Here is a 144,179-nt window from a genome sequence, read left to right as displayed (position 1 = left end):
TAGACCTGCATATAGGATGAGTTACTTGGCCTTTTTTGGTCTGGAACTAGCTTCTTAACTTAAATAAAAAGCGAAGGAAATATAGGGAGGAAATTTTTCTGGAATAAAAAGGGCGGCAGATTCCAATTGCCTTCCTTAAGCGAATCAAGGAGGATTTCACCCAGAGACATGGTGGAGGAAAAGCTGCAACAACAGTTGCCAATAGCCTCAACAAGGAGTTTGGGCTTTCTTCTGCTTATCCCTTTTTCTTCTTTTTGAAGTATATCATATTGTTGCTGTAAAATAGGATATTTATTTTAAATTTTATAAGTTACTTTAATGCCAAATTGAAGGAGCAGATGCAATATTGTGTAGATCATCCAAAGGAGTTCAGCAACCTGGCTAAAGTTAAAACTCAGAACCATTATTGAACCCAGAACCGTTATTGAGGACATACCGGATAATGAGTAATAGTTGTAACCACCAGAACTCAACGAGGTTATTTAGTGTTCTTATTACTAGTAAGTTTTTTTTATTAGTGTTCTTATACCTATTTTGATTTATGTGATGGATGGTTCAAGTGGAAAAGGTATTTTTGGCAAATAAGTCATGGACTTCGTTGAATTTTACATATTTTTCTTTCTTTTTTTGGAATTTTGAAATGTCTTTGTTCTCATGATTGAACTGATAGTTGATTTGAAAAGATAGGGATTGTTTTTGGACCAGTTTTTCTTCGCACTTGGTCGAATATCCGGTTGCTTGGGCTTTTTGCTTCTACTTCTGGGCTTAAAGTAGTTTGTTTTTTTTTCCCTCTCAATGCTTTCGAAGTTATATAATCATCACAAACATGCTCATATGATCTGAACTGATGTGCAATTCTGGAGAAGTATTTTGATTCCAAGTTGAAAATTCAGGGGAAGTCTTCCAAGTTGATAAAACGTGAGGCAGACAAAAGTACGTAGAACGTACGTTCATTGTGGCTTTCCCATTTTCCACGACCTGTGTCACTCAAGTCGTGATCAAGATGAGCTGTATTGATATTTAGATGCTTTGAACCAGTCATGCAATAAGATGTGGTCGCATCGGATTCAGCTGGTCCACGTAAAAAACACGCATGTACGTAGGCTCATCCCACTGCTTGGAATTTTCGACATCGTGCACTTTGGGGCTTGAAATACTCAAGTACTCATGCAGAAACAGGTACAATTTTCTTATTCGGGATCATCTTTCTCTAATCAAAGTTAGATTGAAAAAATAATCAGATTAAGATATACGAGATGATCAGTAGATAGAGTGAAAGGGGATTGTCTTTGGTTTCAGAGATCAGGATCGGAGGAGAAAATATTTTATGGTACTGAGAGCGCCAGTACTCATTACCCCATTCGAGATCTTTAACGACGAAAAGTAATTCATCACTCATCATGTTAAGAAATGGATTGTATCACGAGATGAGTTAATAAGTTAAAATAATTTATGAATAGTAATGAGATATTTGAATTGAGATGAGATGAGATGAGTTAAAAAATATTTGAGTTAAAAATGTTTTATGAGCTAGACTTTGGAAAATAAGAGATGAAATGTTATATAAAAATATTATAAAATTAAAATATTGTTAGAATATAATTTTTTTAATATAATTTTTATTTTGTGATTTGAATCAGTTGAATTAATTTTTGTTTTGTTTTGTTTAAAAATTTAGAAAAGTTGTAATAATTAAGTAATGATTAGATAAAAACGTTGAAGATTTGAAATTAAAAAATATTTATGTTTATATATTTAAATATTGGATGAAATGAAATAAACTGTAAGCATCTCTTTATCCCTAATTCTTTTGTTTCATAATTACAGCAAAGGTGTACAGATTTTTCGTATTTACAGATTTTTATTTATGTCTTTATTTCTATGTTTGATATGTCTGTAATCGTACATTTATATCTTAATGCAAGTTATTTTCCTGAGAAAAAAAAAAAAAAAAATCCTGGGCTTGCAAACAAATGAAATGCCCTCCCATCACGCATTAATACCAAACCTAACCTTACCGATACAGAAAGGAAAAAGAAACGCGTTTATGACGTTACTCCTCAATCACGCTGATACGGATTATAAGAACACTAGTAGTGGATTTAATAAAATTAAATAATAGACTCAATAAATAAACAGTAATTATAGCTCAAAGGTTATATCATTGGCCAAATCTGAATATTATTTTGGACTAAATAATTTATCTTTCTGCTGTCTGCTGTCCGCAAGAAGAAAAAAATGAAAGAAAAACCACAAAATATGAGCTTCAATCCCACGCCGAATTCCTGTCTGGGATGAAGCTTTTAAGTACACTTCTTGAATCTGTTATGATCACTATTTTGTTTGATGTTGACAATGAAAAACTTTTAACATCTATTTTATAAACTTTTTTTTTATAAGTATTTGATGTCCAGCAAAAGCAGGGTTTTAACGTGTGATGTTGGCTTAGTAATAAAAATAAATAAATTAATGTGTATTTTTTTAATAATGAATAAATATTTAAATTATAATTTGAATTAAAATAAATAAAAATATCAAAATAATATTTTAATTAAATAGTGATAGATTTAAAAAGTTTGTTATTTGGTATTGTTAAAATGTGACTGGCTAAATTTATAAAAATGAATTTTTTAGCTAAATTTTGATCAAACTTTATTGAATCAACTCCTAATGCTCAAAGAGTACAAGTTCTAAATAAATAAGTCTTACAGTAAATTTTTATAAAAAAAATAAACTCCACCTTAAAAAAATATTCTTTATTAATAAGACTCACTTTTTTACAAAAGAATTGCATGAGACTTGTCGATTTGGAGTTTGTACCTAGTATTACTTTAAATATATTAAGGCTTCATTTCGTTATATACATGAGATGAAATAAAAGTACTTGAATATAAAATTATAAAAATATTATATAAGTTTGATATAAAATCTTTTTATAAAATTAAATTTATTTTTAATTAAATTACATGATTATGTTTGTTGATTTTAGATTATGCAAGAATGTCATGATTTGAAATTTTTAATCCATATTCAAATAACAAAATGAAAGAAAAAATAATTATTTAAAAAAGTACTAGTAATAAAATAAGTATAAGGATATTATTATTACCCTTGTTAGAGTAATACTTTATAACGTATTTTTGTCTTATTTTTATTCCATTATATAAAATATAATATTTTTATCACTTTTAAATTATTTTTATTTAAAAAGACTTCAGATTAAAACTTGATGGCTAATACCATTAATATATCATTAGATACATTGTTAGTTGGAAGGGTAATGACCAATGACCGTGTATGACTAGAGACTTGGAATTTTCAACATCTAATTGCCCGCAGGCTTTATGTTAAAATACCGAAGCAACACAAATTTCCAGATTAGTATCTTTAACGTGCAGCGCAAGTCCATCCTTCCTATTCTCCATAAAACATAATCATATTGGTTCCTTGATTTGCAGGCCAAAGAGAGAGGAACAACGAAGATCATGTGTTATTCAAATCGACTTTTGTTGCTCGGCATCGTTCTCTTACATTTTGTTACTCCCACGGCTCAGCAGTACTGTTATCAAACTGGTAACTACACCAGCAACAGTACCTACAGGGCAAACCTCGTTGGCCTCCTTACCTCCATGTCTTCTAACACGAAGATCGATTATGGATTTTATAATTTCACCGCCGGAGAAAATGCCGACAAAGTGAACGCGATTGCACTTTGTAGAGGAGACGTTACGCCGGATGAGTGTCGTAGTTGTATCAATTCGACAAGTCAAGAACTCTTACAGTCTTGTCCCAACCAGAAGGAGGCAATCCAATGGTACGATAAATGTTCTGTACGATACTCAAACAGATCTATATTTGGCGTTATGGAAGAGCAGCCTATGTTTGCTTTTTATAACACACAAAACGCATCCGACGTAGAAGGGTTCAACAACGTGCTAAGACCCCTGCTAGATAGGCTAAGAAAAAGCGCCGCATTTGGAAATTCTACTCGCAAGTTCGCTCTGGGAAGCGAGAAAGCCCCAGACTTCCAAACAATCTATGCACTTTTGGAGTGTACTCCTGATTTGGCCTCGATTGACTGCAACAACTGCCTAGAGCGGTTGGCTGGATATACGTCATCTTGTTGTAATGGCCGAAAGGTAGGAGGAAAATTTGTAACACCCAGTTGTGATTTAAGGTATGAGATATACAGTTTCTATGACCCTGCAGCTGAGTCACCACCTCCGTCGCCTCCGCCAACGCCTATAGCGCAGCCAGTTCCCCCCCCACCACTACAACTGCTTCCACCCACACAAGGTACGTATGGTCAGCGACATTTCGTTCTGTTTTGGCTCTACAACGTATATAAATCCTACTGTGCCAACTTTTTATCATTTATGGACCGCAAAGGGATTTTGAGAGAAGAATATTACATATAAATTAGAATTTCGATGGGCGATTAGACAATTATTTCTTGTAATCATAGGTAATAGGTATATATATATCTTTAACTTTACCATATTCATACTTGTGGGTGTAAACGAATGGTCCCCTGGGCGGTGCCGTCTCGGCGTCTCCCCAGCTGAAATTTTGAAACTACCTTTCAAGTCTGTATCCTCTAAACGCGTTAGGAAGTAAATCCCTGAAGTGACCTCTTATGAAGTGCCTCTGGCATGCAGAGCAGAGATGCCGTGTGGTCCATATCTATATTTTTAGAATATAAAATTATATAATTCAGTTAATCGCTTTTTATTTATTTATTTACGTATAAATTAATTTTAAAATTTATTTCTAACTCCACATCTCATCCGACTAAAATAAATAAAAGCATTTATATAAAAGCAGAACTCCGGTGTCTGCAGGGAAGGAAAGTAACTCATCAAGAACTACAATTGCTATAGCAGTGTCGGTTGTTGTTTCTGCTGTACTAATCTTCTGCATGTCATGTTTCTACCTCTTCTATTTAAGAGTGAAGAAGCCAAGGCAGAAACTTGAAAGTAAGTTCAGTATTTGTTTATTTTACATTTTTGCTATCATTTCTTTAAGTAGCACGGAAAATATTGATATCTAGACACCATGCTGCATGCGTTTGACGTGATGCATCACTAGAGAAGATCTTCTCTAAGTTAATTGCATTTCTTTAAATAATTGCATTACTTTTCTTCTGGCGATGCATTAATGATCTAATTCAGATTGTTCTTACGTGAAGGCGTGGATGAAATTAGTGGTGCTGATTCCTTGCAATTTGACATCGGGACAATTAAAGTTGCTACGGACAACTTTTCTGCTGCAAACGAGCTTGGAAAAGGTGGATTTGGTATTGTTTACAAGGTAATGAGACCCAATCCAGTCGTAATTTATGACATTTTACCTGTCATAATTAGTTAAATCTAATATCATGAATGTTGAGGTTATATATGCTAGATTTTGGTATATTCATTCATATCTTTCAGGGTGAGCTTCCAAATGGACAAGAAATAGCTGTGAAGAGGTTGTCCAAAGCTTCTCAACAAGGAGATCCAGAATTTAAGAATGAGGTCGAGTTAGTGGCAACGCTTCAACACAGGAATTTGGTAAGGCTCCTAGGATTCTGTTTGGAAGGAAAGGAAAGACTTCTAGTCTATGAATTTGTACCTAATGCAAGCCTTGAAAAGTTCATATTTGGTATGTTTGCCCTTCATCTCAAATCCCAAATTCTATTCATAGTAATTACATATTATAAATGGAATTGTCCTGCCTTCCACGTATATTGCTTCAACATGTAATTCACGGTACATTTGCATGAATATGCAGATCCAAACAAGAGTGCACTAATGAATTGGGAAATGCGTAACAAAATTATAGAAGGCATAGCTCGAGGACTTCTTTACCTTCACGAAGATTCGCGACTTCGTATTATTCATCGTGATCTCAAGGCTAGCAACATTTTGTTAGATGCATATATGAATCCAAAGATTTCAGATTTCGGTACGGCAAGATTGTTTGTACCAGATCAAACTCAAGGCAATACGAGCAAAATTGTGGGGACCTTGTAAGTAACACCTACAGTTTGTGCCATAGAAACAAACATGAACAAGGAGGTCCTTTAAACCATCTCCAATAAATAAGATGGAATGAACTTCATAAAAAACTACATGTACCAAAAGCTATGATGTCCTTCAACTTAAACTAATGCTGCTGATAATGTTCACCTGCAGCGGATACATGCCTCCAGAATATGTAATGCACGGACAATTTTCAGTAAAATCTGATGTGTTTAGTTTTGGCGTGTTAGTTCTGGAGATAGTGAGCGGTAAAAAAAATAACTCTAGTTTTCAGGGAGAGAATGAAGCTGGCGGCCTTCTAAGTTATGTAAGTGCAAAAATTTTCTTTTTTTATATGCATTTCCTTTTTATCTCAAATTCCGACCAAATGGTAACTCATATGATGTTGAAAAAATAAATGAATGTTTTGTGCTTATTGTGGTGTCTCCCAATGTTAACCATCCTGCAGGCATGGAAAAACTGGAGGGAGGGGACAACCTCAAATCTTGTAGATGCCACATTAAAGGCCAGGTCAACAACTCAAATAATGAGATGCATCCACATTGGATTATTATGTGTTCAAGAAAATGTGGTTGACAGACCAACCATGGCTACAGTCGTCCTCATGTTTAATAGCCAATCTGTTACTCTTCCAGTACCCTCGAGACCTGCATTTCTTATGCACAGCACTAGATCAGATGTGTCGTCCCAATCGGAGAATGGTGTTGGGGTAACAAGACCAGATAGGCGTCGAAGTAGATCTGTCCAAGCCTCAATAAATGAAGCTTCAATATCTGAGCTAGATGGTCGCTAACTTTTAATGGAAGCTAGTGGGAATGCAAGCTACAGGTTCAAGATTCCCATCCCCCACCCCCTGTTTTTCAATTTCTTAAGCAACTTCTCTATAAATGAAGATTGTGCATTGGTGTGCACTTAGGCAGCAAAAATATATATGGTGTCATTTTCTTCATCCCAAATGTTTAGACGTGATTAAAATTTAAAGTTTAAATAATTAAGTTTCCCTGCAGTAAATGTTGTGATTAATTCCCTCCCCGATAAAGGAAGGTCATTTTTTCCTTTTTTTTTTTTTTTTTTTTTGTTTGAAATCTAATTTTTGTGATTATTTTCTCAATTTTCTTTTCTAGTAAATTTGTTGATAAGAAATTTTTTATTTTTTCTTAAAATTCCATATAAAGCATGTGAATTATACATTTCGAACAATTATTCGAGTGGTTTATTGACATGAATGTAACGACAAATAGAATAATTTTGATAAATGGTGAAAAATTCAGAGATTAGAAGGTTCAAATTTTAGAGTTAAGAGACATTAGATTTGTGATATTAATTTACCATTTTTTGACAACAACGCACACCGCATATTTTTTCTTGCTTCGTGCTTCGAAGAGACATACAACGGGTGCTTTTGACACTGTGCAAAATTACATTTGTTAATCATGACATCACGCGTGTTGTGCTAGTCCATATAATCTAATTTATGGACTTCAGTGCTTGAATTCTTTTAAGACCCAGAATTTTCAGCATAATGAATTTTCAGAATTACAAAGAAGCAGCGCCACTACATCATTCCTATTCTCCTTAAAAACTACGGGAATCACATATATATGGGTTCAAAGTCCAAACCGTTCCTTCGTTGGAATCTTTCCAATTTGTAGACTAGAGATGGGAACAACCAAGATGTGTTGGAAAATACTTTTCTTCTCCGTACCTGTTGCTCCCACGGCTTAGCATTGCTATCAAACTGGTAACTACGCCAGCAATATGAGTACCTTCAGGGCAAGCCTCGTTGGCCTCCTGTCCTCCATGTATTCAAATTCCAACACAGAGGTCGATAACGGGTTTTACAATTTCTTCACCTGAGAAAATACCGACAAAGACAACGCGATTTCTCTTTCATGTAGAGAGGAAACATTCCGCAGGAGTCATATCGTAGTTATATCAATTCAACAATCTAGGCTCTGTTAAAGTCTTGTCTCAATCAGAAGGAGGCTCTTAATTTGTGTTTTGTAGCCACCAATTACGACGGTGTTCTGGATGCCTGCGAAGGAGGAAGAAGTGTTGGTTCGGTGTAACGGTGTCATTTCCGATGCCAAAGTTAAAATATATCCAGATGAATTAGGGGAAGAAGGAAGTAAAGAGTCGAGTAAACTGTTCTCGGCCCCCTGTTCCCCCCTCTTCATAGGGGTCCTTGTCCACTCAGACTACCACACTACCAGATTCAATGTGGCAGCCTCTTGTCGACAACAGGATCTTTTAACGTGATTCCCCACTTGCATTCTATGCCGACACCCAGTTGTGATTTAAGATTCGAGACACCCCTTTTTTACGACCTTGACACCAAGGAATCATGACCACTACCGCTAGTGCCGCCAGTATCTCCCTGTTATAAATCCCACTTTGAAAGAACAATAAAAACGAGACTAGAATTGAGAATCAAGAACAATACAAAGATTCAGCAAAACATAAATTGCAGGAGATGGATAATCACGGCTTGGGATGTTCGAGACTCCTAATTCCTCTAGATGAAAAATTACAAGTTTCAACAGATTTTAAATTACAAGTTTCAACTGATTTTTCATAATATCCTATTACACTCTCCAACTCCCTAATATAGAGATTCTACGTAAAGCTAGATAGAGGCCATGGGCCTTTTAAGTTCAAACTATCAGTAACTACATATGGTATAAGCAATTGGGCTCAACTAGCACAATCTTGGCGCATATAAAGGGATTCAATAAAACTAAGTACATCACAACCCATAAAGCCAATAAGCCCAAGTCTTTATTACTCCAACCTAAAGCCCACAATGGGTTTGGTCTGGTCCTGTAGATGTACTAGCGTATAACAAACCCTCCCCCTTCAAAGCACCTTGCCCACAAGGTGCGAATGTACTTCATCATGCTATTAGAGTACCAAAGTTTTCCAGCCCAAAAGAATTGCTCCACTGCGTATAGCTCTCATGGAAATATGTTTGGAAGATCAACACACAGTGAGGGAAATAAGTCCCCATATTGACCATGCAAGTGCTCTTTTGCTCGCATTATCTCCTTGAACCGCAAGTTACTATGTAAAGCCATGAGATTGCATCTAGTCCCAAGCTCAAGCTTGTATTGACCCTTTTTGGCAGCACATCAAAATAATTCTTGAATTTTGAAAAGCAATGATGCATCTCCTTCATGCTCCACCACGATAATATTGTCTCAAAAGAGATGCCCTCAATCTTTTCTAATATATGAAGCATGTCAGATGTGTACACTAGCTCCTAGGAAATCACAATAGATACCTGGATCTCCAAAGCAATATCTCAAACATTATCACTAATTGGACCATGTACATCCATGGCCAATCCAGTAGCTATGGTACTTAGCATTCCAAAGTCAACCATAGCAATACCATGCATAGTAGCAAAATTGAAACTAACATAGGTGCCAACAACAATTGAAAAGATAGGAATATTGATGGATCTGTAACCCACTGCAAGGCCAAAATGGCCTTAATAGCAACCCCAGGCCGGTAGGAATCAACAAAATCCTTAACAAGATTGTATGCATGGCTAGGGTAGCACTCAGTTATAAATCCAATAATAAGTCCAGCCCAGTACAACTATCAACACCCACGCACCAGAATTGTTCCCAGTTTTTTACAACTCTTCCAAAATCACCATAGCAAGGCTTAAAAAATTTAATGGCAATGTAAAGAAACAAAAGACCACTTGCAGTAAGGAGAAAGCCCCTCTTATTGTGTTATGCAACAAGCTAAGGCTCAAAGTTTGGAAATAGAAGAGATGTGGCGAGGCCTCCCAATATACTTCCCAACTCTAAAACTTTGTACTCATGAGAATGTATAGTGATGCAGCTTAGAATATAAGTTATGTTGTAAGTAATGAATGCCCCATTCGTAAGTCCAATCTTGCCCACAATATCAGATTTCACCTCAGCCAGATAATCTCTTCCTCTATCAAAGGGTTCAAAAACCACTTTAAGTGGTAATACATCAAGAAGATAGTGAGCAAAAAGTTTCTTACCCATAATCCTAGCTCTCGCAGTCCCTGTGAACCTCAAGGTAGTCACCTCCAGGGTAGGGACTTCATCCATTCTGAAAAAGGCTTTCTTAACCGAGGTTCCTATATCTGCAGTAGCATATGCCTCACTCTTGAGCATTTATTGGTGAAGATACTTAGCACAGAATTTTGCAACCACCTTACCTTTGTGACCATCATAAACACCAAAGAATGAATTGGAAGGACCAAGATCAGGATTCATAATCTGAGCATTCTCCCTACTAACAATATTATTAAGCACAAAGGCTAGGTCGGGGTATCCTTCAGGAATTCGTCAAAATACGGGGTGGTTAGAAGAACTTCATAACCATCACTCACAAAGGTTTAATTGAAAAAATAAAGTTCGATGCTGAGAAAGCAAACTCTCAAGCCCAAAATATAGATCTGCCTCTTCCATGTAATTCCTCTTTATCTCTTGGACTAATTCCCACCACCCTTATCAATTTCCAAGTACGGAGTGGGCATTAGTGTTGGGGTTATCTCCACCACAGCTTCCACAAAGGGTCTCTTTAAGCTCATCGATTTCCTCTACACCCTTTTTCCTTTTTGGAGAAATGAAATGTAGAAAGAACCCCAGAAGAATCTATGGCAAATCCTTTTTTGCCTCTACCAAGGTAGAGGGAATGTCTGCCATCCTCTCATCAATCATAACCACGACCGCCACCTCTACAAAAACCATAATCGCCACGAGGGCATTCCTCATAACCATGGTACCTAGCAAGACTGTGACTCCTGCTTCGATTGTGGCTATGCCGTCGCCTGTTTCTCCCAGACCATTTTCTACTCAAATCCTTCCTAATTTCCTTTAGATGCATGAAGTTACAGTAGCCCCCTCGATTGCAAACATGTTCCTCATAGTGTCTACATGTAGCTTCATAAAAGGCTATGACTGGAGAGAAGTCCATAATAATGGGGTGCCCTGAGTAAAAACTTCCGATCAAATTCCAAAGTAAGTTGGCAGCATCTCCTTCCTCCCTAAACTGAACGTAGACATTGCGCAACATATGATCCGCTAAATTGTCGCAGATGTTCAAGTTCTCGATGTGGTCGTATTTGGAGAGCTCGTAAAAAAGGTCCTGGTAGAAATCATTGACATGCTCATGGACGTGAGCGGGGCCGAGGTTGGGAGTGCGAATGCCCCCGTCAAAAGTCCACCACCCAATAACTGATTCTACCAAGAGTGGGTATGAGGCTGTTGAGTACAACTAGGGCTCTATGACTAGGGAGGTTCTTGAAAGAAAATGGGGTGCATAAAATGGAATGAATGGTATCAGATCTTCGGAAATGGTTTTGTGAAGGTGAATGTGGGAGATACAGTTCTTGCCCTTGGGGAGGATTATTCCAGGGTTACGAATTAGAATCTGGTCATGGAAAGGAAAGAGGGGAATATCGTTGGGATAAACTCTAATCTCTTCCACCTCCACTGCATTTTTGTTGAACATATCGTTGAAGTCTTGTGCAATTTCACGAAGAGCAATTGGAAGGGTAGAGTCGTTTGTTTCCTCTTTTTCTTCGTCTTGCCACTCCACGAGAGCCTGACGCATCCCCTTGCAATTTTGCTGCATCCTCTTACGATTTACCTACATTCGATTGAGTATTTCTCTGATCTCCAGCACTTTGTCCAAAATCTTTTCCATCAATAGCAAATTTGCTTGCTGTATGTTGAAGGTTACCCCGTCCATGAAGAATCGATGGCTCTAGATACCATGTAATAAACCCACTTGAAAAGTAGATGAAGAACACGGATTGATATTGAAAATTACAAGAGATGAAATAAAGGAAACGGAATTTAGAAAAAATGATAGCTACGGTTTGGGATGTTTGAGGCTCCCAATTCCTTCCAAATCAAATAACAACTGTTTCAAAGATAATTTTTCAGCTCCCAACACCTTCCACTCCTTCCTCCTTTTCTAGAATCTTTGTCAGAGAAATAACTAACTCAGCCAATCACTGGCTTGCAGGTGTAAAACTAACTAATGTAAAGCAGGTGTATAAACGTACATAGACAACATGGAAATAACAACATTTCCTTCTTTATGGATGTCTCTAACAGCTTCATCAAACGCAGCGTTCCATCTTCCTTCCTGGGCCTGGCCTATGCTAAATCACTTCTGGCCTGAACTCATCTCCTTCTGGGCTTCAACCCTATGGGCTTCATAACAAACTCTCTCACTCAAAGAACCTTGTCCACAAGGTTTATAGTATTGGTGCAAATCAATTGTCTAACCACCGGGGTCAAAGACACGTATATTATTTTCACCCATAGATATCCCTGCCAACATGGGTGCTTTAGTACATACAACCACAACAGTTGTAAAGGAAGGTACAAGTGAAATCATTTCCAAGCCAAGTAGGATAACCATAGTCTTAATATCAAGTGGAAAATTGGCTAAGGGTAGAACTCTCCAACCATGCTTGTGCACAGGGTCATCAATCAAGGCACAGAGTGAGTTGTAGTTTAGATCAGTAGGTTCACCCAGACAACACAACACTCTATTATGTAAAACTCCTCTTAGGAGGCAGACGAATATGCTTAATTGTTGCATGTAAACAATTTCAACGACCCCATGAACCAATGAGCTTGCTAAAGGAGAAGCTAAAAAGAATTTAACTCCTTGAGCCGGGGACTCCCCAAACATCCATATGAAACCGATATCTATCCACCTTCCATACATCAGAGGAAAAACTCCAGGTTCAAGGACAAGAAGGAAAACAACTTTTATCATGGTCATCAAATGCCTTACTGCTACCAAAGACTGCTTGAAAAGAGATGGAAATGTCTTTGCTATAGAAGCAATCATGTATAATCTCCCCAAAGTCAAAGGCTCACCTTTAGTGTATTGATTCAACTCAACACTGCCAAGATAGAAGAGAACTAGGGGAAGGATAAAAATATATCCAAAAAGCCGTGATACTCCAAGGCATATAAGTAATAGAGTTGCAACTAGCAATGCCAATGGCGTAGCATATGGATGGACTGATAAAAATGCATCCCAGGTATTCCATCCCAACCATTCCAAAGGTGGTGGAAGCTTCTCATTTTCTATTTTACTGAATGTACCCTTTTGCTTCTCTAATACCTTTATAGAGCCTTTAAGTAATGCAATTGGGTTGTTCCCTAGGTTTATTAAATTTGCTTCGGTTACTTGTGAGGTTTGATCCTTAAAATCACCCCCATACTCTACCTAAATTTCTAGAATCTGCTTTCCTACTAATTTCTCACCCACGCATTCTTCCTTCAATTTGGACATCTCCTTTAAAACCCCAATTTTCATGCGTCCCTTCCGCGTTCCCCGACCAGCACAAAAAATGCGCCTACGCATTTTATCGAACATGTGGAGTGCAAAATTCGTACAACTATGCATACCTTGGCTCGCGGCATACTCAACAGGAAGATGGTTGGATGTTAAGCCATTGTTGGTGGCAGTGAAAGGTGGCTCTTGATCAGCCTCGCGTTTGGTGTGCATGGTGCAGCCGAGCTCTTCCAGGCTGAACGTAGCAGCAATAATTGTGGAGAACACCCAGCAACTCGCATAGCTATCTTGAGTTGTGACGTCAACGACGACACCTTCCTTCCTCCAGTCAACGAACTCTGGTACCCTATCGCCAACACATGGCTCATACGGGTTGTTGTTCGGCCTTGAGAGTCTCCTCTTGGAGCTGAACTTGGCACCTAGGGACGTGGTCTGGTACTCCTCGTTGTTCATATCAGTAACCTGGTTCAACCTAAGCTTGTAGGCCCGGTTCTCCTCAGCGTCATGTTCGTCGATAAACCAGAGAATATCGTTGAAGATCTTGAACATTTTCTCCTTGTTTGGAATCAATTGCAAAACCCTTAACAGCAACAATAATAAACGAGAAGACCATATAGCCCCTTGAGAGAAGGATGAGAGTGATCGTGGAAAATGGTTTGTTGAGGGGGTTCCCATTTGGGATAGTGGTGGAATCAGACTTGTGAGAAAATGGCGAGTGTGAATACCCGGATAAAAAATCCACAATCTAGCACTAGAGCCCTAAGTATTTAGGGCAAAAATCCTTACAGGAAGATCTCGATGGTAATTTCCATTTTGATGAACATCACCCCTAGTTTCACACTTAGTAATTTCCTCATTAAAAAATAGTCGCGATGCCCGATCTTCTGAGAGTTGAGAAATTAATTTCTGTTTTGGACTTCTAAGAGCATATGGAATAGAGATTTCTTGGGAAACAGCTTCTGTAGGCACCGCAGAAAACTCTTCCACCGCAGCTTGGTCTTCCCAAACCAAGTAGTCATCCACCTCTACTGCACCTTCCTCTTCTTCCTGTGCCTTTTGGTCTTCATCCGTTGTTCTATTTTCTTCCACAACTGCTGACTTCCGTTTTCGAACCTTTAAACTCACTAATTTTTCCATAAGAGCATACCGATTTGGAATATTATTCTGCTTTACCACCCAAGTAAGCAACATATCTGTCAATTCGTCCAAGCATTATTAAGCTCCTGAATACTCTTTTCATTTGAGTCTATCCGCCGCTGTAAGGCTTGTTCTTGCCGCTCGAAAATTATTTCGTCCTCCATAGATCGTCGGCTCTAGATACCAATTGTAATAAACGGTAAACCTACTTGAAAAGTAGATGAAGAACACGGATTGATATTGAAAATTACAAGAGATGAAATAAAGGAAACGAAATTTAGAAAAAATGATAGCTACGGTTTGGGATGTTCGAGGCTCCCAATTCCTCCAAAATCAAATAACAACTGTTTCAAAGATAATTTTCCAGCTCCCAACACCTTCCACTCCTTCCTCCTTTTCTAGAATCTTTGTCAGAGAAATAACTAACTCAACCAATCACTGGCTTACAGGTGTAAAACTAACTAATGTAAAGCAGGTGCATAAATGTAAATAGACAACATGGAAATAACAACATTTCCTTCTTTACGGATGTCTCTAACAGCTTCGTCAAACGCAGCGTTCCATCTTCCTTCCTGGGCTTGGCCCATGCTAAATCACTTTTGGCCCGAACTCATCTCCTTCTGGGCTTCAACCCTACGAGCTTTCATAACATACCAATTGTTATAAATCGCACTTGAAAGAACAATAAAAACCGAGATTAGAATTGAGAATCAGGAACAATACAAAGATTCAGCAAAACAGAAATTGCAGATGGATAATCATGGCTTGGAATGTTCGAGGTTCTCAATTCCTCCAGATGAAAAACTACAAGTTTCAACAGATTTTTCAGAATATCCTTTTACACTCTCCAACTCCCTACATATAAAGATTCTACGTAAAACTAGATAAAGGCCATGGGCCTTTTAAGTTCAAACTAGCAGCAACTACATATGATATAAGCATCTGAGCTTAACTAACACAATCTTTGGTCCATATAAAGGGATTCAATAAATCTAAGTACATCCCAACCCATAAAGCCACTGAGCCCAAGTCTTTATTACTCCAACCTAATGCCCATAATGGGTTTGGTCCGGTCCTGTAGATGTACTGGCGTACAACACTCCCCCACCACCATTGTCGCTTCCCTCTACTGAACGTATGCTTCTTGATGCTTCATGCCCCGCAAGTTCAAGATCTCTTATTGGTTTCTTTTTTTTTTAAACAACTTATTCTTTATGCAAATTAAGGCAGGGCGGAACATGGGTAGTCCTTCTCCGTTTACAACTCAGGGTATGCCAACAAATATTATAAACTGTTTATGAATATATAAATCAACAAGCTTACATTTATAATAATTAAAGATAGTTAAGAAATTGCCTTCTTTAACAAAAAGCAATAATGTACTCACGTTTAACTCAAAAGAAGAATGTTAAAAGGAATGTAAACTAAAAAAAAGGCCTTGAATATAAAAGATAAAGCAAAAAAATAAGAAGAATAGAACAAGATTACATCATTTTGCTAAAATTTAGAAAAAAAAAATACAATTTGTCCATTTTAACTACTCACCTTCTCAAAACCATTTACATCTTTACTATCTATTCATTCTCTCATCTATTAAAATAATATTTTTTATTCTCTCTTCATTTTTTTAACTATAATTTTTTTTTTAAAAACACCATTGTTCAACAGCCAGTCGACTAACAAAACCCAACCATTCTCGACAACCTCCACAACAATGATTCAATTCCTTGGGATGCAATTTTTTTGTCTAGAAAGAAGTAAACAAATAATGTTTTTATGTTTCATACAAACAGAATATGCACGTAAAAAATTAACAACGCAGGGAGAAGTGGTTCTGATGAATAACAAAGAAATGGAAAAATCATATGGCGAGCTACAGTGGAGAAGTAAAAATAGGATCCAACTATTGCAAAACCAAATCTATTCCGCCACTATGGCAAAAGCCAGATGTGAAGTGACTTTTTGACAAAGTTCACACATTTTTTCTTAACAGGCAGCTGGATGCTCTTGTGTAATCTGATGCTTGCACAAATTTACTTTCTTATTGAAATAGAGTGATTGGCATCCTTGTTTTGTACATTTTTATTTTAATATCGATTGTAATTAAGATGAGTGTTGATGATGTGTTTCGTACACTTGGATCGAGTTACAACAACCCGGGTTGAGATCCATCTACCTGCAATAAAAAGATAGAGGGGGCTTCAGGGGTGGTCTGGAGAGCTTTCAATGCCAAATTAAGTATTCTTTTTATTCGTAGATGGAATCTGACTTTTATACGAGATATCAGGGGAGCATTTTGTACCCTGTGTTAGGATGCAGTGGTCTTTAATGATAAAAGGATAGAGGGGGCCTCAGGGGTCATCCGGAGAGCTTTCAATGCCAAAGTTAGTATTCTTTTTATTCGTACCTGGGATCTGACTTTTATACGAGGTATTAGGAGAGCATTTCGTATCTTGTGTCAGGGTGCAATGGTCTTTAATGTGATAAGGTGTCCCAGACGATGCCATTAATGCGGCATAGCTTCAAGAGTGGCGTCTTGCCGACAAGTTGACAGTGTAGTCACTTCTCATTCCTTTCATCAGGGAACAAAGTGTTATTTGCGATCTTCGTTCGCTTGTTGGTTTAGATCTTTAAATCATAGGTGTCACACAGGGGTGTCAGTGTTAGTGCATCCTATCTCCCCCTCCCCCCCCCCCCCCCCCCCGGCGTGGGGTTTTCTGCATGAGGATATCAACTCATGGGCTGAGTTTCGTTGGCAGTTCCTAGGCCCATCGGAGGGAAGTTACTTGAGCCGAGATAGGCTTTGGTTTCCTGCCCAGGCCCAACCCAATGAAACATCCCCTCCAAAGAGGGTAAATTGTAAATACAGTACTATTCTTTATCTCTAATTAATGATTGTTTTGTGAGAAATAAAAGCGCTACGATTTAGTTCTACTTGACAGAGTCGATGGTTATCAAATCAAAACTTCATTATACGGTGTAAATAAGTATATATAATATCTTAGGGTAAAACTGTCAAACAAAACTTGAAATACTTCAAGATGCTTGGCTCTTTTATACAAGAGAATGGATAGATGTTTCAGAAACTTACGTCGATATAATGTGAGGTAGACGAACCCATAAAGTCCTGCAGTAAAGCATTACGTAGAACATCACTCAAAAATAAATATTTTTTAATTTTAAATTATTAATTTTTTCATATAATCATAACCTAATCATTACAACTTTTCTAAATTTTCAAACAAAACAAAAAATCAATTCAAAATTTTCAAATTTCAAAACAAAAATTATATTAAGAAATTATATTCTAATAATATTTTAACTTTATAATATTTTTACTCAAATTTTTCTTTTTATTTTCTAAAACTAAAACATCTTAACTCAAACAATTACATTTATATTTAAAAATTTCTCATCTTATCTCATCGCAACATCCAAATTAGACCTAAATTTCTATTCAACTTTATAATTTTCCACAACTAGTGCCACCCATGTCATAATCAATATGAGCTTTATTGATATTTTGAATTAGTCATTCAATAAAATATGGTCGCATCAAATTCAACTTGTTGATGACGTGTTTCGTAGACCTGGTCCAAATTGCAGCAACTAGAGCCGAGATCTTGCTATCTGTAACATAGAGATAAAGGTGGGTACGGTGGTGGTCCAGTGAGCCTCTGATACCAAAGTCAGTCTTCTTTTGGAGGGTTATTGCAGAATCAGAGTATTTAGAGATTATTCGTACATGGAGTCTACCTTTTATATGAGGTATCGAGGGAACATTTTGTACCCTATGTCAGGGGTCAGCGTCCCGCTCATAGTTAGGGGTGCTACCCACACCATATAGTGTGGGATAGCCCATCCCCCGCCCATTTCAATAATGGACTATAGTCCACTAGATCCAACAATTATTTATGGGTACAAAAGTGATCAAAAAACATTTTCAGACTCAAATTGTAAATTTTTAAATATGACTATAATTTAAAAACTATTTAAATTCATAGCTTTTAAATTTGTTGGTGCATATTTTGTGTAAGTTGTAGTGTAGTAGGGCGGCCCTTTTATAGATTGCCTTCACAATACAAGTCTCACACTTGAGCAATGTGGAAATCTTGTATTGTCTTGACAATCTATAAAATGGTCAGCCTACTATACTACAACATACACAAAATATTAAGTAAAAGTTCTACTTAATACGTATTACTATATTTATATGTAGTACAAATAATAAATATTTATAAATATGTATAGTATAAATATATATAAATATAATAAAATATATAAGTGCAGGGCAGGGTTGGGCCTTTCCCACCCCCCACCCCCACTAGTGGGGCCAAATGCGAGGCGAGGTTGCCCACCTCGCCATGTGGGGGCTGGGCAACGAGGTGCGAGGCACCGCTGCCCAGCCCTACTCATAGTTGTCAGGCCTCGGTCCTTAATGCAACATGGCTTCTCAGGTGACACCATTAATGCAACATGCTCTTAGGGTGGAATCTAAACAAAAAAGCAGATGATCAGCGCGGTCACTTCCTGTCCCCACCGTCAACGAATGGACAGTTACCCGCGATCTCTGTTCACTTGCCGGCTTAGACCTTTAAATGCTAGGTGTCAGGGTCAGCGTGGGGGAGGGGGGGTTCAACTCATGGGTATCCTCTCTCCTCTAGTACAGTTGGTGGGCTGAGTCTCTTTGGAGATTCCTAGGCCCATAGGAGGGGAGTGATTCTGGCAGAGATGGTCTTCAGTGTCCTGTCTAGGCCCAATCCATGGGAAAGGATGGGAATATTCCCTTTAGTTATCTCGCCAATTATACCATATGTAAGGTACGAATTCATCTATTTTTGAGGAAGTTTTTGGAGCATATCGCTAACAGACTGATGTGCACTTGAGTGCGCCTGTCTAGCTTCCCTTGTCTAGGTTGTGCCTGTCAAAGTGTCAATTACCCTCGTGCATCGTTTCGTGCATTGCATATCACAAGATCTATGCGCACCTCGTCACTCTCCCTCCCACAGTGCGTGTCAGTCCACTATTTGAGGAAGTCCATCCCTTCACTTTTCCATTTGCCTTCACTTTCTCTCGAAGCTTGTGAATCTCTGCTTTCTTGCTCTCTTGCTTTTTTGCTCCATTTTCATTTCTGCTCCCTTCCAACCGCACTAAAAGATATATATATATATATATATATATATATATATATATATGTCTATATAGACAATAATAAAAACGATATCGTTTTAAAAAATACGTATGAAGTTTGGGTGACTTCGACCTTGTGAGGGCTCCAACATGAACCATTTAATTTATAAAAGCAGTTTTGACTATCAGGCTACTCAACCCTCCATAAATTTAGTTACAATATTAAATTTATTTATGAGAGTTGGAGCCGGTATTTTGGAACCTTGCCAAACTCCTACTTCGACTATTTTTTACCGTCTAAGAGTATTGGTATTGGACTCATCAAATAAGTTTAATCTTCAAAATTTGATGAATTTATATTTAAAATTACTGTATTAGATTCACCAAATACTAAAATCTGAAACTTTAAACTATAGTGCATTCCAATTCATTTTCAAATTTAAAGACTTACTATTCACACTCTATAACCATTATTTTATTTACTTAAATTATTAATTTTCAATTTTGAGCCACAATATATTTAAGTTGGAAAATAATAATTTAAGTATCAAATTAAATTATTAATTAATATATAGTTAGTGTAATTGTAAAATATAAAAAAAATAAATTAAAAATATTATTATTAAAAAAATAATATTATATTATTATTTTGATGAATCTAATAGTTAATCTAATGTGAGATTATAGATAGAGAAGTTTTATATTTATGAAAAATATGTAATTTTTATCAAATTTTAAAAATAAAAATGATAAATCAATATTGATGCTCTAACTCCTATTCCGATTCCAAACTTCAAATTTTCCGAATTCGTCACAGGCGAAGTTGGCGTCTGCTGAAGTCAGAGCCATCGAAAGTTTTGCTCCCTGCTAATCCAAACATAGGCTTAGTGCACTGTATCCTAGAAAGTTCGCTTTGAAAATATCGTCCTGAAATGTATAGACCTTGTCTACAGACAGACGGTGCTTATGATTTTCGCCTGACTGCTTGGAATTTTCAACATCGTGCACTTCGGGGCTTGAAATACTAAAGTGATGCAGAAACATGTATACTTTTCTTTTCTCATTTATCTTTCTCTAATCAAAGTTAGATTAAAAAAATAATCAGATTTATATACGAGATGAGTAGATAAAGTGAAAGGGGATTGTCTTTGATTTCAGAGAGGATCGGAGGGGAAAAAATTTAGAGCACCAATACTGCTCATCATCTCATTCGATATTAATTATTTATAAAAAAGTGAATTAATTATTTTATAACTAACCTTATTTAAAATAAATTATTTTATTAATTATTAATTATTTTATAAAAAAGTGAATCTAACCTTTAATAAATGCTAAAAAATAAATTATTTTTCAATGAAATCTACTTTTTTTAAAAGAACTTGCATGAAACTTATCTATTTAAAATTTATATTCAATATTACTCATAATTATCCGTCTTTATTATCAGATATTGGTGCTTTGAGGTTGAAATGTTACAATTTACTGTACGTGTAGTGCTAGATTTTGAATTATTCAATTGGATCGCAAATTAGTCGATTCAAGATTCTATGGATTGGAATGTTGTAATACACTTTGTTGTGGCTGGAGTAGATCTAATGCCCATGAATAATCGACCTTCAACGATGGAATGCAGGGAATTTAAGTGGAAAAGGAACTCTTGAAAAATGAATATGTTTGAATGTTAGAAGTATCTCATATTATTTAAAATTAATAATGAAATAATTTATGAATAATAAAAAATAATAATAAATAATTTGTTAATAGTAATAAATTATTCATGAACAATTGTGTTTCCAAACTCTCAAAGAGCCCCGAATTCCGCTTTGTCCTGACCATTATAATAATTAGGGCACGGTGAGACATAAATCATATATATTTTTTTAGAATTTCTCTACCATTAAACATCAGTACGTAAATATAACATTTATTATGGGACCTATAATAATAATAATAATAATAATAATATTCAAAATACAACTTTTTTTTTTTTTTTTTTTTTTTTATGTTAGCATAGATGTATTTGATGTTTGAAGTGAATTTGCATATTTATACAATGAGTAATGATATTCACACAACACATTTTACATTACATTTCACAACATATATTTTAAAGTAAGGGTATTTTTATAAATTGATGTTATTTTTATAAAGTATTTTACTAAACTATCATTTATTTTAAAACATGGTTGTGTAATGTATTATGAAATTGATGTGTTTATCATTTTTCTTAAATCTTTTCTCATTGTTTATGACTAATATAATAAGTGGGATGCAGTAGGTACTAGATTCTAGGGGTAAAAGTTGGTTGGTTCGGACTGTAGAAACTGACCAGACCGACTCGGGATCAAGACCGGTCAGTCTCGATCCATGAAATAGAGGACCGAAAATTTTCGGTTTGGTCCCGATCCAAGATTTGCCCAACCCGGACCAAACCTGACCGATCGAATTTAAAAAATATATATTTTATATATATTATCTATATAATAATCGTATAATTAATTATGTAATTTTCATATAATCTATCTCCATTAAAAATATAAAATTTTAAATATACCATTAACAAATTAATATTTTATCAATTAACTAATGTATAATGCCAATTAACTAATTATACAGTAATTATATAATTTAATATAATTTTTATTCAATTTATTATCATTGACTATATAAAATAATTTTTTATTGAATTAGTTACATAATTTACATTAATAATTCACTTAATTTTAATTTAATATTTTAAATTAACTTTTTTATTAATATAATTAAAAAAAATTTAAAAAATAATTGAGCGAGACCAATAACTATCAGGCGGTCGGGTCCGATTCCTAAAAATGTTCGGTGCACCTAACCGATTTACACCCTGCTACATTCAATGAATTCTGAATGTACCACGTGGTAATTAGAAGTAAACGGAGATGTCGGGGTACCATTGATCTCCAACTTTGCTGAAAAATTGTAGTTCAACGCATTAAAGTGCTTGTCCTTTCCGGCACGTGGTTGTAGATAGGAATAGGAGTTCTCCTAATATTATTATAGTAATACTTTATAACGTATTTTTTTCTTATTTTCGTTCCATTATATAAAATATTATACTAATATCATCCTTTAAATTATTTTGATTTAAACCCAAAATTAAGATTAAAAGTTGATGGCTAATACCATTAATATATCATTAGATACATTATTAGTTGGAAGGGTAATGACCAATGAACGTGTCTGACTAGAGACTTGGATTTTTCAACATCTAAATTTCTAATTGCCCGCAGGCTTTATGTTAAATATTCAACATACAAATTTCCAGATTGGTATCTTTAACGTACAGCGCAAGTCCATCCTTCCTATTCTCCGTAAAACCTAATCATATTGGTTCTTTTGATTTGCAGGCCAAAGAGAGAGGAACAACGAAGATCATTTCAGGTTGCTCTCGTGCGGCTAAGGGAGGAGCTGCCAAAGGGCATTGACGGTGGGCTTTGGTCGCCGGTGTGAGGGAAAGTCGATAACGTGGCCGGTGAGGCACGGTGAGGTTGAGCTGCTTGAGGGAAGAGATCGGGTGAGAGAGTGCGAAGACGGGGCTCTGAAACGGAAGGAGAGAGAGGGAGAAAAGGAAACTGAGCGAAAAAAGGAAAGTGTTGGGATTTAAATCTCAACCGTCCATTTTAAGTCCTTAAATTTGATCTAACAATAGAAATTTAAACACTGATTTTAATTAATTTAAAATTAAAATATAAATAGCATATTATACATAAACTATCAAATTTAATTTATAAAATACTAATCTTTCATCATTAAATAAATGATGAAATTTTATTCAATATTTTTAAGAAATCAAAACCATATAAATAATTAGAGTTTTAACATAATTTAAGTATGATAATATCCTTAATTAACTAAATAAATAGCATATCATACATAAACTATCAAATTTAATTTATAAAATACTAATTTTTCATCATTAAATAAAAGATAAAGTTTTACTGAACATTTTTAAGAGAATAATATTATATCATACACTTAAAATCAACTTCAATTTATAAAATACTAATTTTTCATCATTAAATAAATGATGAAGTTTTACTGAACATTTTTAAGAGAAAAAAACTGTTTTACTGAACATTTTTAAGAGAAAAAAACTATCTAATTAATTTGAATTTTTAATATAATTTAAATTTCATAATAAATAATAAACATAAATAAATAGTAATTTCACTCTTATGCATTAGACTATTTTAATATTTGAAGTCACACTTTTTTTTTTCTTCAATTTGGCAGATGTGGCAAACGTGCTTTACACGTTTACCACTACTAGTATAATAATATGGGTGTATTTAACTGAATCCATACTAGTTAGTGTGTGGGTGTCCCCAAGCCCTTGTGAAACCTTAGAAGGTTTTGAGAATCTTCAAGTCTATCGTGGTGGAGGTAACCTACAGAAAAAGAGATTCTGATAGCTGGTTCATAGCTTTTCACTGTAATGCAATAGGGATCTCCATGAGTGGTCCTTAAAAAGAAATTGTAAAATTTGTAGTAAGAGCTTTCAAGGATGGGCGCTTACGAAGTTTGTTTGTAAGAACGTTTGTGTAGTGATTGTATGTGAATGTTTATTGTTAGTAAAGTGCGTATATTTCTATGCTCGATGATCGTTTTTGGATTTTCAGTGGCCCCAGTGGATTTTGCCCCATTCTGCATTTTTTGTTAGTGTTTTTTCCATTTTGATGTTTATGTAAGATTTTGTTCGTAGTAACCCGCACTTAAGTGGTTAGGGTGTCCGTCGACCCCCTATATCCATCTTAGGCAGCTGTTGAGCCCGTCAAGTCGTTCCTGAAGGACACCCGCATGAGGCGGTTATAGAGCTTGGAGGCTGGTTTTCAAAGGTAACCTGCTGGCGGTGGTTGTAGCAAGTGGAGACACTCGGATGTGGGTGTAGCAGGAGAATGCCTCGACCGCGTAACACTAGCAATGTGAGTATAGCGGGAGATGCTCTCGACCACGTAACTCTGGTGACAAGTGTAGCGAGAGAGTGCCTCGATCACGTCACCTTTGGCGAGAAGGTGTTAACGGGAGATCTTTTGACCGTTTTACCTTTAAATTTGAGGCTAGTGGGAGATCTCTCGACCGCGTCACTTTTTGGCGAGAAGCTGTTAATAAGAAATCCCTCGACCGTTTTACCTTTAAACTTGAGGGTAATGGGAGATCTCTCGACCACGTCACCTTTTGGCGAGAAGCTGTTAAAAGGAGATCTCTCGATCATTTTACCTTTAAATTTTAGGGTAGTGGAAGATTCCTCGACCACGTCACCTTTTGGCGAGAAGCTGTTAATGGGAGATCCCTCGACTACGTCACCTTTTGGTGAGAAGGTTTTAACAGGAGAATCCTTTACCGTTTTACCTTTAAATTTGAGGCTAGTGGGAGATCTCTCGACTACGTCACCTTTTGGCGAGAAAGTCTTAACGGGAGATCCCTTGACTGTTTTACTTTAAATTTGACGCTAGTGGGAGATCCCTCGACCATGTCACCTTTTGGCGAGAATGTGTTAATAAGAGATCCCTCGACTATTTTACCTTTAAATTTGAGGGTAGTGGGAGATCTCTCGACTACATCACCTTTAGGCGAGAAGGTGTTAACGGGAGATCCCTCGACTGTTTAACTCTAGCGATGGGTGTAGTGGGAGTGTGTCTCGATCACGTAACCCTGGCGAGGTGGGAGGCAAAGCATGACTGCAATATATGGCGGGAGCTAGAGATCGATCGTACCAACAAAAACAAACATGTTAGGTTAAATAATTCAAATCACAAGTGTGAAGTTTGAAAACCTAGTCCATCTTGCTTGAGTGGTAAAAGCTAGTGACATATGGGCGATACCCGTTGGCCACCATGCTTTGGCAACAATGAGGATATGGGATACCCGTGATAACGAATTGTTTGCTTTGATGACAACGGTTTAAGATGGTGAACAATGCTTGAGAGGAAAAGCAGTCGGTGTTTCACGCCATGCATGTGTTTTCCAACGAAGTATATTCCCGAGACGTATAGACACTAACTCTTTGTGGAACCTAGAGGAATTTTGTGGGGAAAGTCTTCCAAAAATTGAATTTGTTAGTAAAAATAAAATAGCAAGTTTGAAAGAGACGAACCAGAGTAATTTGTCCTGATTGAGATCATTTGCTGCTGAATAATTTTTGCATGGAAAAATTGCTTATCCTTGAGCGTTTTTGTAACAATGAAAATTCTTCGTCTTTGATAAGTTCAATTTTAAGTCAACTAGCTCGACTTTCTCTCTCTCTCTCTCTCTCTCTCTCTCTTTTTGGACTATCGCTGAGTAAAATTCATGTGAATGGCGTGGAAAATACTATGTATGGCGAGGGGCACTTTCTGTAATGCGTAACTCGCAAGCATCACCTCTCATCGAGCAAACCATGCATGGACTGAAGTCCTTGTGGCGAGTAGACCCACTGTGGCGAGCAACACATAACTGTCCGCAACTTGTAGTGGCGAGAACTGATGGCGAGGAGCTTCAGTGAAGTTATGGCGGCTAGTACTATTCATGAGGAAACTCACTGCGGCGAGGGAACATATGACTGGCAGCAACTTCGTGGCGAGCAAACGTTCACAGTGACAAAAGACCACGACGAGTTAGATGACGACTCATGTTCACCTCTTTTGCTCACGGTCACCATGGGAGTTCGTACAAAAACATGCTTGGTGGCGAGGAACACCGTGACGCTGGGCGAAGAGAGAGCAGCGAGGAACACTGTGACAGCTACAGAAAAGGCGAGAGGTACTTTGTGTGGTGTGTAATTGGCGAGCAGCAGTGGCGAGAACCGTTGGCCAGGAGCTTCCGTTGAGTGAGGAGCAACTTCTTCATCTCTCGGTTTTCTATATCAGGGAAACGGCAAGAAGATCACAGTTGTGCTTCGTATGCGGTTGGTGGGAGGTGGTCGCCCTGCAAGCTCACGGACACCAGTGTGTGGGCCTCCGGTAGCTTGTTGCTCTCTGCCCACACTGTGCACGACATGCACAATACTTCGATCCAGTGAGTTTCAGGCGAAAGCCTTCATTGTCGCTGCATCTCTGCCATCTCTGTATCATTAGTGGATCACCAATGGCTGCGGTTTCCGCATGGTGGAGGAAGTGGGTGCACGCTGTGTACCCCTTCCTACGTACGCAGTACATGGTGCATGTGTGTAATGCATCCGTTTCTATTTCTGTTTCTTGCGTTCTTCCTCCACGTATAATATACTTTTTTTATTCGCTGCAGAGTTAGTTTGTAAACAAAAAGAAAAATAACAAAGTTGAAGAGATGTTATCTGTTTTTTTCGATGACGGTCTTGTGAGTGTAGAATTCACATCATACAAGGGCGTGGCTAGCAGCGTATAATAAATATATATTTGTTTATTTTTTGGGAGACGATCTCACGAACCAATGAATCTAAACTTTTGCAGATGATCCCGTGAGTCGGAGAATATCCTTCTCCCAATTCTGGTATGGAGAAAAAGTTAATCCCATAGACAGCGCCAACTAGTAATGCCAAAAATGCATAACAGACTGGAAAGGAAGAAAGAGTCATCCTGAACCCAAGTTGGTGATTCGGGCTTCGATACTGTGCTCTTCGTGTTCATCCGTGAAATATGTAATAAATAAGCAAATAAAAATAAAATAAAAAGGGATACATGAATTTACGTAGTTCGGCATAAAAGTCTACGTCCACGAGTTGTTGGGGCAAAATCCACTATAACAGGTGATGATTTTACAATGTCTCGTGACTTCACATATCGCTCAATACAATGGAAGAATTTAGTTTCAAGAGAGTTGGTGGAGAATGCATGGAGAGAGCCTCCAGAGAGCTCTCAATTTGTGGGGAAGCTGCTCCTTATATAGAGGTTATTTCCTTAGAGTGATAGAGTCCAAGCTGACTTGTGATACCTTTTCATTTTAGGAGTCTAAGTCCATCTCCTATTAAAAGTCTGAATATATCTTCTATTAGGAGTCTCAGTTATCTCCCTCTTTAGAGTCTAAGTCTCTTCTTGACTTTATCAATTAGTTAAAATTGTCGGTCCCAAATATCCCTTCCACCGGCGTTTGCATGGAAGGAAAGTAAATCATCGACAATGACAATCGTTACTGTTTTGGAGTTATTTCTCTATTATGTTGTACGTGATAAGTTGTGATCATTTGTGAGACAAATTTGACTGTTTCAAGTTTTGTATTTGGCTTGCCTTTCAAAAACAACGTGCTTTTGGTTTTCGCAGGAACTAAGAGAAACAGTACTACAACTCGAATTGTCATCGTCGTTGTGCCCACTCTTGTTGGTATCATACTGGTCATCAGTATTATTTATGCATTTTTAAGAGTGAGGAAGCGCAAGGATCATTTTGAAAGTAAGTACAACATGATATATAGCTCTTGACATGATCTTGTATTCCTCGTTATTTTTGAGATTTTGAAGGCTATTTTTGTATATTATATAACAGTTCAGAAAATTCATGACTTTGTTTTTGCACTTGGGTAACACTGGGCTTTAGGAAAAGTAAAAGGTTTTTTCTTATAAATGGTTCCACTCTCTGTTATAAGTTACTAGAGATACGAACCCAAAAATTATCAAATTAGATGCCATACCAGCTTCTTGTATGCTTTCATATTGAGCAAATTAATAAATCATTCGAGTATGTATCAACCTGGCGGCCGTTTCTTTTCTGAAGCCATGGATGAAATGGGAAACGAGGAATCCTTGCAATTCGATTTCGACGTTATTAGAGCTGCCACATGCGAATTTTCTGATGCAAATAAGGTTGGAAAAGGTGGATTTGGGCCCGTTTATGAGGTATGAAAACAGTATTACCAAGCATCTATTGTCAAAATATGTCAAACCATTGTATTTAGTTCCTGAAAATTGATTCGAATTCTTTTATTTATGCCTTATTCTCTCACATATTCAGGGTAAGCTTCCCAATGGACAAGAGAAAGCAGTAAAAAGACTTTCGAGAACCTCAGGACAAGGAAATTTGGAATTCACGAATGAGGTTGTATTAGTGGCCAAGCTCCAACACCGAAATCTAGTAAGGCTCCTTGGATTTTGCTTGGAAGGGAATGAACGACTTCTTGTGTATGAGTTCGTACCTAACAGCAGCCTTGATCGCTACATATTTGGTACCATTGCATTCTATGTTTACATTGGGATGAAGATATTTTCATTCATTTCCTTAAAAGATCATATATTTTAAATATTTTACTGAGTAAGTACGATTCCATGCATATGCAGATCCCAGGAAGAGTGCAAATCTAGATTGGGAGATATAAAATTATAAAAGGCATTGCTCGAGGGCTTTTATACCTTCATGAGGATTCTCAACTTCGGATTATTCATCGTGATCTCAAAGCTGCTAACGTTCTATTAGATATAGAAATGAATCCTAAGATTTCAGATTTCGGCATGGCAAGGATGTGTGTATTGGATCAGACTGAAGGCAGTACAAACAGAATTGTGGGGACCTAGTAAGTATATAAACATATCCAAATAGGGTTAGAGCTAATGACTACAATTTTGCATTTTCTATATGATTGATTTATGTTGGTTATTTGCATCAAGAAAGGCATATGAAGAGATGGAAATCAAATCAATTGAAAATAATAATCAAAGCTCTACTGCCTTCAAATTGAAGTTGAGTTTATTAATATTGATATGCAGTGGATATATGGCACCGGAATATGCAATGCTTGGGCGATTCTCGGTCAAGTCAGATGTCTTTAGTTTTGGTGTGCTGATGCTGGAGCTCGTAAGTGGTCAAAAAATTACTTCTTTCCGTGAAGGGGAGAACATAGAGTGCCTTCTAAGCTATGTGAGTGTATACATAATTATTTGACCCCAGTTCGTTGTTAAAATGAAAACCAACAATATTCTACACTATTTTCTTTGACATGTATGCGTGAATTAATGTATATCTTCAGGCTTGGAAAAACTGGAGAGAGGGGACTGTTGAATTTTGAGGAGTTGCAGACAAAGAAAGAAAATATCAAGAAAGAGCAAAGATGGAGAGGAGGAATTCTCATTGAATTAATTCATCTGAATGTTTACAACGATAGCTATATATATACCATGACTCAAATAATAAAACAAAGAATAACAAACTAATTCTAGAAGCTTCTACAAAGGGAATATTCTAACAAACTTTTGCTAAGCTGTCAACAAGAGAGTATTTTGACATTACGTGGGAAGTCCTCTCTGTGGTGTGGTTGTAGGTAGAGTCAATACATCCTCAAGTAACTCCTCTGATCCTTTTGATGAAGTTTGAGACTCCCTCACAAGATGGGCATAGATGTTGAGGATGCCCATCTTGGACAGCAAGAAATGTAAGGTAGCAGCAGGTAAAGCCTTGGTGAATATGTCAGCCAACTGAAACTTGGAAGGCAGATGAACTGGCATGATGGTTCTTGATGTAACCCTTTCCCGAATAAAATGACAATCTAGCTCTATGTGTTTAGTCCTTTCATGAAAAACTGGGTTCTTTGTGAGGTGTAGAGTAGATTATCTATCACAGTACAATGTTGCAGCTTTAGAATGATCAATCTGGAAATCTTTTAGTAAAGAAATGATCCAAATAATTTCACAACTTGTGTGGGCTAATGCCCTATACTCTGCTTCAGCAGAGGATCTAGAAATTGTTGCTTGCTCTTTAGACTTCCAACTAATCATAGAGTCCCCAATGAATATGCAATAACCAGTAACTGATCTTCTTGTCTTTGGGCAAGCTGCCCAATCCAAGTCACTAAAGGCCTTCAAATGCAAAGTTGACAAAGTAGAGAAGAAAATACCTTGTCCTATAGAACCCTTCAAGTATCTCAAAACCCTGTGAGCAGCTTGCAAATGTACCTCTGCTGGTTTGTCAATAAACTGGCTAAGTATATGGACAGCATAAGTAATGTCTAGTCTTGAGATTGTTAAATAGATCAGTTGCCCAATCAACCTTCTGTAGGCAGTAGCATCCATTAACAAATTTGTAGAAGTGTGACTAAGCTTGTGATTAGTTTCAATGGGAGTGTGGACAGGTTTGCATCCCAAGAAACCAGAATCCTCAAGGATTTCAAGAGTATATTTCCTTTGACATATATGTATTCCAAACCTTGATCTCGCAATTTCCAAACCCAAAAAATATTTCACCTGCCCCAGATCTTTGATCCTGAATTGTGAGTTCAAATGTGCCTTGACAGCATTGATAGTTGACAAATTTGAACTACCAATAAGTATGTCATCTACATACACTAATAGAGCAACAAAACCATTCTCATCTGACCTTGAATATAAAGAATAATCTGATTTAGATTGTTGGAATCCAATAGAAAGTAAGAAAAAAGAGAATTTTGAATTCCATTGTCGAGAGGCCTGCTTAAGGCCATATAATGACTTGTGCAGCCTACAAACTAACCTCTCATTTTCATCATGATTCTCCCCCTCGATTTGATAACCTGGAGGTAGGTCCATATATATTTCCTCATCAAGATCTCCATTGAGGAATGCATTATGCACATCCATTTGGCTTAAATTCCAATTATGGATGGCAACTAAGGCCAGAAAAATTCTAATAGTGGTAAGCTTAACTATGGGACTAAATGTTTCTTGATAATCGAATCCCTCAATTTGAGTGTAGCCCTTGGCCACCAACCTGGCCTTATATCTTTCTATAGACCCATTTGAATTAAGCTTGATCTTAAAAACATATCTGCACCCAACTGAGGTTTTTCCAGGAGGTAAATTAGTGACTGTCCATGTTCCATATTCCTCTAAAGCTTTTAATTCAGACTGCATTGCTGTTTGCCAATGCTGATCACAACTTCTTTGTAGGTTTTTGGTTCATGCAAGAGGGAAAGTGAGAGTGCAAAAGTTTTCTGTGATGGAGAAAGATGTGAGTAGGACAAGTGTTTGTGAAGTGGATGATTAGTGGAAGATAAAGATGATACTTGAGTGGGGTTGGTAGTAACTACTTGACAGTGATAATCATGTAGATATGAAGGAGGTTTTCTAACACGATCAGATCTCCTAAGAGGAATGATGGACTGATTTGTATTTTGTGAAGGATTTGAGAAAGGATCAGGTGGAGTTGTTTCAGAATGCTGATTATCAGAAAAAGAATCTGATTGAGGAGGATTAATGTGAGGGAGAGAGGAACTAACAGGTGAATTTGAAATGGGAATATGAGAGGAGGAATCAGATTGAGATGTTGAAGGAGTGGTAAGATTATTTGTGAAGAAAGAAGATTGTTTTGTGATAGGTAAAATTGGAGGTATGATTTGATCATTAGAGGTGGATGTGTTAAGGTCAGATTTTTGAAAAGTAAATGTAGACTCATAGAAGATCACATCCCTAGAAACAGAACATGACTGACTCTCAATATCATAAACCTTGTATCCCTTAACACCAGTTGGATACCCTATGAAAATGCACTTTCGAGCAAGAGGGTCCAATTTGCATCGATTGTGTTTGTGAGTAGAGACGAAACATAGGCAACCAAATACTTTTAAATGATCATAAGATGGTGTGGAAGAGAAAAGTTTCTCATATGGTGACTTATTATTTAAATTAGGTGAAGGAATCCTGTTAATTAAATATGCTGCAGTGAGGACTGCATCACCCCAAAACTTCAAGGGAAGGGAGGATTGAAAAAGTTTGGCTCTTGCAACAGAAAGAAGGTGTTAATGTTTCTTTTCAACAACTTCATTCTGTTGTGGAGTATAAACACAAGACTTTTGATGTAAGATTCCATGAAGATTATAGAAATCTGTCATATTGAATTCAAGACCATTATCTGATCAAATTTGTTTAATTTTAGCACCAAATTGAACCTCTACCATGTGAACAAATGATTGTAAGAGAGATCTTACTTCAGTTTTAAATTTCATAAGAAAAACCCAAGTCACTCGACTGTAATCATCAACAATTGTTAAAAAATAATGGTGTCCTTGATTGGATACTTGGGAATAAGGCCCCCAAATATCACAGTAAATTAATTGGAAGGGAGAATGAGAAAGAGATGTACTCAATTGAAATGATTTTCTCTTTTGCTTAGCCTAATGGCAAATAGTACATTGAGTTTGCTCTCTACACTTTACATTAGGTACTTGAGAGTGAATTAAATTCATTCTCTGATTGGATAAATGTCCTAATCTAAAATGCCATAGGTCAAACTCCTGCTGTCCATTTGCATTGAAAGCTTGACTGTTGATTGAAGGCTTGAAAGGATGATTGAATGGAAGGGACTCTTTGACTGCAGTGCCATGAAGTGAGTTGAGAAGGAGGTAGTAGAGTCCATTGTGGACCTTAGCTAGACCAATCGTCGTCCATGAATAAAGGTCCTGTATAACACATAATTTATTCAAGAACAAAAGGCAGAGAAGAGGATTAACTGTGAGTTTATTCATATAAATCAGATTAAAGCTGAATGATGGCACACATAGAACATTGGTAAGAGTTAATGATTCTGAGAGTTTGACAGTTCCAATATGAGTGACTTGAACTTGTGTCTTATTAGGAAGCTGCACAAAAGCTTGAGTAGAACAGATTATAGAAGAAAAGAGAGAGGTGGAACAGACCATATGGTCTGTAGCACCAGTGTCTAGAATCCAAGGTGCCTTTTGTGCATCTTGTGTGGAGATGAGATTACGATGCATTAATGAATCAGGAACAATAAAAGCACTAGAGAGGCAGACACTTTTACCTGCCATATTAGAACTTGGTGAGAATTTGGTCACAACATCAGTTGATTGGGTGGGGTTAGGCAAAATTGATGAGGCTTGACTAGAAGGTTGATGGATCTTTGGCTCATGTACGTTCAACTGAGATGTCTGAGCATTAATCAGAGCAACCAGTTGCTGAATCTGAGCTTGATTAAGAGGCAACTGTGATAAACTTTCCAAATTTTCCTCCTGGTTTAGAGATTGTACCTGATTTGCAGAGTGACTAGCACCAGAAAAACCACTAGAATACCCAGTTTTAGATTTAGTAAATTTGAAATTTGGTAGAAAACCAACCAATCTAAAACACTTCTCCTTAGTGTGTCCAACCTTACCACAATGATAACATGTTAGATCGGGTTTTTCTTTCCTCTTGGTGTTGTGAAAAACAGCAAGAGCTGATGGCTCAGGTGAATGTAGTGTTACAGTACGTATTTGTCTTTGCCTTTCCTCTTGCAAAACCAAGGAGAAGGTTTTGTCAAGGGAAGGCATGAGGCTCATGAGTATGATCTGCCCCCTTACATTATCATATGTATCATTTAACCCCATCAGGAATTTGAAAACATTATCTAATTGCTGTGTTTTGCCAATGTTATTCAAAGCATTACAGGTACATTTTCCACATAAACAATGAGGCAAAGGTCTGTAGCTATTCAACTCTTCCCATACAACACTGAGTTGGGTAAAGTATTCACTTACAGAGAAGCTTCCTTGCACAATAGAACTCAACTGCTGCTGAAGATGATAGATCCTTACGTTGTCAGGTTGTGAAAAACGATCTTTGAGTTTCTCCCAGACATCCTTGGCTGAACTCATGAACATAACATTTGAACCAATCTCCTTTGAAATGAAGTTGAATATCCAGGTGAGAAGAAGATTGTTGCATTGCAACCAGGGAATATAGAGAGGGTCAGAAATATTTGGTGTGGGAAAAGAGCCATCTAGAAACCCTAGTTTATTTTTAATGAAAATGGCCAGTGTGAAAGACCTATTCCATGTAAGATAATTTGAACCTATTAAAGGTGGAGTAACTATCACAGTGTGAGCATCGTCACTATGGTGTATGAAGAAATGACTATTAGGATCTTCTGAAGGAGAATCATATTTGGGTTTTTTGGGTTGAACTTTTTCAGCCATTGAGACAGAGAAATGTAGATATGAAAGATTAAAAGAAGTGAAGAATGAAACAATAGCAAAATGATTTTTCAGACAACTTGGGCTCTCGATACCATGTTGAATTTTGAGGAGTTGCAAACAAAGAAAGAAAATATCAAGAAAGAGCAAAGATGGAGAGAAGGAATTCTCATTGAATTAATTCATCTGAATGTTTACAACGATAGCTATATATATACAATGAATCAAATAATAAAACAAAGAATAACAAACTAATTCTAGAAGCTGCTACAAAGGGAATATTCTAACAAACTTTTGCTAAGCTGTCAACAAGAGAGTATTCTGACATTACGTGGGAAGTCCTCTCTGTGGTGTGGCTGTAGGTAGAGTCAGTGCATCCTCAAGTAACTCATCTGATCCTTTTGATGAAGTTTGAGAGGGACAGCTGCGAATCTCATAGATCTCACATTGAGGAGTGCTCCACTGAGCGAAATCATACGATGTATTCACATTGGATTGTTGTGTGTTCAAGCAAATATTGCCGACAGACTAGACATGGCTACAGTTGTTCTCTTGCTTAATAGCAATTCCATTGCTCTCCCTTTGCCCACACAGCCCGCAAGTTCTATGCAAAATGGGGTTCCATTAGCCACATCAATGAAACTGGACACTGATTGCAGGCCAGTGAGTCAGTACGAGGTTTCGATTACGGAGTTAGATCCTAGGTAGTGTTTTGTGGGTGTGGCCACGGTGTACGTGTTTTGTGCAAATTTCACTTGCTATTATATATGATTCATTTGATGCTTTAAGGTTGTAGTCTTCTCCGACTCTTGATTCAATAGCTATGATTCATCTGATGTGCTTGCACCAAGAACCTAAATCCAACCAATATACAAAGAATTACCAAGTCAAAATCACATGCATACCTATTCAAGTTACAACATCATGTCAATTGTTTTTGTCAGTACTTTTGTGATTTGGGAAAAAAACGAATTAAGTACCTATCGATCGAACAAATTTATAATTTGATGGTGAGACTGCAAATCGAGCATTAATATGTGTATAGGATAATATAAGATATATATTTCGGAAGCCCCAAATGAGAGGAGAACTACTGCCGTTAGTCTTTACGGCCATGTGCAACGCATCCAGGTTTTAAATAATTTTTTCTTGACCACGAGCCATGATGCTTAGTTCTATGCAAGCTTTTTGAAAATTGAGTACTCTTCAGAAAAAATAAGACCTACTACTACATAAAAGTAAATTTTTTGTAGTGGATATCACTGCTTTTAAAAAGTCTACGGCTTTGAATGTAGCTTGTAGATCTTGAACTTGTACAAATTATTTTTTTTTGTTGAAATGAAATGATTGGTTTCCTTGTTTTATACATTTTATTTTCTTCCTTCTTATATTCTCATCATTTTTCTCCTGTCCCTAATTACTGATCGCAATTTAAATTCATTATTTAAAAAAATCTCTGAAATTCTGGAGTTGAACAGCCGAAAGTTTCATTTAAAAAAAGGTTAACTACAACTTCATAATGCTGGAGCTCAAGCTACCAAAATGTCTAATTCAGTTCATGAACAAAGTGTTGGTTTTTTTTTTTTACATATACACTACCATTTATCTATAATTGATGACTGATCATAAAGGTGAGAAATAAAAGCGCTACCATTTATCTCTACATATACACTACCATTTGTCTGTAATCTACCATGTGTGTGTATAAGATGTTTGCTTTTGCCCAAGAAAGGCAGAGACGGAAGGTTTACTTTTATAATAAGCAAATTGAAATGCGTGAAGTTATTAGCAGAAAATATGGGGATTACATGGAGTGGGAATGGCCTTGGATTGACTCGATCCTATATTATTAGGGATAAATTATAGATAATTCTATTAGGCTCAATAAATGAGTTAAAGCCCATAAAAGAGTTTATCGGATAAGTTATATTTATTTGAACCTAGAGTTAAGGCTCCATTATTTTTTAAACTCCAAGCTCGTGAGTGTTAGACTCCAAACACTATTACGCACAAAAGAAACTTGCCTAAGGATTGGTTGCTGCAGCCAGCCCTCACATTCCCAGACTATCACATCGCCTCCTACACATTCATAACACCCACATCCCTTCCTCCCTCACATCTCACGGCCTCCGCCCAGTGGCTGTCACCACATGTCCTCAAACCAACGGATGTCCAAGCCCCAAGTCCTCCACCGTGAGCCTCTTCCTCCAAGCCGTAACACTGTAGCTTCGTCCCTTCTCACGGCAAATAGCCTCCATGCACGACCAGTGCTCCACTCGTTAGCCTTCACATTAAAGCTCTCTCCTCCACGCTGCAGTAGTCATGGACAGCCACCGGAAAATAGCCTCTGCATGCTCTTTTACATCCAGCCAGCCCGTGCTGCAGGAAGCTCCTCCATGTCTCCTCCCTCAGCCGCAACACCACGATGAACCACCTAGATCTGCCGTAGTCCACTGTAAACGACAGACCCCATATGGCAAACCCTGTTTTACCACCCGAGAACGAAGCAGCAATGAAGCCAGCCGTGTCCTCTTCCTCCACGACTACAACCTCCCCACGCTCAAACACCACCTTACTGAGACTACACCTCTTGAGCCATCGACGAAACCACCGCAGCCCCTGTTTCCCTTTGGCAGAAGGAATTAGAATGAGGAAGCCACGCCCCCAGTGCCAATTGTGAACCACCGTGAAGACTCTGTGAGCTTCCGTTATTGCCAGCTTCTATTACCCAGTCTTGAGCCACCGTGAAGCCCACCACGCCCCCCACTTTCAGTCACTACTCGTCCCCACCAGAAGATCACGGCCAAAGCCCCACACTGTCTCTCGAGTAAGCTTCCCTTTCCTATAGAATGCATAAACCTTGTAGCATGAAATATTAAGTGTGTGGCTTAAATTACAAAAATGCCCATACCTATCTAAGACTAACGGGTGAGAATATTTTAGTGTTAGGAAGAATTTAGGTTTAGGAAATATAGATTATTTTAGTAGTTTAGATTTTAGAAATTTATGCAAATTACTTGTTTATTTTTATAGGCGACCGATTACGTGTAGAAAACAGTAGATTAGCGCTATGAGGTAAGTAGCATGGTCATACCCTTACACGTTGTGCGGTAAACGACATGTTTCCTTTTATAAAAATGTTATGCATGTATACCTTCATTGGAAGCCTTTTTTTACGTACCTAAATCATGATTTTCTATGAGAATTTTTGCATTAAAGTATTTATGAAAGTCGTGATTTTATGTGAAGGTTTATGAAAATTCATGATCTTATGTGATAATTTATGCATTAAAATAGTTATGGAAAGTCATGCATGATTTTATGTGAAAGTTATGTATAAAATTATTTATGAAAAATCATCATTTTTCGTGAGTATTATGCATTAAAATATTTATGAAATGTTATAAATTTATGTGAGTCATGTATCACGACATGTTATGAAGGAATGTGATTTCTTTTGAAATATATGATATGACAAGTATGCAAGTATGATTATGATGAAATATATTACTTATCAAAAAAAGATTATGATGAAATATGAATGATATGATATGTAACGGCCTATGTTATGATTTGAAGACGGTACCTATCTTATAGGCATATTGCATTGCCAGATCGTACATGCTGGTAGTGCACCCAGTATGTATTTCTTATGTATGGATTTCACAAACCGTGGTCACGGGCGGAATCAGAATCTACTTAGATTCTCTATCCCTAACTCACGAGGGTCAACAGTATGTATAGGCCTATGATAAGTGAAAGATAAGTTCATATTCATGCTATTTACGTATGTATTTATGAGTATGCATATTTTTCCAGAAAATCCTATGTTTATTATATTTACTGTATGATGTGTTGCTTATTGAGTATTCGACTGATTTTTGTTTGCTTTTATGTTTTTAACCACCTCAGGTGATGATCTTTTTGAAGATGAGACTGCAGGACAGAACTTGACCCTGGGAGGTAAGGCAGAGGCCTAGACAGATTATGCTATGATTAGTTTTATGATTTTAGTTTAATAATTTATTTTGATTAGCACATGAGACTTCAGTGATTTTCAATAAGTGCTTCCTCAGACTCTCTTTTAGATTTTAGTATTTAAATAAGATGAAAGTTATTTATTTATTTATGGGATCTTTCATAACTGGCGCTTCGTTAGTCAAAAAAGTTTTTAAGTCAAGTTTAGTAGCACACTTGTTTCCAGAGATTTTTTAAAATTTACTTTATTGGGGAATGGGGTGTTACATTCCTGATGAGATGTTTATACTCCCATTAATGGGAATACCCTTGGAGATATTTCCGGTGGCCCACAGACGGTAAAATATTTTTTCACCTAATTGTTACAGAGTTTTCATGCTCCATGTACTCTTTGCCTGAACTTTAAAACATGACTTTTTTTCCCTATTTCTTCCTCTTTTGATATGACCCAGAGATTGTGAACTTCTTTTAATATATAGGATTCGACTGCTTGAGGGAAAGGATCAGGCCAATCAAACTATGGTGGAGGTGCATTTTATATGCCATTAAGCTTGCCCTTTTCCATTCCTTGATACCTTTACTTTAGCATAAGCCATTTTCTTTTTCTCTCTTTCTTTTGGCCTGAAGCAATGCAGAAGAGGCATCTTTGATGTAAATTATTTTCATAGTGGCAGCATTGCTCATTGTTTTTTGATTATTTTATTTTGTTTGGTGTAGAGGCATGGGTGCATTGATTATTGGATTGATGTGTTCCCAGCAATAAAGAACTGGAAATGTTGATTTTAATGTTCCAAGAAATCTATTTCCATTGTTTGAATTGATTCATTGAAGTTTTTATATTCATGTCATAAAATTGAATTGTGAGCCGTTGAGGCTTGTAAAAATAACAGACTAACCTAAACAAGACTTTTTATAGACTTCAAAGCTGTTATAGACCGAAGCTCTTTATTCATGAGCACCGAAGATGTTAGCTACTGATGATGCGCTTCATTTATGAAGACTTAGGTATATCTAAACTCCCAGCCACAACCACGATCAGAAAGTTGGCCAGGTTAAGCGCCCCCGCCACAACCACGGTCCTTCAACGCAACAGGATCCTATTGATTTGTTTAGGATGGCTTTATTTTCATGTGCTTGTGTTGTTATCTTTTTCTTTTTTTGTGCTTCTGAGCCATACACGCATACTGCCGAAACTTCAAGTGGGGTAGCCACATCTGATGGGTTTTATTCTCCGGAGTTTAGGGGTGATTTTGGTGCTGGGCTTTTGGATCTCCATGCTATGGATGATACAGAGCTTCTGTCTGAGGAATGTTTCGTTGAAAGGTTTTCTGTTCAACTGTGCAGGAAACGTCATAAATGGTCATGTGAAGTTTGTTCCCATAAAATCAGAATGTAATGTGCTTTATAGTGTAGCCTTGAGAACTAAGATTGAAAACCATGGAATGGATATAGTCCTTGTTGCTCAAAGTTTTCTTTAAATTTTTTATTTTATATGCTTGTCTTTCTTTCCCCTTTTATGAGAATGAAAAATAGTGACTATGCAATATCATTCAGTTGATACATTGGGGTTTAGGCATTTAGCTTAATTCAAAGTACCTAAATCATGTAGACCTGCATATAGGATGAGTTACTTGGCCTTTTTTGGGCTGGAACTAGCTTCTTAACTTAAATAAAAAGCGAAAGAAATATAGGGAGTAAATTTTTCTGAAATAAAAAGGGCGGCAGATTCCAATTGCCTTCTGTAAGCGAATCAAGGAGGATTTCACCCAGAGACATGGTGGAGGAAAAGCTGCAACAACAGTTGCCAACAGCCTCAACAAGATTCTTCTGCTTATCCCTTTTTCTTCTTTTTGAAGTATATCACATTGTTGCTGTAAAATAGGATATTCATTTTAAATTTTATATGTTACTTTAATTCCAAAATTTTGGTCCTGGTGATTTAGGCCCAAATTCAAGGAGCAGATGCAATATTGTGTAGATCATCCAAAGGAGATCAGCAACCTGGCTAAAGTGAAAGCTCAGGTTTCGGAAGTCAAAGGAGTTATGATGGAAAATATAGAGAAGGTAAGGCGGTGTTGCTTTCTCTTCTATATGTCAAAGCAAAGACTTGTAAAAAAATGTCAATTTCAAAGGTTATGATCTCTTTGGTAGAATCTTTTGTCAGTTAAACTAAAGAAGCCTAATTTTTTATTTTTTTGTTTGGAACTATGGTGCCATTTCATTTTATTAACAATTTTTTCTGTATAGGTTCTTGACCGTGGAGAAAAGATAGAGCTTCTGGTGGATGAAACAGAGAACCTTCATTCTCAGGTTAGTGACTTTGTATTGTTGATTTTTCTTTTTCTCCATGTTTTTTAACCTCCCAATCTTGGAATGACTGTGGTATATAAATTATAGAAAAGAATAATAAACCCAGACCATTATTGAGGACATACCGGATGATGAGGAACCATTGTAACCACCAGAATTCAACGAGATTATTTAGTGTTCTTATTACTAATAAGTTTTTTTTTTTTTTTATTAGTGTTCTTATGCCTATTTTGATTTATGTGATGGATGGTTCAAGTGTGAAAGGTATTTTTGGCAAATAAGTTTTGGACTCCGTTGTATTTTACTTATTTTTCTTTCGTTTTCTGGAATTTTGAAATGTCTTTGTTCTGATTTGTTCTCATGATTGAACTGATAGTTGATTTGAAAAGATAGGGATTGTTTTTGGACCAGTTTTTCTTCGCACTTGGTCGAATATCCGGTTGCTTGGGCTTTTTGCTTCTACTTCTGGGCTTAAAGTAGTTTGTGTTTTTTTTTTTCCCTCTCAATGCTTTCGAAGTTATATAATCATCACAAACATGCTCATATGATCTGAATTGATGTGCAATTCTGGAGAAGGTTTTGATTCCAAGTTGAAAATTCAGGGGAAGTCTTCCAATGGTGGGAATGTGTAGAGATCCAAGAACTTTGCTTTCAAGGCACCCCAAGAAAGTTTTACTATTCAGGATTTTGATATGGACAAGATCTATGGCGTTGGTTCCTATTCCAAGGTTTATACAATTCTTTTTCTCTATTTTCATTTTTGCAAGGTATGGTAGGTTTTTCATTGATTTGGCTCATTTGCACTTTTGTAATTTTGGGTGCTAAATGGTTTTGTAAGTTTTCTTTTTTCTTTTGTCGTAGGCTGGGGTTTGATGAGTTGATGGTATTTGGTATTTAATGTTTGTGAATGGTATATTTATGTAAGGTTTTTTAGGTTTTTGGTTTTCAAGTTTTTTGGCAGCATTTCTCTTATGATTATCAATGGGCCCTATGCAATATAATATTGTGGTTTTGTTGGCATGTTTATAGCCGTTTCCGTTCACATTTTAAAAACATATAATGCAAGGGTGTTCGGATTAACAACAAAGATAGTTTGGTAAATTACGTCAGGATGTGATGGAACATCGGGTTTAATATGGATGCCTCCTGAAGTCAGGGCAAACATTTTCTTCCCCATTCTTCATACCCTGGTATTGATGCCCTGTTGTTTTCACAAAATGGAAAATGCAGCTCTCCAAGCTGTTGTGTGATTATGTTAAGCTTTTATAGCATGCTGAACTTTTGTCTTCTCAGCCACAAAAAATAAGAAAAACAATAAGAGCAGTTATTTGAGTTGAGGAGATGTGTAGGTTCTTGAGACAACATGGCCTAGTGGGATTGGTGGAGCTTCTCACCTACACTTTTAGAAGCTTAGCGTGTGTGTGTGTGTGTGGGGGGAGGGGGAGATGCAGAGAGGATTTAAGGATTATCAAGATGAGAATCATGTATGCTGCAGATCTGTTTAGGAAGATACATTGCCTATTCCATTTAATATTTTCCTAGAGAGTTAATTTGGCAATTTTTTGTTTTTATACCTTTTCTTCACACTGTTTTGCCTGGCCTAACAGACAACAACAATAACCATATTGAGGCCCTAATTTCATTTTATGCAGGAACATTTATCATATCTCCAAAAATATTGCAGCACAAGCTTCAGAAAAGGAATGTATCATCCACCTTGGTGCAGAAGTAGATAAGCTTCGACAGCAACTCCATAAGAGATTCAATGTCCTGTCCATCAGCCCCGTCAATGAAACACGGACAAAAACCTTAAATATTCATTTCCGCCAAACTGTGCAACCTTATATTTTTATATCTTAATGAAACATTAGCATGACATATACTGTTGGCTAAAAAAACTGTAATTTAAATTGCCATAGTTTGCTTATTCACTGAACTTGTATGAATTTATGATTTGTTTTAACCTTGTACCGTTTCACTTGTTACTTTATTAACAGTTTATCCATCCGCATATTTCTCACCACCTTAGTGAATTTGAATGAATGCCTACCAATATCAAGATTTATCTACCTGTCCATTACACAGTTTATCAATCGGTTTTGCATCCTTCTTTTCATCCTATTGTTCATTGTGGAGTGACATGTAACCTAATAGGATCCAATTTGTTCTCACAGCTGCAAGTTTATCCTATTATTACCTAATACACGTAATAGTCATATTTCAATCTACTTTCTGCTATTATTTGCTTTTACAGAAAAGTTTTATGTTTAGGCACAATTTTCCTATTCTTCCAACTGGGCAAAAGGCAAAAGTCCCTTACGCGTGTGTGTGTATATATATATGTCAGAGTTAATGATTGGCAAATCAAAACTTGGTGTAAATTATAAGTCTAATATGTTAAGAGTAAAACTTTTAACAAAATAATTGAAATACTTCAGGATGCTTGGCTCTTTTATACAAGAGATCGAATGGAAATACTTCAGGATTTTCCATTCGACTTCCCCATTTTCCACAACCGGTCTAGTGTCACTCAAGTCATTTTCAAGATGAGCTGTATTGATATTTAGATTGCTTTGAATCAGTCATGCAATAAGATATGGTCGCATCGGATTCAGCTGGTCCACGTAAAAAACACGCATGTACGTAGGCTCATCCCACTGCTTGGAATTTTCAACATCGTGCACTTCGGGGCTTGAAATACTCAAGTCATGCAGAAACAGGTACATTTTTTCCAATGTTTCATTTCGAAAATATTAAATTAAAATATTGTTAAAATATAATTTTTATTTTATTATTTAAAAAAATTAAATTAATTTTTATTTTGTTTTGTTTTGTTTAAAAATTTAGAAAATTTATAATAATATAGTAATGATTAGATGAAAACGTTGAAGATTTGAAATTAAAAAATATTTATATTTATATATTTAAATATTAAAATAAAATGAAAGCATCTCTTTATCTCTAATTCTTTTGTTTCATAATTTCAGCAAAGGCGTACAGATTTTTCGTATTTACAGATTTTTATTTATGTCTTTATTTCTATGTTTGGTATGTCTGTAATCGACATTTATATCTTAATGCGAGTTATTTTCCTGAGAAAAAAAAAAAAAAAAAAAATCCTTGGCTTGGAAACAAATGAAATGCTCTCCCATCACGCATTAATGCCAAACCTAACCTTACCGATACAGAAAAAAGAAAAAGAAACGTAATCGTACAAGTGCATTGTTTATGACGTTATTCCTCAATCACGTGATACGGATTATAAGAACACTAGTAAAAGATTCACTATATATGAAGACAAATTGAAGAAAAACTACAAACATATGAAGCTTTTAAGTACACATCTTGAATCTGTTATGATCACTATTTTGTTTGATGTTGGCAATGAAAAACTTTTATTAGTTACCAAACTTACATCAACTCATCTCAACTCATCATTACAATTTTTTCAAATCTCAACACAAAATATAATAAACAATTCAACTTTTTCAAATTTTAAAATAATAATAATATTAAAAAATAATATTCTGACAATATTTTATCATCATAACTCAACTCAATTCAACTCACTTCAACATCCAAACACACCCTTAACATCTATTTTATAAACTTTTTTTTATAAGTATTTGATGTCCAACAAAAGGATGGTTTTAACATATGTTGTTGGCTTAGTAATAATAATAAAAAATTAATGTGTACTTTTTTAATAATGAATAAATATTTAAATTACAATTTGAATTAAAATAAATGCAAATTTCATTATCAATATTTTAATAGAATAGTGATAGATTTAGAGAGTCAGTTATTTGGTGTTGTTAAAAAATGGCTAGCTAAATTTATAAAAATAAATTTTCTAGCTAAATTTTGATCAAACTTTATTGTTTTATTAATTTTCTAACTAAATTTTGATCAAACTTTATTGAGTCCACTACTAATGCTCTAAGAGTACAAGTTCTAAATAAATAAGTCTCACATAAATTTTTATAAAAAAAAACTTAAAAAAATATTCTTTATTAATGAGACCAATTTTTTTACAAATGAATTAGATGAGACTTGTCGATTTGGGGCTTGTACTTAGCATTACTCTAAATATATTAAGCCTTCATTTTGTTATATGCATGAGATAGATGAAAGTACTTGAATATAAAATTATAAAAATATTATATAAGTTTGATAGAAGATCTTTTTATAAAATTAAATTTATTTTTTAATTAAATTACATGATTATGTTTGTTGATTGAATTTATTTATTTTTTAGATTATAAAAGAATGTCATGTTTTGAAATTTTTTCTTATTTTTATTCCATTATATAAAATATTATATTTTTATCACCTTTAAATTATTTTTATTTAAAAAGACTTGAGATTAAAAGTAGATGGCTAATACCATTAATATATCATTAGATACATTATTAGTTGGAAGGGTAATGACCAATGAACGTGTCTGACTAGAGACTTGGATTTTTCAACATCTAAATTTCTAATTGCCCGCAGGCTTTATGTTAAATATTCAACATACAAATTTCCAGATTGGTATCTTTAACGTACAGCGCAAGTCCATCCTTCCTATTCTCCGTAAAACCTAATCATATTGGTTCCTTTGATTTGCAGGCCAAAGAGAGAGGAACAACGAAGATCATGTGTTATTCAAAACGACTTTTATTGCTCGGCATCCTTCTTGTCTTACTTTTTGTTACTCCCATGGCTCAGCACTGTTATCAAACTGGTAACTACACCAGCAACAGTACCTACAGGGCAAACCTCGTTAGCCTCCTGGCCTCCATGTCCAACAACACGAAGATCGATTACGGATTTTACAATTTCACCGCCGGAGAAAATTCCGACAAAGTGAACGCGATTGCACTTTGTAGAGGAGACGTTACGCCGGATGTATGCCGTAGTTGTATCAATTCCACAAGTCAAGAACTCTTGCAGTCTTGTCCCAACCAGAAGGAAGCAATCAAATGGTCCGACTCCGGTAAATGTACTGTACGATACTCAAACAGATCTATATTTGGCGTTATGGAAGAGCAGCCTATGTTTGCTTTTTATAACACACGAAACGCATCCGACGTAGAAGGGTTCAACAACGTGCTAAGGCCCCTGCTAGATAGGCTAAGAAATAGCACCGCACTTGGAAATTCTATTCGCAAGTTCGCTCTGGGAAGCGAGGCAGCCCCAGACTTCCAAACAATCTATTCACTTTTGCAGTGTACTCCTGATTTGAACTCATTGGACTGCAACAACTGCCTGCTGAAGTTATCTGAATATACGTCATCTTGTTGTAATGGTCAAAAGGTGGGAGGAGTATTCGTAACACCAAGTTGTTATTTAAGGTATGAGACATACAGTTTCTATGACCCTGCAGCTGAGTCACCACCTCCGTCGCCTCCGCCACCGCCTATAACGCAGCCAGTTCCCCCCCCACCAGTACTACAACTGCTTCCACCCACACAAGGTACGTATGGTAAGCGACCTTTTCGTTCTGTTTTGGTTCTACAAGGTATATAAATCCTACTGCATGTGCCAACGTTTTATCATTTATGGGGACTTTGATTTTGAGAGAAGAATTATTACATATAAATTAGAATTTCGATAGGCGATTAGACAATTCTTTCTTGTAATCGTAGAATATATCTTTAACTTTACCATATTCACCTCCCGAAATGAGCTGTCTTTATGCAGCACTCTATTTCTTGTCTAAATAAACTTTATTCCACAAAGAGAGAGTCATACTTCTGGGTGTAAACGAATGGTCCTCTGGGCGGTGCCGTCTCGGCGTCTCCCCAGCTGAAATTTTGAAACTACCTTTCAAGTCTGTACCCTCTAAAGTTCTAAACGCGTGAGGAAATAAATCCCTGAAGTGACCTCTTATAAAGTGCCTCTGGCTTGCAGAGCAGAGATGCCGTGTGGTCCACATCTATATTTTTAGAATATAAAATTATATAATTCAGTTCATCGCTTTTTATTAATTTAGCCTTTCAAATGATATTAAGTATTTACGTATAAATTAATTTTAAAATTTATTTCTAACTCCACATCTCATCCGACTAAAATAGAAAAAAGCATTTATATAAATTTTTAATTTACAAGTGTCATGTAAGTCTTTTGAAAAATAGTAGAACTACTTAAATGAAAAAAAAAATCTTTGTTTCTAGGGTAATTAGTCTTTTTTATATATAGGATTTGTACGAAATTTCCACACTTTAAATCTATATTTAATATTATTATTTAAAGTAAGTATTCAACGCATTGAATTAATAAATTAAATAAGAGTTTGATCGAAAAGTGAGAAAATTTTTAAAATATTAATTAGAGACATTTATTTATTTTCAGTGAAAACCAACAATAATAATACAAAGTACTTAGAGATATGAAATGCAAGAACCCATAGTTGTTTTTGGTCCTCAACTACTTGCATTGGTAGTTTAAAAATTAGCTAGGGCGGTGTCAAAACCATGAAGGGTGAATACCCTCTCGTCTATAGTCGAATCGTGCAAATCGCTACTATCTTTCAGTCGAATTTGGGAAAAGAAAAAGACTGACTCGATCATACAATTTTATTTATACCTAACATCAGATATCTAATTCAAAATCAGTCTCTTTTAAACGAATTTTTAGTTTCTTTTTTATAAAAGTAGAACTCTGGTGTCTACAGGGAAGGAAAGTAACTCATCAAGAACTACAATTGCTATAGTGGTGTCGGTTGTTGTTTCTGCTGTACTAATCTTCTGCATGTCATGTTTCTACCTCTTCTATTTAAGAGTGAAGAAGCCAAGGCAAAAACTTGAAAGTAAGTTCAGTATTTGTTTATTTTACATTGTTGCCATCATAATTTCTTTAAGTAGCAGGGAAAATATAGATATCTAGACACCTTGCTAGCTGCATGCCTTTGACGTGATGCATCTCTAGAGAAGATCTTCTCTAAGTTAATTGCATTTCTTTAAATAATTGCATAAATTTTCTTCTGGCGATGCATTAATCTAATTCATATTGTTCTTACGTGAAGGCGTGGATGAAATTAGTAGTGCCGATCCCTTGCAATTTGACATCGGGACAATTAAAGTTGCTACGGACAACTTTTCTGCTGCAAACGAGCTTGGAAAAGGTGGATTTGGTATTGTTTACAAGGTAATGAGACCCAATCCAGTCGTAAATTATGTCATTTTACCTGTCATAATGAGTTACATCTAATATCATGAATGTTGAGGTTATATATGCTAGATTTTGGTATATTCATTCATATCTTTCAGGGTGAGCTTCCAAATGGACAAGAAATAGCTGTGAAGAGGTTGTCCAAGGCTTCTCAACAAGGAGATCTAGAATTTAAGAATGAGGTCGAGTTAGTGGCAACGCTTCAACACAGGAATTTGGTAAGGCTCCTAGGATTCTGTTTGGAAGGAAAGGAAAGACTTCTAGTCTATGAGTTTGTACCTAATGCAAGCCTCGAAAAGTTCATATTTGGTATGTTTTCCATTCCTCTCAAATCCCAAGTTCTATTCATAGTAATTACATTTTAATGGAATTGTCCTGTCTTCCACGTATATTGCTTCAACATGTAATTCACGGTACATTTGCATGAATATGCAGATCCAAACAAGAGTGAACTAATGAATTGGGAAATGCGTAACAAAATTATAGAAGGCATAGCTCGAGGACTTCTTTACCTTCACGAAGATTCGCGACTTCGTATAATTCATCGTGATCTCAAGGCTAGCAACATTTTGTTAGATGCAGATATGAATCCAAAGATTTCAGATTTCGGCACGGCAAGATTGTTTGTACCAGATCAAACTCAAGGCAATACGAGCAAAATTGTGGGGACCTTGTAAGTAACACCTACAGTTTGTGCCAAAGTTCATAAAAAAGATGCAATTAAGTTCATAAAAAAGTACAAGTACCAAAAGCTATGATGTCATTCAAATCAAACAAATATTTCTAATAATTTTCAACTGCAGCGGATACATGCCTCCAGAATATGTAATGCACGGACAATTTTCAGTAAAATCTGATGTGTTTAGTTTTGGCGTGTTGGTTTTGGAGATTGTGAGCGGTAAAAAAAATAACTCCAGTTTTCAGGAAGAGAATGAAGCTGGCAGCCTTCTAAGTTATGTAAGTGCAAATATTTTCTCTTTTATATATGCATTTCCTTTTTATCTCAAAGTCCGACCAGATAGTAAGTCATATGATGTTAAAAAAATAAATGAATGTTCTGTTTATTGTGGTATCTCCCAATGTAACCATCCTGCAGGCATGGAAAAACTGGAGGGAGGGAACACCCTCAAATCTTGTAGATGCCACATTAAAGGTCAGGTCAACAACTCAAATAATGAGATGCATCCACATTGGATTATTATGTGTTCAAGAAAATGTGGCTGACAGACCAACCATGGCTAAAGTCGTCCTCATGTTTAATAGCCACTCTGTTACTCTACCAGTACCATCGAGACCTGCATTTCTTATGCACAGCACTAGATCAGATGTGTCATCCCAATTGGAGAACAGTGTTGGGGTAACAAGACCAGTTACTCGTCGAAGTAGATCTATCGAAGCCTCAATAAACAAAGCTTCAATATCTGAGCTAGATGGTCGCTAACTTTAAATGGAAAGCCAGTGGGAATGCAATTCTACAGGTTCAAGATTCCCATCCCCCACCCCCTATTTTTTAATTTCTTAATTAGCAACTTCTCTATAAATGAAGATGGTGCATTGGTGTGTACTTCGGCAGCAAAAATATATATGGTGTCATTTTCTTCATCCCAAATGTTTAGACGTGATTAAACTTTAAATAATTAAGCTTCCCTGCTGTAAATGTTGTGATTAATTCCCTCCCCCGATCAAGGAATGTCATTTTTTCCTTTTTTGTTTGAAATCTAATTTTTGCGATTATTTTCTCAATTTTCTTTTCTAGTAAATTTGTTCAAGAAATTCCATATAAAGCATGTGAAATGACACATTTCGAACAATTATTGGAGCTGACAAGGCATTTCCAGTGGTTTATTGACATGAATGTAACAACAAATAGAATAATTTTGATAAATGGTGAAAAATTCAGAGATTAGAAGGTTCAAATTTGAGACCCATATATTAGATTTGTGATATTAATTTACCATTTTTTGACAACAAAGCACACTGCACATTTGTTTCTTCCTTCGTGCTTCAAAGAGACATACAATGGGTGCTTTTGACGCTGTGTAGAATTACATTTGTTAATCATGACATCACGCGTGTTGTGCTAGTCCATATATACTCCAAGACCATCTTTTAATCTAGTTTACAGACTCGAGATTTCAGCATCCCTGGACTTCAGTGCTTGAATTCTTTTAAAACTCAGAATTTTCAGCATCATGAATTTTCAGAATTACAAAGAAGCAGCGCCACTACATCCTTCCTATTCTCCTTTTTTTTTTTTTTGATTGACCTTCCTATTCTCCTTTAAAACTACGGGAATCACATATATATGAGCTCAAACCGTTCCTTCGTTGGAATCTTTCAATTTGTAAACTAGAGATGGGAACAACCAAGATATGTTAATTGGAGAAATACTTTTCTTCTCCGTACCTGTTGCTCCCACGGCTTAGCATTGCTATCAAACTGGTAACTACGCCAGCAACATGAGCGAGTACCTTCAGGGCAAGCCTCGTTCGCCTCCTGTCCTCCATGTATTCAAATTCCAACAGAGAGATCGATAACGGGTTTTGCAATTTCTTCACCCGAGAAAAGACCGACAAAGACAACGCTATTTTGAACGACAAAAATAAAAAATAGAACATATAATTTTAACTAAATTTTACCTTTTTCCTTATAGTTGGTGAAGACGCAAAGCATTTGCACTGAGGTAGAAGGGTCTGCTTAACCCATGTCAACCCGAGCGGCTGAAGCAGGTCAAGTACCTTTTTTGATTTGATCTCTCCGTAGCAGATTAGGTGCACTCTTCAGAAAATAAAATAAGAATATACTTATTTATTCGAAAATAAATGACAATAAATAATAATAAAAAAGTCATGCTACCGGACAACAGTTACCAATTGTTTGACCGATAATAGTAATTTGTTTTTTGTTTTTTCCTTTTACAATTTTTTAAAAATATTGAAACATTTAAAAAAAAATACATAAATTCACTAATAATTACTTTCTCAAAAATTAAGAAAAAAATTAAAAAAGGTCAAACCATTTGTTTATCATTTCTCAAGAAAATAAGAAGAAGATCCTCATAAGTCTTGCATAACAATAAGGATGTAAAAAAAAATTGAAAAATTGGTTGAATCAAACCAGACCAGAATGAATCTTTATAAGCAGTCTGGTGCGATATCAGTTCTTAAGAACTGAAACCAGTCCTAAACTAGTATAACGATTTAAACCTAACTGATATTAGTTCTTAACAGCCCTAGCCTCTCTTAAAATTCTACATTTTTAATAACTTCAAACAAATCGCAAGATCAAATATATTCCTATCACTCTTTTTCTATCTCAATAAAAATGAAGCATCATAGTATCACATTACAACACTCATGAGAAAAGAAGAAACTTACATAGGTTAAAAAACAAAAAAAAAATAGTTATTGGATAATGGTCATTCTGTTGCCCTATTTCTAACAATATCACACTGGAACACTCATGAGAAAATAAGAAACTTCCAACAAAATAGTGAGATAAAAAAAGTTATCAATTGAACATAATTTTTCTCATTATTCAGAACACATGAAGCATCCAAAACAGCAACCATAAAGCATCTCATTTTTCTTATTCTTTTTTAATTGAAAAAAATAAAAAAAATGAGAGAAAAAAAAGATCTTCTATCTCATAAAAATCGTTTTCATCTTTGATTCACATAGTTTGCTTAAATATATACCTTACATCTCAATATTGATTCCCAATTTGGGTGTGAACTTTGATTGTAAGAAACTTTTCCATCCAAAAAAAACGAATTAATTTCCTCCGCTTGCAAAGTTCGAGCAAGGTCAGAGCTCTTGTTTTATATCTTTTGTGGGGCCGTCTCAATCAACTTAAAATAAATGAGTGGGCTCATGGATGGGCTATTGTCCGATTCACCCTGCAACCGCGTTGAAAAAGTATACAGATATAGGGCTGCTGGGAAAAGATTAAACGAGAATTTTATGAATAGTAATTATTAAATGATTGATAAAATAGATTAAATTAAATATTTTTTAAATTTTAGAAAAAGAAATAAAAAATAATATAAATTAAAATATTATTAGAATATAATTTTTATTTTGAGTTCTTAAAAAATTGAATTATTTTTTATTTAAAAGTTTGAGATATTTGTAATAATTAGTTTAACAAAATTATAATAATTAATTTAAAAAATTCATTAAACTATATATAAAAATTAACATCAAAACCCAAACATTCCGTACGTGCTTACGTACGCTATTCTGGACTGCAAGAAAAGTTTGTTTGAGCTTCGATCGGTCCACCAGTTTCAATCGGCACTTGTGTTGTGATCACAATTGGGAACATTCAACATAGTCTGTATTTTCGTTTAGTTCCAGTTGTGCCATCTCATATCCAGCAAAACTTCGGTCAGCTGCCAATATTATTGCATGCCTAAGGGTCGCTAGCTATATTTATTCATTTAATAAATTAAATTATTCCTATGCATCCATGCATCTAAAAATTATTAAAATTGGACATTATGATCTCCCAATTAGAATGGTAAGTGAAATGATCAATTTATTATTATTTTATAACTGTACATGGAATAGAAAGTAATTTTATAAGATTTGTAGAAACTAAAATTAAAATAGAAAATAGAGATGCGAAAGGGAGTAGGAGAGGGAGACTTTGAAGATTGTATATTTGCTGTAAGCGGGTTTTTTTTTCTCCATCGACCCACAGGGCAAGCACACGAAAGGCTACTAAGAAGTAAGTCAGAGAGCCTGGCAGGAGCCAACGACCCTACTCTAAAAAGAGTCAGTGGGCCTCTACAGAGTACTCGGCACATGAGCGAAATTCATCCACAAAGCAACCCACACTTAGAGAAAGTGGACGGTAGGGGCAGAGGGGATTTATCGCCATGACACCTCTCCGATGACACCCTACACTCTAGAACATGTGCATACAGATGGGCAAGAAATAGGAAAAACCCTTAATCTCTTGAAAGTAGGCATGTAGGAACTTAACAGGGAGCTGCGCCGCATAGGGCTGCTACCCGCATGGTGCGGGGCGGGGGGTGCCCTTCCCCGCACCCCGCCCCGCACCATGCGGGGTTGGGGATTTCCCCACCGCCCCCCGCCCCCGGGAGGCGGGGGCGGGGTCCCCCGCCCCGGTGCCGGGGGGCGGGGGAAAAACCCCCACCCGCCCGGCCCCCCGGATTATATTAAAAAAAAAAATTTTTTGGTCTAAAAATATTTTTTTAGACCAAAATTATAATATATTTTAAATAATAAATTAAAATTTATAAATATAAAAAAATATAAACTCATTAGAATTAGATTTTGGATTGTTTTGGCCTCCTAGGCCAATCTTTATATAGGAGGCCAAGGCAATACAATAGTCATCCTTAAGCAATGTGGGACTTACTACTAAGTCCCACATTGCTTAAGGATGACTATTGTATTGCCTTGGCCTCCTATATAAAGATTGGCCTAGGAGGCCAAAACAATCCAATGACTTGAATATAATTTTAAGTCTTTTATAAATTGTATATATCTATATACAATATATTTATTTAATATATATAAATAATTTTTTTTTTTTAATGTGGGGCGGGGGCGGGGGCGGGGCGGGGCCCCGCTGGGGTCATCCCGCCCCCGCCCCCGCTATACCCTCTCTATGCGGGGCGGGGGACCCCGCCCCTGCATGGGCGGAGCGGGTTAGCCCGCCCGCCCATGCGGGGGCGGGGCGGAAGCCGGGCGGGGCAGCGGGGGCGGGGCCCCGCTGCCCACCCCTAGCGCCGCATTAATGGCGCCACTCCCTAGACTCTATGCTGCATTAATGACGCTGACCCAGAAGCCACGCCATATTAAAGGATTTTGATAGAACGAACAGTAGAAATGATATAGGCTCCTTAAAGCCAGGTACGAGCTATCCCCACCAAAAACCTAATGTAGAAGTCTATTCCCAGGTACGAAGAATTATCTCTGATTCCTCTAAATTTATGCACAAATTATTCAAGAGATATACTGACTTTAGCATCGGAGACTCTCCGGCCGCACAAGGGAATTCTACTCGCAAGTTTGCTCTGGATAGCGAGCCCGCCACAGACTTTGAAACACTATATGCACTTGTGGAATGTACTCCTGATTTGGACCCCAATCAATGCACCATCTGCCTGAAGGGACTCGTGCAAGAAATTCCACGATGCTGTTATGGGAAGCGTGGAGGGAGATACGTAGCACCCAGTTGTGATTTAAGATTCGAGACTACCCCTTTCTATGACTTGAACGTTGAGGAATCATCGCCACTGCCACCACCACAGTTGCTTCCCCCTGCAGAAGGTAAGCTTGTTGATGCTTCATGCCCTGGAAATTTTCTTATTGGTTTCCTTTTTATTATTCAAATTATTCTTTGTGCAAATTAAGGTAGGGCCGAACATGGTACATGGGTAGTCCTTCTCCGACTACAACTCGGTATGCCAACTTAATATACAAATCTTACAAACATAATTTGAAGGGAAAAAACTATACCAGTATATACAAAAGCAAGCGTACATTTATATTAATTAAAGATAAATAAAAATTGTCCTTCTTTAACCAAAAAAAAAAAAATAAAATAGAAGATATTTACATTTAACTAGGAAGAAGAACGTTAAAAGGAATGTAAACAAAAAAAGGCCCTTGTGTATAATTTTCCTATTTCAATTGGTAATAGCCCATTAGAGCACTAACATCCGCGTCCTTATATTATTGGTCAAATTTTTGCCGAATCTCCAATATTTTCTTTCTTTATTCTAATAAAAAATATATATTTTTTATTCTTACCGTGTTACTTTTTAACTCATTTTATTCATTTTTTTTTTTAGTAAGAGTTATCTTTCTAACGATTATTTTTTTAGTACGTGTATTTAAATTTTTCTCTTTTCTTAATGATGGTGCTTTAGATTTTTTTTTTTATTTAAAAAGATGATAGTAACTCAATTTTATTTATAGCCATCATTTATGACAGAGAAAAATTATGGTTACAACTAAAAACTTGAGAGTTAACAAATATTCAAGAAAGACCAAAACTCGACCTCAAAAAGACCTAGACACCATACCAAAAATAAGTCAAATACCCTGAAGTTATAAATATTCAAAAAGACCCAAACCCAAGTATAAAAAAAAGACCATAAGCAAACCAAACACTATACCATATACCTAGAAACCAGAATAAGTCAACCAAGAAAGCCAGATAAACATTAAAACATATAAGGCAAACAAAAAAAGACCCATTAACAGAATAAATTCAACGTAAGCAGATCGGATAATAGGAAGACCTGGCCTCGTTTGCATTCAAAATCCACCTCAACTCATCTCAACACATCTCATCTCATCTTATCATTACAATTTTCTGAAATTTTCACACAAAATATAATAAATAATTTAATTTTTATTCTACTATTCACAAATCATCTCAACTTATCTCAACCTATCTCTGAATCCAAATGACTCGTCTTTCTATACGCAAAGAGCCCCAGACGAGACAAAGTATCCATAGAAGACCACCATAGGCTGTTACTTCCCTCTGATCCCATCCTTACTAGGAAATCTGCCGAAACATTCACCTCTCTAAAAATATAAAATACTCAAATCGGAACCCCTTGATAATACCTGCACGAATTTTCAGATTCCAGAATTCTGATTACGTTAATGCAAATTCAAAAATTCAGCACTTTGACAAAAGCAGAGCTTTGGTGCTTGCAGGAAACGGAAGTAACTCAACAAGAATTGCAATTCTTATAGTCCTGCCGGTTGTCGCTTCTTTTGTTCTAATCATATGCATTTGCATCATCTATACAAGACTAGTGAAGAAATCAAGGGAGCAACTTCAAAGTAAGTTAAGATCTAATTTATCTTATGCCATTTCTAAGCAATACTGGTGATTGGTATTATTCTACACAAAAACATGGCATAATTTGGGGATTATCAACTATCAAACAGTTCTAGAAATTAAAATAGCTAATTAATTGTACGTAAGATGAGTGTTCCGCCTGACCAGTTGACTTCTGCTAAAACAAAATGAACAATGCACTAATCTAATTCAAACTTATCGCTTGGTCTTTAGATGAACCCATATATGAAATTAGTAGTGCTGAAGAAAGGCTACAATTCGAGTATCGGATAATTGAAGTTGCTACAGAGAACTTTTCTGCTCAAAACAAGCTTGGAGAAGGAGGATTTGGTGCTGTTTATAAGGTAATTCAAGATAATCGCATGCAAGATAAGGTTATACTTATTATATACAATATTTTGATCATTTCTATTTTTCAGGGTAAGTTTCCAAATGGAAAGGAAATAGCTGTGAAGAGGTTGTCCATGGGCTCTCCACAAGGAGATGCAGAATTTAAGAATGAGGTCATGTTGGTGGCTATGCTTCAACACCGAAACTTGACAAGGCTTCTAGGATTTTGCTTGGAAGGGAGTGAAAGGCTCTAGTCTATGAGCTTGTAAGGAATTCAAGCCTTGATAAGTTTATATTTGGTATGGTTGCACTTCTGCTTAAATTTTGAATTCTAGTCATAGTAATTTCTTTCCGTCCATCGGAATGTCTTGTCCTTCATATATAGCTTTAGCAAAATCATCAACTTGCATGAATATGCAGATCCAATCAAAAGTGCACAATTGAATTGGGAAGTGCGTGACAACATTATACAAGGCATTGCTCGAGGACTTCTTTACCTTCACGAAGATTCGCGACTTCGTATTATTCATCGTGATCTCAAAACTAGCAACATTTTATTAGATGCAGACATGAACCCCAAGATTTCAGATTTTGGGACCGCAAGATTATTTGAAGCAGATCAAACTCAAGCCAATACACACAAAATTGTGGGGACCTAGTAAGTATATCCACATAGACTATAGCTAATAACTGGAATATAGCATGCCATATACCCTAACGATTACTTTCTGTCATAGAGACTGTATGGAAATTCTACCAAAACCTTCTCCAACCAATAACTAATTAGATGGAATTTAGTCAATTTTAAACTTTAAATATGAAAAATTATGCAGCTATTTAACATGAAGTACTAATAATTTGGTCCTCCCTGCATGCAGTGGATACATGCCTCCGGAATATGCAATACGCGGATACTTTTCAGTAAAATCCGATGTGTTTAGTTTTGGCGTGGTAGTTCTGGAGATAGTGAGCGGTAAAAAAAAAAACTCTCCCCATCAATCTCCAGCAATTATTTTTATTTTCACAATTTATACCATTGCTATCATTTTCACAATCCAATAATCTATAAAGACATTTATAATTAGTATGTAGTACCATGCATTGCAATAATGCAAAGTTTTCAATAAATCAAACTTCAACGGATGCTGAAATGTACTTGGTAAGACCGAATAAATGAAACAAATACTTGCTGAAGGAGAAAGGAGAACGAGCAGGACGGATTTGTACGAAATAGTAAAAAATACATATGACTTTGCTACAACTTAAAAGTCATATATGATTTGTGGGATAGATTATATTTGAATCACATTAACTAAATTATGACTTTCACATTTGGACAATGCACAACTAACTACAAGGACTAGTTTAGCGTGTACCTCTGAAAGTTTAATCTTGGAGTCCTTACCATTACAAGCAAAAATGCTTCTAACCCTTTCAATTTCTTGGTTAAGATGACCATCCTGTTTGTAACGAAAAAGTATGGATACTTTTAAGATTCCGACCTGTACCAGATCATTTGTGATATTAGTATTTAATTTAATTTTCATTTTTTTATTTAATAGTTAAGAAAACGATTATTAGTATATTAATTTTTTTATATTTTAAAAATGTTTAAAATTTATTTAAAATTAAAAAAAAAATTTTTTAAAAAATTACAATTTACAGTAACGACACACCGAATAGACGAGGAAATAATCTTGCCTCTAATCAGAGCTCGAAAGAAGTTAAAGCAAGAGGACAGCAAACTCCGTGACATCACTAATGGGACGGGATCCAAAGGAGTGGGAGAATTCAATGGTTTTTTTGTTTTATTTTATTTTAATATTAGCGGATGAGGTGCCGCACCAGGGACGCAAGCCAGTTGTCCCTAGAAGAATTGATTTTCTTTAGGCCAGAAATTCTGATCGATTCTGCTCTTCCATTACTCCAAAATGAACATGTGTTACAAGCCATGCATATGGCCAAGAGGAAATATAAGAAGGCTTCTAATTAGAGTTTCAATACATCTAATTAGCTGGCTTAGCAATAATATTATAGTCCGTTTCCATTTGTCTGCGATGAGAGTTTCAACACATCTAATTAGGTTGACTTGGGAGCAGCACACATACGATTCAAATTGTTGATGATGAAAACGCGTTTGGTCCCAAGTTAATTTGTGAAATGCATTGACTGGAAAAAAAAAAAAAAATTAATGCCATGGAAAGGAAATTAATCATCAAATCATCCACCTTCCTGAATCGTAGCTTCTCATCGACTACTTCTTCTGTCTCTATCAACCTTCTTATTTATTTAAAATAATAATAAAAAATTGATTTTCATTCAAGGCATGGGAAAACGTCCCCTAGTCAATAGTCGTGCTTTCTTATCATTTTAATACGAGATTTAAAATGTATTAATTACTATTCACTTTCATAATTTATATTAATTTTTTTATAAAATGTAGTCGTATTTTTTATAGAGTATATGAATTTTTTTATAGGATATTGGATGTACGGTGATAAATAATAATTGATGAGAAGTATTTTTCTTTTAATATATAAGTGTTAAAGAAAATCTTTTGTTTGCAACTTTCATTTTCTTTGTCTTTAATTTACAGAAATGTTATTTATTATCTTCATACCATATATTAATATGTGATTTATTATTTTTATCATTTTATTTAAACAAACATAAATAAAAGGATAAAAATAATAAATTACATGTTTATATATGATGTAGGAAATGATCAATATAATTTTTCGTATTTAAATCAGAGAGAGATAAAGGGGATAAGCATACACGCTGAAGTTAAAAGCATATTCTTCTGTTTCTTGAAAGAACAAATCTATTTATCAATATCTTTTTATTATCATACTATCGAGATTTTTTGATTTGATACTATAGGATAGATCTAAAAGTCAAATATAATAAATAATAGAAAGGTAGACAATAAAATATATGAAGTATAGCATTACCCTAAAAGTCATGTAGAGAACAATGCCATCTTTTATACCTAGCCTCGGAATTTCAAAGCCCTGATTTCGGTGCTTGAAATCTTTAAGAGTAGTTTAACAAAAAAAAATATCTTAAGAGTAGGTTAGGTTTGGATGGACTATCACTCATCTATCTTATTTCATCTCGTTATTATAATTTTTATAAATTTTTATATAAAATATAATAAATAATTCAATTTTTTTAAATATCAAAATAATAATAATATTAAAAATATTCTAATAATATTAAAAATATTCTAATAATATTTTATTTAACTTTTAATTTTTAATTTTTATTTTAATTCAACTCATTTCAATTCAATATTCATACCTAACTTAGGAATTTTCAGTATCCTGAATTTTGAGAATTACAGAGAAGCAGCGCCAGTCCATCCTATTCTCCACCGAAATCATATATATGGGTTCCTCGTTGGAAGCTTTCCAATTTGTAGACTAAAGAGTAGAGAGGGGAACAACGAAGATGTGTTGGAGACTACTTTTCTTCTCCTCCTTCGTTATCTTACTTCCTGTTGCTCCCACGGCTCAGTACTTTTGTTATCCAACTGGTACCTACTCCAGCAACAGTACGTACAGGGCAAACCTCGTTGGCCTCCTGGCCTCCATGTATTCCAACATGGAGATCGATTACGGGTTTTACAATTTCTCCGCCGGAGAAAATACCGACAAAGTGAACGCGATTGCACTTTGTAGAGGAGACATTACGCCGGAGTCATGTCGTAATTGTATCAATTCAACAAGTCAGGCTCTGTTACAGTCTTGTCCCAACCAGACGAAGGCATTCATGGGAGACGGTATGTGTACGCTACGATACTCAAACAGAACTATATTTGGCACCTTGGAAACTGAACATCCAATTATCTTTTCCAATACTGAAAACGCCTCGGACGTAGAGAATTTCAATCAGGTGCTAGGACAATTGCTAGACAGGCTAACAAAACGCGCCGCACAAGGGAAATCTACTCCCAAGTTTGCTCTGGACAGCGAGGCTGCCACAGACTTTGAAACACTATATGCACTTGTGGAATGTACTCCTGATTTGGACCCCAATCAATGCACCATCTGCCTGAAGAGACTCGTGCAAGAAATTCCACGATGTTGTTACGGGAAGCATGGAGGGAGATACGTAGCACCCAGTTGTGATTTAAGATTCGAGACTGCCCCTTTCTATGACTTGAACCTTGAGGAATCATCGCCACCAGCATCACCCCCACCACCACAGTCGCTTCCCCCTGCTGAAGGTAAGCTTATTGATACTTCATGCCCTGGAAGTTTTCTTACTGGTTTCCTTTTTATTATTCAAATTATTCTTAATTTGTACAAATTAAAGCTGGGCGGAACATGGGTAGTCCTTCTCCGACTACAACTCAGGGTATGCCAACTTAATATACAAATATTATAAACATAATTTGAAGTAAAAAACTCTATCAGTATATACATAAACAACCGTACATATATATTAATTAAAGATAAATAAAAATTTTCCTTCTTTAACGTAAAGAAAAAGAAGCGTACATAGCCGGATGCGAAAGATCTAATTACATTATTTGATGCTTGCATCTGTTTTGGTTCAATGAGTTTTTTTTTTTAATACCTCAACTTAAAATGCATATAGGTGAAGATTGATGCTGTTACGAAATTGATTTTAAATTTGATATATTAAATATGATAAATTTAATTTTGTATAATACCTTTATCAATAAAATATTTCTCATAATATAAAGTTTTGTTGAGTTTAGCTGATCAAACCCATCTGTTACTTTAGTTCTTTTGTATTACGATAAAAGAAAATTGTGTTCATTGATACTTTTACTGCGCTTGCAAGCTAACATGTAAACGCAATAATTATTAAGGAATGTATTATATTAGAAAAAAATATCAATACATTTTATTTTTGTCCGATTCATTTTAACAATTAGGGGTGTAATATCACCTACGGAAAATTTCGGTCCTTCCTTTTTCCGGATCAGATTGGACCGATTATCTCTAAGGACCGGACCGGACCAAACCATAGTTATTAGTCCAGTCCGTCAGACCGATTCGGTTCATATAAGTTAGGAACATTATTTTCATCTTTTCTTTTCTATTTTGGCAAATAAATTAATACAAAAAATTAATTAAACTAGTAAAATTAAAATTAAGTGAGTTCTTTAATGTGATTATGTAACTAACTCATTAAAAAAATAATTAACTATAATTATATTTATTATCTTAATAGTTACTAACTTAGTACTTTAGTATTCATAATGACCTATATTAAAACTTTAACATTTTATATATGGTCAATGAATATTAAATAATTTAATTTTTCATTAATTATTCCTACTTACTTGCAATTTAGGTATCTTAAAAAAGATTACCTAATTACTTTAATTAGGTATAAATAGTAGAGTATGTATCTATATATAATAGCATATATTATCATATGATATATTAGTTAATTGATAGCATATATTATTTTATATTTTATATGGTCAATAATTGTAGATTAGATGAAAATTACATAATTAACTTCTTAAACTACTATATAAAATATTATATTATATATAAAAAAATATTTAAAAAACTTATATGTAAATAATTCGGTCAGTTTTGATCCGATCCGATTCGATCCAGTTCAATAAAACCACACCTCGAAATCGGACCAATTACCAATTTTTACAAGAGGTCAAGATCGAAACCGATCAACCACCCCTTATTGGTTTGGCCCGAACTGAACCATCCAATCCAATCGGTTTTTCTTGACTAGACCGATACAATTACACCCCTTAAAAACAATGTATTAGGTGCCCTAAAAACATATTCGCAACATGTAAATATTCCAATATCCACCATTATCGACTCTCCCGCTACCGCCTCCACTATTGTTGATATAAGCTCCCGTTCCAAGTTTCCAACTCACAGATATCAGCCATGCAGAACAAGTTTGCTTAACGAGGGTGATGTTTGGTCATAGGTGAAGAAAGGGAAACCGAAGAGAAGGAAATGAGAAAATTCTAGAATATCTTGTATTACTGAAATGAGAGTACACAAACTATAAAGTAAAAGTAACTAAGGTACACTTGAGGTAACTGTGCACGTGAGTACATGCGGACATGTAAAGTAAAAAATAACATTTACAATAACTGGTAATAGCCCCCTCAAGTTGGAATGTGTAAATTAAGCACACCTAGCTTGCTGAGAAGAGTATGAAATCTATTAGAAGCTAAAGGTTTAGTGAAGAAATCTGCCAACTAATGTTCTGAAGAAACATGAAGAGTACAAAAACACTATGTTGAACCATATCTCTAACTAAATGACAATCTATTTCAATATACTTAGTCCTTTTATGGAAAACCGGATTAGTAGCAATATGAATGGTTGCATGACTATCACAATATAGAACAAATGGAGAAGTAAATGAGATGCCGAAAACAGCAGAGAGAGAGATAAGCCATTTGATTTTACAACAAGTAGAAGCCATAGATCGATACTCAACTTCAACAGATGATCTAGAAACGGTAACTTGCTTCTTAGACTTCCATGAAATTAAAGAATCTCTAAGAAAAAGACAAAAACCAGTAACGGATCTTCTAGAATCAGGGCAGGTGGCCAATCCGAGTAACAAAATCTTGTAAGTTGTAAGGAATAGTTGTTGTGGAAGAACAATCCATGGCCTATAGTAGCTTTGATGTATCTGACCACTTTAACAGCTGCATCATAGTGTGACTGTCGAGGCTAATCCAAAAATTGACTCAAAGTAATAACAAAAAAGGATAAGTCAGGTCAAGTAAGTGTCAACTAAAGAAGACGACTAATTAACCTTCTGTAAGAGGCTGGATCAGTAAGTAAAGGACCTCCAAATTCTGTTTTGGAGAGTTTTAAGTTTTTATCCATTGGCCAGCTAGCAGGTTTAGCAGCTAATAAACTAGAGTCGGAACCAATTTTAAGAGCATATTTTCTTTGAGAAAGAGACATACCCTTAGCACATCTGGCAACTTCTAGCCCCAAAAAATACTTCAAAACACCAAGATCTTTCAACTTAAAATAGAGATTTAAGAAAGCCATAAGATTAGCAACAGTTTGTGAATGATTTGAGACAATAACAATATCATCCACATATACCAACAGTGTTACAAAAGAATCACCAGAAAATTTAGTAAATAAAGAATAACAGACTTTGACTGAGTAAATCCATAAGCAACCAGAGTTGAAGAGAATTTAGAAAATCATTGACGAGAAGCTTGTTTTAAACCATATAAAAACTTGAGCAGCTTACAAACTAGAGGATCTCCAGGTTTAGAAAAACCAAGAGAAAGTTTCATGTCTACCTCCTCATCCAAATTCTCATGAAGAAATGCATTGTTGACACCTAATTGATGCACCTCCCGATTGTGTTTAGCAACTAAGGCAAGAAAGCAACGAACAGTGGTCAGTTTTGCAACAAAAGAAAAAGTATCAAAGTAATTAATTCCCTCTTGTTGAGTATACCCTTTTGCAACCAACTAAGCCTTATACCTTTCTAGAGTGCCATCAAATTTCAACTTGCACTTGTAAACCCATTTACAGCCAATGGGCTGCTTGCTAGGAGGTAAATCAGTTAGGATCTAAGTTTTATTAGCTTCAAGAGCATTGATTTTAGTTGCCATTGCATCCTTCCAATGAGGATATGTCATGGCTTGATGAAAGAATTTGGGTTCATATAGGGAATCAACAGAGGAACATAAATGCTTATAGGAAGAGGAAAATTTAGAATATGACAAATATGAAGAAATAGGGTAAAGGGTACCTGAAGCTGAAGAACCATCAAGCAGAGGAGAAGTAGTAACTTTATTATTTGATATCAAGGAACAATGATAATTACATTTTGGTATGTTTGCCATTCCTCTCAAATCCCAAATTCTATTCATAGTAATTACATTTTAATGGAATTGTCCTGTCTTCCACGTATATTGCTTCAACATGTTCACACTACATTTGCATGAATATGCAGATCCAAACAAGAGTGCACTATTGAATTGGGAAATGCGCCACAAAATTATAGAAGGCATCGCTCGAGGACTTCTTTACCTTCACGAAGATTCGCGACTTCGTATTATTCATCAGGATCTCAAGGCTAGCAACATTTTCTTAGATGTAGATATGAATCCAAAGATTTCAGATTTCGGCACGGCAAGATTATTTGTACTGGATCAAACTCAAGGCAATACGCGCAAAATTGTGGGGACCTAGTAAGTATATCCACATAAGATGGAAGTAAGTCCATAAAAAAGTAGAACAAGTACCGAAAGCTATGACATCATTCAAATCAAACTAATATTTCTGATAATGTTCACCTGCAGCGGATACATGCCTCCAGAATATGTAATGCGCGGACAATTTTCAGTAAAATCTGATGTGTTGAGTTTTGGCGTGTTAGTTCTGGAGATAGTGAGCGGTAAAAAAAAATAACTCTACTTTTCAGGGAGAGAATGAAGCTGATGACCTTCTAAGTTATGTAAGTGCAATTTTTTTTTTTTTTTTTTTTATATGCATTTCTTTTATCTCAAAGTCTGACCTGATAGTAAGTCATATGATGTTGAAAAAATAAACGGATGTTCTGGTTATTGTGGTGTCTCCCAATGTAACCATCCTACAGGCATGGAAAATTTGAGGCAGGGGACAACCTCAAATCTTGTAGATGCCACATTAAAGGCCAGGTCAACAACTCAAATAATGAGATGCATCCACATTGGATTATTATGTGTTCAGGAAAATGTGGCTGACCGACCAACCATGGCTACAGTCGGCCTCATGTTTAATAGCCACTCTGCTACTTTACCAATGCCCACAAGACCTGCATTTGTTATGCACAGCACCAGATCAGATGTGTCGTTCCAATGAAAACGGTGTTGGTGTAACAAGACCAGATAGGCGTCGAAGTAGCTCTATCCAAGCCTCAAGAAATGAAGCTTCAATATCTAAGCTAGATGGCCTATAACTTTTGATGGAAGCTAGTGCAGCATTTTGTTTGAAATGCAATTCTACTGGTTCAAGATTCCCATCTCCCACCCTCTGTTTTTTTTATTAAGCAACTTCTCTATAAATGAAGATGGTCATGTATACTTAAGTAGCAAAGATATATATTATGTCATTTTGTTCATCCCAAAATGGAGAGGATGGTGGTCCTCTTAATATACATTTCCCTGTGATTGATCAATCTCTGCTTAAAATCAAAGAGCCTCACATTGAGAATGGTTGGAATACCTCTTGTTTAGAAAGACTTGTTGGCCATGATAAAGCTAATGAATTGTATCAGGTTTTGGCTAGGCGTAAAGAGGGGCAGGATATGTTAATTTGGATGAAAGAGCACGACGGAAAGTTTACTACGTAAAGTGCTTGGGAGTGTATTAGAGTTCGGACGCCTCCTTTATCTTGGGCTCACTGGATTTGGCATAATAATATCCCTAAGAAAATTTCTGTTATGATGTGGAAGGCCACTAATAGTTGCTTGAGCGTGGATGAGAAGATTAAAATTGCTAGTATCCAAAAGGCTTCTAAATGTAACTGTTATTGCTCTGGCCATTCTGAAGATCTCAATCATATTCTTTGCACTGATGATTTTGCTAGGCAAGTTTGGCGGATGGTTTCGGTTCAATTAGGTTTTAATATGGGTGTTTTCCATACTTGGTAGGAGCAAGTTAATTTTTGGTTTTGTCGTGCTGGCAAGTCGTCTCAAGTTCGGACTATTTTTGGTCTTATCCTATCCATTGTTTCTTGGAAACTCTTGGAACGGCAGTGCAGAGCTAGGTATGATGGCAAGATGGATTCGGTTCAGACGGTTTGACATGCTATCAAGTTGTGGATTTGTAGAATCATGCAGTTGGATCTAGGTCCTTGAGACTTCCTAGACAGGATGTTGTTATTCTAAACAGATGGATTTTCCAGTGTTAGTTCCTAAAGCGAAGAAGGTTTCAGTGGTTAAGTGGAGTCCTCCCTCACAAAATTGGGTGAAGCTTAATACGAATGGCAGCTTGGGTAATCCTGGGCTTGCTGGTGCTGGGGGTGTCATTTGTGATGCTGGTGGTCAAATGTGTGCGGCTTATTTTGTTCTTTTAGGCCAAGCTTCTAACAACTTTGCTGAACTAAGTGGTTTGATAGAAGAGGTTAGAAGGTGTTGTCAACTTGGTTTTTATCAAGCGGATATTGAAACTGATTCTCAAATCCTTGTTAATTGCATTAGAAAGGGTTAGTGTAATATTTGGTATCTTGAGGATTATTGGGATGAGTTGAAAAGTTGTCTGGATCAATTTGAGTATACAGTGAGCCATATTTTTCGTGAGGGAAATGCCGTTGCGGATTTTTTTGTTAAACAAGGTGCAAAGGGTATAACTACGGATTGGTTAGGTGACCGGGCCCCTATGATTAGTAAATTAAGAGGTCTTCTTCGCACAGATAGAATTGATCTTCTTTATTTGAAGATTTCCTCATGAGATATGTTTTAATTTGCATTTGGTTAATCCATATTTTATTATATGCATGTGTTGTTATTCTTTCTTGCAGGTTGTCGCTTTGATTTTATTTCTTGCAATCGTTTTGGCAAATTGTACTGTGGTTGGGTATCTAAGAATTTTTGAGTCCTGGGTTTTGGTCCTTTATGAATATTGTAACCCCAAAGTTTCATATTGTAACCACGATTTTCTTCTACTATAAATGAGGGTTATCAATAAAGTTGGGGTATCATCCTCTTTCCAAAAAATAAAAAAGAAACGTTTAGACGTGATTAAACTTCAAATAATTAAGTAAATCATGTTGTGGGGGATGAATGAGTAACATACTAACAATTGATCACAGAAGTTGTTAATAAAATCTATTTTTTTTCCTTTTTTGTTTGAAATCTAATTTTTGCGATTTTTATTTCGATTTTCTTTTGTAGTAAATTTGTTAATTAAAAAATTTATTATTGTCTTTAAATTTTCATATAAGGCATGTCAAAATGACACATCTCGAACCATTATTGGAGCTGAGAGGAAGTTTCGAATGGTTTATTGATGTGAATGCAACGACAAATGGATTGATTTGACAAATGGTGAAAAATTCAAAGATTAGATCAATGTTCAAATTTTAGAGTCAAAAGACCGATAAATCTACTGAAGCACATTGGATTAGCTATCTCAGGACATAACTATCTGATGAGATTGAATCCAAACCAGCCCATAGATACCAATACCATCTTTTATAGCTAGCCTCGGAATTTCAAAATCCTGGACTTCGGTGCTTGAAATCTTTAAGACTAGGAATTTTCAGCATCCTGAATTTTGAGAATTACATAGAAGCAACGCCAGTCCATCCTTCCTATTCTCCACTGGAATCATATATATGGGTTCCATCGTTGGAATCTTTCCAATTTGTAGACTAGAGAATAGAGAGGGGAACAACGACGATGTGTTGGAGACTACTTTTCTTCTTCTCCTTCATTATCTTACTTCCTGTTGCTCCCACGGCTTAGTACTTTTGCTATCCAACTGGTAACTACTCCAGCAACAGTACCTACAGGGCAAACCTCGTTGGCCTCCTGGCCACCATGTATTCCAACACGGAGATCGATTACGGGTTTTACAATTTCTCCGCCGGAGAAAATGCCGACAAAGTGAACGCGATTGCACTTTGTAGAGGAGACATTACGCCGGAGTCATGTCGTAATTGTATCAATACAACAAGTCAGGCTCTGTTACAGTCTTGTCCCCACCAGACGAAGGCATTCATGGGAGACGGTATGTGTACGCTACGATACTCAAACGGAACTATATTTGGCACCTTGGAAACTGAACATCCAGTTATCATTTACAATACTGAAAACGCCACAGACGTAGAGAATTTCAATCAGGTGCTAGGACAATTGCTAGACAGGCTAACAAAACGCGCCGCACAAGGGAATTCTACTCGCAAGTTTGCTCTGGATAGCGGGCCTGCCACAGACTTTGAAACACTATATGCACTTGTGGAATGTACTCCTGATTTGGACCCCAATCAATGCACCATCTGCCTGAAGGGACTCGTGCAAGAAATTCCACGATGCTGTTATGGGAAGCGTGGAGGGAGATACGTAGCACCCAGTTGTGATTTAAGATTCGAGACTACCCCTTTCTATGACTTGAACGTTGAGGAATCATCGCCACTGCCACCACCACAGTTGCTTCCCCCTGCAGAAGGTAAGCTTGTTGATGCTTCATGCCCTGAAAATTTTCTTATTGGTTTCCTTTTTATTATTCAAATTATTCTTTGTGCAAATTAAGGTAGGGCCGAACATGGTACATGGGTAGTCCTTCTCCGACTACAACTCGGTGTGCCAACTTAATATACAAATCTTACAAACATAATTTGAAGGGAAAAAACTATACCAGTATATACAAAAGCAAGCGTACATTTATATTAATTAAAGATAAATAAAAATTGTCCTTCTTTAACCAAAAAAAAAAAAATAAAATAGAAGATATTTACATTTAACTAGGAAGAAGAACGTTAAAAGGAATGTAAACAAAAAAAGGCCCTTGTGTATAATTTTCCTATTTCAATTGGTAATAGCCCATTAGAGCACTAACATCCGCGTCCTTATATTATTGGTCAAATTTTTGCCGAATCTCCAATATTTTCTTTCTTTATTCTAATAAAAAATATATATTTTTTATTCTTACCGTGTTACTTTTTAACTCATTTTATTCATTTTTTTTTAGTAAGAGTTATCTTTCTAACGATTATTTTTTTAGTACGTGTATTTAAATTTTTCTCTTTTCTTAATGATGGTGCTTTAGATTTTTTTTTTTTTATTTAAAAAGATGATAGTAACTCAATTTTATTTATAGCCATCATTTATGGTAGAGAAAAATTATGGTTACAACTAAAAACTTGAGAGTTAACAAATATTCAAGAAAGACCAAAACTCGGCCTCAAAAAGACCTAGACACCATACCAAAAATAAGTCAAATACCCTGAAGTTACAAATATTCAAAAAGACCCAAACCCAAGTATAAAAAAAAGACCATAAGCAAACCAAACACTATACCATAGACCTAGAAACCAGAATAAGTCAACCAAGAAAGCCAGATAAACATTAAAACATATAAGGCAAACAAAAAAAGACCCATTAACAGAATAAATTCAACGTAAGCAGATCGGATAATAGGAAGACCTGGCCTCGTTTGCATTCAAAATCCACCTCAACTCATCTCAACACATCTCATCTCATCTTATCATTACAATTTTCTGAAATTTTCACACAAAATATAATAAATAATTTAATTTTTATTCTACTATTCACAAATCATCTCAACTTATCTCAACCTATCTCTGAATCCAAATGACTCGTCTTTGTATACGCAAAGAGCCCCAGACGAGACAAAGTATCCATAGAAGACCACCATAGGCTGTTACTCCCCTCTGATCCCATCCTTACCAGGAAATCTGCCGAAACATTCACCTCTCTAAAAATATAAAATACTCAAACCGGAACCCCTTGATAATACCTGCACGAATTTTCAGATTCCAGAATTCTGATTACGTTAATGCAAATTCAAAAATTCAGCACTTTGACAAAAGCAGAGCTTTGGTGCTTGCAGGAAACGGAAGTAACTCAACAAGAATTGCAATTCTTATAGTCCTGCCGGTTGTCGCTTCTTTTGTTCTAATCATATGCATTTGCATCATCTATACAAGACTAGTGAAGAAATCAAGGGAGCAACTTCAAAGTAAGTTAAGATCTAATTTATCTTATGCCATTTCTAAGCAATACTGGTGATTGGTATTATTCTACACAAAAACATGGCATAATTTGGGGATTATCAACTATCAAACAGTTCTAGAAATTAAAATAGCTAATTAATTGTACGTAAGATGAGTGTTCCGCCTGACCAGTTGACTTCTGCTAAAACAAAATGAACAATGCACTAATCTAATTCAAACTTATCGCTTGGTCTTTAGATGAACCCATATATGAAATTAGTAGTGCTGAAGAAAGGCTGCAATTCGAGTATCGGATAATTGAAGTTGCTACAGAGAACTTTTCTGCTCAAAACAAGCTTGGAGAAGGAGGATTTGGTGCTGTTTATAAGGTAATTCAAGATAATCGCATGCAAGATAAGGTTATACTTATTATATACAATATTTTGATCATTTCTATTTTTCAGGGTAAGTTTCCAAATGGAAAGGAAATAGCTGTGAAGAGGTTGTCCATGGGCTCTCAACAAGGAGATGCAGAATTTAAGAATGAGGTCATGTTGGTGGCTATGCTTCAACACCGAAACTTGACAAGGCTTCTAGGATTTTGCTTGGAAGGGAGTGAAAGGCTTCTAGTCTATGAGCTTGTAAGGAATTCAAGCCTTGATAAGTTTATATTTGGTATGGTTGCACTTCTGCTTAAATTTTGAATTCTAGTCATAGTAATTTCTTTCCGTCCATCGGAATGTCTTGTCCTTCATATATAGCTTTAGCAAAATCATCAACTTGCATGAATATGCAGATCCAATCAAAAGTGCACAATTGAATTGGGAAGTGCGTGACAACATTATACAAGGCATTGCTCGAGGACTTCTTTACCTTCACGAAGATTCGCGACTTCGTATTATTCATCGTGATCTCAAAACTAGCAACATTTTATTAGATGCAGACATGAACCCCAAGATTTCAGATTTTGGGACCGCAAGATTATTTGAAGCAGATCAAACTCAAGCCAATACACACAAAATTGTGGGGACCTAGTAAGTATATCCACATAGTCTATAGCTAATAACTGGAATATAGCATGCCATATACCCTAACGATTACTTTCTGTCATAGAGACTGTATGGAAATTCTACCAAAACCTTCTCCAACCAATAACTAATTAGATGGAATTTAGTCAATTTTAAACTTTAAATATGAAAATTATGCAGCTATTTAACATGAAGTACTAATAATTTGGTCCTCCCTGCATGCAGTGGATACATGCCTCCGGAATATGCAATACGCGGACACTTTTCAGTAAAATCCGATGTGTTTAGTTTTGGCGTGGTAGTTCTGGAGATAGTGAGCGGTAAAAAAAATAACTCTAGCTTTCAGGGTGAGAATGAAGCTGGCTGCCTTCTAAGTTATGTAAGTGCAAATATATATATATATTATCCATTTCCTTCTTATCTTAAAGTCCGACCAGATAGTAAGTCATATGATGTTGAAAAAATAAATGAATGTTCTGCTAATTGTGGTGTCTCCCATTGTAACCATCCTGCAGGCATGGAAAAACTGGAGGGAGGGGACAACCTCAAATCTTGTAGATGCCACATTAAAGGCCAAGTCAACAACTCAAATAATGAGATGCATCCACATTGGATTATTATGTGTTCAAGAAAATGTGGCTGACAGACCAACCATGGCTACAGTCGTCCTCATGTTTAATAGCCACTCTGTTACTCTACCAGTGCCCACAAGACCTGCATTTCTTATGCATAGCACCAAATCAGATGTGTTGTCCCAATCGGAGAACGGTGTTGGCGTAACAAGACCAGATAGGCGTCGAAGTAGATATGTCCAAGCCTCAAGAAATGAAGCTTCAATATCTGAGCTAGATGGCCGATAACTTTTGATGGAAGCTAGTGCAGCATTTTGTTTGAAATGCAATTCTACATGTTCAAGATTCCCATCTCCCACCCCTTGTTTTTTTATTAAGCAACTTCTCTATAAATGAAGATGGTCATGTATACTTAAGTAGCTAGCAAAGATATCGCCAAGAGCCTAATGGCCTGATGGCATATATTCTGGTTTTCTAAATGGAAAATCTGAGTTCGAACCCTCCCACCCCCTTTAAAAAACAAAAAAAAATAGCAAAGATATCTATAATGTCATTTTGTTCATCCCAAATGTTTAGACGTGATTACGCTTTAAATAATTAAGTAGATGTTGTGGGGGATGAATGAGTAACAATTGATCACAGGCGTTGTTAATAAAATCTATTTTTTTTCCTTTCTTGTTTGAAATCTAATTTTTGCGATTTTTATTTTAATTTTCTTTTCTAGTAAATTTGTAAATTAAAAAATTTATTATTGTTTTTAAATTTTCATATAAGGCATGTCAAAATGACACATCTCGAACCATTATTGGAGCTGAGAGGACGTTTCGAATGGTTTATTGATGTGAATGCAACCACAAATGGAATAATTAGATAAATGGTGAAAAATTCAAAGATTAGAATGTTCAAATTTTGGAGTCAAGAGACCGATATATCTACAAAATTAAAATTTGTCTAATATGCGACTTTTTTAGTTTGACTAATTACTCAAAATTTAAACTCTACATTAGATTATTATTATTTATTAAACTATTTTTTAATAAAAATTTTAATTTATTTAAATACCTTTTTTATTTTCATTTTCATAATCTCTAACTCTCCCCATCAATCTCCAGCAATTATTTTTATTTTTACAATTTATACCATTGCTATCATTTTCACAATCCAATAATCTATAAAGACATTTATAATTAGTATGTAGTACCATGCATTGCAATAATGCAAAGTTTTCCATAAATCAAACTTCAACGGATGCTGAAATGTACTTGGTAAGACCGAAGAAATGAAACAAATACTTGCTGAAGGAGAAAGGAGAACGAGCAGGACGGATTTGTACGAAATAGTAAAAAATACATATGACTTTGCTACAACTTAAAAGTCATATATGATTTGTGGGATAGATTATATTTGAATCACATTAACTAAATTATGACTTTCACATTTGAACAATGCACAACTAAAAGGACTAGTTTAGCGTGTACCTCTGAAAGTTTAATCTTGGAGTCCTTACCATTACAAGCAAAAATGCTTCTAACCCTTTCAATTTCTTGGTTAAGATGACCATCCTGTTTGCAACGAAAATGTATGGATACTTTTAAGATTCCGACCTGTACCACATCATTTGTGATATTAGTACTTAATTTAATTTTCATTTTTTTTATTTAATAGTTAAGAAGGCGATTATTAGTATATTAATTTTTTTATATTTTTAAAATGTTTAAAAATTATTTAAAATTATTTAAAATTTAATTTTTTTTAAAAAAAAAAGAGAGAACATTACAATTTACAGTAACGACACACCAAATAGACGACGAAATAATCTTGCCTCTAATTAGAGTTCGAAAGAAGTTAAAGCAAGAGGAAAGCAAACTTCATGACATCACTAATGGGGCAGGATCCAAAGGAGTGGGAGAATCCAATGATTTTTTATTTTATTTTATTTTAATATTAGCGGATGACGGCAGGTGCCGCACCAGGGATGCAAGCCGGTTGTCCCTAGAAGAATTGATTTTCATTAGGCCAGAAATTCTGATCGATACTGCTCTTCCATAATCCAAAATGAACGTGTTACAAGCCATGCATGTGGCCAAGAGGAAGTATAAAAAGGCTTCTAATTAGAGTTTCAATACATCTAATTAGCTGGCTTATCAATACATCAAGATAACATGACAAAATAAGGTGGCTTAGCAATATTATAGGCCGTTTCCATTTGTGTGTGATGAGAGTTTCAACACATCTAATTAGGTTGACTTGGTAACAGCACACATAGAATTCAAATTGTTGATGATGTCCGAAAGTCTACATCCCTTTCATAAAAGAAAATGCGTTTGGTCCCAAGTAAATTTGTGAAATGCATTGACCGGGAAAAAAAAAACACACACACAAAAAAAAAAAAATAATAAAAGAATGCCGTGAAAAGGAAATTAATCATCAAATCATCCACCTCCCTGAATCGTAGCTTCTCATCGACTACTTCTGTCTCAATCAACCTTCTTATTTATTTAAAATAATAAAAAAAAAATTGATTTTCATTCAAGGCATGGGAAAACGTCCCCTTGTCAATAGTCGTGCTTTCTTATCCCTTTTAATATGAGATTTAGAATGCATTTGCCCATATTTACTGTTACGTACAATTCATATCTATAATTTTTTTTATAAAATATAGTCGTATTTTTTGTTAACGTAAAAATTTGTTGACTAGGATTAAATGACTAGGATCTATTTGAATTATTGGATGAATGTAATTTATTTTTATCTTTATTTATAAATATTTAAATTCAAAGATAAATAGATTAATAGATAAATGTTTGTTTTTATCTTTATCTATGAATATTTGAATTATAAGATAAGTGGTTAAATAGATAAAAGTTCAAAAGATTTTTGATCAAGATTGAATGTTCGAAAAGATAGGAAATATCAAATGATCTGGATAGAAGATATCAAGTAGAAAGAATTTCGAACTATCAAGAAGTTCTTTGAGAAGAGTTATCACGACATGTCAGCAATCCGTCAGGAGACATTGATCGTGCTTCAAGAGTGGAGGATCGTGTGATTGGACTTCAACCCCTAGAGTTCTAGGAGGAAAGGCAATATTTGAAGATCGCCAGAGGTTCTGGCTGCTACTGCGGTAGAAGACAAACAAGTCGTTTGTCTGGGCAAGTAAGAGAGTCAAGTTGTAAAGGTTTTGTAATTGATGAGTACTTATAATTGATTTTCAAATAATAAGATTAACTTTCCTGGATTTGGCTGCCTTGTAGGGTTTTACCTTTAAAGAGTTCTTTAAAAGGTTTTCATTCGATACCAATCTTAGTGTTATGCAATTTATTTATTTTATGCTATTGTTTAATTATTAAATTAATTGCATGCTAGAATACTAACCAATTTGTTAAGTGAATTGGTAGATATTTCTGCTGCATTACAGAGATACTTGGATAATTTCATTTTTTATAGAGTATATGAATGTTTTTCATAGAATATTGGGTGTACGGTGGTGAATAATAATTGATGAAAACCACGTCGCAATCCAACGGGAGCTGGCTGAATCCCATCCAAATTCAATTTACCTACCCATTTTTCTCCAACTGATTTGCTTTCGTTGGTAGTTGCCAAATCTTGGATTTTTCAGTATTTTCTCTCTAAGATTTCTAAAGAAGTGAAGAATAACACGTCGGGGAGGAGATGAACCTTCTAGACCAAGGACCAAAACACATTTTTTTTTCCACGAAGTCTGGACTACAAAGGTTGCGTGAACAATAGGCAGTTGTGTAGCAAAACTCAGCTTAAATAGCATGATAGCCCTCCCTAACTGGCTGATTAAAAGGACGCGTGTTGTGAAAGTCATGTAGAGACCAATGCCATCTTTTATACCTAGCCTCGGAATTTCAAAGTCCTGATTTCGGTGCTTGAAATATTTAAGAGTAGTTTAACAAAAAAGAAATCTTAAGAGTAGGGTTAGGTTTGGATGGACTCTCACTCATCTATTTCATATAATTTCATCATTATAATTTTTACAAACTTTTACATAAAATATAATATGTAATTCAATTTTTTCAAATATCAAAATAATAATAATATTAAAAATATTCTAACACTATTTTATTCAACTTTTAATTTTTATTTCAATTCATCTAATTTGATCAATTCACTATTCATACCTAACTTAGGAATTTTCAGTATCCTGAATTTTGAGAATTAAAGAGAAGCAGCGCCAGTCCATCCTTCCTATTCTCCACCAAAATCATATATATGGTTCCCTTGTTGGAAGCTTTCCAATTTGTAGACTGGAGAGTAGAGAGGGGAACAACGAAGATGTGTTGGAGACTACTTTTCTTCTCCTCCTTCATTATCTTACTTGCTGTTGCTCCCACGGCTCAGTATTGCTATCCAACTGGTACCTACTCCAGCAACAAAACCTATAGGGCAAACCTCCTTGGCCTCCTGGCCTCCATGTATTCCAACATGGAGATCGATTATGGGTTTTACAATTTCTCCGCCGGAGAAAATACCGAGAATGTGAACTCGATTGCACTTTGTAGAGGAGATATTACGCCGGAGTCATGTCGTAATTATATCAATTCAACAAGTCAGGCTCTGTTACAGTCTTGTCCCAACCAGACGGAGGCATTCATGGGGACGGCATGTGTACACTACGATACTCGAACAGAACTATATTTGGCACCTTGGAAACTGAACATTCAATTATCTTTTCCAATACTGAAAACGCCTCGGACGTAGAGAATTTCAATCAGGTGCTAGGACAATTGCTAGACAGGCTAACAAAATGCACCGCACAAGGGAATTCTACTCGCAAGTTTGCTCTGGATAGCGAGGCTGCCACAGACTTTGAAACACTATATGCACTTGTAGAATGTACTCCTGATTTGGACTCCAATCAATGCACCATCTGCCTAAAGGGACTCGTGCAAGAAATTCCACGATGCTGTTATGGGAAGCGTGGAGGGAGATACGTAGCACCCAGTTGTGATTTAAGATTCGAGACTACCCCTTTCTATGACTTGAACATTGAGGAATTACCGCCACCACCACAGTTACTTCCCCTACAGAATGTAAGCTTGTTGATGCTTCATGCCCTGGAAGTTTTCTTATTGGTTTCCTTTTTATTATTCAAATTATTCTTTGTGCAAATTAAGGCGGGGCCGAACATGGTACATGGGTAGTCCTTCTCCGACTACAACTCGAAATCAGACCGATTACCAATTTTCACAAGAGGTAAGGACCGAAACCAATCAACCACCCTTATTGGTTTGGCCCGACCTGAACCATCCAATCCGATCGGTATTTCCTGGCTAGACCAATACAATCACACCCCTTAATAACAATGTATTAGGTGCCCTAAAAACATATTCACAACATGTAAATATTCCAATATCCACCATTGTTGACTCTCCCGCTACCGCCTCCACTATTGTTGATATAATCTCCCGTTCCAAGTTTCCAACTCATAGATATCGGCCATGCAGAACAAGTTTGCTTAACGAGGGTGATGTTAGGTCATAGGTGAAGAGAAGGAAACTGAAAAGAAGGAAATGAGAAAATTCTAGAATATCTTGTATTACTGAAATGAGAGAACACAAACTATAAAGTAAAAGTAACTAAGGTACACTTGAGGTAACCGTGCACATGAGTACATGTGGACATGTAAAGTAAAAAATAACATTATACAATAATTGGTAATAACCCCCTCAAGTTGGAATGTGTAAATTAGGCACACCTAGCTTGCTGAGAAGAGTATGAAATCTATTAGAAGCAAAAGGTTTAGTGAAGAAATCTGCCAACTAATGTTCAAAAGAAACATGAAAAGTTACAACAACACTATGTTCAACCATATCTCTAACTAAATGACAATTTATTTCAATATGCTTAGTCCTTTTATGAAAAACTAGATTAGTAGCAATATGAATAGTTGCCTGACTATCACAATATAGAACAGATGGAGAAGTAAATGAGATTCCAAAATCAGCACACAGAGAGATAAGCCATTTGATTTTACAACAAGTAGAAGCTATAGATCGATACTCAACTTCAACAGATGATCTAGAAACGGTAACTTGCTTCTTGGACCTCCATGAAATTAAAGAATCTCCAAGAAAAAGACAAAAACCAGTAACAGATCTTCTAGAATCAGGGCAGGTGGCCCAATCAAAGTAACAAAATCCTCTAAGTTGTAAGGAAGAGCTGTTGGGGAAGAACAATCCATGGCCTGTAGTAGCTTTGATGTATCTGACCACTTTAATAGCTACGTCATAGTGTGACTGTCGAGGCTAATCCAAAAATTGACTCAAAGTAGTAACAGAAAAAAATAAGTCAGGTCGAGTAAGTGTCAACTAAAGAAGATGACTAATTAACCTTCTGTAAGAGGCTGGATCAGTAAGTAAAGGACCTCCAAATTTTGTTTTGGAGAGTTTTAAGTTTTTATCCATTGGACAGCTAGCAGGTTTAGCAGCTAATAAACTACAGTCAGAACCAATTTCAAGAGCATATTTTCTTTGAGAAAGAGATATACCCTTAGCAAATCTGGCAACTTCTAGTGCCAAAAAAATACCTCAAAACACCAAGATCTTTCATCTTAAAATGGAGATTTAAGAAAGCCAGAAGATCATCAACAGTTTGTGAATGATTTGAGACAATAACAATATCATCCACATATATCAATAATGCTACAAAAGAATGACCAGAACATTTAGTAAATAAAGAATAATCAGACTTTGACTGAGTAAATCCATAAGCAACCAGAGTTGAAGAGAATTTAGAAAACCATTAATGAGAGGCTTGTTTTAAGCCATATAAAGATTTGAGCAGCTTACAAACTCAAGGATCTCTAGGGTTAGAAAAACCAAGAGAAAGTTTCATGTATACCTCCTCATCCAAATTCTCATGAAGAAATGCATTGTTGATAACTAATTGATGCAACTCCCAATTGTGTATAGCAACTACGGAAAGAAAGCAACGAACAGTGGTCAGTTTTGCAACAAGAGAAAAAGTATCAAAGTAATCAATTCCCTCTTGTTGAGTATACCCTTTTGCAATCAACTGAGCCTTATACCTTTCTAGAGTGTTATCAAATTTCAACTTGCACTTGTAAACCCATTTACAGTCAATAGGCTGCTTGTCAGGAGGTAAATCAGTTAGGATCTAAGTTTTATTAGCTTCAAGAGCATTGATTTTAGTTGCCATTGCATCCCTCCAATAAGGATATGTGATGGCTTGATGAAAGAATTTGGGTTCATATAGGGAATCAACAAAGGAACATAAATGCTTATAGGAAGAGGAAAATTTGGAATATGACAAATATGAAGAAATAGGGTAAAAGGTACTTGATGCTGAAGAACCATCAAGCAGAGGAGAAGTAGTAACTTTATTATTTGATATCAAGGAACAATGATAATGCTACAAGTAATCAGGTGGTCTTTATTTCTTGTAGACTTGCAGATGGGAATTGGTGGTGACGAATTCTGAGATGTATCAGAATGAGTGGGTAGAGAGTTGTGTGAAAAGGAAGAAATAGAAGCATTTGAAAGAGGAACTGATAGGATAAGATTTGGATAGAAAGAAGAAGGATTCTATTTTTTAGAGAAAAGATGTTGATAAGGTGAGTCTGGTTTGAAAGGAAAAATATGTTCATGGAATATGACATCTCTTGAAATGATAATCTTATGAATATGAAGATTATACAATTTGTATTCTTTGATACCAGTAGGATATCCTAAGAATACACAAGCTTGGGCTCGAGCAAAAAACTTGGTAGAGAAAGGATTACCAAGTAAGGATACATAACAAAGACAACCAAAGATTATAAGATGATTGTACTGAGGTTTAGTAGAAAAAGTACTTCATAGGGTGATTTATGTGCTAAAACAAACGTGAGAATTCTATTTATAAGATAAACAACAGTGAGGATACAATCACTCCAAAATTATAAAGGAATATTTGATTGAAAATGAAGAGATCTAGCAATATTGAGTATACGTTGATGTTTTCTTTCAACAATAGCATTTTGTTGTTGAGTGTAAACTCAATTGTGTTGGTGCTAGAAAGAAAAAAAAAAAGATTTCCCTTCAAACTCTAAACCATCATCAGTACGAATGGTTTTGATTTTATAATTAAACTAAGTTTCTATAAAAAAAAAAAAAAAAAAAAAAAAAAAAAAAAAAAAAAAGATTGTAGATATGAACATGTTTCAGACTTGGATTTAAGCAAATATATCCAAGTACATCTATTGTAATAATTGACTATGGTTAGAAAAAATTTAAAACCATCATATGAAGTGATTGAAAAATGCCCCCAGATATCACAGTGAAAAATAAAGCTAGAAGTTAAGAAACTTAAAGGAAAATGAAGTCTTTTCTGTTTAGCAAGTGGACAAACATCACAATGACTATTATTTGGAGTTGTAGAACAAGAAATATCATAAGACAAATCATGCAATCTAGAATCAGAAATATGTCTAAGGCGGCAATGCCAAATGTGAGAACTGTTTTTGACAAAATTACAATGAGAAAATGAAATTGAATTACAAGAAATAGAGGTGCCTGAAACTTACAGTAAATGATAGAAGCCTTGAGAATGTTTAGCTACTCCAATCGTCCTCCAATTGAAGAGGACTTGGACATAACAAAAACCATGTAAGAACAATAAAAAATAAAATAACTGTAAAGTTAACTTGCTAATTGAAATGAGATTAAAGCTAAATGTGGGAACATATAGAACATCAGTCAGAACTAGAGAATTAGAGAGTCTAACCATGTCCATATGTGTAACTTGAATACAAGAACCATTAGGGTATTTCACAGAGATATTGATAGGGGTTGCTATTGAAGAAAAAAAAAGGAAAGAGAACCAATCATATGATCAGTTGCTCCAGAATCAAAGAATCTAAGACTGTTGATGAAATGCAATTATATCAACAACAGATAAAAGTAAAGACTGATAATAATCAAGAATCGAAATATCTGAAAAAGATGGTGCCGAGGAAGTTGATGGAGTAGGTGGAAAAATGGATGGAACTGTACCTACTTGATTCACAGAAGAAGGATTAGTTTGATTTTGAAGAAAGGTAAGAAGTTCTTGACATTGCTTTTGAGAAAAAGGAAAATTTGGAACCATAACCAAATCTGAAACAGATTGGCTAGCTGTGGCCTGATTAGCAGTAGGGTTCCTAGGTTTTGCTTTATATCCATCCAGGTGGATAATCATGGATTTTATAACATTTATCAACCATATGACCCGATAAACCACAATGCGTACAATAAGGTCGTTCCTTACGATTTACAGGTTGTTTGCCATTTCTGGAGCCAACAGAACCTTTTAGTTTGCTAGAATCACGACTAGTCAACATAGCAACAGATTCATTATAAGATAAAGAATCAGAAGCAATCTCTCTTTGTTTTTCTTTTTAAAGAATAAGAGAAAAAACCTTATTAATCGGAGGAAATGTATCAGAAAGCAAGATCTGACTTCGTAAATGAGCATAAGACTCATTAAGCCCCATCAAGAATTGCAAGACATAGTCCTCTTGTTGATATTCAAAAATCCGTTTGAAAGCTCCACAAAAGCATGGAGGCAGAGGTCGAAAATGGACCATTTTGAAAAAGCAGTGGTTTTCCCAATCACTACACCTAGAGGGGGTGAATAGGTGTAATCCAAATTTGTTGGTCTTGACAAAATTATAAACAAACAAATAGTTAATCAGATAACACAAATAATCAACACAATGATTTTGGTCACGAAGTGGAAACTCATTTGAAGAACGTCTTCAAAATCTAAAACCACTCCGGGTGTAAGCCACCACCTAAAATCCACTATAGAAAAAGTTTATTACAACCAATTTAGAGACACTCACAAAACCTTTGTAGTTTCTAAACTTAGCTTGCAACATCATGAGTGACCCACTCGATCTCTACACGCATGTAGTGTCGAAACTCCGACCTTTCTATAGCATCCCACGAGAACCTCTCGATCTCTGCATCAATAGCAGCTCCGGAAACCTTCCGGCCAAACAAAACGTCCACTTCAATGGACTTTGAATAATATTTGATCTTGAGTGTGGTGTGGTGGAGATGTGTTTGTCCAAGAGGATTCAACAATGTGGAAAGCTTCTCTCTATGGCTCTTGAGGCAACTAGGATTTTTGCTCTATTTCTCCACCCCAAAGAACAGAAATAACATGTTCTATTTATAGTCCCAGCAAGACACGGCGCTCAAAATTAGGTTGTCTTGAACATTGGCTCGAGCGAGGTGTCAAGCGAAGGTCGAGCGCACGTTGTCTTCTGAAACCGCTCGAGCGAGACGTTGAGCACATATCGAGCGAACCTCTCTGGATGAGTTCTGCTCCACGTCGAGCGCAAATCAAGCGAACCTCTCTGGATGGGTTCTGCTCGAGCGTTATGTCGAGCGCACCTTGAGCGAACCTCTCTGGATAGGTTCTGCTCGAGCGCCACGTCGAGCGCACCTTGAGCGAACCACTCTGGATGGGTTCTGCTCGAGCGCCATGTCGAGCGCACCTTGAGCGAACCTTTCTGGATAGGTTCTGCTCGAGCAGCACGTCGAGCACACCTTGAGCGAACCACTCTGGATGGGTTCTGCTCGAGCACACATCAAGCGAATCACTCTGTATGGGTTCTGCTCGAGTTCTGAGTCGAGCGCACGTCGAGCGAACCTCTCTGGAAGGTCCCGCTCGAGCGCTAGTTGAGCCATGTTGAGCACACTTCAATCTTTTTCATATTACACTGCTTCAACACTTATTACAACTCAATTTTACACAGGTTTTCACAAGAATATGTCAATCAACTAATTTTTCCCTCAGCAATCTCCCCCTTTGGCATTTCTGTGACAAAACCTCTAACCTATACATAGGACCTAATCCTGACACACCCCAAACAGGATTTCCATGATTTAGACAAAATCTTGAACATGTTGAGAAATTTCTGCAAACACTTAGCAAATGGTTAAACGAACCACCAAAAATATGCAAGAAATAATCTCATAAGCATAAACAATGTCAGTTGCACAATTTTCATAAAAAACTTTTCATTAAGAAATTAATCAGACATTGAATTCAATAGACAAACAATAGCAGCATGCAATTAACAACAAAAGTTGCTCCCCCATAAAAACAATGTGATACCATTACTAACAAAACAAAAACTGCGCCTACAGCTTTCTTGCTACTCCCCCTATATCTATACCACTCCCCTGAATATGTACTACTCCTCCTTTTTGTCACGACAAGCCAAGGGTCTCAAGTATCACCATGAGGCTGACTGCCATCATCATCACCATCAGGCTGACTGCCATCATCATCAAGGCGCTCCTCTAATCATTGAAGCGTTGAGTCACAAGCTGCTGCAGGCTGTTAACTTTAGCATCAAGGCTATCAAACCGTGCATCAAACCGGGCTTCAAGACGGGCAAGGTACTCAACGACCTGCTGAAGGCTGGGCTCGGTCAAACCAGGTGCCGATGTGGATGGTACCGAGCTATGTGGTTGTGAGCTTAAAGGCCGAGAGCTTGATGGCTGAGAAGAAGGTGGTGGAGGATGCTCAACATCCAGAGGTTGAGGGGCAATGTGAGCTCGACTCAGTTGCATGGTCCTACGACCAATAGGAGCTTTAAGAGGGACTCTAGGCTCATGTGGAAGAAGCGCAACTGACCGAGAGAGGGCTAACCTAGTGATGAGGCAAGCGAAAGGCAAACCAGTCCGTGTTTTAGGGGAATTAAAAGCCCCAAGCATAACTCGGCACAGATGACTCCCCAGGTCTATGGAGACATCGTTGATCAGTGCATACAAAAGGCACGGTCAGGACCCACATCACTCTGATGACTAGTAGGATAGAGATTTGTAAGGGCTATCTCTCTATCCTATTGAGAATGAGAAAATCAGGTGGAAAATGTGCTGTTAGAATGGTTGACTTACCATCCCAACTAGAAAATGGACCAATTAGACACTCAACAATGACTGACAGATTAGGAGGGGAAGTCGGTGTATAGGGATACACAGGATTTGCCACACGCGGGGCATTTAACAAGTCCGCTAACATGCCCGGAGTCACCCAGAAGACAATGTTCCGGAGACTAACATCAAAAGAGCCATCATCAGAGATGGCATGAATATTGGAGTAAAACTCCTTAACCAACTCCATAGAAGGAGTGGGATGACCAGTGGTCAAGGCCAGCCACTGGCGAGACTCAAAAATATGTGGGATAATAGTCTCAGAAAGCTCACCGAGGGTGACTACCCGCTCGACAATAGGAGAACGGTTAGAAAAGTTCTGAGCATAAAGTTCTCTTGCACGAGCATCGTGGAAAAGTGCTTGAGCGGGGGCAGGAGGATTTTGGCGTGGATGAACACGTCGAGACATGCTTTTGGCTGTGGACATAATTAGTGACCGTTAGACAAGGCTAAAGGAAATGTGAAATGTCCAATGCATGTCTAAAATGCCCAATGCATGATTCAAACCAATGTATATACTTTGCCAAAATTAGGTTATAAAAACCCATTTCAAAACCAAGGCATGAATGTTGTCAAAAACTATTTTAAAATGCACAATGCACATGCCCAATATCATAATTTAACAGCCCATTTCACTACCCAACAAAATAAAATTCCAAGGTTGGGTTTTAAAAACCCAATGGAAGTCCCATGACCCTCCTAACACTAGGATAGACATGAAATGAGTATGGGAACAATGTTATGTTGATGAATGATGAAAATGAGAAACCAAACCTCATTGAGGCATTTCACCGACCACTTGGTGTGCATCCAAGCAAAAACCAAATGAAAAACTCCTAGGGAGTTCCATGATCCTCCTCAATACAAGAGTGAGAGAATCATTCTCTACACCCAAATAATAATCAACAAACACCCCAAAATAAATTCTCCATTTCGAAATCCAAAACAAAAACCCTAATTTCCGAAATACATGTTTATGGAAATGCATGATGGAAATGGAAAAAAAAAAAAAAAAAAAAAAACCCTAAATGATTGAGAAGAAGGATGAGAGACTTACCGTGATTAAAAATGGATTTCTTGAGAGAAATCAAGTGAAATGCACAGGGAGATAAAAAAGGAGAAGTCGCACGAAGTGGGGAGAGAAAAAGTCGCACGGAGGAGAGAAACGGGCTGGGGAAAACAAAGTGAAGCGGGGGTTTTTAAAACACTTTCGCTCGAGCGTAGTTTAAGTTCGCTCGAGCGGAGGACCATAATTTTCAATCTCTGCTTAAATCAATGTGATCCAACTATTAATGGAGTCAATTTTCAAATCATAAGTACATGTCAAATGTAGAAGAGCATCATATCCTCAAAAACACGCAGGTAGTAAAAGCAAAGTACCATAAGTAATAAAGATAGGCGTGTTAACAGGGTCCTTGCTCAATCAAGAAATTTCAAACGAAAGGTGTGAGCGGGGTTGGGCTGTACAAGAAACCATAAGTGTTTGAGAAGCTCTTCCAAGGTGCAGAAAGTCAAACCTAATGCTGCTAGAACCTGGGTTCTTCTGTTTGATTACCTGTATCAATATCAAGATACTTGTTCCCCCCCCCCTTTTTTTTTATTTTATTTGCAACAACATCCCTTTTTCTTTTAAATGATATACGATATCATCTCTTTTCCTTTTTCTTTGCACAAGGGAACAATAATTTACAACAACATCCATTTTTTTTTTTTAAATGATATACAATATCATCTCTTTTTCTTTTTCTTTTCACAAGGGAACAATAATGAGGTTGTCTAGCCCGTGGTCAATTCTGTATGTAGGTAGAGCTTCCTAACACTTTTGATTGCCTCCCCAAAACTCACAATGGTAAAACGTCGATTGACTAAGCAGGGAGTGAAGTGTGTGATGCTAGTCACAAATTACAAAAGATACACGTTTCAAGCATTTGTAAGCCATAGATATATGATACAATTCTCAAAAGACACATGCATCTAGATTTTTAGAATTAACAGCACCAACAACTAATATCACAACCATGGAGTGCATGTATAGGTAGCAATAACAAAAATGAAATAAGAAAACGAATAACCACAAAACAACAAAAAATAAATGCATGTAAAGCATGCAATGCATGTTATGCATGTTTCAACCCTCAGGTCAATGCACAAATACCAATAGCCTTTCTAAGTAGTTCAAACCGAAGCCCATCCAAGGGTTTAGTAAAAAGATCGGCTAGTTGGTGTTCGGTGGGAATGTACTCAAGAGTCACAACATGTGTTTCTACCAGCTCTCGAATAAAATGATGTCTAATATCAATGTGCTTGGTCCTAGAGTGTTGGACAGGATTTTTTGAAATGTTTATGGCACTGGTATTGTCACAATAAATGCTCATCACACCTTGAGTAACGACATAATCACATAGCATTTGCTTCATCCACAACAATTATGTGCAACAGCTGCCAGCAGCAATATATTCAGTCTCAGCCGTGGACAGCGATATGGAGTTTTGTTTCTTGCTCATCCAGGCAACAAGGTTTGTGCCAACATAGAAACATCCACCAGAAGTGCTTTTCCTGTCATCTGCATTACCTGACCAATCAGCATCTGAATAGCCTGCAAGCTCAGTATTAGAGTCTCTAGAATACCAGATCCCATAATTGACTGTCTCATTTACATAGCGAAGTATGCGTTTGACAGCTACCAAATGAGATTCCTTGGGATTGGCTTGAAATCTAGCACAAACCCCAACACTAAAATCAATGTCAGGCCTATTTGCAGTGAGATACAGTAGACTCCCAATTATGCTCCTATACAGGGATTGCTCAACATTCTTGCCTGACCCATCAGTGCTAAGCTTAACACTCGTGCTCATGCGGGTTCTAGCATGACTTTTCCCATCTAATCTGAATTTTTTGATTAATTTCTTTGCATATTTGGATTAAGATATAAACAGCCCATTATCCAACTGTTTCACTTGGAGTCCTAAGAAAAAGGTTAGTTCACCTACCATGCTCATTTCAAATTCATTTTTCATTTCTTCAGCAAATTCAAGAGCCAGGGCGTCAATAGATGATCCAAATACAATGTCATCCACATAGATTTGAGCAACTGTTATGTCTTCTCCAACTTTTCTAATGAACAGTGTTTTGTCAACACTTCCTCTCAGAAAATTGTGATCTTCTAGATACGAAGTCAGCCTCTCATACCAAGCTCTAGGAGCTTGTTTCAAACCATACAAGGCTTTCTTCAACCTATAGACATGATTAGGATATTTTGGATCATTGAAGCCCTTTGGTTGTTCGACGTATACTTCTTCTTGGAGGATCCCATTCAGAAAGGCACTCTTGACATCCATTTGATACAGCTTAAAACACATGTGGCATGCAATGCTTAACAATATCCGGATAGATGCAAGTCTGGCAACTGGAGCAAAGGTCTCGTCAAAGTCTATTCCTTCCATCTGGGCATATCCTTGAGCAACCAATCTTGCTTTATTTCTCACTATTGTACCATTCTCATCCGACTTATTCTTAAAAATCCACTTAGTGCCCACCACATTGTGATTCTCTGGTCTTGGCACCAAATACCACACATTGTTCCTCACAAATTGGTTTATTTCTTCATGCATAGCATTCAACCAATTTTTATCATTTAAGGCTTCTTTGACTCTTTTTGGTTCAATTTGTGAGATGTAGCTTGAGTAAGCCAATTGATTTATCACTTTCCTCCTCAGCCTCATCCCTTCATTTATGTTTCCTATGATGTTATCCTGAGGATGATTTAACTTTACTCTTGAAGATGGCTCCTTTTGGTTACTCACCTTTTCATTTGAAGAAGTCTCTAAGTTCTCATTTAGTGTACCACAATCTTCTTATCCAGTCTCACTCGGTGGGTGAGTTGGCTCTTCCTTGTTCAACTCCTCTCCAGGAGCATCGTTCACCACTACATTTATAGACTCCATGACGGTTTGGGTGCGTAGATTGTAGCTCCTATAAGCATGATTGTTTCTGGAATATCCAAGAAATATCCCCTCATCACTCTTAGGGTCAAACTTAGCTAAGTTTTCCCTATCTCTCAAAATGTAGCATTTACTTCCAAACACCCGGAAGTATTTCACATTAGGTTTCTTTCTTTTCCACATCTCATATGGTGTTTTGGAAGTGCTTGGTCGTGGATAGACCCTATTCACAATATGACATGCTGTGTTCACGGCCTCTGCCCAGAAGTGAGTAGGAACATTTTTACTGTGTATCATGACTCGTGCCATTTCTTGAATAACTTTGTTCTTCCTTTCGACCACTCCATTTTGTTGTGGAGTGATAGGGGCAGAAAATTCTTGACAGATACCTTCTTCATCACAGAAACTCTCAAGATTTGAGTTTTCAAACTCTCTTCCATGATCACTCCTAATTCTGACTATTGTTTTCCCTTACTCATTCTGGAGTTTCTTGCACAGAGTTCTAATCACATTAGGAGCTTCACATTTTTCTCTCAGAAATTCTACCCAAGAGTATTTGGTGAAATCATCTACCATTACCAGTATGTATTTCTTTCCCCCCAGGCTCTCAGTTCTAGAGGGTCCCATAAGATCAATGTGCAACAACTCTAATGGTCGTTCGGTCAGGATAGTCGTTGTGTTCTTGTGAGCTGTTCTAACTTGTTTTCCCAACTGACATAACCCACACACAGGAGGAGTCTCTACTTTACCCAGCTCAGGCAATCCTACCACCATCTCTTTCTTGGCAATCTTAGACAGATTTTTGTGATTCACATGTCCAAGTCTTTGATGCCAAAGGTCAGTAACCTCACTCTTAGCACTATTGCAACTGTACTAAGGTCTAAGGGCGATGCCATAACAATTATCGGAGGTCCTTGTTCCCTGCATCATGCAATTTCCATTATTATCTGAAACAATGCACATATCTCTTGAAAAATGGACTTCTGAACCATTGTCACACATTTGGCTTATACTGAGGAGATTTGCTTTTAATCCATCAACAAACAGGACTTCTCTCAAGACGGGCAGTCCAGGTATTTCAATCTCACCCCTTCCTAATATGTCAGCTTTTCCACCATCTCCAAATGTTACTGTTCCACACTTGTACTCTTCAACCGTTTTAAATAGGCTTTTATCACCTGACATGTGGCGAGAACATCCACTATCAAGGTACCATATATAAGTGTCTCTTGTCTTTAGAGCAATGTGTGCCACATGGCACGTGTGTCTTTCTCTCGTTCTGACCCACATGTTTCTAACTTTTGGAGAGCTGCCCTTTTTGCTAGTTGACAGTTGGTCTATCTTGACATTGAGCATCTCATTTTGTCTAGTTAAGGCCCTGACTTGACTCCAAAGATTCAAATGTCCTCTTTTCGATTCACTATTTCCATTTCTCATGGGATTCCTCCTAAGCTCATAGCAGTTTGGTCGAATGTGACTAGCCTTACCACAATTATGGCACACGTAGTTCTCTTTGCGATCTCTTTGTCCCCTGAAAGATGAGGCATACTTAGGGGCAGTTATGGGATTTTTACCCATTTTTGGAGAGTACACACTTCTACTTTGAGAGCGCGTATGCTCATACGTGGTGTATCTCTTCAACTTAAAACAGTCTGCTGCAACATGACCAGTCTTGCCACAGTGATGACAGATAGGGCTTGTATTTCGAACTCTTGACTTTTCATGAGACTGAACATCCATTCTTAAATGTGAGGATTTCTTACCCTTGTCAGATGGGTTAGCATTCCCATTTGCGGTTGATTCAGGAACAAACACAGTTTTCCTCCCATTTTTATAAAAGATTTTTGAGGTAGTAGCTCCATCAGATTTCTCTGCATCATATCCTAAGCCACTATTGTCACCGGAAGGCTTTCCTGACCTTAGGATTTCATCCAATTTTTCTTTTCCAGTAGACAAAGATTTTAGTTTATCCTTCAGCAAAATCATCTCACTTTCTTGTTTTTTTAAATCCTCTTCCAAAGAAACATTCCTCGTCTTCAACTGATCAACTAGACCAATGGCCTCAGTTAATTTGACTTGAAGCCCTTCATTTTCTCGTTTGCTGAAGTCTATCTCCTCAATGTGCGCTTTGTTGCATTTTCTCAATTTAACACATTCCTTGTACAGCTTCTCGTAGACTTCTTGCAACTGATCTTCATACCCAGATTCATTTCCAGATATGCTCCCATCATCAGACACTGGTTCACTACATTGACTTTTGCTGTTAACAGAGGCAGTGAATGACATGTAGTTAAGATTTCTTTTTGGAGAAGAGTTATCTGATGCACTTGACTCTGACTCACTCTCACTTAGAGATGCAATCTTAACTCTTTCTTTTGCCTTTTTGTAATTTGCACATTCCAGACAAATGTGTCCAAAATCCATGACATTCATGACACTGCACCCTTGATTGTACCTTGTCTTTATTTGCTCTAGTGTATTTATTAGTGCTTCTCTCCTTGTTCCCTGAACTTGATCCTCTATTGTATCTTTCAAACTTTTTCTTCTCTGGCCTCTGGTTCTTGTTGTTTCTAGCCACAAACATTTTCCTGAACTTCTTAGCATAAAATGCTATTTCTCTATCACTCATAGCCGACTCATCGGATGACTCATTTGACTCCTCTCTAATGGTATTGAGGGCTATGGACTTGTGTTTCTTATCCACAGGAAGAGTATGTTCATATGTTTGTAGAGAGCCCACCAACTCTTCAATTCTCATACTGTCTAAATCTTTACTTTCTTCAATAGCAGTAACTTTAGGGCGAAACCTCTCAGGAAGAGATCTGAGAACTTTTCTCACAATTCTGTTCTCAGGAATTCTGTCCCCTAAGTTAAAATGAGAATTGACAACATCATTTAATTTGGCATAAAAAGCATCAAATGTTTCATCATCCTTCATTCTAAGTTCTTCAAAACTAGTGGTCAGCATTTGAAACTTAGAATTCTTTACAGCCTTGGTACCTTCATGGGTAACCTCAAGAATGTCCCAAGCTTCTTTGCAATTCTCACACATGGAGATTCTCTTAAACTCCTCCTGGGACACAACCATGAAAATCACATTCAGGCCTTTGTTATTCTAACCACACTCATTTAATTCATCCCTAGAGTAGTTATCCACACTTTTGGGGATTTGAACTCCTTCAATAATAGTAACTGGTTCTCTCCATCCATTTGTTATGGAAACCCACACTCGTTCATCAACAGATTTTAGGAATGCTCTCATTCGAACTTTCCAATAAGCGTAGTTGTTTCCATCAAAATATGGTGGCGATGTGAGAGATTGAGACTTATCCATCTGAACCACTAGAGCAGGATCACACTCAGGAATTTAATCCCAGCGGAGTGAACCCGCTCTGATACCAATTGAAAAAGCAGTGATTTTTCCAATCACTACACCTAGAGGGGGGTGAATAGGTGTAATCCCAATTTGTTGGTCTTTACAAAATTATAAACAAACAAACAATTAATCAGATAACACAAATAATTAACACAATGATTTTGGTCATGAAATGGAAACTCATTTGAAGAACGTCTTCAAAATCTAAAACCACTCCGGGTGTAAGCCACCACCTAAAATCCACTATAGAAAAAGTTTATTACAACCAATTTAGAGACACTCACAAACCTTTGTAGTTCCTAAACTTGGCTTGCAACATCATGAGTGACCCACTGGATCTCTACACGCATGTAGTGTCAGAACTCCGAGCTTTCTATAGTATCCCACGAAAACCTCTCGATCTCTGCACCAACAGCAGCTCCGGAAACCTTCTGCCAAACAAAACGTCCACTTTAATGGACTTTGAATAATATTTGATCTTGAGTGTGGTGTGGTGGAGATGTGTTTGTCCAAGAGGATTCAACAATGTGGAAAAGCTTCTCTCTATGGCTCTTGAGGCAACTAGGATTTTTGCTCTATTTCTCCACCCTAAAGAACGGAAATAACCTGTTCCATTTATAATCCCAGCAAGACATAGCGCTCAAAATTAGGTTGACTTGAACATTGGCTCGAGCGAGGTGTCGAGCAAAGGCCGAGCGCACGTTGTCTTCTAAAACCTCTCGAGCGAGACGTCGAGCGCACATCGAGCGAACCTCTCTGGATGAGTTCTGCACGAGCGCCACGTCGAGCGCAAATCCAGCGAACCTCTCTAGATGGGTTCTGCTCGAGCGTTATGTCGAGCGCACCTTGAGCGAACCTCTTTGGATAGGTTCTGCTCGAGCGCCACGTCGAGCGCACCTTGAGCGAACCTCTCTGGATAGGTTCTACTCAAGCGCCATGTCGAGCGCACCTTGAGCGAACCTCTCTGGATAGGTTCTGCTCGAGCGCCACGTCGAGCGCACCTTGAGCGAACCACTCTGGATGGGTTCTGCTCAAGCGCCACGTAGAGCGCACCTTGAGCGAACCTCTCTGTATAGTTCCACTCGAGCGCTGAGTTGAGCGCACATCGAGCGAATCACTCTGTATGGGTTCCGCTCGAGCGCTGAGTCGAGCGCAAGTCGAGTGAACCTCTCTGGAAGGTCCCGCTCGAGCGCCAATCGAGCGCCAGTTGAGCCATGTTGAGCACACTTCAATCTTTTTCATATTACACTGCTTCAACACTTGTTACAACTCAATTTTACACAGGTTTTCACAAGAATATGCCAATCAACTAATTTTTTCCTCAACATATTTCTTCCCAGTAACTTTTCAATCGGGTAAAATAAGAACTTACGGAGGTGTGTTCTTGAGTCAAAAAGGCAACAACTTTCCGGATCTGGAATATACAAGGTCAATTGCTTTGAGCAAATCACTCCTTCAAATCATTCCACATCTCTTTAGCAAAATCGATGTAAATGCAAGAGGAGGAGATTTCTTTCGACAAAGTATTGAGTAACCAAGAAAGAACAAGAGTATTACAATGAATCCAAGCATGATACATCAGATCGTTTTCAGTAGGCTGGCAATGAGAGCCATAGACATGGACAGATTCCATGTAAGGTAATTATCTCCAGTCAATGGTTGGGAGATAAGAATTGCTCTAGGATGATCACCACTCTGAAGATAGTAAGGATTTGAATAATCCACAGAGGAATGAGGTGGAACAGTGAACGAATTAGCAAAAGACGATTCGTCCGTAGGAACAGGCTTGATGGCGCTTCACTCGTCATCGTCCGTAGGAACAGGCTTGATGGCGCTTCACTGGTTTAGGGTTAGGATTTCATCTTATACCATGATAAGAGAGAAATTGAGGAAAGGGAAACCCAAGAAAAGGAAATGAGAAAATTCTAGAATATCTTGTATTAGGCTCGGTTTGGATGGCCGGATCTAGTTTGTACGGATGAAAGGGTTTTGGACATCCAAACGGTTAGTATTTCATCTCTATTTCATTTATAAATTTGCAAACTCGTCTCATACAAATCTCAAAAAGTCAACTTATCTCATCTCATTTCACTATCTAAATATATAGTTTTTTACAAATCATCTCATCTTATCTTAACTCAAAAAGTCTTACTACTATTATTTTATGAACTGCCTATCCAAACCTGGCGTGAAATGAGAGTACACGAAATATAAAGTAAAAGAAACTAAAGTACACTTGAGGTAACTGTGCACGTGAGTACGTGTGGACATATAAAGTAAAAAATAACATTATACAATAACAGGTAATAATAGGTGTATTTTAATTTGTCTTTTTTCTTAATGACGGTGCTTTAGCTTTGTCCCTCTAATACCTGCACGAATTGTCAGATTCCAAAATTCTGATTACGTTAATGCAAATTTCAAAATACAGCACTTTGACAAAAGCAGAGCTTTGGTGCTTACAGGAAACGAAAGTAACTCAACAAGAATTGTAATTCTTATAGTCCTGCCGATTGTCGCTTCTTTTGTTCTAATCATATGCATCTGCATCTTCTATACAAGAGTGAAGAAATCAAGGGAGCAACTTCAAAGTAAGTTAAGATTTAATTAATCTTTTGTCATTTCTAAGCAACACTGGTGATTGGTATGATTCTACACAAATATATGGCATAATTTGTGGGTTGTCAACTATCAAACAGTTCAAGAATTTAAAATAGCTAATAAATTGTACGTAAGATGAGTGTTCCGCCTGACCAGTTGACTTCTGCTAAAACAAAATGAACAATGCACTAATCTAATTCAAACTTATCGCTCGGTCTTTAGATGAACATGAAATTAGTGGTGCTGAAGAAAGGCTGCAATTCGAGTATCGGATAATTGAAGTTGCTACAGATAACTTTTCTACTCAAAACAAGCTTGGAGAAGGAGGATTTGGTGCTGTTTATAAGGTAATGCAAGATAATCGCGTGCAAGATAAGGTTATACGTATTATATACAGTATTTTGATGCATTTGATCTATTTTCCAGAGTACGTTTCCAAATGGAAAAGAAATAGCTGTGAAGAGGTTGTCCATGGGTTCTCAACAAGGAGATGCAGAATTTAAGAATGAGGTAAGGTTAGTGGCTATGCTTCAACACCGAAATTTGACAAGGCTTCTAGGATTTTGCTTGAAAGGGAGAGAAAGGCTTCTAGTCTATGAGCTTGTAAGTAATTCAAGTCTTGATAAGTTCATATTTGGTACGGTTGCACTTCTGCTTAAATTTTGAATTCTAGTCATAGTAATTTCTTTCCATCCATTGGAATGTCTTGTCTTTCATATAAAGCTTTAGCAAAATCATCAGCTTGCATGAATATGCAGATCCAATAAAACGTGCACAATTGAATTGGGAAGTGCGTGACAACATTATACAAGGCATTGCTCGAGGACTTCTTTACCTTCACGAAGATTCACGACTTCGTATTATTCATCGTGATCTCAAAGCTAGCAACATTTTATTAGATGCAGACATGAACCCCAAGATTTCAGATTTTGGGACCGCAAGATTATTTGAAGCAGATCAAACTCAAGCCAATACACACAAAATTGTGGGGACCTAGTAAGTAGTATATCCACGTAGTCTATAGCTAATAACTGGAATATAGCATGCCATATACCCTAATGATTACTTTCTGTCATAGAGACTGTATGGAAATTCTTAAAACCTTCTCCGACCAACAACTAATTAGATGGAATTTAGTCAATTTTAAACTTTAAATATGAAAAATTATGTAGCTATTTAACATGAACTAATGTTTTGGTCCTCCCTGCATGCAGTGGATACATGCCTCCGGAATATGCAATACGTGGACACTTTTCAGTAAAATCCGATGTGTTTAGTTTTGGTGTGTTAGTTCTGGAGATAGTGAGCAGTAAAAAAATTAATTCTATAATTTATAATGGAGATAATGAAGTCGGCCTTCTAAATTATGTAAGTACTAAAATCTCTGTGCACATTTCGGTCCTTTTTGTGTCAAAGTCTGATCACTAGTAATTCACATAATAAATAGAAAATAAATTAATGTTGTGTCCGTTGTTTATCTGCCAATACTATAGCCATTTTACAGGCATGGAGAAATTGGAGGGAGGGGACAATTTCAAATCTTGCAGATGCCACCGTAAGGAACAGTTGTTCAGAAACTCAAATAATGAGATGCATCCACATTGGGCTATTATGTGTTCAGGAAAACTTGGCTGACAGACCGAACATGGCTTTAGTTGTTCTCATGTTCAATAGCCAGTCTATCACTTTACCAATACCCACAAGACCTGCCTTTCTTATGCACAGCAACAATGATAGATCAGATAAAGTACATGGAAGTAGCTCTGCCCAACCCTCGATAAATGAGGCTTCAATTTCTGAGCTAGATCCTCGGTAGCATTTGATGGAAATGCCCCCTTTTAACTTAAACCTTTGTGTTTGGAAATGAAATGTTATAGATACAATATATAGTTTAAAAGGTAAATCTGCAAAATACATTGGTTCATTTCCTTCATTACAAGTATTGCTCGTACGTGATTATGTAAACTAATTGTTTTCCTCGTTATACAAGTTCGTTTAATTCCTTTTGCAATTCTTTTATTGGTATAATTGGGTCTGAAAGTGATTCCAAATCACTGCAACCCCTATAATTTGAACAATCAACGAACCCTCACAAACACTGAACTTGCCGCAATGACTTCTGGACTCCTAAATTTTCTAACTTATCTCTTTGGAAAATGAAAAACCCTCTCTGAATTTGTGGAGAACTTAGCAGGAGAATTTTGATGGATATAAAGAGGGACACGCACACAAGGAGGTCTCTTGGTTGACTTTTCACCGTTGTTGGAGTATTGGATGAATTGATTCGAATTATTACCCATTTTGTAATATTGACAGATTGTCCGAAATATAATTTATATATATATATATATATAATGGGAAAGAAGGATTCGAATCCAAATTTTATTTTTATTTAGAGAATTTAGTTATATACTATCACCCATCAAACTCTTAGCAAACCAAGTTATCATTTGCCTTTTAATATTATTATAGACACATTTTTAAGTTGAAGTTGAAAGATCCAAATTATACACATTATTCGAGAGTTAATTAGTTGTGATAAATTAATTTCTTGTATATACGGTATTTGATCAAAATAATGTAAAATACAATAAGTTGGTCGAAGCAACTTATGACGAATAATTTATTCTTCATTTTAAATTATTTCATTTTTCATTTGCAGATATTGATGATTGGTATAAAAAAATTATTTAAACTGATCCGCCGCGATAGTGATGTGACTAGGGATAACAACAGCGACATGAATTATATATATGCATTAATTGTCATTTGTCGCTCAAATATTCGTATCCGAGCCTGTGTTTAATTTAGTCCAGCCATCTAATTGACTAATCAACTCTTTAATTAATATTTTTCCTTCTCAATTCAGGATAATGTTTAAAAAGAATTGCCACCAATTTTATATATATAGGTATTCTAAACATTCGAATAGAATAGAAACACAAAAGGAATACATGATGTGATGCAAGACAATAATAATAAAGAAAGGAAAACTGTTGAAATTGTTAACCCGATCTCACTGACAAATTATTTGGGTCATCATACCAATAATATAACAAGAGAAGTCACATCTGGATATTAAAAAACAAAATAAATTTATTTTATATTCTTGAGGCCTAGAAATTCTGATCGATTCTGCTCTTCCATAACTCCAAAATTAAATGAACATCATGTGTTACAAGCCATGCATGTGGCCAAGAGGAAGTATAAAAAGGCTTCTAATTAGAGTTTCAATACATCTAATTAGCTGGCTTATCAATACATCAAGATAACATGACAAAATAAGGTGGCTCAGCAATATTATGGGCCGTTTCCATTTGTCTGTGATGAGAGTTTCAACACATCTAATTAGGTTGACTTGGTAACAGCTCACATACTATTCAAATTGTTGATGATGTCCGAAAGTCTACATCCCTTTCATAAAAGAAAACGCGTTTGGTCCCAAGTAAATTTGTGAAATGCATTGTAGCTTCCTGGCTCGTAGCTTCTCATCGACTACTTCTGTCTCAATCAACCTGCTTATTTATTTAAAATAAAATGAAAAAATTGTTTTTCATTCAAGGTCAACAGTATTGATGTGTAAATATATATATTTAAGTAAAAAGATAAAAATGATAAATCATATATTAGTGTGTGGTGTAGAGATGATAAATAACATTTTTCGTTAATGAAAACATTTTGTTCTTGTCTCAACTTTCATTTTCTTGTCTTTAATTTGCCAGGACATGAGTATTGAACGAGAAATACTATTTATTATCTTTATATTATATATTAATATGTGATTTATTTTTTTATTTTTTTAATTAAATACATATAAATATAAATAAAAATAATAAATTATTTATTGATATGTGAGGTAGAAAACGATAAATAGAAATTTTTGACAAACATATGCTGAAGTTAAAAGTGAAATATAATAGCATTACCCTAATGGGATCTACTCTTCTGACTACAGACTACAGTACTCTGTCAATCTTTTTTTTTTTTTTTTACCAGGTGGTCATTTGACTCATTCCTTTTAGAAATATTATGCTTCCTATTTTCTTTCTGTAGGCAATAGGCTTTATAACAATTTCTAAAGTCAAAAACAGAGTCCGTTGAATTATTAAGCGTCTAATAAATAGGCACCAACGCAAACGTAAATTTCAGCCCACCAGTTCCCTGTTCTCCATAATTGCCTTCCCAGTCTTCAAGGCATAAACTGACGTTGCCATTTTGGGGAACACGAGGCAATGGCAATTTCCTCAAGATGGCCGTTCTTCATCTCCGCCATTGTCATACTCACTGCACAAGCCGTAGCGCAGACAAACCCGCTATACCATTTCTGTTTAAACGACAAGGGCAACTACACCTCCAACAGTACCTATGACAAGAATCTGAATCACCTCCTCTCCTCCCTCTCCTCCGGCGCCAGAGTTAACTACGGGTTCTTTAATTCCTCTTATGGCAACAACTCTGACGAAGTACACGCAATCGGACTTTGTAGAGGGGATTCTAACTCGGAGGACTGCCGCAGTTGCCTCAACAACGCTGCGTCTGTTCTTAAACAGCGCTGTCCCATTCAGAAGGAGGCAATTTTATGGTACGACTACTGCATGTTGCGCTACTCAAATCGCTCTATTTTTGGCCTCATGGAAACTTATCCTCGTTTCTATATGTGGAACGCGAATAACGTATCGGCCAATTATTTGGATCAGTTCAATGATGTTCTAAGGACCTTGTTGGAAGGCTTAAGAGATGAAGCTGCAGCAGGTGGTTCTCTTCGTAAGTACGCAGTAAATTATAACACAAGCGCACCCCAATTCATGACGCTATATGCACTTGTGCAGTGCACGCCTGATTTATCTCGGGAAGAATGCCACAACTGCTTAAGCGACGCTTTCGTAGATATCCCAGTATGTTGTAGTGGGAAGCGAGGAGGTAGAGTGATTGGACCCAGCTGTAATTTCAGGTTTGAGATCGAACAATTCTACAACTCCACAGCCGAGGCGTTGCCGCCGTCGATCTCGTCCCCACTAGCACCACCAGTTTCTTCTCCTCCTCCATCTTCAAATAATAACAACAGTACTCCGAGTGCAGGTACTCACGCCATCATTATCACAACATAACAATTAAAAGAAATATATATCATATTGTTGATTGGTTTTCCATTTTAGCAATCAGTTTCTTTCGTCTTTGTAATTTCCTCGTTTCTTCTGACAAAAATCTTGGTCCGTCTGTCGATAGCAATTTTGTTCAAACAAAAAATCTAAAAAGTAGACAAACGAAAAAGCGAAACACAAAAGTTGCAGAAGAAAAAAAGAAGTCAACCGTGGATGAGGGCGCGTGCTACGGCATCGCGAGTCCACTTTCTTTCTGATCTTCGATTCTTTTCTGTTATTAACAATTTTGTAATCACATATTGTTTTTAATAAATCTTTTGACGTTCCATCGAAATTGATAGATGTGAATATGATACGGAGTAATTTACATATATTTGTAGAGTGTATAAAGGTTGTGTAATCATTTTAAAAAAGAGTGAGATTTATTATTTAAAAATTATTTTTTTTTTATGTAAATTTTGTATTTATTATTTTTTTTAAAGTGACTACATGATGTCTGCACACTTACGATTACAACTATCCTTTCTCCATAATTGGGAAATTCAAAAAGTCGGTTTTCCTTTTGAGGTTTTTTCTATGTTTGGGTAGAAAAGAAAATTTGACGGAATAACTTATAAAAATAATATTATTTTATTAAAATATATTCATTTTTAAATACGAGTATAAAAACAATTATACGTTCGTTACTAAACATTTTCAGGAATGATCCGATTGTGATTGACATATATGGGGCCTTTGTCTATGTTGCAAGTTTTAAAATAGTTTAGTAAATTTGAGGACGAACATGAGGTTTATGATTTGCAGGAAGCAAAAGCAACACATCCCGGACTGTCATCATTATAGTTGTGCCAACTGTTGTTTTTGTGGTACTAATCATCTCCGTCTGCGTTTATTTAAGAGTGAGGAGGCCAAAGGAGAAAGTCGAAAGTAAGTATATATAGCATGATTCAGTTTTGTTATTTTATTCTTCAAAACTTGGGCTTTGTCTGTGATTCGTTAATGGATAGTATAGTCCATATATGCATTATGTGCTGCCATTTGCATTTTGCAGTAGGTGTAAAGCAGGCAGGAAGGATTAGCCAATTAGATTCGTATGCTATTATGGGCATATGTTTTTCGGGCATTTATTAATTAATATAGGGAAAATAATTCAATAATATTTTAAAATATTTTAAAGTATGAAAAAAAGGACAATAAACACATATCATTTCTCTATCTGTAATTAATCCTTTTTTCAGGTTTATTTGATAATGGAAATTAGTTTATATAAGCGATTCGAATTGGTACTGTTCATCTATCATGTAGGCGTATATTTTAAATTTTGTTGCTCCTCTTAATTAAAGAATGAACTCAGTTGATTTGTTAAATGTTAGCATGTTCCTCATGTACTGAAGGTCATCATGTGGATGAAATTACAAGCGTCAAATCATTGCAGTTTGATTTTGGCACTATTAGCCTTGCGACAGATAACTTTTCTGAAGCAAAGAAGCTCGGACAAGGTGGTTTTGGTGCTGTTTACAAGGTAATTACCTGTAATCTTCTGCATAGGGATATCAATAATTAGTTAAATCAAGTTCATTATCTATTTTCCTAACGGTTCTGTTCATTTCACTCTTGTATATTATCAGGGTAAACTCTCCGATGGACAAGTTATAGCTGTGAAAAGACTATCAAAAGATTCTGGGCAAGGAGATTCGGAATTTAAGAATGAGGTCTTGTTGGTTGCCAAACTTCAACACCGTAATTTGGTTAGGCTCCTAGGCTTCTGCTTGGAAAGAAAGGAAAGGCTTTTAGTATATGAGTTTGTGGAAAATACAAGCCTTGATCACTTCCTTTTCGGTATGTTTGCACTTCCGATTTCTTATGATGCCGTATGTATGGATACTTTTATGTTGAAATTTGTTCTCCCATGTTTTACTTAATTGCATGAAGCATTTACAAATTTCTTTTTCTTGGATGTGTAGATCCAACCAAACGTGGACATTTGGATTGGGAAAGACGATATAAAATCATAGGAGGCGTTGCCCGAGGGATTCTATATCTCCATGAAGATTCTCGACTTCGTATTATTCATCGCGATCTTAAAGCCAGCAATATCCTTCTAGATGCAGATATGAATCCAAAAATTGCAGACTTTGGCATGGCAAGATTGTTTGTATTAGATCAAACGCAAGGGAACACAAGCAGAATTGTGGGGACCTAGTAAGTATCATGATTGAGGAGAGCTAATATTTACTACATTTGCATCGCAGAAATAAGATTAACATGCTAACTAATGCTTATTCCGTTTCCAAAATCGAGATAAAGCTGAGAGGTTAGACGATAATTATGGAGATATCTATTGTTATTCAAACAAAACTTATAATTCCTTAATGATGTCAATGTGCAGTGGATATATGGCTCCAGAGTATGCAATGCATGGTCAATTTTCATTGAAGTCCGATGTCTATAGTTTTGGTGTGTTAGTATTGGAGATATTGAGTGGACAAAAGAACAACTGCTTCCGAAGTGGGGAGAATGTGGAGGATCTCCTAAGCTATGTAAGAATCATTCTTCGTGCATTTTCCTTAATTTTCCAGTAATTGCTATAGCATTTGTCTTTTTGCACAAAAACAAATTAATACATAAATAGAAGATTCTTCTCTCTGATATTGTCTGTCTGTTTGTATTATATCTTACAGGCATGGAAAAATTGGAGGGAGAACGCAGCTTTAAATATTGTAGATTCGACAATGAAGCCAGGCTCAACAACTGAAGTAATGAGATGCATCCACATTGGATTACTATGTGTTCAAGAAAATGTAGCTGACAGACCAACCATGGCATCAGTCGTTGTTATGCTCAATAGCTACTCCACCACTCTTCCATTGCCTTCACAACCTGCATTTTTTATGCACACTAACATGGAATCTGAGATGTCATCTGGATGGCAGCATAGCGTAGGAATTACAGATCAGTCAGATCAGAGATCGAAAGGGAGCTCTGTTCAGGCATCACAAAATGAGGCTTCAATTACTGAGCTCTATCCTCGCTAGAGCTTCATGCACATATTATGGTGGTCCATGATTCGTGTGGTTTGTGGTTATTTGAGTTCAACTTCATATGTAAAACTTGGGTTAGTTTCGATTTCTCTGTTTGTTTGTTTCTCTGTTTTTTGTGAAATGAAACTCAATTAGGATTTTGCTTTCATTTTATTTTAGGTTTTTATAGTCAAGGCAACAATCACTTGGAAATTACCGTGGCATTGAATTTGTCTTCCTTTCATGTGGAGTATAAATTTTACACCAACATTTTTCTCTTCTTGACCCTGCCGGTCCAGATAAAAATCTTCCTTCTTGGCTCATAAATCTCTCTCTCAAAAAATCTCAGCTCTGGGCGCTCTCCACTGCTTAAATGTAGAAGTGCAGCTACTTCTATTTATAATAACAATTGAGTACGAGGCTTTAACCAAATGTCACGCAAGGTGTCGAGTGAACATTTTGGATTTTGGCTAAAACAAAAAGTCGAGCAAGATTCGAGCAAATGCTCTATCTGAGTTTTGCTCAAGCAAGCGTCAAGTGAACTCTCTTTTTGAGTTTTGCTCAAGCGACTGGTCAAGCAAGTGTCAAGCGAACTTTTTGCTTGGCATTCGCTCAAGTCACTGACAAGTGAATGTCGAGCGGATGCCACTTTTATTCAGTTTTCTTCAACCATTCATCATGTGACTTTCACCCAAGAGAATTACAAGTAAATTGAACCAACTTTGTCACACGCATATACCAACACACTCATTTCACATTAACAATCTCCTTCTTTGACATTTCGGCAACAATTAAAACTTCTAATTCAATAAAATTGTTTATTTACGACCAGTTATTTCCAGCTAAATGACTATTTTCAACTAAAATTAGTTTATTTTCGTCACAAATAGTCATTTCATCACAAAAAATGGTCACAAATACCTATTTTTCTTACAGTAAAATTATATATGTAATGGAGAGAAGGATAACTAATCCAATATGGATTTGATTTTGAATACATTAGCTAACATGCAAAAATTGACATCTTTAGTCAAAATTGCCTAATCTAATACCTAAACCAATGTCACTGCTCTGATGGATTATATGATTCAACTATTTGTAAAATTTTAAGAATAACACTCGCGTAACATCGTAGTGGTGACAAAAATCAAGTCAATTATTTGTTTTCATGATTGATGTGATAGGAATATGAATACTTATATTCTCTATAATATTGCTGGTATGTGAGATAAAATCATATCTTTGGTTCTCTAAAACATCTTTATAGTCTGTGATCCAAGTTAACAGACGCCTGGTTTGGTTTGGTAGATGAAATGAGATCATCTCATATAATTATTAGAAAATTTTCAATCAGGTGCTAGGACAATTGCTAGACAGGCTAACAAAACGCGCCGCACAAGGGAATTCTACTCGCAAGTTTGCTCTGGATAGCGAGCCTGCCACAGACTTTGAAACACTAATGCACTTGTGGAATGTACTCCTGATTTGGACCCCAATCAATGCACCATCTGCCTGAAGGGACTCGTGCAAGAAATTCCACGATGCTGTTATGGGAAGTGTGGAGGGAGATACGTAGCACCCAGTTGTGATTTAAGATTCGAGACTACCCCTTTCTATGACTTGAACGTTGAGGAATCATCGCCACTGCCACCACCACAGTTGCTTCCCCCTGCAGAAGGTAAGCTTGTTGATGCTTCATGCCCTGGAGATTTTCTTATTGGTTTCCTTTTTATTATTCAAAATATTCTTTGTGCAAATTAAGGTAGGGCCGAACATGGTACATGGGTAGTCCTTCTCCGACTACAACTCGGTATGCCAACTTAATATACAAATCTTACAAACATAATTTGAAGGGAAAAAACTATACCAGTATATACAAAAGCAAGCGTACATTTATATTAATTAAAGATAAATAAAAATTTTCCTTCTTTAACAAAAAAAATAAAATAAAATAGAAGATATTTACATTTAACTAGGAAGAAGAACGTTGAAAGGAATGTAAACAGAAAAAGGGCCTTGTGTAGAATTTTCCTATTTCAATTGGTAATAGCCCATTAGAGCACTAACATCCGCGTCCTTATATTGTTGGTCAAATTTTTGCCGAATCTCCAATATTTTCTTTCTTTATTCTAATAAAAAATATATTTTTTTTATTCTTACCGTGTTACTTTTTAACTCATTTTATTCATTTTTTTTTTAGTAAAAGTTATCTTTCTAACGATTATTTTTTTAGTACGTGTATTTAAATTTTTCTCTTTTCTTAATGATGGTGCTTTAGATTTTTTTTTTTTTATTTAAGAAGATGATAGTAACTCAATTTTATTTATAGCCATCATTTATGGCAGAGAAAAATTATGGTTACAACTAAAAACTTGAGAGTTACAAATATTCAAGAAAGACCAAAATTCGGCCTCAAAAAGACCTAGACACCATACCAAAAATAAGTCAAATACCCTGAAGTTACAAATATTCAAAAAGACCCAAACCCAAGTATAAAAAAAAGACCATAAGCAAACCAAACACTATACCATATACCTAGAAACCAGAATAAGTCAACCAAGAAAGCCAGATAAACATTAAAACATACAAAGCAAACAAAAAAAGACCCATTAACAGAATAAATTCAACGTAAGCAGATCGAATAATAGGAAGACCTGGCCTCGTTTGCATTTAAAATCCACCTTAACTCATCTCAACACATCTCATCTCATCTCATCTCATCTCATCTTATCATTATAATTTTCTGAAATTTTCACACAAAATATAATAAATAATTTAATTTTTATTCTACTATTCACAAATCATCTCAACTCATCTCAACTTATTTCTGAATCCAAATGACTCGTCTTTCAATACGCAAAGAGCCCTAGACAAGACAAAATATCCATAGAAGACCACAATAGGCTGTTACTTCCCTCCGATCCCATCCTTACCAGGAAATCTGCCGAAACATTCACCTCCTAAAAATATAAAATACTCAAACCGGAACCCCTTGATAATACATGCACGAATTGTCAGATTCTAGAATTCTGATTACGTTAATGCAAATTCAAAAATTCAGCACTTTGACAAAAGCAGAGCTTTGGTGCTTGCAGGAAACGGAAGTAACTCAACAAGAATTGCAATTCTTATAGTCCTGCTGATCGTCGCTTCTTTTGTTCTAATCATATGCATTTGCATCATCTATACAAGACTAGTGAAGAAATCAAGGGAGCAACTTCAAAGTAAGTTAAGATCTAATTTATCTTATGCCATTTCTAAGCAATACTGGTGATTGGTATTATTCTACACAAAAACATGGCATAATTTGGGGATTATCAACTATCAAACAGTTCTAGAAATTAAAATAGCTAATTAATTGTACGTAAGATGAGTGTTCCACCTGACCAGTTGACTTCTGCTAAAACAAAATGAACAATGCACTAATCTAATTCAAACTAATCGCTTGGTCTTTAGATGAACCCATATATGAAATTAGTAGTGCTGAAGAAAGGCTGCAATTCGAGTATCGGATAATTGAAGTTGCTACAGAGAACTTTTCTGCTCAAAACAAGCTTGGAGAAGGAGGATTTGGTGCTGTTTATAAGTTAATTCAAGATAATCGCGTGCAAGATAAGGTTATACTTATTATATACAGTATTTTGATGCATTTCTATTTTCAGGGTAAGTTTCCAAATGGAAAGGAAATAACTGTGAAGAGGTTGTCCATGGGCTCTCCACAAGGAGATGCAGAATTTAAGAATGAGGTCATGTTAGTGGCTATGCTTCAACACCGAAACTTGACAAGGCTTCTAGGATTTTGCTTGGAAGGGAGTGAAAGGCTTCTAGTCTATGAGCTTGTAAGGAATTCAAGCCTTGATAAGTTCATATTTGGTATGGTTGCACTTCTGCTTAAATTTTGAATTCTAGTCATAGTAATTTCTTTCCGTCCATTGGAATTTCTTGTCCTTCATATATAGCTTTAGCAAAATCATCAGCTTGCATGAATATGCAGATCCAATCAAACGTGCACAATTGAATTGGGAAGTGCGTGACAACATTATACAAGGCATTGCTCAAGGACTTCTTTACCTTCACGAAGATTCGCGACTTCGTATTATACATCGTGATCTCAAAGCTAGCAACATTTTATTAGATGCAGACATGAATCCCAAGATTTCAGATTTTGGGACCGCAAGATTATTTGAAGCAGATCAAACTCAAGCCAATACACACAAAATTGTGGGGACCTAGTAAGTATATCCACATAGTCTATACCTAATAATTGGAATATAGCATGCCATATACCCTAACGATTACTTTCTGTCATAGAGACTGTATGGAAATTCTACCAAAACCTTCTCCAACCAACAAATAATTAGATGGAATTTAGTCAATTTTAAACTTTAAATATGAAAAATTATGCAGCTATTTAACATGAAGTACTAATAATTTGGTCCTCCCTGCATGCAGTGGATACATGCCTCTGGAATATGCAATACGCGGACACTTTTCAGTAAAATCCGATGTGTTTAGTTTTGGCGTGTTAGTTCTAGAGATAGTGAGCGGTAAAAAAAATAACTCTAGCTTTCAGGGAGAGAATGAAGCTGGCTGCCTTCTAAGTTATGTAAGTGCAAATATTTTTTTTTTTTTATCCATTTCCTTCTTATCTCAAAGTCCGACCAGATAGTAAGTCATATGATGTTGAAAAAATAAATGAATGTTCTGCTTATTGTGGTGTCTCCCAATGTAACCATCCTGCAGGCATGGAAAAACTGGAGGGAGGGGACAACCTCAAATCTTGTAGATGCCACATTAAAGGCCAAGTCAACAACTCAAATAATGAGATGCATCCACTTTGGATTATTATGTGTTCAAGAAAATGTGGCTGATAGACCAACCATGGCTACAGTCGTCCTCATGTTTAATAGCCACTCTGTTACTCTACCAGTGCCCACAAGACCTGCATTTCTTATGCACAACACCAAATCAGATGTGTTGTCCCAATCAGAGAACGGTGTTGGCGTAACAAGACCAGATAGGCGTCGAAGTAGATCTGTCCAAGCCTCAAGAAATGAAGCTTTAATATCTGAGCTAGATGGCCGATAACTTTTGATGGAAGCTAGTGCAGCATTTTGTTTGAAATGCAATTCTACATGTTCAAGAGTCCCATCTCCCACCCCTTGTTTTTTTATTAAGCAACTTCTCTATAAATGAAGATGGTAATGTATACTTAAGTAGCTAGCAAAGATATCGCCAAGAGCCTAATGGCCTGATGGCATATATTCTGATTCTCCAAATGGAAAATCTGAATTCGAACCCTCCCACCCCCTTTAAAAAAAAAAAAAAAAAATAGCAAAGATATCTATAATGTCATTTTGTTCATCCCAAATGTTTAGACGTGATTATGCTTTAAATAATTAAGTAGATGTTGTGGGGGATGAATGAGTAACAATTGATCACAGGCGTTGTTAATAAAATCTATTTTTTTCCTTTTTTGTTTGAAATCTAATTTTTGCGATTTTTATTTTAATTTTCTTTTCTAGTAAATTTGTTAATTAAAAAATTTATTATTGTTTTAAAATTTTCATATAAGGCATGTCAAAATGACACATCTCGAACCATTATTGGAGCTGAGAGGACGTTTCGAATGGTTTATTGATGTGAATGCAACGACAAATGGAATAATTAGATAAATGGTGAAAAATTCAAAGATTAGAATGTTCAAATTTTGGAGTCAAGAGACCGATATATCTACAAAATTAAAATTTGTCTAATATGCGACTTTTTTAGTTTGACTCATTACTCAAAATTTAAACTCTACATTAGATTATTATTATTTATTAAACTATTTTTTAATAAAAAATTTTAATTTATTTAAATACCTTTTTTATTTTCATTTTCATAATCTCTAACTCTCCCCATCAATCTCCAGCAATTATTTTTATTTTCACAATTTATACCATTACTATCATTTTCACAATCCAATAATCTATAAAGACATTTATAATTACCATGTAGTACCAGGCATTGCAATAATGCAAAGTTTTGCATAAATCAAACTTCAACGGATGCTGAAATGTACTTGGGAAGACCGAAGAAATGAAACAAATACTTGCTGAAGGAGAAAGGAGAACGAGCAGGACGGATTTGTATGAAATAGTAAAAAATACATATGACTTTGCTACAACTCAAAAGTCATATATGATTTGTGGGATAGATTATATTTGAATCACATTAACTAAATTATGACTTTCACATTTGAACAATGCACAACTACAAGGACTAGTTTAGCGTGTACCTCTGAAAGTTTAATCTTGGAGTCCTTACCATTACAAGCAAAAATGCTTCTAACCCTTTCAATTTCTTGGTTAAGATGACCATCCTGTTTGTAACGAAAAAGTATGGATACTTTAAAGTCTGTTGTTCTTTATTTACTAAATGTTCTGGTGATTCTTTTGTAACACTGTTGGTATATGTGGATGATATTGTTATTGTCTCAAATCATTCACAAACTGTTGCTAATCTTATGGCTTTCTCAAATCTCTATTTTAAGCTAAAAGATCTTGGTGTTTTGAGGTATTTTTTGGGGCTAGAAGTTGCCAGATGTGCTAAGGTATATCTCTTTCTCAAAGAAAATATGCTCTTGAAATTGGTTCCGACTCTAGTTTATTAGCTGCTAAACCTGCTTGCTGGCCAATGGATAAAAACTTAAAACTCTCCAAAATAGAATTTGGAGGTCCTTTACTTACTGATCCAGCCTTTTACAGAAGGTTAATTAGTCATCTTCTTTAGTTGACACTTACTTGACTTGACTTATCCTTTTTTGTTATTACTTTGAGTCAATTTTTGGATCAGCCTCGACAGTCACACTATGATGCAACTGTTAAAGTGGTCAGATACATCAAAGCTACTATAGGCCATGGATTGTTCTTCCACAACAACTCTTCCTTACAACTTACAAGATTTTGTTACTCGGATTGGCCACCTGACCTGATTCTAGAAGATCCGTTACTGGTTTTTGTCTTTTTCTTAGAGATTCTTTAATTTCGTGGAAGTCTAAGAAGCAAGTTACCGTTTCTAGATCATCTGTTGAAGTTGAGTATCGATCTATGGCTTCTACTTGTTGTAAAATCAAATGGCTTATCTCTCTCTCTGCTAATTTCGGCATCTCATTTACTTCTCCATTTGTTCTATATTGTGATAGCCTCGGAATTTCAAAGCCCTGATTTCGGTGCTTGAAATCTTTAAGAGTAGTTTAACAAAAAAAAAATCTTAAGAGTAGGTTAGGTTTGGATGGACTATCACTCATCTATCTCATCTCATCTTGTTATTATAATTTTTATAAATTTTTATATAAAATATAATAAATAATTTAATTTTTTCAAATATCAAAATAATAATAATATTAAAAATATTCTAATAAAATTTTATTTAATTTTTAATTTTTATTTCAATTCATCTCATTTCAATTCAATTCAATACCTAACTTAGGAATTTTCAGTATCCTGAATTTTGAGAATTACAGAGAAGCAGCGCCAGTCCATCCTATTCTCCACCGAAATCATATATATGGGTTCCCTCGTTGGAAGCTTTCCAATTTGTAGACTAGAGAGTAGAGAGGGGAACAACGAAGATGTGTTGGAGACTACTTTTCTTCTCCTCCTTCGTTATCTTACTTCCTGTTGCTCCCACGGCTCAGTACTTTTGCTATCCAACTGGTACCTACTCCAGCAACAGTACGTACAGGGCAAACCTCGTTGGCCTCCTGGCCTCCATGTATTCCAACACGGAGATCGATTACGGGTTTTACAATTTCTCCGCCGGAGAAAATACCGACAAAGTGAATGCGATTGCACTTTGTAGAGGAGATATTACGCCGGAGTCATGTCGTAATTGTATCAATTCAACAAGTCAGGCTCTGTTACAGTCTTGTCCCAACCAGACGAAGGCATTCATGGGAGACGGTATGTGTACGCTACGATACTCAAACAGAACTATATTTGGCACCTTGGAAACTGAACATCCAATTATCTTTTCCAATATTGAAAACGCCTCGGACGTAGAGAATTTCAATCAGGTGCTAGGACAATTGCTAGACAGGCTAACAAAACGCGCCGCACAAGGGAAATCTACTCGCAAGTTTGCTCTGGACAGCGAGGCTGCCACAGACTTTGAAACACTATATGCACTTGTGGAATGTACTCCTGATTTGGACCCCAATCAATGCACCATCTGCCTGAAGAGACTCATGCAAGAAATTCCACGATGTTGTTACGGGAAGCATGGAGGGAGATACGTAGCACCTAGTTGTGATTTAAGATTCGAGACTGCCCCTTTCTATGACTTGAACCTTGAGGAATCATCGCCACCAGCATCACCCCCACCACCACAGTCGCTTCCCCCTGCTGAAGGTAAGCTTATTGATACTTCATGCCCCGGAAGTTTTCTTACTGGTTTCCTTTTTATTATTCAAATTATTCTTAATTTGTACAAATTAAAGCTGGGCGGAACATGGGTAGTCCTTCTCCGACTACAACTCAGGGTATGCCAACTTAATATACAAATATTATAAACATAATTTGAAGTAAAAAACTCTATCAGTATATACATAAACAACCGTACATATATATTAATTAAAGATAAATAAAAATTTTCCTTCTTTAACGTAAAGAAAAAGAAGCGTACATAGCCGGATGCGAAAGATCTAATTACATTATTTGATGATTGCATCTGTTTTGGTTCAATGAGTTTTTTTTTTTAATACCTCAACTTAAAATGCATATAGGTGAAGATTGGTGCTGTTACGAAATTGATTTTAAATTTGATATATTAAATATGATAAATTTAATTTTGTATAATACCTTTATCAATAAAATATTTCTCATAATATAAAGTTTTGTTGAGTTTAGCTGATCAAACCCATCTGTTACTTTAGTTCTTTTGTATTACGATAAAAGAAAATTGTGTTCATTGATACTTTTACTGCGCTTGCAAGCTAACATGTAAACGCAATAATTATTAAGGAATGTATTATATTAGAAAAAAATATCAATACATTTTATTTTTGTCCGATTCATTTTAACAATTAGGGGTGTAATATCACCTACGGAAAATTTCGGTCCTTCCTTTTTCCGGATCAGATTGGACCGATTATCTCTAAGGACTGGACTGGACCAAACCATAGTTATTAGTCCGGTCCATCAGACCGATTCGGTCCATATAAGTTAGGAACATTATTTTCATCTTTTCTTTTCTTTTTTGGCAAATAAATTAATACAAAAAATTAATTAAACTAGTAAAATTAAAATTAAGTGAGTTCTTTAACGTGATTATGTAACTAACTCATTAAAAAAATAATTAACTATAATTATATTTATTATCTTAATAGTTACTAACTTAGTACTTTAGTATTCATAATGACCTATATTAAAACTTTAACATTTTATATATGGTCAATGAATATTAAATAATTTAATTTTTCATTAATTATTCCTACTTACTTGCAATTTAGGTATCTTAAAAAAGATTACCTAATTACTTTAATTAGGTATAATATATATTAGTTAATTGATAGCATATATTATTTTATATTTTATATGGTCAATAATTGTACATTAGATGAAAATTACATAATTAACTTCTTAAACTACTATATAAAATATTATATTATATATAAAAAAATATTTAAAAAACTTATATGTAAATAATTCGATCAGTTTTGATCCGATCCGATTCGATCCAGTTCAATAAAACCACACCTCGAAATCGGACCAATTACCAATTTTTACAAGAGGTCAAGATCGAAACCGATCAACCACCCCTTATTGGTTTGGCCCGAACTGAACCATCCAATCCGATCGGTTTTTCTTGGCTAGACCGATACAATTACACCCCTTAAAAACAATGTATTAGGTGCCCTAAAAACATATTCGCAACATGTAAATATTCCAATATCCACCATTATCGACTCTCCCTCTACCGCCTCCACTATTGTTGATATAAGCTCCCGTTCCAAGTTTCCAACTCACAGATATCAGCCATGCAGAACAAGTTTGCTTAACGAGGGTGATGTTTGGTCATAGGTGAAGAAAGGGAAACCGAAGAGAAGGAAATGAGAAAATTCTAGAATATCTTGTATTACTGAAATGAGAGTACACAAACTATAAAGTAAAAGTAACTAAGGTACACTTGAGGTAACTGTGCACGTGAGTACATGCGGACATGTAAAGTAAAAAATAACATTTAAAATAACTGGTAATAGCCCCCTCAAGTTGGAATGTGTAAATTAAGCACACCTAGCTTGCTGAGAAGAGTATGAAATCTATTAGAAGCTAAAGGTTTAGTGAAGAAATCTGCCAACTAATGTTCTGAAGAAACATGAAGAGTACAAAAACACTATGTTGAACCATATCTCTAACTAAATGACAATTTATTTCAATATACTTAGTCCTTTTATGGAAAACCGGATTAGTAGCAATATGAATGGTTGCATGACTATCACAATATAGAACAAATGGAGAAGTAAATGAGATGCCGAAATCAGCAGAGAGAGAGATAAGCCATTTGATTTTACAACAAGTAGAAGCCATAGATCGATACTCAACTTCAACAGATGATCTAGAAACGGTAACTTGCTTCTTAGACTTCCATGAAATTAAAGAATCTCTAAGAAAAAGACAAAAACCAGTAACGGATCTTCTAGAATCAGGGCAGGTGGCCAATCCGAGTAACAAAACCTTGTAAGTTGTAAGGAATAGTTGTTGTGGAAGAACAATCCATGGCCTATAGTAGCTTTGATGTATCTGACCACTTTAACAGCTGCATCATAGTGTGACTGTCGAGGCTAATCCAAAAATTGACTCAAAGTAATAACAAAAAAGGATAAGTCAGGTCAAGTAAGTGTCAACTAAAGAAGATGACTAATTAACCTTCTGTAAGAGGCTGGATCAGTAAGTAAAAGACCTCCAAATTCTGTTTTGGAGAGTTTTAAGTTTTTATCCATTGGCCAGCTAGCAGGTTTAGCAGCTAATAAACTAGAGTCGGAACCAATTTCAAGAGCATATTTTCTTTGAGAAAGAGACATACCCTTAGCACATCTGGCAACTTCTAGCTCCAAAAAATACTTCAAAACACCAAGATCTTTCAACTTAAAATAGAGATTTAAGAAAGCCATAAGATTAGCAACAGTTTGTGAATGATTTGAGACAATAACAATATCATCCACATATACCAACAGTGTTACAAAAGAATCACCAGAAAATTTAGTAAATAAAGAATAACAGACTTTGACTGAGTAAATCCATAAGCAACCAGAGTTGAAGAGAATTTAGAAAATCATTGACGAGAAGCTTGTTTTAAGCCATATAAAAACTTGAGCAGCTTACAAACTAGAGGATCTCCAGGTTTAGAAAAACCAAGAGAAAGTTTCATGTATACCTCCTCATCCAAATTCTCATGAAGAAATGCATTGTTGACACCTAATTGATGCACCTCCCGATTGTGTTTAGCAACTAAGGCAAGAAAGCAACGAACAGTGGTCAGTTTTGCAACAAAAGAAAAAGTATCAAAGTAATCAATTCCCTCTTGTTGAGTATACCCTTTTGCAACCAACTAAGCCTTATACCTTTCTAGAGTGCCATCAAATTTCAACTTGCACTTGTAAACCCATTTACAGCCAATGGGCTGCTTGCTAGGAGGTAAATCAGTTAGGATCTAAGTTTTATTAGCTTCAAGAGCATTGATTTTAGTTGCCATTGCATCCCTCCAATGAGGATATGTGATGGCTTGATGAAAGAATTTGGGTTCATATAGGGAATCAACAGAGGAACATAAATGCTTATAGGAAGAGGAAAATTTAGAATATGACAAATATGAAGAAATAGGGTAAAGGGTACCTGAAGCTGAAGAACCATCAAGCAGAGGAGAAGTAGTAACTTTATTATTTGATATCAAGGAACAATGATAATGCTACAAGTAATCAGGTGGTCTTCTATTTCTTGTAGACTTGCGGATGGGAATTGGAGGTGACGAATTCTTAGATGTATCAGAATGAGTGAGTAGAGAGTTGTGTGAAAAGGAAGAAATAGAAGCATTTGAAAGAGGAACTGGTAGGATAAGATTTGGATAGAAAGAATAATGATTCTTTTGTTAGAGAAAATATGTTGATAAGGTGAGTCTAGTTTGAAAGGAAAAATATGTTCATGGAATATGACATCTCTTGAAATGATGATCTTTTGAATATGAAGACTATACAATTTGTATTCTTTGATACCAGTAGGATATCCTAAGAATACACAAGCTTGGGCTCGAGCAAAAAACTTAGTAGAGAAAGGATTACCAAGTAAGAATGCATAAAAAGATAACCAAAGATTTTAAGATGATTGTACTAAGGTTTAGTAGAAAAAGTACTTCATATGGCGATTTATGTGCTAAAACAGATGTGAGAATTCTATTTATAAGATAAACAACAGTGAGAATACAATTACTCCAAAATTATAAAAGAATATTTGATTGAAAACGAAGAGATCTAGCAAGATTGAGTATATGTTGATACTTTCTTTCAACAATAGCATTTTGTTGTGGAGTGTAAACATAATTGTATTGGTGTACAACTCCTCTGCTAGAAGAAAAAAAAAAGATTTCAGTTCAAACTCTAAACCATCATCAGTATGATTGGTTTTTATTTTATAATTAAACTGAGTTTCAATAAAAACAAAAAAAGATTATAGATATGAATGTGTTTCAGACTTGGATTTAAGCAAATATATCCAAGTACATCTATTGTAATCATTGACTATGATTAGAAAAAATTTAAAACCATCATATGAAGTAATTGAAAAAGGCCCCCAGATATCACAATGAATGAGCTCAAAAATAGAGCTAGAAGTTGAGAAACTTAAAGGAAAAGGAAGTATTTTCTATTTAACAAGTGGATAAACATCACAATGACTATTATTTGGAGTTGTAGAACACAAAATATCATAAGACAAATCATGCAATCTAGAATCAGAAATATCTCTAAGGCGACAATGCCAAATGTGAGAACTATTTTTGACAAAATTACAATGAGAAAATGTAATTGAATTACAAGAAATAGAGGTGCCTGAAACTTACAGTAAATGATAGAAACCTTGAGAATGTTTAGCTACTCCAATCATCCACCAATTGAAGAGGTCCTGGATATAACAAAAACCATGTAAGAACAATAAAAAATAAAAAGCTGTGAAGTTAACTTGCAAACTGAAATGAGATTAAAGGTAAATGTGGGAACATATAGAACATCAGTCAGAACTAGAGAATTAGAGAGTCTAACCGTGCCCATATGTGTAACTGGAATACAAGAACCATTACGCAATTTCACAGAGATATTGATAGGGGTTGGTATTGAAGAAAAAAAAGGAAAGAGAACCAATCATATGATCAGTTGCTCCAGAATCAAGAATCTAAGACTGTTGATGAAATGCAATTATATCAACAACATATAAAACTAAAGACTGAAAATAATCAAGAATTGAAATATCTAAAAAAGATGGTGCAGAGGAAGTTGATGGTGCAGGTGGAGAAATGGTTGGAACTGTACCTGCTTGATTCACATAAGAATGATTAGTTTGATTTTGAAGAAATGTAAGAAGCTGTTGACATTGCTCTGGAGAAAAAGGAAAAGTTTGAACCATAACCAAATCTGAAACAGATTGGCTAGGAATGGCCTGATTAGCAGTAGAATTCCAGGGTTTTGCTTTATATCCATCAAGGTGGATAATCATGGATTTTATAACATTCATCAACCGTATGACCCGATAAACCACAGTGGGTACAATAAGGTTGTTCCTTACGATTTATAGGTTGTTTGCCATTTTTGGAGCGATTGCTAGAATCACGATTAGTCAACATAGCAACAGAATCATTAAAAGATAAAGAATCAGAAGCAATCTCTTTGTTTTTCTTTTTGAAGAATAAGAGAAAAAAACCTTATTAATCGGAGGAAATATATTAGAAAGCAAGATCTGACTTCGTAAATGAGCATAAGACTCATTAAGCCCCATCATGAGTCAAAGAGGCAACAACATTCCGGATCTGGAATATACAAGGTCGATTGCTTTGAGCAAATCGCTCCTTCAAATCATTCCACATCTCTTTAGCAAAATCAATGTAAATGCAAGAGGAGGAGATTTCTTTCGACAAAGCATTGAGTAACCAAGAAAGAACAACAGTATTACAATGAATCCAAGCATGATACATCAGATTGTTCTCAGTAGGCTGGCAATGAGAGCCATAGACATGGACCGATTCCATGTAAGGTAATTATATCCGGTCAGTGGTTGGGAGACAAGAATTGCTCTAAGATCATCACCACTCTGAAGATAGTAAGGATTCGAATAATCCACAGAGGAATGAGGTGGAACAGCGGAAGAATTAGCAAAAGACGATTCGTCTGTAGGAATAGGCTTAATGGCGCTTCACTGGTTAGGATTTCATCTGATACTATGATAAGAGAGAAATCGAGGCAAGGGAAACCGAAGAGAAGGAAATCAGAAAATTCTAGAATATCTTGTATTAAGGCTCGGTTTGGATGGCTAGATCTGGTCTGTACGGACGAGAGGATTTTGGACATCGAAACGGTTAGTATTTCATTTTTTTTTCATCTCTATTTCATCTACAAATTTTCAAACTCATCTCAAACAAATCGCAAAAAGTTAAAATTATCTCATCTCATCTCACTATCTAAACATACATTTTTTTACAAATCATCTCATATTATCTTAACCCAAAAAATTTTACTACTATTCAAAACATCTTATTTTATCTTATCTCATCTGAACTGCCTATCCAAATCAGGCTTTTCTGAAATGAGAGTACACGAAATATAAAGTAAAAGAAACTAAAGTACACTTGAGGTAACTGTGCATGTGAGTACGTGTGAACATATAAAGTAAAAAATAACATTATACAATAACTGGTAATAATAGGTGTATTTTAATTTTTCTCTGTTCTTAATGACGGTGCTTTACCTTTGTCCCTCTAATACCTGCACAAATTGTCAAATTCCAAAATTCTGATTACGTTAATGCAAATTCCAAAATACAGCACTTTGACAAAAGCAGAGCTTTGGTGCTTGCAGGAAACGGAAGTAACTCAACAAGAATTGTAATTCTTATAGTCCTGCCGATTGTCGCTTCTTTTGTTCTAATCATATGCATCTGCATCTTCTATACAAGAGTGAAGAAATCAAGGGAGCAACTTCAAAGTAAGTTAAGATTTAATTTATCTTTTGCCATTTCTAAGCAATACTGGTGATTGGTATGATTCTACACAAATATATGGCATAATTTGTGCATTGTCAACTATCAAACAGTTCTAGAAATTAAAATAGCTAATTAATTGTACGTAAGATGAGTGTTCTGCCTGACCAGTTGACTTCTGCTAAAACAAAATGAACAATGCACTAATCTAATTCAAACTTATCGCTCGGTCTTTAGATGAACCCGTATATGAAATTAGTAGTGCTGATAAAAGGCTGCAATTCGAGTATCGGATAATTGAAGTTGCTACAGAGAACTTTTTTGCTCAAAACAAGCTTGGAGAAGGAGGATTTGGTGCTGTTTATAAGGTAATGCAAGATAATCGCGTGCAAGATAAGGTTATACATATTATATACAATACTTTGATGCATTTCTATTTTCCAGGGTATGTTTCCAAGTGGAAAAGAAATAGCTGTGAAGAGGTTGTCCATGGGTTCTCAACAAGGAGATGCAGAATTTAAGAATGAGATCAGGTTAGTGGCTATGCTTCAACACCGAAATTTGACAAGGCTTCTAGGATTTTGCTTGAAAGGGAGAGAACGGCTTCTAGTCTATGAGCTTGTAAGGAATTCAAGCCTTGATAAGTTCATATTTGGTATGGTTGCACTTCTGCTTAAATTTTGAATTTTAGTCATGGTAATTTCTTTCCATCCATTGGAATGTCTTGTCCTTCATATATAGCTTTAGCAAAATCATCAGCTTGCATGAATATGCAGATCCAATCAAACGTGCACAATTGAATTGGGAAGTGCGTGACAACATTTACAAGGCATTGCTCGAGGACTTCTTTATCTTCATCAAGATTCCCGCCTTCGTATTATTCACCGTGATCTCAAAGCTAGCAACATTTTATTAGATGCAGACATGAACCCCAAGATTTCAGATTTTGGGACGGCAAGATTATTTGAAGCAGATCAAACTCAAGCCAATACGCACAAAATTGTGGGGACCTAGTAAGTATATCCACGTAGTCTATAGCTAATAAGTGGAATATACCCTAACGATTACTTTCTGTCACAGAGACCATATGGAAATTCTTAAAACCTTCTCCGACCAACAACTAATTAGATTGAATTTAGTCAATTTTAAACTTTAAATATGAAAAATTATGTAGCTATTTAACATGAAATAATGTTTGGTCCTCCCTGTTATGAGGTGGCTTGAATTCTGATTGAACAGTGTCGTAGGTTCGCTCGAGCGGAGGTTCACTCAGCTCGAGCGAATTCAGACAGAGAGCTTCGCTCGACATTCGCTCGACATTCGCTCGACATTCAGCTCGAGCGAATTCAGACAGAGAGCTTCGCTCAAGTATCGCTCGACATTCAGCTCGAACAATATTCAAGGCAGAGAGCTTCGCTCGACCCTCGCTCGACACCCAGCTCGAGCGAGTTCAGGCAGAGAGCTTCGCTCGACTCTCGCACAACTGTTGGCTTGAGCGAAGTACAGAATATCTACGTTCGCTCGACACTCGCTCGACGTTCGCTCGAGCCAATGTTCACAAAAGTGAATTCTCACTTTTTGATATAAATATCAAACGGCGCCTCTTTCATTTTGGGATTAGGGACTTCAGAATTCATTTGTTCTTGTTTTAGTGTTTTCTTGAGAGAGAAGTCTAGAGAGAGTTTTGAGAGATAACTTCCTTGTGAAGTTTTGTTGTATTGATTTGTACTCCATCTCTGTTGATAGTGAAATCTTCGATACCGACCCCACCAGTGGACGTAGGCTCGTTTTGAGTCGAACCACTTAATTCTTGGTGTTCTTTCTGTGAGATTGTCATCTATTTCTAACGCTTAGTTCCGCTACTATACTTCTTGTTAGTCTTAACTACACTTATTCCCAACAAACTGGTATCAGAGCTTTGCTCAGGATCTGGAGGGATGGCTATGGCTAAGTTCGAAGTGGAGAAATTTGACGGTCAGAACAGTTTCAGTCTATGGCGCATCAAGATGAAGGCTTTACTGCGACAACAGGGCTTGTCAAAAGTATTAGAAGCGTCAGTATCTGAAGATTCTCCGGCTCCTTCGAAAGAAGAAGAAGAAAAGGTACACAGTACTATTCTTTTGTCACTATCTGATGGAGTTTTAAGAGAAGTTGCTGATGAGGAAACAGCAATTAGTCTCTGGTCTGCACTTGAGAATCTGTACATGAAGAGATCTCTCACTAACCGGTTGTATTTGAAACAACGGTTATACACTCTCAAAATGAAGGAAGATACTCTTATTTCTGAACACCTAGATGAGTTTAATAAACTCATTATGGATCTGAGGAACATAGATATTAAGCTTGAAGAAGAAGATCAAGCGTTAATTATTTTATGTTCATTACCCACATCTTTTGAGAACTTTGTAAATTCCATGTTGTATGGTAGAAATACAATTTCCTTGGTAGATGTAAAGTCTGCTTTGAATTCTAAGGAGTTGAGGAGTAAATTGAGTGTGAAGAACACTAATGAACAAGCTAGTGGCTTGTTTGTTAAAGGGTCCTCAAACAGGGGTAGATCGAATGACAGGGGTTTAGAGAAGAATAAGGGAAATCCAGGGGCAGTTCACAAACAACGTTCAGTAAGAAAAACGTCAAATGTCATTACTGCCATAAGTTTGGTCACTATAAGAACGAGTGTCCAAAATTGAAAAACAAAGAGGACGGCACTAGTTCATCTAATGCCGTTAGTGTTGCTGATAATAGGTCTAACGACCTAGATCTTGTTCTAGCAATAAGCGACTCCAATAGTCGCTTTAGTGACAAGTGGGTTTTGGACTCAGCTTGCACTTTCCATATGTGTCCCAAGAGGACTGGTTCACTAACTATGAATCGGTCAACGGAGGTTCTGTTTTGTTAGAGAATGATATGGGTTGTAAAATTGCTGGAATTGGTTCAGTCAGAATTAAGATGTTTGATGGAATTGTCCGGACATTGTCTAATGTTCGACATATTCCAGATTTGAAAAAGAATCTTATTTCTTTGGGTACTCTTGATTCTCTGGACTATAAGTACACTGGTGAAGGTGGAGCTATCAGAGTCAGTAAGGGCTCTATGGTTGTGATGAAAGGAGATAAGACAAATGGTCTTTATTTCCTTCAGGGCTCTACAGTGACAGGTGCAGCTGCAGTGTCAGTGTTAGATGATCCAGATTCAGATGTCACTCGTTTGTGGCATATGCGTTTGGGTCATATGAGTGAAAAGGGAATGTCAATTCTGAGTAAGCAGGGTTTGTTATGTAATCAGAAGATAGGGAAACTGGATTTTTGTGAGCACTGTGTGTTTGGCAAACAGTGCAGGGTTCAGTTCTCTACAGGGGTTCACAGAACCAAAAGTTCTGTGGACTACATTCATTCTGATCTTTGGGGCCCATCTTCCATCCCGTCAAAAGGTGGAGCTCAATACTTGCTTACGTTCATTGATGATTTCTCTCGGAAGGTTTGGGTCTACTTTTTGAAGCAGAAGAGCGATGTATTTGTCAACTTCAAACAGTGGAAAGCTTTGATTGAAAATCAGTCGGGCAAGAAAATCAAGCGACTTCGCACTGACAACGGTATGGAGTTCTGCGGAGGTGAGTTTGATGAATTCTGCAGAAATGAGGGTATTGCCAGACATCGTACAGTTAGACATACTCCACAGCAAAACGGGGTAGCTGAACGGATGAACAGGACCCTCTTGGAGAGAGCTCGCAGCATGCTTTCTAATGCAGGCTTGGCTAAGGATTTCTGGGCCGAAGCAATCAACACGGCCTGTTACTTGATCAATCGCTCTCCAGCCACAGCGATTGGTTTGAAGACTCCGAATGAGGTATGGTCTGATACTCCTACTGATTATTCAAATTTGAAAATTTTTTGTTGTCCTGCATATTTTCATGTTAATGATGGAAAACTTGAGCCAAGGGCAAAGAAGGGCATATTTATTGGGTATGCCAATGGGTGAAGGGATTCAGATTGTGGTGTACTGATCCTAAATCACCCAAGTTTGTAATCAGTAGGGATGTCACTTTTGATGAAAAATCCATGCTTAGACCGAGAAATGAGAATTCTGAGTCTACAGGACAAGAACAGGATGTTAGAAAGCAGGTGGAGTTTCAGGTGGAAGCATCACAAGGGCTGCCCAACGGTGCCCAAGATCATGCTATTGAAGATGAGCATGATTCTGATTCAGGTAGCGGCGCACAAGGTGAGCAAGACTACAGTATAGCGACTGGTAGACAGAGGAGGCAGATTAGACCACCTCAGAGATATGCTCATGCAGATATGGTTATGTATGCTCTTACTACGGCAGAGAATATTGGTGGTCAGGAACCTTCCAGTTATTCAGAAGCTGTCAAGAGCGTAGAATCTGCACAGTGGTGCGCAGCCATGACTGAAGAGATTGAGTCTCTTCACAAAAACCAAACATGGATTTGGTTCTGTTGCCAAAGAAGGTAAAGACTGTTGGCTGCAAATGGGTTTTCAAAAGAAAAGAGGGAATCTAGGGTGATACAGATGCAAGGTACAAGGCACGCTTAGTTGCTAAGGGCTTCAGTCAGAGAGAAGGCATCGACTTCACTGAAGTCTTCTCTCCAGTGGTGAAACACAGTTCGATCAGATTACTACTAGCTTTAGTAGCATTGTATGACTTAGAGCTACAGCAACTTGATGTTAAAACAGCGTTCCTACATGGTGAACTTGAAGAAACCATTTACATGCATCAGCCAGAGGGATTCATTGTTGAAAACAAAGAAGATCATGTGTGCAGATTGAAGAAGTCTTTATATGGTTTGAAGCAGTCGCCAAGGCAATGGTATAAGCGGTTTGATTCCTTTATGATTAATCATGGTTATTTGAGAAGTAACTATGATAGTTGTGTTTATCATAAGGAATTATCTGATAAGTCTTTCATTTATTTGCTATTATATGTTGATGATATGCTTATTGCTGCTAGAAGTATATTTGACATAGGTTTGTTAAAGACCCAACTCAGAAATGAGTTTGAAATGAAAGACTTAGGTGCTGCAAAGAAGATTTTGGGAATGGAAATCTTCAGAGATAGGAAAGCTGGAAAGTTGTACTTGTCCCAGGAAAAGTATATTGAGAAAGTGCTTCAGAGATTTGGGATGTTTGATTCCAAACCAGTAAGTACACCACTTGCTACACACTTTAAGCTTTCAGCTTGCCTATCTCCTCAGACAGATGAAGAGGAACAGTTCATGGCTAGTGTTCCTTATTCAAATGCAGTTGGCAGCATCATGTATGCAATGGTTTGCACCCGCCCAGACATTTCACAGGCAGTGAGCGTAGTTAGCAGGTATATGGCTAACCCAGGTAAGACTCATTGGCAGGCTGTGAAATGGATACTCAGGTATCTGAGGGGAACCCTGAACTTTGGGTTAATATTTGATAGAGATGTCGATCTCAATTCCAAAGTTACTGGTTTTGTTGATTCAGATTATGCTGGAGACTTAGATAAAAGAAGATCATTGACAGGTTATGTTTTCACTCTGTGTGGGTCAGCTATCAGTTGGAAAGCAACACTACAATCCACTGTTGCTTTATCAACTACCGAGGCAGAGTACATGGCAGCAGCAGAGACTGTTAAGGAGGCCATTTGGTTGAAAGGCTTGATCAATGACTTGGGTTTACAACAAGAAGGGATCTCAGTATTCTGTGACAGTCAGAGTGCAATACATTTGACCAAAAATCAAATGTATCATGAAAGAACGAAGCACATTGATGTCAGGTACCATTTTCTCAGAGAGATTGTTATAGAGGGTGCTATACAGATTCTGAAGATTGCTACTACAGAGAATCCAGCAGATATGATGACTAAGCCAGTTGCAGTATACAAGTTCAAACTTTGTTTGGACTTGATTGGTGCTCGCATTTTGTCATTCCCGTAAGGGATTTGGTGGTGGGGATTGGTTTTGTGGTCGGAGGTTTTTTGTGTTTTGGCAGAGTTCAAGCCAAGGTGGAGATTTGTTATGAGGTGGCTTGAATTCTGATTGAACAGTGTCGTAGGTTCGCTCGAGCGGAGGTTCACTCAGCTCGAGCGAATTCAGACAGAGAGCTTCGCTCGACATTCGCTCGACATTCAGCTCGAGCGAATTCAGACAGAGAGCTTCGCTCAAGTATCGCTCGACATTCAGCTCGAGCAATATTCAAGGCAGAGAGCTTCGCTCGACCCTCGCTCGACACCCAGCTCGAGCGAGTTCAGGCAGAGAGCTTCGCTCGACTCTCGCACAACTGTTGGCTTGAGCGAAGTACAGAATATCTACGTTCGCTCGACACTCGCTCGACGTTCGCTCGAGCCAATGTTCACAAAAGTGAATTCTCACTTTTTGCTATAAATATCAAACGGCGCCTCTTTCATTTTGGGATTAGGGACTTCAGAATTCATTTGTTCTTGTTTTAGTGTTTTCTTGAGAGAGAAGTCTAGAGAGAGTTTTGAGAGATAACTTCCTTGTGAAGTTTTGTTGTATTGATTTGTACTCCATCTCTGTTGATAGTGAAATCTTCGATACCGACCCCACCAGTGGACGTAGGCTCGTTTTGAGTCGAACCACTTAATTCTTGGTGTTCTTTCTGTGAGATTGTCATCTATTTCCAACGCTTAGTTCCGCTACTATACTTCTTGTTAGTCTTAGCTACACTATTCCCAACACTCCCTGCATGCAGTGGATACATGCCTCCGGAATATGCAATACGCGGACACTTTTCAGTAAAATCCGATGTGTTTAGTTTTGGTGTGTTAGTTCTGGAGATAGTGAGCGGTAAAAAAATTAATTCTATAATTTGTAATGGAGATAATGAAGTCGGCCTTCTAAGTTATGTAAGTACTAAAATCTCTGTGCACATTTCGATCCTTTCTGTGTCAAAGTGTGATCACTAGTAATTCACATAATAAATAAAAAATAAATGAAAGTTGTGTCTGTTGTTTATCTGCCAATAATATAACCATTTTACAGGCTTGGAGAAATTGGAGGGAGGGGACAATTTCAAATCTTGCAGATTCCACCATAAGGAACAGTTGTTCAGAAACTCAAATAATGAGATGCATCCACATTGGGCTATTATGTGTTCAGGAAAACTTGGCTAACAGACCGAACATGGCTTCAGTTGTTCTCATGTTCAATAGCCAGTCTATCACTTTACCAGTACCCACAAGACCTGCCTTTCTTATGCACAGCAACAATGATGGATCGGATAAAGTACATAGAAGTAGCTCTGCCCAACCCTCGATAAATGAGGCTTCAATTTCTGAGCTAGATCCTCGGTAGCATCTGATGGAAATGCCCCCTTTTAACTTAAACCTTTGTGTTTGGAAATGAAATGTTACTGATACAATATGCCCTTTCCCCCTTCTTTTTTTTTTTTTCTCTCTCTCTCTCTCTCTTTTTTTTTACTTAAATGGTAAATCTGCAATAATACATTGGTTCATTTCCTTCATTACAAGTACTATTTGTAACGTAAACTAATTGCTTTCCTTGTTGTACAAGTGCGTTTAATTCCTTCTGCGATTCTTTTATTAGTATGATTGGGTCTGAAAGTGATTCCAAATCATTGCAACCCCTATAATTTGAACAATCAACGAATCCTCAGAAACACCGAACTTGCCGCAATGACTTCTGTTCTCCTAAATTTTCTAACTTATCTCTTTGGAAAATGAAAAACCCTCTCTGAATTTTCGGAGAACTTTGTGGGGGAATTTTGATGGATATAACAAGGGAGACAAACACAAGGAGGTCGCTTGGTTGACTTTTCACCGTCGTTGGAGTCTTGGATGGATCGATTCGAATTATTATAACCTTAGCAGATTGCTCAAGGTATCATTTGCTTTTGGATATTAAGTTGAGTTAAGTTAAATTCTTTATAAATAATAGTGAGTTGAAATGAAAAAATAAATTTTGTAGAGTTTACTTAAGACGAGTTTAAATATGTGGATGTTAAAATAAATTTAGATGTATTTATGAGAAGTTGAAAAAGATTGTGAGTCCAGCATGTAAATAAATGTTGATTTGAAAATAGTTGTGAGTCCTACGTGTAAATAGGTTTTGAGTTGAAATAAATTTAATAATTTAATAGTTAAGTGTTTAGATGTTAGACTGAACTTAAAATTAGACATAACTGAATTGATTTTAGTTGAGTCTAACAACCGAATGGAACCTTAATATGTATCATAGAGAAATTTTTAATCTAAATTTAAAAGATCCAAATTACACACATTATTGGTAAGTTAATTACAACTGATAAACTTTCTTGTATATACATACGTATTTGATCAAAATAATGTAAAATACAATAAGCTGGTCAATGCAACTTATGACGAGCTATAGGCACTAGCTTACAGTGGCAGCCACCCACAAGGAGCATCGAACGCATTAAAAGGACATCCTTTTCGACTTAATTCACTTGGATTTAGCAGTGTATAAAAAAAATTTATTCTTCATCTTAAATATTTATTTCATTTTTCATTTGATGTGTCTTAGCTTCAATTGGCTTTCTATTTAAATGATTGGTATAAAAAAATTTTAAACCCCTAGCCACGATAGTGATGTGACTAGGGATAGCAACAGCGACATGAATTATATATATGCATTAATTGTCATTTGTCGCTCAAATATTCGAATCCGAGCCTTTTTTTTTTTAGTCCAGCCATCTAATTGACTAATCAACTCTTTAATTAATATTTTTACTTCTCAATTCAGGATAATGTTTAAAAATAATTGTCCCCAATTTTATATATATAGGTATTCTAAACATTCGAATAGAATAGAAAAAATCAATAGAAGACAAAAGGAATACATGACGTGATGCAAGACAATGATAATAAAGAAAAGAAAACTGTTGAAATTGTTAACCCGATCTCACTGAAATTGTTAACAAGAAAAGTCACATCTGGATATTAACAAACAAAATAATTTTATTTTATTTTCTTTAGGCCAGAAATTATGATCGGTACGACTCTTCCATAACTCCAAAATGAACATGTGTTACAAGCCATGTGGCCACAAGATAACATGACAAAACAAGGTGGCTTAGCACTATTATAGGCCGTATCCATTTGTCTGTGATGAGAGTTTCAACACATCTAATTAGGTTGACTTGGTAACAGCTCACATACTATTCAAATTGTTGATGATGTCCGAAAATATACATCCCTTTCATAAAGAAAAAATATACTCAACTTCTTACTATCTACACAACCTCCACATATCACATATTTTTTAATTTTTTTTTCTTTTATTAAATATTTAATATATGAATAATGAATAAAAAAATTAAATTATTTTAAAAAGAATAAACTCAAAAAAAAATATTAAAATTTAAAAAAATATGATATGTAGAAGTTGGAGAGATTGTATAGCATTACTCTATAAAAGAAAGCGCGTTTGGTCCCAAGTAAATTTGTGAAATGCATTGACCGGGAAAAAAAATACAAAAAAAAAAAGAAAAAGGAATGCCGTGAAAAGGAAATTAATCATCAAATCATCCACCTTCCTTAATCGTAGCTTCTATCTCAATCAACCTGCTTATTTATTTAAAATAAAATAATAAAAAATTGATTTTCATTCAAGGCATGTGGAAACGTCCCCCAGCCAATATTCATGCTTTCTTTTCCATTTTAATATAGAAAAATTCTTCACATAAATTACTATTTATCATTTTACACTCTAAATTTTATGAAAAATATTTTCATACCTTATAAAAACACTCCATATTTTATAAAAAAAATTATAAATGTGAGTATAAAAATAAACAGTGATTGATGTATTATAGTTTATAAATCTCATTAATATATAAGTGTTAAAAGAAAACCTTTTTTTGGTGCCGCAACTTTCATTTTCTTGTCTTTACTTTTTCTGGACACGAGTATTTAAGAAAAATAATATTTATTATCTCCAAATCATATATTAATATGTAATTTATTATTTTTATTTTTTTATTTAAATATATATAAATAAAAAAAATAAACAACAAGTAAAACAAATTATTTATTGATATATGGCGTAAGAGATGATAAATAAAATTTTTGTATTTAAAAATAAGAGAGAACCTATGCCGAAGTTTTATCAATATCTTTTGATTATCGTACTATAAACATTTTTTTATTTATGTGAGAGTAGAAATTTAAAAGTGAGATATAATAAATAATTATAGAACAAAAAATTAATAATAAATATGATGAATAACGTTACCCTAATTGCAATTACTCTTCTGACTACAGACTACAGACTACAGTACTCTGTCAATTTTCTTTTTTTTACCAGGTGGTCATTTGACCCATTCCTTTAGAAATCGGATAATGCTTCCTATTATCTTTCTACAGGCAACAGGCTTTAGAACAATTTATACGAGCACTAGATATTTTTTATAAATATAAGAAAAATTAATTTTTAATTATTCTAATCACAAAAATCTCTATATTAGAATAATTATTTTTTTATTATATAATAATAAAATAATATAAGATAAATTTAGTTTTAATTATTCATATCAAATTTCTACATTAGATTATACATTTATTCATTATATAATAATGAATAACTAATAATTTTAAAAATATTTAATTTTTTTAATTATTAATTTATTTTATTTTATCATATTTTACTATTCTACCTATTATATATTAATTAATAATTATATTCTTATTAAATTAATATATCACTAACTCAAATTAATATATCAATTGTGATAAAATATGTGTTAAAAAAAAAAGAGAAAAATAATTAATAAAATATGTAGTTGATGTATGTACAATAACTTTTAAATTTAAAAAAAATTAAATTTAACTAATCTAATATAAATATATTTTATTCTCTAATAACTAAATATCTATTAAATTTTAGCTGATCTAAGTTTGTAAAGTCAAAAACAGAGTCCATTGAATTATTCAATGCTCTAATTACGTAACACCAACACAAACATAAATTCAGCCAAGTAGTTCTCTGTTCTTCATAATTGCCTTCCCAGTCTACCAGGCATAAACTAACCTTGCCATTTTGTGGAACACGAGGCAATGGCAATTTCCTCAAGATGGCTGTTCTTCCTCTCCGCCATTGTCATACTCACTGCACAAGCCGTCGCTCAGACAAACCCGCTATATAATTTCTGTTTAAACGACAAGGGCAACTACACCTCCAACAGTACCTATGACAAGAATCTGAATCACCTCCTCTCCTCCCTCTCCTCCGGCGCCAGAGTTAACTACGGGTTCTTTAATTCCTCTTATGGCAACAACTCTGACGAAGTACACGCAATCGGACTTTGTAGAGGGGATTCTAACTCGGAGGACTGCCGCAGTTGCCTCAACAACGCTGCGTCTGTTCTTAAACAGCTCTGTCCCGTTCAGAAGGAGGCAATTTTAGGGTACGACTACTGCATGTTTCGCTACTCAAATCGCTCTATTTATGGCCTCATGGAAACTTATCCTCGTCTCTATATGTGGAACGCGAATAACGTATCGGCCAATTATTTGGATGAGTTCAATGATGTTCTAAGGACCTTGTTGGAAGGCTTAAGAGATGAAGCTGCAGCAGGTGGTTCTCTTCGTAAGTACGCAGTAAATAACACAATCGCACCCCAATTCCTGACGCTATATGCACTTGTGCAGTGCACGCCTGATTTATCTGAGGGAGAATGCGACAACTGCTTAAGCGACGCTTTCGGAGAAATCCCACAATGTTGTAGTGGAAGCAAGGAGGTAGAGTGATTAGACCCAGCTGTAATTTCAGGTTTGAGATCTATCAATTCTACAACTCTACAGCCGAGGCGTTGCCGCCGTCGATCTCGTCCCCACTAGCACCACCAGTTTCTTCTCCTCCTCCATCTTCAAATAATACCAACAGTACTCCGAGTGCAGGTACTCACGCCATCATTATCACAACATAACAATTAAAAGAAATATATATCGTATTGTTTATTGGTTTTCCATTTTAGCAATCAGTTTCTTTCGTCTTTGTTTCCTCGATTCTTCTGAAAAGAATCGTGGTCCGTCTGTCGATTACAATTTTGTTCAAAACAAAAAATCTAAAAAGTAGACAAACGAAAAAAAAAAAGCAAAACACAAAAGTTGCAAAAGAAAAAAAAGAAATCAACCGTGGATGAGAGCGCGTGCTACGGCATCTTTCTTTTTGATCTTCGATTCTTTACTGTTATTAATCATTTTTTAATCACATATTTTTTTTAATAAATCTTTTGACGTTCCATCGAAATTAATAGATGTGAATATGATATGTTGGCGAATTCAAAAAGTCGGTTTCCTTTTGAGGTTTTTTCTATGTTAGTTGGGAAGAAATTAGAAAAGAAAAATTGACGAAATAATTTATAAAAATAATATTATTTTATTAAAATATAATCATTTTTAAATATAATTATAAAAAAAATAATTCTTCTTATCAGTTACTATTTATTGCTCTACATTTCACATTCTATAAAAAACACTCCACATCCTATAAAATAAAATAAAAACTAGATGTATGAGATATGAAAGTGAACAATAATTGATGCATAGAATTCTTCTAAAAAAAATTTATAGGTTCGTTACTGAACATTATCAGGAATGATCTGATTGTTATTGACATGGGGCCTTTGTCTATGTTGCAAGTTTTAAAATAGTTTAGTAGATTTGAGGACGAACGGGTTTATGATTTGCAGGAAGCAAGAGCAACACATCTCGGACTGTCATCATTATAGTTGTGCCAACTGTTGCTTTTGTGGTACTAATCATCTCCGTCTGCGTGTATTTAAGAGTGAGGAGGCCAAGGGAGAAAGTCGAAAGTAAGTAGCATGATTCAGTTTTGTTATTTTATTCTTCAAACATTAGGCTTTGTCTGTGATTCGTCGATGGATACTATAGTCCATATATGCATCATGTGCTTCCATTTGCAGTAGGTGTAAAGCAGGCAGGAAGAATTAAGATTCGTATGCGATCATGGGCATATGTTTTTCGGCCATTTATTAATTAATATAGGGAAAATAATTCTATAATATTTTAAAATATTTTAAAGATATATAAGGCCTCGTTTGGATCTACAATTCAGATGAGATAAGATATTTTGAATAATAGTAAAATTTTTGAGTTAAGACGAGATGAAATAATTTGTAAAAAAAAATGTGTATTTGAATAGTGAAACGAGATGAGATAGTTTTTAATTTTTAAGATTTGAAAAATGTGTGAGTTCTACTGTTTAATAGAGTACTCGAATTGTGCACTGTTTATGTACTGTATATGTCAGTTTTTACTGTTTATGTACTGTTTACTTGAGTTTGGCACTGTTTACACACTGTTTATGTCAGTTTTTACTGTTTATTTACTGTTTATCTAAGTAGATGTTTTCGAGATTAAATTATGAACTATTCGTATTGGTACTGTTCATCTATGTAGGCGTATATTTTAAATTTTGTTGCTCCTCTTGATTAAACAATGAACTCAGTTGATTTGTTAAGTGTTGGCATGTTCCTCATGTAATGAAGGTCGTCATGTGGATGAAATTAGAAGCGTCGAATCATTGCAGTTTGATTTTGGCACTATTAGCCTTGCGACAGATAACTTTTCTGAAGCAAATAAGCTCGGACAAGGTGGTTTTGGTACTGTTTACAAGGTAATTACATATAATCTCTGCATAGGGGTATCAATAATAGTTAAATCAAGTTCATTATCCATTTTCCTAACAGTTCTGTTCATTTCACTCTTGTATATTATCAGGGTAAACTCTCCGATGGACAAGTTATAGCTGTGAAAAGACTATCAAGAGATTCTGGGCAAGGAGATTCAGAATTTAAAAATGAGGTCTTGTTGGTTGCCAAACTTCAACACCGTAATTTGGTTAGGCTCCTAGGCTTCTGCTTGGAAAGAAAGGAAAGGCTTTTAGTATATGAGTTCGTGGAAAATACAAGCCTTGATCACTTCCTTTTCGGTATGTTTGCACTTCTGATTTCATATGATGTTGTATGTATGCATACTATTATGTTGAAATTTGTTCTCCCATGTTTTACTTAATTGCGTGAAGCATTTACTAATTTCTAATTCTAATTTTCTGGATATGTAGATCCAACCAAACGTGGACATTTGGATTGGGAAAGACGGTATAAAATCATAGGAGGCGTTGCTCGAGGGATTCTATATCTCCATGAAGATTCTCGACTTCGTATTATTCATCGTGATCTTAAAGCCAGCAATATCCTTCTAGATGCAGATATGAATCCAAAAATTTCAGACTTTGGCATGGCAAGATTGTTTGTATTAGATCAAACGCAAGGGAACACGAGCAGAATTGTGGGGACCTAGTAAGTATCATGATTGAGGAGAGCTAATATTTACATGATTTGCATCATAGAAATAAGGTTAACATGCTAACTAAGGCCTATTCCGTTTCCAAAATCGAGATAAAGCTGAGAGGTTAGACGATAATTATGGAGATATCTATTGTTATTCAAACAAAACTTATAACTCCTTAATGATGTCAATATGCAGTGGATATATGGCTCCAGAGTATGCAATGCATGGTCAATTTTCATTGAAGTCCGATGTCTATAGTTTTGGTGTGTTAGTATTGGAGATATTGAGTGGACAAAAGAACAACTGCTTCCGAAGTGGGGAGAATGTGGAGGATCTCCTAAGCTATGTAAGAATCATTCTTCGTGCATTTTCCTTAATTTTCCAGTAATTGCTATAGCATTTTTCTTTGCACAAAAACAAATTAATAAATAAATAGAAGATTCTTCTCTCTGATATTGTCTATCTGTTTGTATTATATCTTACAGGCATGGAAAAATTGGAGGGAGAACGCAGCTTTAAATATTGTAGATCCGACAATGAAGCCAGGCTCAACAACTGAAGTAATGAGATGCATCCACATCGGATTACTATGTGTTCAAGAAAATGTAGCTGACAGACCAACCATGGCATCAGTCGTTGTTATGCTCAATAGCTACTCCACCACTCTTCCCTTGCCTTCACAACCTGCATTTTTTATGCACACTAACATGGAATCTGAGATGTCATCTGGATGGCAGCATAGCGTAGGAATTACAGATCAGTCAGATGAGAGATCGAAAGGGAGCTCTGTTCAGGCATCACAAAATGAGGCTTCAATTACTGAGCTCTATCCTCGCTAGAGCTTCATGCACATATTATGGTGGTCCATGATTCGTGTGGTTTGTGGTTATTTGAGTTCAACTTCGTATGTAAAACTTGGGTTAGGTTCGATTTCTCTGTTTGTTTTGTTTCTCTGTTTTTTGTGAAATGAAACTCAATAAGGATTTTGCTTTTATTTTATTTTAGGTTTTTATAGTCAAGGCAACAATCACGTGGAAATAACCGTGGCGTTGAATTTGTCTTCCTTTTATGTGGAGTATAAATTTTATACCAACATTTTTCCCTTCTTGACCCTGCCGGTCCAAATAAAAATCTTCCTTCTTTGCTCATAAATCTCTCTCTCAAAAAATCTCAGCTCTAGGCGCTCTCCATTGCTTAAATGTAGAAGTGCAGCTACTTCTATTTATAATAACAATTGAGTACGAGGCTTTAACCAAATGTCACGCAAGGTGTCGAGTGAACATTTTGGATTTTGGCTAAAACAAAAAGTCGAGCAAGATTCGAGCGAATGCTCTATCTGAGTTTTGCTCAAGCAAGCGTCAAGTGAACTCTCTTTTTGAGTTTTGCTCAAGCGACTGGTCAAGTAAGTGTCAAGCGAACTTTTTGCTTGGCATTCGCTCAAGTCACTAACAAGTGAATGTCGAGCGGATGCCACTTTTCTTCAGTTTTCTTCAACCATTCATCATGTGACTTTCACCCAAGAGAATTACAAGTCATTTGAACCAGCTTTGTCACACGCATATACCAACACACTCATTTCACATTAACAATCTCCCTCTTTGACATTTCTACAACAATTAAAACTTCTAATTCAATAAAATTGTTTATTTACGACCAGTTATTTCCAGCTAAATGACTATTTTCAACTAAAATTAGTTTATTTTCGTCACAAATAGTTATTTCGTCACAAAAAATGGTCACAAATACTTATTTTTCTTACAGTGAAATTATATATGTAATGGAGAGAAGGATAACTAATCCAATTATATGGATTTGATTTTGAATACATTAGCTAACATGCAAAAATTGACATCTTTAGTCAAAATTGCCTAATCTAATACCTAAACCAATGTCACTGCTCTAATGGATTATATGATTCAACTATTTGTAAAATTTTAAGAATAACACTCGCGTAACATCGCAGTGGTGACAAAAATCAAGTCAATTATTTGTTTTTATGATTGATGTGATAGGAATATGAATGCTTATATTCTCTATAATATTGCTGGTATGTGAGATAAAATCATATCTTTGGTTCTCTAAAACATCTTTATAGTCTGTAATCCAAGTTAACAGACGCCTGGTTTAATTTGGTAGATGAAATGAGATCATCTTATATAATTATTAGAAAATTTTCAAACTTCCACGTAAAATATAATAAATAATTTAACTTTTTCAAATCTTAAAACAAAAATTATATTAAAAAATTATATTTTAACAACTTTCAACTTTTATCTCATCACATCTCATCTTTGTAACCAAATGAGATCTTACTGTAGAATCAAACTTCTATTTGAGCGAGGAGGGTTTAATGGAAGGAAGTGCACTGTTTCTTGTTGTGTAGCTCTTTAGACCTCGAGCAAAGCAAAAACTACATTGCCTCATTCAAAACTTTTAAATGCCGTTTGGATAGTGAGTTGAGATGATATAAGATGATAGTTGAAAGATGAATAAATTATTATTAAAATATTATTTTTTAATATTATTGTTGTTTCGAGATTTGAAAAAATTTGATTGTTTATTATATTTTACATGAAAATTTGATAAAATTGTAATAATGAAATAAGATGAGATGAGATGAAACACTTCTTATATCTAAACGGGGGCTTAACATTATTAGACCTACTACATTGTCTTTATCAAGATGTGTAATTACTTCCATCAAATACTAGCGAGGATCTAGATCGGTAACTGAAACCTCGTTTCTTGAAGCTTGCAAGGACTGATTAGGAGACATGTCTGATTCGATATTGCTATACATAAAAAATGCAGGTCGTGAGGGAGCTGGCAGAGTGTTAGAGCTATTGAACATCACAACCGTAGCCATCGTTGGTCTGTCTGCTGCGTTTTCTTGAACACATAGCAATGCTATGTGGATACATCTCATTATTGCAATTGTTGAGCCAGACCTTATACTGGAATCTACAATATTTGAAGCAGTTCCCTCGCTCCAGCTTCTCCATGCCAGCAAGACATAATTTGAATGAATACCAGAGAGAAAATACCTCTAGCATGTGCACTTAGAGGAAAAGACAAGGGAAATGTACCCAAGTATGATTTTACTTACATAACTTGGAAGATGCTCCAGATTCTCTCCACTTCGAAAGGAATGGATCCCTTGTCCACTCACTATTTCTAGCACTAGTACTCCGAAACTATAGACATCAGACTTCACAGAAAATTGTTTATGTATTCTATATTCTGGAGCCATATATCCACTGCACAATGACGACAATATTATTAGTAGGTTATTGATGCAGTTTCTACCAAAACAAGTACATATCAGTTCTTCCCTTTCAAAAGTACTTACGGGTCCCCACAACTCTGCTTGCATTCTCTCGTGTTTGATCATCAAATAAAAACATTCTTGCCGTGCCAAGATCTGAGATTTTTGGATCCATTTTTCCATCTAGAAGGATGTTGCTAGCTTTAAGATCACGATGAATAATACGGGTCGAGAATCTTCATGAAGATAAAGCATCCCTCGAGCAATGCCTCCGATGATTTTGTAACGTGTTTCCCAATCAAGATGAGCACGTCTAATTGGATCTACATATCAAAGCAAGTATGTGGCTAATAATTTGAGAAAAATATGCGACAAAGTAATCTAACAAGAGAGTAAAGAGATATTAAAGATACAGTGACATGAAATCAGAAGCGCAAACATACCGAAAAGAAATTGATCAAGGCTTGCATTTCGCACAAACTCAAATACTAAAAGCCTTTCATTACTTTCCATTTCCATGCAGAAGCCTAAGAGGCGAACCAAATTACGGTGTTGAAGTTTGGCCACCAACAAGACCTCATTCCTAAATTCTAAATCTCCTTGTCTCGACTCTCTTGACAGTCTTTTCACAGCTATAACTTGTCCGTTAGAGAGTATACCCTGTTAACATACAAGGGTTAAACCTTGAAAATTAGCATCTTTTTAGTGATCGTTAGTACCCTTCTCCAAAAGAATATATCTATTTACCTTGTAAACAGCACCAAAACCACCTTCTCCAAGCTTATTTGCTTCAGAAAAGTTATCCGTTGCAACTCTGATGGTTCCGAAGTCGACTGCAAGGATTCCATGCTTCTAATTTGATCCACAACTTCGCAAGAGAAACAGGACAGCACTTCATGAATGGCTAAAGTTCATCATTGAAGATGCTTAACATAAATTATAATTTGTTCATTCTCCGTCAATGGGCTCTCCAACACAAGTGATTAAAACAAACTGTTTTCCAAATACTTCCATATGGTAATATAAAAGCAAATATCGTCACATATAGAATTATTTCCTAAATTTTGTCCTTTATTTGTTAATTAATAGATGCTGGAAAAGTTGTTTTCTTTCCGAATTACGATGACAGCCTAACTTTTGAATCATAAATAGCAATACAGAGTTCTTACAATTACTTTCGACTTTCTTCCTTGGCCTCCTCGATCTTGTATAGATGCAAATGGAGATGATTACCAGCATAAGAACAACAGTTGGCACAACTATAATGATGATCGTCCGAGATGTGTTCTTCTTCCTTCCTGCAAAAACCATGTATCTGTGAGCATTCTCTGAGGGTTAAGTTTGGAATTAGCATTGCCTCTTGATATCGCAAGTAAAAGTAACCGTAAAAGTATTGCTCAGAAATGAATTTAATTGGATGCTATGATTCGACCATCTTAAGATAGAGAGATGAGATGAGATTCATGCATCCTGGGCCGTGTTTGCTCTGTTCTTAAACTAGTACAAGTGTCATTATGGTCAAATTCAAGCGTAGAGAGTAGGCTTAAATCTTCCCCTTTACCCTTTCGATTAGGAAAAAACGTACGTTATAATCAAAATGGCCTGGGTACCTGTTGTGGTGGTGATGGTGTTGGTGTTTGTGTTGTTTGATGATGGAGGAGGAGATACCGGCGGTGGGAGTGGAGATGACGGCGTGGAAGGGTCGGGAGTAGAGGAAAGAAAGTTGAAGACCTCAAACCTGACGTTGCAGCTGGGTTTGAACACTCTCCCACCTTCCTTCCCATCACAACATTGTGGAAAGTTTTGAACTAAAGTCCCGAGTAAGCAATCGCTGCATAGTTGCTCTGACAAATCAGGGGTGCACTGCACAAACGCATACAATGGTTTTGATTCTGCTACGGTTGTCTTGTTTGCTGCAAACTTACGAAGAGAACCGCCTGCTGCAGCTTGACTTGTTAGGCTTTTAAACAAGGTCCGAAGATCATCATTGTACTGATCCACATAAGTGGCCGATACGTTATTTGGGTTGAAACTAATTGAAGAAGGAGCTGTTTCCATGATGCCAAAAATGGAGCGATTCGAGTAACGTAACATACAGTCGTCGTACCATCCAATTGCCTCCTTTTGATTGGGGCAACGCTGTGGGAGAAGAGAGGTAGCATTATGTAGGCAACTCCGGCAGGTATCTGTGTTAACATCCCCTCTGCAAAGTCCAAGCGCATATACTCTGTCGGAGTTTTGGCCATGAGAGGAATTGTAGAAGCCATAGTCAATTTCAGAGTTGGAGTTGAGGGAGGAGAGGAGATAGTTGAGATTTGCCTCGTAGGTACTGTTAGAGGCGTAGCTGCCCTTGTCTAAACATTCGTGGTGGACGAAGTCGTCAGGCTGCGCGACAGCATGGGCAGTGAATCTTAAAAGGACAAGGAAGAAGAACGGTAATCTTGGGGAAACCATTGCCTTGTATTCCTCGAAACTGCAACAGTAATCATAGTTACGTTTTGAAGATTGTAATTGACATTTATTTGCGAAGCGAGAAGTAGAGGGTTGACTTCTTGTTTCCATCCGCGTTGGTGCCACTTTCGGAAGTGGCACCAAAAAAAAAAAGCAAACAAACAAAACTTTATCTCCTGCCCAACATCCCCTTGCCTGCTCCTCATTTCATCTTCAGAAGTGAAAATCTCCAACTCCCGATGTTCAGTTCATTTCGTTTCATTTTCTCTCTAGAATTTACAAAAAATATGCTGGAAATCAAGCTGTGTTCTAAGAATAGTTCTAACATTGAAGGAAAAAAAAATAGAAAAAAGAATAAAAACCGTGTTCCACATCCACGATGTTTGTTTAGTACTAGTTTTCCTGCTATGTCACTGGAAATACAACGTTTTTCCTGTTTTGGGTTTGGAACGTTACTATTAATGTTGCTCTTTGTTGTTTTGCGTCATCTTTTCTGAGCTCGTCCAACCTGCAGCTCTATAAATATATAGGCCTGTCACATGTTTTGTTGTTACGCTCTTCACCCAAGCAACAAAAAGAAGGGAAGGGTGGGTTTCCTAGTCATTTAGGAACTGGCTCAAACCAGAACTGGGATGCAGGCTTGAAGGGGAGGCGACGGGAAGGATGGGTCTCTCAAAATGGGTCTCTTTGACCGTCGGATGGATGGAGACTTGAAGAGGAACTGGTTTCTTTTTGGTGGGATGGGTTTCTCTAACTTGAAGACGAACTATTTATGAGTTTCTCTTAGTGCGAGTACGGGATGAGTTTCTCTTATTGATAGGTTTAATTTACTTGAAGACGAAGAAGGTTGAAGATGAAATGGAGAGACAGGCGGCTTTATTTTTTAATTTCTAAGTTTCTCTTGGTGCGAGCACGGGATGGGTTAAGATATCGTTGATTCCAAGTTCATTTTGTGGCAGACGAAGCATTGCGGAAGTGTTGGTGAAATACACAATAATATAATAAAATTAAAATTAAAATGAAATCAATTTGGATGAAAATTGAGATATTTTTCTTGATAAAAGAAATGTATTCTTTTGAGTGGAGTTTTAGACTCAATCACTTGTACAGAGTAAATTTGAGTCATACGACGATCAGTTGGGCTGTTATATTTTGGAAGAGTCAAGTTAAGATGAGTTCTGCTGCACTGTTAATTTGAAATTTTATACATCATAAAGAACTTGAATCTCCTTAAAAAAAAAAAAAACCAATATTTTCATACTTCAATACAAACTGACTTCGTACACACACTATTATTATTATTGTCTAAAAGTATCACACCTACTGTACGAAAGATCTTATAAAGAAAGTTGCCTAACTTTTCTAGCCTTAATAGAATTGAAAAACAAATGAATACGTAACCGTTTTTTACAAGAGATCCGGGCACCAGTAATTCTAGAGAATTAATGCAGGCTAAAAAACGTTCAAACGATAAACTCATAACATCTAATAACTTAAAGAGTTTATAACCGTAGATTTTTCAAAAGGCTCGGCTCAAGCAATTGAATAATAAGACAGATATAAAGAATAGTAAATGAGGATGCTTTTTATAACCGAAAGGCAATAAGAATCAAAAGCAGCCAACGTCAGTCTTAAAACGTTTTGGAATTCTTCTTCGACTACCTAATGCCTTAATGAACACGAACGTTTAGGCGGTAAATAATGCCGCAAAACTTCAACTAAAGGAAATCAACGGTTATGACCTCAAACGTTATTAATTAAAAAATACCAACAGGAGGTGAAGAAACCAGTCATCAAGGCAATAGAAGTTGGAAGTGATTGAACGTGTGCCGTTGTTGGACAAAAAACACAGAACCAACCACAAAATAATTGATCCCAGAAAAAAAAAAAAAAACCAAGGAAAAAAAATAGAGAGACGAAAATAATTGACCCAAAAAAAAAAAAAAAAAGGAAAAAAAGAGAGAGACGAGAAAGAAGAAATAGAAGAAGAAAGAAAAGTTTTTGAGAAAGAAAAAAGAGAGAGAAAGAGAGAGAGGGGAGTCTGGTTTATTTTGTCTTTTTACTTTTTTTTTTTTTTATTCTCACGTTTACCTGTGCTTGCATATACCGACTGTACCTAGCAAAATTTGAAGAAGTTATTATCTAGGACCTCTTATATGAACAGTATTTTTACTCTTCATGTAAACAGTTGTAATACTTAGGATTTTGTATACACACCCGTGTTCATAACAGTTCTGATTTGAACAAGATCTATTAGCATACTAGCCGAGAAAGCAGCTACCAAGTCTTGGGCAACAGAGCTTCCTCTCCTCTTAATAATTTTTTAAGCAACAGAACAGGAATCGTCCACCCAGATGTGTATTATTACCACAATACTAGACCAATCGAGCGCACAAACCTTGCATTCTGTCAAAGAATGTCAAAAAAGAAATTCAATTAAAAATACATGCATGTAACATGAAGCATTTAGTAGTGAGGTGACAGGGTAACTCCAGCAATCACAAATCCCACCAAATCAGCTAAAATCAGCGATTCATATGTGTTCAAAATGAAGCCAAAATCAATGAGGAGACAGCTTCCACAAATCATGCAATTCTAAATCATAGCAACTGCTAATGCCTTTATTTGTAATATTTTTGTATAGTGACATTATCACTCCTTTGATTATTGCATTCTGCTCCTTATCTTTTTGTATATATATGTTACTCTATACATCATAGTTGTAGGCTGAATACAATATTCTTTTCATGCATTTTTACGAGGAAATACAGAGCATCTTTATACACTTGGTTGAAATCTCTTTTAAAGGAAAGTTTAGCACGTTTAATTATGGAAGACTGCTTGCCTTCACTTTAAGCTGCCCACGCAAGATGTCAAGTGGTCCATGGGATACGTTAGTGTTTGTGCGGATGAAACGCGTTATCTTAATTGTTTATGCAGAATTCTGCAATCTAATTATTATGTCTTGACCCTTAAGTTAGCAGTCAAGCTGTGAGTAGAATAGAAGCGAGGAGCGGTGTGAAACTTCCCTCCGACACAACAATCCGGTCCACCATGGCGGGCGCGACTCTATCAAAACAGAGGCTTGAGCAGAAAATTCTAAATAAATGTCACAAGACCCATATTTATTTTTAATGTAATAAAATAAAATGAATTTTAGAAGTTAATTTTCTAGCTTCATAAGGTATAAACAATCCACCTAATATTTCTTATATCATAATCTGTTTTGTATTTCATCTCGAGCCGTCTTGGAGAGAATGAAAAAGGAGTTTGGTATGACTATTTTTAAAAGAAAAAAAAAATTTATATACCACATATAAGTACGTTCCATTTTCAACACATCATCCGGATACCCAACAACAAGAAATTATGTGAACTGACAGGTTGTCATATTTATTTATCAATGTTTTGAATACCGTACCGGACAGCGTACCGGTCAAGGCACTGGAACGAAATATTTCGGTACCGGTACCGTTTCGGGATAGCGTTTCGAGATAACGTTTCGGGATAGTCGATCTATAAATAAATTATATATATCAATATATATAAAAATTATATTCTAAAATAATAGTCTATATATAAATAAATTATATACAAATACATATATATATAAATTATAAATAGTCTAGTCTGAATTGAGGGTTAAAAAATAAGTTTGTAATTTGAAAAAACGAAAAAAAAAAAAAAAAAACACAGGCCGAAATATCGGCCGGTACCGGCCGAAATATAGGCCGGTACCGGCCGAAATATAGGCCGGTACAGGCCGAAATTGAGGCCGGTATGACCGGTACCGGCCGGTACGGCCGATATTTTGGCCGGTACGGAACAGGTATAGTATCTGTACCGGCCGGACGGCCGAAACGAAAAATTTCGGCCGTACCGGCCGATACGGTACGAAATTTAAATCTTTGATATTTATACCACATATTAGTACTTTCCAATTTCAACACATTATCCGGAGACCCAACGACGACAAGTTATGTGAACTGACAGGTTTCTATGACAACCACGCACCCTGTCAGTGTCATACCAGCTGTTCCCAAATTTTTTTTTTTTTTCCTATTTACAAGAAATTTTGTACAGTTGCATGCAATTTGTCTAGACAAAATCTTTTCTCCACATTCTATTTCTAGTCAGTTCTTTTCACAGTCCTAGTACCCCTCAAATCTGCAATAAATGTTTAATTAGGAACGGCTTTCTCTCATTTTCTTATAGAGAGACTAATGCAGTGGCAGATGGGTTAGCGCGAAGAGGTGCTAATGGTTTCAATGACTTCTGGTCGATTTTGGCTCTTCCTCCTCTCTTTCAGGTTTTATTAGATTGGATAGGGAAGTTTTTCTTATATTAAAAAAAATTGTAAATGAATTGGTTTGGAGTCTAAGTTTGTTTCTATTCTTTAAAAGGATTATAAGAGTGTATAGGTGCAGGTTTTTTTTGTTGGCATTGTTGCTGGGGTGGATTTTTTGTCTATTAATTTTTTTCTAGTGTCTAAATTGTTACTACGATTTTCTTCTACCATAAGTAAAGTTCTTTTTTAATAAAATTGAGAATTGATCACTCTTACACATGTGACCTCTTTCTCTTAAAAAAAAAAAGAACGGCTTTAAATGCAGTAATTATCTGCAATATAGGTCTTGATTCCCCATGATTAACATGCCATGAGTATAGGGAGGCAAATCACGCCATTTCTTTAATTTGTTGATCAAGCGTAATATAATTGACCATATCAGATTGATGATCCCCATGCATACTTTTCATGGCTCCAGCCAGTCCTGATGGGTATCCTTTAACAATCACCTTCGGGCTTCTGCATGAGACAAAACTATCCAAAGATTGCGAGCCAATATCAAAGCGCTAAATCACGCCAATTGGAATTTGGAACGCCTCCATGTGGGGGGAAGCCTGCAGCACCTGTTCTAGCTAGGGTGACAGAAACAACAAATGTAATAAATTAAATGGAACGTTCTCGTTTTCATGGGATCTCAATGCTCTTGAAAAATACATTGGTAAGGAGAGAGTGGATGGTCAGATCTAGTAATCAAATCGTAGCATTTCCTTTTCATTTGCACGAAGCTATGATGATGAAGCCAATCAAACACAAATATGATCAGCTCGTTTACGGTCCAAGATATATGCATGGCCATTGCCATTATGAGATGATCCAACGGCCTTCATGCAAATTGCGCACACCCCTTGTGATCACGCTCAGCGATTCATTATTGAAAACCGAAGGCATGCAGCTTGGGGCTCTCTGTGATCGACTAATTCGTAATATTTGTGATATTCCATAGAGAAATCATACAGCGTATTCCTCAGATCTCAACCCTCAAAAGATACATAGAAGTAAAATTCAATTGCTCGTGCGAACACACCACCACTACCGAGGGCAACCTTATCTTTTTTCCTCTTTTTATTATATTTTTTCAAAGAGTTTTGCTACATGCAAACATTTTTGCGTACACATTATATACTCCACTGATATGATTGGTCAAATCAATTATTCTATATTAAAAAAAAGTAACGTAACGAATCATATTAGTGAAATGAGTAAAGAATACGCAAAGTAACTGCATATAGAGTTTTTGTTTTTCGAATGTACTTGCGATCATGCCTTCGCAGCCGAAGTTATTTTTAGTGTAAACTTATCATTTCTCCCAAAAAGTTAGACTAATGAAAAGATGTAGAATCATTTATTTATTTTATATTTTAACATTCTCCTTCACGTGTGTACTAGATTTTTCCTCAATGGATGATCTTATACTTAATTAAATGGGATAGAGTATAAATCAATCAGGGTTCGAACTCAAAATCTCTACTATGATACCATGTGAAATCACTACTTATTTCAAAAGCTTAACCTAGTAGATCAAATGAATAGATTTTATTATTTATTTTATATCTTAACAATCAAGCATTACAAATGTACAACAACTTGATAGTATAATATATCCTCAGTATCTCAATCCTCAAAAGATAGTCCAATTTGTAAAGGCAACTTGGCTGCGAACACCACCCAGCTATCATCACATTCATAGTTGAAATAGACTCTGATATCATTTATAACATCCAGACACAATCCATATGTGAGTCTATTTTAAAAAGACTAGTCAATGATAGAATCAGAGCCTTATTGAACCCATCATAAAGAATAAGAATTTCTCATTCTTAAATAATATAAAACTTTATATACTATCTATCCTTAATATTATATTACACTATTTTTCATCGCTTATTTAAAGAAGATGTACGTGTACAATCTAATAGATCTAAGACACAGGTCTTGAATCTGTCAAATAAAAGATATGTAATTAAAAAGCACAGCTGGCTCCTGAATTATCTATTTCAGAATATGTAGATTTAAAGTATAAATTCTCTTGTGGAACAGTGGAAGTGCAAGCGTTCCGAGACCCCCAATGGCCTGCGGAGTAAGGAGTTAAGGACGAGCGCTATAAAGACGTAGACAATACCAACCTTGATCTCCCTCACTTTACCCTTTTACTTAAAACAATACTTGAGAGAACGGAATTATTACTAAGATGGAAGTTTGCTTTTTTGGCAAGCCCATCTGCCTAGCTCTATATATATTTTCTATAAACACACATACTAGATTTTTTTTGTAAAAACCAAAAAGATGGGAAAAAGTGTTGGGTTTCTGAAGCTTAATTTATTGTTATCCCGACTTAATCATCTAACATGGTAATGATTCGTTATGATTTTTGAGTGGGTTTTCAATGAGGCTTTACGATGGAGTGTAAGCTTGCCACTGTTTTTGACTCAGGAAGCGCTAGACAGAAAGTTTGCTCAACGTTCGCTCGACTTTCAACTCAAGCAAAACTCAGACAAAAAGTTCGCTCGAGTCTCACTCTACAGTGATCTCAAGCGAAGCCTAAGTAGAGAGTTCGCTCGACTCGACGCTCAAGTGAAAACCAAATAGAGATTTCGTTCAATGCTTGCTTGACACTCTGCTCAAGCGAAAATTACAAAAAAAAAAATGAAAATTAAAGTTTCCATTGTATAATCCTATAAATATGCCTATTATGAATAATATGGTCACAATGAACAGTAATATTTGCCCAAAAGTGTAATTTGTGATTTTTCGGTATAATAAAATCATTTACAATTCTGTGAAAGTAAGCATATTGCCGAATTACATAAATTTATGTGTTGTGATTTTTATTTCTTGTCTACTTTTACTTTATTAATTGTTATCGTTTTTGCAACAAAAAAGTTCACTCAAAAAGTTTTAAAAAAAATAAATAAATAAAGAGTTATTAGCCGGCTAATAAAAATTGTAAAATTTAAATTTTATAATCAAGTTTTATCATTTAAATAATGTATTGAATTGGATGTTCTATCATTTTAAATCCAAATCCAGATGTAAACCTGAATCTAAACTCCCTAAGTGGAACCCAGATAACGATCCTAGCTGTGACCTTTTCCTTGGTAATTGCATTTAATTGACTTGCTAAACGTTGCCGCCCAATTCTCAAAATACAGGGATGAACAGAGATCATGTCAGGTTGGCATTGGAATGAGGTTAGAAAAACCTATGTACCTCAGAAGTAGGCCGCCCAGTAATTAATTATA

General features: G+C 36.0%; 12 protein-coding genes, 2 long non-coding RNA genes and 2 pseudogenes across 18 annotated transcripts in view; 12 read left to right on the top strand and 4 right to left on the bottom strand.

Moving 5' to 3' along the window:
• Nucleotides 1-11,919, bottom strand: part of LOC121264391 — a 12,604-nt gene extending 685 nt beyond the window's left edge. Inside the window, exons 1-2 of the long non-coding RNA XR_005940488.1 lie at nt 11,786-11,919; nt 7,418-7,422 (exon numbers count right to left, since the gene is read on the bottom strand). This is a non-coding gene — a long non-coding RNA (uncharacterized LOC121264391). The remainder of the gene's footprint in view (nt 1-7,417; nt 7,423-11,785) is intronic.
• On the top strand, nt 3,297-49,554 carry LOC121264375 (putative receptor-like protein kinase At4g00960). Of its 5 annotated transcripts, none has more exons than XM_041167524.1 (7): nt 3,297-4,296; nt 47,401-47,535; nt 47,752-47,873; nt 47,996-48,206; nt 48,333-48,570; nt 48,701-48,854; nt 48,994-49,554. In XM_041167524.1, the coding sequence occupies exons 1-7, from the start codon at nt 3,486-3,488 to the stop codon at nt 49,336-49,338; spliced, it is 2,016 nt and encodes a 671-aa protein (XP_041023458.1). In that variant the 5' UTR covers nt 3,297-3,485; the 3' UTR covers nt 49,339-49,554. The 5 variants fall into 5 exon arrangements, with proteins under 5 accessions (XP_041023458.1, XP_041023454.1, XP_041023456.1 ...); XM_041167520.1 differs by lacking the exons at nt 47,401-47,535; nt 47,752-47,873; nt 47,996-48,206; ... (1 more) ...; nt 48,701-48,854; nt 48,994-49,554 and adding exons at nt 4,842-4,976; nt 5,189-5,310; nt 5,433-5,643; ... (1 more) ...; nt 6,177-6,330; nt 6,472-6,839 and having other exon boundaries at nt 3,318-4,305; XM_041167522.1 differs by lacking the exons at nt 47,401-47,535; nt 47,752-47,873; nt 47,996-48,206; ... (1 more) ...; nt 48,701-48,854; nt 48,994-49,554 and adding exons at nt 4,842-4,976; nt 5,189-5,310; nt 5,433-5,643; ... (1 more) ...; nt 6,177-6,330; nt 6,472-6,839 and having other exon boundaries at nt 3,319-4,296.
• Nucleotides 26,099-35,347, top strand: LOC121264690 (putative receptor-like protein kinase At4g00960). Its single transcript, XM_041167979.1, has 9 exons — nt 26,099-26,375; nt 26,483-26,575; nt 27,848-27,976; nt 28,298-28,419; nt 28,535-28,745; nt 28,994-29,090; nt 29,284-29,434; nt 29,544-29,565; nt 34,873-35,347. The coding sequence occupies exons 1-9, from the start codon at nt 26,099-26,101 to the stop codon at nt 35,160-35,162; spliced, it is 1,392 nt and encodes a 463-aa protein (XP_041023913.1). The 3' UTR covers nt 35,163-35,347.
• Nucleotides 39,547-40,941, top strand: LOC121266404 (vesicle-associated membrane protein 722-like). Its single transcript, XM_041170220.1, has 5 exons — nt 39,547-39,755; nt 39,841-39,899; nt 40,150-40,261; nt 40,376-40,496; nt 40,680-40,941. The coding sequence occupies exons 1-5, from the start codon at nt 39,547-39,549 to the stop codon at nt 40,788-40,790; spliced, it is 612 nt and encodes a 203-aa protein (XP_041026154.1). The 3' UTR covers nt 40,791-40,941.
• A 4,368-nt stretch (nt 49,555-53,922) lies between the features above and the next one.
• LOC121264390 lies at nt 53,923-56,006 on the top strand. Its single transcript, XR_005940487.1, has 3 exons — nt 53,923-54,202; nt 55,607-55,735; nt 55,968-56,006. It is a non-coding gene; the product is annotated as an uncharacterized LOC121264390 (long non-coding RNA).
• A 5-nt stretch (nt 56,007-56,011) lies between these two features.
• LOC121264851 (cysteine-rich receptor-like protein kinase 29) lies at nt 56,012-64,936 on the top strand (the record flags this gene model as incomplete). The annotated part of the gene is given in 8 exon segments (XM_041168161.1): nt 56,012-56,098; nt 56,174-56,330; nt 56,333-56,383; nt 64,047-64,284; nt 64,396-64,501; nt 64,503-64,550; nt 64,692-64,701; nt 64,704-64,936. Coding segments are annotated over 8 exon segments (930 nt in total), but the record flags the coding sequence as incomplete, so codon positions are not given.
• A 1,031-nt stretch (nt 64,937-65,967) lies between these two features.
• On the top strand, nt 65,968-71,652 carry LOC121264847 (cysteine-rich receptor-like protein kinase 26). The gene is made up of 9 exons (XM_041168154.1): nt 65,968-66,280; nt 66,596-66,651; nt 67,542-68,244; nt 69,649-69,777; nt 70,010-70,140; nt 70,216-70,426; nt 70,548-70,785; nt 71,005-71,158; nt 71,295-71,652. The coding sequence occupies exons 1-9, from the start codon at nt 65,968-65,970 to the stop codon at nt 71,637-71,639; spliced, it is 2,280 nt and encodes a 759-aa protein (XP_041024088.1). The 3' UTR covers nt 71,640-71,652.
• Nucleotides 71,653-75,601: 3,949 nt separating this feature from the next.
• On the top strand, nt 75,602-76,525 carry LOC121264846 (annotated as a pseudogene).
• A 9,215-nt stretch (nt 76,526-85,740) lies between these two features.
• LOC121264844 (secreted RxLR effector protein 161-like) lies at nt 85,741-86,169 on the bottom strand. Its single transcript, XM_041168151.1, has one exon. The coding sequence runs from the start codon at nt 86,167-86,169 to the stop codon at nt 85,741-85,743; it is 429 nt and encodes a 142-aa protein (XP_041024085.1).
• A 1,959-nt stretch (nt 86,170-88,128) lies between these two features.
• LOC121264843 lies at nt 88,129-90,343 on the bottom strand. The gene is made up of 2 exons (XM_041168150.1): nt 89,711-90,343; nt 88,129-89,634 (listed from the first exon to the last, which is right to left on the bottom strand). Exons 1-2 carry the CDS (start codon nt 90,341-90,343, stop codon nt 88,129-88,131), a joined length of 2,139 nt encoding a protein of 712 aa, XP_041024084.1.
• Nucleotides 90,344-92,189: 1,846 nt separating this feature from the next.
• Nucleotides 92,190-95,108, top strand: LOC121264842 (putative receptor-like protein kinase At4g00960). Its single transcript, XM_041168149.1, has 8 exons — nt 92,190-92,269; nt 92,359-92,473; nt 93,063-93,222; nt 93,455-93,579; nt 93,659-93,869; nt 93,991-94,228; nt 94,447-94,600; nt 94,737-95,108. Exons 1-8 carry the CDS (start codon nt 92,190-92,192, stop codon nt 95,046-95,048), a joined length of 1,395 nt encoding a protein of 464 aa, XP_041024083.1. The 3' UTR covers nt 95,049-95,108.
• Nucleotides 95,109-97,368: 2,260 nt separating this feature from the next.
• On the top strand, nt 97,369-101,428 carry LOC121264369 (putative receptor-like protein kinase At4g00960). The gene is made up of 7 exons (XM_041167511.1): nt 97,369-98,311; nt 99,139-99,261; nt 99,729-99,856; nt 99,963-100,173; nt 100,299-100,536; nt 100,724-100,874; nt 101,016-101,428. Exons 1-7 carry the CDS (start codon nt 97,465-97,467, stop codon nt 101,367-101,369), a joined length of 2,052 nt encoding a protein of 683 aa, XP_041023445.1. The 5' UTR covers nt 97,369-97,464; the 3' UTR covers nt 101,370-101,428.
• Nucleotides 101,429-102,542: 1,114 nt separating this feature from the next.
• On the top strand, nt 102,543-106,442 carry LOC121264841 (putative receptor-like protein kinase At4g00960). The gene is made up of 9 exons (XM_041168148.1): nt 102,543-102,573; nt 102,709-102,770; nt 102,873-103,032; nt 104,450-104,593; nt 104,817-104,959; nt 105,017-105,227; nt 105,349-105,586; nt 105,807-105,960; nt 106,098-106,442. Exons 1-9 carry the CDS (start codon nt 102,543-102,545, stop codon nt 106,440-106,442), a joined length of 1,488 nt encoding a protein of 495 aa, XP_041024082.1.
• A 2,430-nt stretch (nt 106,443-108,872) lies between these two features.
• On the top strand, nt 108,873-124,056 carry LOC121264380 (putative receptor-like protein kinase At4g00960). Its single transcript, XM_041167529.1, is given in 8 exon segments — nt 108,873-109,747; nt 116,455-116,580; nt 116,813-116,943; nt 117,020-117,230; nt 117,352-117,402; nt 117,405-117,588; nt 123,274-123,427; nt 123,564-124,056. Coding segments are annotated over 8 exon segments (1,947 nt in total). The 5' UTR covers nt 108,873-108,969; the 3' UTR covers nt 123,876-124,056.
• A 3,500-nt stretch (nt 124,057-127,556) lies between these two features.
• LOC121264370 (putative receptor-like protein kinase At4g00960) lies at nt 127,557-131,875 on the top strand. The gene is given in 8 exon segments (XM_041167512.1): nt 127,557-128,285; nt 128,288-128,458; nt 129,253-129,375; nt 130,072-130,199; nt 130,304-130,514; nt 130,647-130,884; nt 131,072-131,222; nt 131,362-131,875. Coding segments are annotated over 8 exon segments (2,046 nt in total). The 5' UTR covers nt 127,557-127,615; the 3' UTR covers nt 131,716-131,875.
• Nucleotides 131,876-133,545: 1,670 nt separating this feature from the next.
• Nucleotides 133,546-136,719, bottom strand: LOC121264389 (annotated as a pseudogene).
• Nucleotides 136,720-144,179: the final 7,460 nt, after the last annotated feature.

The sequence above is a fragment of the Juglans microcarpa x Juglans regia genome, chromosome 5D, assembly GCF_004785595.1.
Source record: "Juglans microcarpa x Juglans regia isolate MS1-56 chromosome 5D, Jm3101_v1.0, whole genome shotgun sequence".
NCBI lineage: Eukaryota > Viridiplantae > Streptophyta > Magnoliopsida > Fagales > Juglandaceae > Juglans > Juglans microcarpa x Juglans regia.
The sequence above is the reverse complement of the archived record's forward strand: the minus strand, read 5'-3'. Positions and strand labels throughout refer to the sequence as shown.

Coding starts and splice junctions, on each gene's coding strand:
- LOC121264843 (XM_041168150.1), bottom strand. CDS start 90,343: ATGGTTGTGTCCCAGGAGGAGTTTAAGAGAATCTCCATGTGTGAGAAT. Junction 89,635..89,710: donor CTAGAGCAAATAAAGACAAG/GTACAATCAAGG, acceptor AATTACAAAAAG/GCAAAAGAAAGAGTTAAGAT.
- LOC121264844 (XM_041168151.1), bottom strand. CDS start 86,169: ATGAGCACGAGTGTTAAGCTTAGCACTGATGGGTCAGGCAAGAATGTT.
- LOC121266404 (XM_041170220.1), top strand. CDS start 39,547: ATGGCTTTATTTTCATGTGCTTGTGTTGTTATCTTTTTCTTTTTTTGT. Junction 39,756..39,840: donor GAGGAATGTTTCGTTGAAAG/GTTTTCTGTTCA, acceptor TGTGCTTTATAG/TGTAGCCTTGAGAACTAAGA. Junction 40,497..40,679: donor TGATGGAAAATATAGAGAAG/GTAAGGCGGTGT, acceptor TTTTCTGTATAG/GTTCTTGACCGTGGAGAAAA.
- LOC121264841 (XM_041168148.1), top strand. CDS start 102,543: ATGAATACTTATATTCTCTATAATATTGCTG. Junction 103,033..104,449: donor GTTGCTTCCCCCTGCAGAAG/GTAAGCTTGTTG, acceptor TGGTGCTTGCAG/GAAACGGAAGTAACTCAACA. Junction 105,587..105,806: donor CACAAAATTGTGGGGACCTA/GTAAGTATATCC, acceptor CCCTGCATGCAG/TGGATACATGCCTCTGGAAT.
- LOC121264375 (XM_041167519.1), top strand. CDS start 45,381: ATGTGTTATTCAAAACGACTTTTATTGCTCGGCATCCTTCTTGTCTTA. Junction 47,874..47,995: donor GATTTGGTATTGTTTACAAG/GTAATGAGACCC, acceptor CATATCTTTCAG/GGTGAGCTTCCAAATGGACA. Junction 48,571..48,700: donor AGCAAAATTGTGGGGACCTT/GTAAGTAACACC, acceptor TTTCAACTGCAG/CGGATACATGCCTCCAGAAT.
- LOC121264369 (XM_041167511.1), top strand. CDS start 97,465: ATGGCAATTTCCTCAAGATGGCCGTTCTTCATCTCCGCCATTGTCATA. Junction 99,857..99,962: donor GTTTTGGTGCTGTTTACAAG/GTAATTACCTGT, acceptor GTATATTATCAG/GGTAAACTCTCCGATGGACA. Junction 100,174..100,298: donor CCTTGATCACTTCCTTTTCG/GTATGTTTGCAC, acceptor TTGGATGTGTAG/ATCCAACCAAACGTGGACAT.
- LOC121264842 (XM_041168149.1), top strand. CDS start 92,190: ATGAATCCAAGCATGATACATCAGATCGTTTTCAGTAGGCTGGCAATG. Junction 92,270..92,358: donor ATGGACAGATTCCATGTAAG/GTAATTATCTCC, acceptor AATAATCCACAG/AGGAATGAGGTGGAACAGTG. Junction 93,223..93,454: donor ATCAAGGGAGCAACTTCAAA/GTAAGTTAAGAT, acceptor CTCGGTCTTTAG/ATGAACATGAAATTAGTGGT.
- LOC121264847 (XM_041168154.1), top strand. CDS start 65,968: ATGGATTTTCCAGTGTTAGTTCCTAAAGCGAAGAAGGTTTCAGTGGTT. Junction 69,778..70,009: donor ATCAAGGGAGCAACTTCAAA/GTAAGTTAAGAT, acceptor CTTGGTCTTTAG/ATGAACCCATATATGAAATT. Junction 70,141..70,215: donor GATTTGGTGCTGTTTATAAG/GTAATTCAAGAT, acceptor TCTATTTTTCAG/GGTAAGTTTCCAAATGGAAA.
- LOC121264690 (XM_041167979.1), top strand. CDS start 26,099: ATGGCGAGGAGCTTCAGTGAAGTTATGGCGGCTAGTACTATTCATGAG. Junction 28,746..28,993: donor CCTTGATCGCTACATATTTG/GTACCATTGCAT, acceptor ACGTTCTATTAG/ATATAGAAATGAATCCTAAG. Junction 29,091..29,283: donor AACAGAATTGTGGGGACCTA/GTAAGTATATAA, acceptor ATTGATATGCAG/TGGATATATGGCACCGGAAT.